The following is a 128090-nucleotide window of genomic DNA, read 5'->3' on the forward strand; positions in this document are numbered from 1 at the left end:
TCTCTGCACGCTGCCGGTCGACGTCACGCTGCACAATCTTTACGACTGTCGGGTCGAGGTTCGCGTGGATGGGCTCGACACCGCGCACACCCAAACCAACCCGCTCTTTCTGTGGAGCGGCAAAGCGCTGTCCAAGTTCCAGTTGGGTCCTCGTGGTCGCATCACGATTCGCTTGCACGCCAGCTTCAACATGCCAGGCGTCTACAACCTCAACTGCGTCAGTGTGTGGGCTGTGCCGACACAACTCGATGGGGAAAGTCCCATGCTGCCCCAGAACTGCCAGTTCAGCAGTCTTGTGAGCGTGAGCGACGTGTCGTAATCCGCTCCAAAGCAACTGCTCTTGATTTTTAATATTCATATAGATTCTATGCATGTGCGTTTACTACAGTGGTTCCCATCCCCTTTTCTTTGCTTCTTGGCACCCTAAAAGAACAGATTGCGGTACTTTTGTAGCATTAAGTGGTTTACTGCAATAACTTGAATAAATAAACTTGAAACAGTTACTCTGTCCAAATAAGAAAACTGTTTCCTACATTTATCGCGAATTTAATCGAACACAAACAATTTTACAAATGAAGCAAACAAAAACCCTCAAAAATCTAAAATATTTCACTTTTTAGAAAAGCACCCTGGTTGGGAGCCACTAACCACTACAATAAATTACATGATATTTATTTTGTTGTTCAAAAATTGGTTTCATAGATTTATCCGAATGCATATAGTTTGGCAACATTCTAAATATTTTTCAAAAGTGTTTTTAAAAGTAGAAAATGTTGTGTAAAGTAAAACTGCATTTACACAGTTATTACCCGATTCTTCATTTAGCATAGAAACTCCACTTTACTCTAATATTCAAAATGATTTTGCATAATTATCTGATTGTTCATTTGCATTGTTTTTGCGCATTAAACTTGGGTCTTTAATTTAGGAAACATACAACATAAGTTTTGTTACATTAAAAGCAGATTAATGGCCTGCAACAATTGGTTTAAAGTAGTTTAAAGTACTTCTGCTACCAGACAATATGTTTATGTGTAGGCTAGATGATTAGAAGCACTAATTGTCTCATGATTTGTCGACTTTTTGTTTGTTTTGTGCAATATAGTAGCTCTAACTTGTGCGTATTTTTAAAGCGTGACAATATTTAATTTCGCTGTGGACAATTTCTATGGTTTATAAACAATTTCAAGAAGTAATATCATAAAGAAATAAAAGGGTAAATTGAAAAAAAACTGTTTTTTATGTGGCTGCACTTTTTACTGCTCTTGTCTAATTAAAATGTTATTAACCAATTTGCAGTTAATCAAAGAAAACATATAAACAAAGATGTTGAAATCAAGTATCCACTTGATAATTTAATGTTTTATGTAGACTTTAAACATCGACATTTTAGTCTCATCCTTAAAGTTGTGCATTTTAATAGATTTCCCTATTCCTGTTGTAGACTGGAATAATTTTCATTTCTTTTTATGTTTTTTATTTAAACTTGCGAAAAGCAAAATGTTGGGTGGTGGTTTTTATAGGAAATGCTTTGATGAAATTGTTGGTTATTGATTTCATTATGGCATTAGTTTTATTGTAAATCCTTACCTTTGTGATTTTTTCTAGTGAAATTTAGCGGCTTTAATTGGTCACTTAAAATACATTTTGCTTCTTTTTTAACCCAGGTCGCTTTACTGCAATTTTTATCGCACTCATAATTACTAGTGACAACTTAAATATAAAAAGCTGCTTATTAAAACATTGTTTTTTTGTGTTTAACCTTATAGAAGAGCCTTTTTCTGTCTTATTGGCAAAAACACATTTTTCCACATTTTTTTCGGGCCACTTTTCGGCCAATTCGAAAAGGAGCCGGCCGGAAAACCTGGCTGGCCTGATGATGCTTGCAATTCTTGTCGCTCTTTATTCTGTTGCAATTCAATAAAACTTGGCTCCGATTGTGATTTGTAGTTGGTGGTGATTTTGTGCTGCATTATTTTCGCACTAGTTTCAGCGTTAGACAAGAAAAAAGTTGGTTTGTGTGATCGAACCTATCCATCGTGTTTGTTAATCTAGTGCTTTTAACTTGTTGATGATTAATATTGCAAAGAAAATAATTGGCAGGCAAAAAGTCGTAACACGCAGAAAGACCTATGAAGCAACATTATCTAAAGCGGAATCGATAACAGTGGTCGGTAAACTGTGGGTCTTTAAGTAACATCCTTTTTTATTAGCTTTAGCACCTCTAAACTTTGGAAATGCTTTCTTGCTGACCCACCTTTATAATGAAGGTACAAAGCTTTCTGCATTTAATCTGGCCTTTTACGAGACTCTAGACGCATACAGGGCCGGATCAACATAGTGGCAGGTGTGGCAGCTGCTACGGGCCCCGTGCTTCACAAGGTCCCGCGTTTGGTGAGCAAAACATAGTTGGTAAGTAATTTTTGGCTTGCAAACTGGAATGGCATAGGGCAATATTACAGTTGTGAGATTAAATTGCTAGTCCGAACGTCTTGTCCCTTTCTAATTATTGTAAACTTTAAAAAACTGTAATTTCCTCTGGAGGCAACTGCCTTGATCGAGTGCTGTCACGAACACAATAATGGGGCCGCTATTTTGGAAATACTTCAACCTTTTTCAGCCTGTATATAGGCTACCCAAAAGTAGCCCGTTTATATGCACGTTTAGCCTTTACCTGGATTCGAATCTAGTTCGTTAATTCATTATCTCTCGGCCGAAAATCGAGCGAGAAGTTTAATTAATTTTAACAGTTACGACAGCAAAGTATTAAGTAGAGAATTTTCTAATTTGAACATATAGTTGCTAGCGTTTGACGAGGGAAAACAGCAAATTTTGCACTGGTTAGGCTGATAAAGTATATCTAGTGTGGTAGTTAGTCTTATTTTATTACAAGGAAAATGGAGGCTGTCACGAACACAAATAATGTGCCCGCTATTTTGGTACTACTTTAACGCTTTCCAGCCTAAATACCCAGAAATGTTAACTTTCAGTTAGCTTTCATCTTTGGTTTTCACCTTCACATCAAAACACACGTGTTTTTACTGCCACGTTGAATGTGGAATGACCTGCTTTAACGCAGTAAACAACACGCCCAGGGTTACCAGATAGAAAAAATAAAAAAAGCCAAAATTACTCTAAAAAAGGACAAATCTACTACCAACTCTTAACAAGCCTATGTTTTTCCTTAAATAAATAAAAAATGCAATAAATGGTCATGCTGGTACATTGAATTTCTCTTTTTGTGGCAAATTTTCTTAATTTTTTTCCTTTTTTGTAAACTTTTCTTGGCAATTTTTCTCTTTTTGTAATTTTTTTGGAAATTTTTTCTCTTTCTGCGTTAGTTTGATCTCTTCTTAACATAACACTCATAACATTTTTGAGCAAAACGAAAAAAGCCTAAAAGCCAAATTTCATTTGGATTTTTTTTGAAAAAATAAAATCCAAAGAGGTTCAAAAAAAGCCTAAATTTTCAAATTTGGCTTTAAAAAATCCTAACTGGTAACCCTGATCACGCCACTTTTGTGGCATTATGACGTAACACGAACGGCTATAGTCGTGAACAAAACAACAAGTTTAGCGCATAACGAAAGAAAATTACATTATTACGTACAATCGTTAGATACTAATTTGTGACATAGGGGCTGGTCTAGAATCCACAAAATATAACATTATTTGGGTTAGGATGCGGGTTTGGGTAGGTTTAAATAGTAATAGTTGGCCCACCCTCACACAAATATTGTACATTGCTCTAATAAGTGTCTCAACGCCGTGGTAGGATTCTAGGCCTTGTCCACTCTGCCTTATATATAGCGTTGACCAATGACCAGCACACATAAGCTTAACTTTCCTGCACTTATATTCTGTATGCCAAGTAAACTGAAGCACTATACCTGGGGTGGGCAAATATTATCAATGGAAAATCCATTTGCAGAAAATACAAGTACCAGAGAGCCTCACAATTATGCAAATAGGCTACGGTAAATAATGTAAGTTCAGCAAAAATAACAGAATTGTAGTATAACAAAAACAGTAATAATTAACCCAAATAATAAGAACGGTAATAACAAAATAACACGCACAATATTTATCAATATCAGTCTTTTGTTTGATTTGTTAATCTCTAACTCAGGGGTGGGCAATTATTTTTTGAGCCGCGGGCCACATGAGAAACTTAAAATGTCGTGGCGGGCCCGGTCAAAAATAGGATCTGAAATGCACGCAATATTATGTCAGAAACTCTGTCGGTATAAAACGAATAACCTAACGAATTGTTATTACGTTTGTAAATATGTGAAAATATGAAATTGAAGTCGAAATTGAAAAAAATGCCACAAGACGTCGCGGGAAGCGCGAAAAAATTGCGACTATTTTTGTTTTATAATGCAAAGTTTAATTAGGGTTTAGAGGGATAGTACTTTGGGTTATATATTGGCGTTTATCAAGTTGTGGGGCGCGTTGACCTATAAGTTAAGATCCAAATACGAAAAAAATGAGACAAAAATACTTAAAATGTTTTTCAATTTTTTAAGGCTTTAAGTTACCCACGTGTTACCTGCAGTACCACGGCCATATTGCAAGTACGATATAAAAGGGGAAAAAACACACAACGCGGTAATAACTAAATTAGATTACCAAAATAAGAATCGGTATATTTCTGAATTTAGAAAACGTTTGGTATTTCGCTCATATTTTAAAGACGGAATACTTTCGATGCTCTAATAATTTAAAAGTACAAAGTTGGTTCAACTTTCGTTGGAGAGTGTGCCACAGTGCAGAGGACGCTATTTGTCTGTAAAGTTGCAAAAAATCGCGTGGAGCATACGAGAAAGACACAGAGATTCGCGCAATTTCCATTTTAGTATTTAAAACAGACTAAAATTCGAATTTGACGGGGTAATGATGACTCGATCCGTCCGTGAAAAGAGTGTTTTCCGATACAACCAAACACGAAGAAAACTCGTCCTTGTTTTCGCTTGTCCTATGTATTTTAAGAATAATAAGCCGCGGGCCGTATGTTGCCCAGGTCTGCTCTAACACCTTAGAAATGAAATTGCGTTAACTTGCTGTTAACTAACTGTTCGGATTCTATGTCTAGTGTTACATCATAAACGAAATGCTGGCCTAACAAAAGATTAATAAAAGAAATACGTTAATAAACGGTAGCCGTTACAGTTTTTTGGAATTTTACAATTCAACTAGAAGAGCCACAAAAAACATGGCGACGAGCCGCATGTGGCTCGCGAGCCGCAGTTTGCCCACCCCTGGGCTATACAATCAAAAACGTACTTTATCGACAAACCTAACTGAATTAATTCTTTTCTTAATATTAGGTTAATGAAAACGAACAAGCAGCAATAGATTGCTACCGCAAGGAGTAGCCTAAGCCGAAAAATCGATTGTGCGTCATAAGCTTACTGGAATATTACGTAATAATGCACATCAGTGTAGTTTGTACACTCAAGCTGGTTTGAATTTCGCGCCATGTAATTACGACGCTGGAACGGATTACTTTTCAATGCGGATCGAACCTTAATCTAATCTGCCCGCGAAAGTGCATGTAAACGGACTTAGTGTTCACTATAGTTTCGGGTTTAGCTTGGTTTCCCAGTCGCACAAAACACACTCGTGCTTACCTCGCAACTTTTTTCTATCGAAGGCTCTGCGTTTAGTCGACGTTATTCCGATTGATGCTGCAATCTAAATTTTTGGCGAATTGCGAAGCAGAAAACATCTTGCATAGGTTTAAAAACTGCTCATGCATGTTAACGATGTGTTTGTCCAAATCTGTCAATGGTTGGACTACATATAACTTATATCTATTGTTGGTTTATTGCAAAACTTGAGTTGTAAAAAAACGCGAACTAAAAAATTACAATTTCACGCCACTTTTGAGGCATTGTTACGTAATTTAAACGGTTAGTCTGCGTTCCCTAACATTGACAATTTATTACGCATTTGTCCAAGCACGATGGTAACTAATTATACTTGGGGGAGATCATTTTTAAATTTAAAGTTGATTAAAAACTATCTGCGAAACACATTTTAAAATATATCTGCAAAAGGGCGGCTACACAACTTAACTCTGTTGAATATTGAAAATGACATTCTGAAATCACTGAACTCATCTGAAATAAATGCCAAATTTGCACCGAAATGCGTTGAGAAGAATGAGTGAAAATGCTGAAGTTTGAATATCTCTTTGCAAAAAAAACATTACATTAGACTTTGGTTGTTGTAGAATGTAGATCAAATCTATAAAATATTCAATTACTCCCCGGTCATTATTTGTACACCAAATCAATCTGCTACAGGCCCCGCACTTAGCTAATCCGGCACTGGACGCAGATATGTGTTTAATGTTCTCAATTTTTTACATAAATGTTAAAAACTCTCCACAAATCCTTCTACTATCCAATCAGAAAACGACGCGTAACTTACTAAAACTCCTTTGACAGACATTTAATCGATAATATTAGGTTTGTGTCGCCCCTTTGTTTTTTGCGCCCGATTGACTACAAAACCAACAAAGGTTAGTATTATTAGAGACTCTGCGCCACTATTTAACATTGAAATGCTTGCGGCGCCTTGTTTAATAAAGCATTACTAAATTCAAACGCCGCAAAATGACGCTTCGCTTAAAATAAAAAAAATGTCGATTTTGCCTAAAATATGTATTCACTTCTAATATGTATTCCAAAAGCTACAGCGGATTCTCATCAGTGAAAACAGATCTTGGACAGCTTTGGAGTTTACATGAAAAACATTACGAAAACTAAACTGAATAAAATAACACAATGGAGTGAACATCAATGTTAGCGAGTCATTACAAACAACAGTAAAGTATAAAAATATCGACTTTGCAAGAACAAATGGCGCTAAAATGCGTGGACAGCAAACTACCGGGGGGCCACCAAACAAGCGAGGTCGTCATTCTCGTCGAAGCAAAGTTATGAAGCGACGTTTGGCTTTGGCACAAACTCACTTATTACAAGGCAACGAGCAAAACGGCAAAGCGCTTTGGGGAGACGAGCGCTTGCTCAAATAAACACGGCTGTGGTTTGGGAAGCGATCCGAATATAAAGAGATCACACAACTTCTAAAATGCTGTACAAATGACTCTTTTCTATTTACTGATTATACATGGTTTTACACTGATAGAGTTAAGGTTAGTTTAAATTGGATGTTTAACAAATAAACAAAAGTAACAGCGGTCAATAAAGAGGGATGACGTCACATGTTGTATTTAAACGTCCATACGAACACACGTTTCGTTAATACAAATTTTAAGTTGGAGAGGTGTTAGTTTTAAAACAAAAGCGACATTAGAAAGATGTTATTAAAAAACTACCCAAAAATTGAGTTTACATAAATAGGCAAACAATACAGTAAGGGACGTGGCGTGTTGCCCCACCCCCTGGAACCGCCCCTGCCCCTCAGTTGACTTCAATCAACAGGAAAGCTGATCAATGTTTCGCATCACGGAGGGACGATTGTTGGTCGCTCGAAGCAATCCAAGATCAGTCGAACTTCAGTAGCGAAAATGCACTCTGTTCTCCTGCAAATAACAAGATGAAAATTAAAAGCTGATAAAAGTGTTTTCAACTGAAATAAGAAGATTTTTTGCTCTACGGTTAATCTGCTTTCAAGTGAAACAAGGTTATTTAGCTTTGGACAAATTGAATGGTTTACAAACAATTTCAAGAAGTAATATCATAAAGAAATAAAAATGTAAACTGAGAAAAAAATTTCTTTTGTGGCTGCACTTTTTACTGCTCTTACCTGATTAAAATTTTATTAACCAATTTGCAGTTAATTAAAGCAAGCGTAAACAAAAAAAATTTATATTGGTTTTTAGATAGGGGTGGGGAATCTAAAAACCAATATAAAAAAAAACAATATTTTTTTCAAGCTCAAGTTAATTAGTTACAAATACACCGCGCCTAGAAGGAAACCGTCAAGGACATCGGCAGAGGCGCCCGCAGAAAATTTTCGAGGGGGGAATATGAATATGTACACATAATTTGACTTCAGTAGCTATGATATTAATATGTACATACGATTTTATATCAGTAGAAATTTATATACAGATCAATATGATTCCATTAGTAACTTAGTAAAATGAGTTACTAAACATTTAAACTTCTATAAACAATAATAATAATCGCATATCGAAATTCTAGAGGGCCAGTTCAAAAGGCAAGTGCCACCCCTTGACGAAAAATTGGGCTTAAAAAGCGAAAGTTGGGCTTAAAACTACGAGCATTTTCCTATGCAGTCGCCGATAAGAACAAGTATTAAGAACAAATATTTACAGTGTGAACGATGATTTATAGAGACGAAGAGCGAGCCGCCATTCTCTACTGGATTTATCACAACGAAAACAACACAAGGTGAAAATCATGTTTCAAGGACAAACACCAACTCGTGGCACCGTCAGACATCCTTTATGAAAATACGCTCCAAAAACACAAACAATAATTTGTCTCCATCAGAGCACAACGTCATAATTTCAACGTCATAATTTTGGGCCACAGCATTGTCTTTAAAATCGGCTTACTGTTTTTCTAAGTACGTCCGCTAATCTTACGTCCGCTAAACCAGAGAAGCATCATTAAAACAATTTTGGTTCCGCTTTTCTGCACAGATATTTTATTTTCTACCAATTGTACCGACGCTTTGATAGCCTATACAGGAAATCTTCATCACAGCAATAATAGCAAACAAATTTACTGGAAGAACAATTTTACAATTGAAACAATGCCTGGCAGCGACAGTATGTTCATTATAGTCCTTTTTTTCATTGTTCACCAGTTATTCAGTTCCGACTTTAACATGGCGGCCGCCAAAGATACATGTTCATTTTTACTGCTGTTTATATATTATAAGCTGATAATTAAGTTATTTTCGAGTAATGTAAAATGCAAATAGCACCATAATTGTATGTTTTTACTCGACCGCAAATTGTTTATGATACGACGAAACATGTCTACGAGAAAATTAACACAAGCACTAGATATGCCCTATCAAGTTATAATATTGCTGCCAATAAGCCTACGATAATTTAAGCAAGTTTACCAAAAGCAATTTAAAAATTTCAAGCCAAAGTTGTTTTTTTAATACGGAATATTGTTTTAAATAAATGGCTCAACATCGAATGGGTCATTGTTTGGCTTGCAACTTAGAAGACTGTAGTTCAGCATACCAGCATTCCAACGTCGGCTTATCTGTGCCATTTTGTAATGTCACTCATCGTCTGACGATGCAGTTTGCATGCGGCGAGAAATTGTATTAGTTCGCTTAACTTGAAAGTCTAAGGATGAATTTGAGAAACTTTAAACGATAAGTGGTGATGAAAATAATTACTGTAGACTTGAAGTTTCCTCGATTACCAAAATTACCAGGGTGTAACTTTTAGTAATATCTTCTTTAGAATATTCGTTCAGGTAGTAGCATTTCGCGGTTGTCAGTTGGACCGAGTAACAAACGATTTGTGACATAATAAGTTCGATTTACCTCTATAATCGCACTTAGTGTTTGACTGTTTGCAATAAAGATCGGTCCATTAGAAAAGAATTAGTTTACGTAACTAGAAATCAATAAATTAACTGATGTTCTTGCATAGATACTCCCAAAAAAGTACAAATTTTTATCAAAATCGATATGACGCGCAATAATTATATACATTCAATAATTATATATGCGTTTGTAAAGCTGTTTTGGTAGAGGTATGATTAAAATCATTCAAAAATGTTTAGTTTTTAGGCCAACATTTTACATTGGCACTTTTTGTTTTGCGCAAGTTTCTTGCATGGGCAAAGGTGCAACGAGTAGGATTACTAAACTTGGCAAAAAAAGCCTAAAACTCGATAAGCCGAGTAACTGCCAAATCATACTTTTTAAAGCCAGGTGTTTATTTGAAATTATTTTTTTGTTAAAATGCCAGATGTTTATTTAAAATTAACTTTTACATCTTCTTTTGATAAAAATATGTAGTAAAAGTTGCAATAAAACTTGAATTGGATAAGTTCAGCTGATCGATTGAGTCATAACACTTGACCAGTTACTATGCGAGAAATATTTTAGGGTATATATTTTTTTATTTCTTTGGTGGTTTTGTCAGCGAGGAAAAAAGGACAAAAATGGCTGAATTTATTATTTATGTTGTTTGTTTAATTTGACAAGGTTACTGATTGTTTGTTTTTTTCCAGATTGTTGTTAGGTTTATTTTAGCTTAATTATTTAGTTCAATGTGTTACGAGCGGTCAGCATGACAGAAAGTGGAAACGTAATGTATTCACAGCTCGAACTTCCCTTCGTGAGGTACCTGCATTCTTATCGCTGTTTGTTGCTTACTTAGAGGCCGAACGAACTTTCGCCGCGCAGTAGAGAAGCTGTGCGTTATTGAGAGGTCATATGCAAAACTACTTTGCTTGTTAATGTCTTACGACGCCTCATGACGCTATAAATATAAATTACTTCCTTCTTGGCTGGGATTCGGTTTCCAAGTATAAGGTTGACTTTTAGCATTTCTTTATTCACATATTCGATAATAAATTTTACGCATAACTTTTACGTTAAACATATGGTAAAAGGTTTCTTTATGAACTTACAATTTATATTCTATAAATAAGGCCATGCTATGCACAGTAACAGTTTATGGAATATTTTCAATTTTGTTTTCGTTTTAACATCTGCTCCCGGAAATATCTGGTTATTTATAAATAACTCGAACATATGCGGTGCAATTATTTGTTTAAAACTTAAGTAATTTGCAGAACCGCACTTATTTTGCCGAAGTTTGTGATCATGCAAAAAGAAATATTTATGCAAAATAAATAGGCGACCTGGTCTTGCCAAATGTATTATAAGTTATTAATGCGCAAAAATTTTACGATTTTGAGATTTCCTATGGAAATATTTATATTTTTTATAGCGCTGTGTGGACTCAGACTTCATACAAAATAGATTTTAAATTATCTATTTAAAGTCATTGTTGCATTTTGAGCAAATTCAGAACGGCTTTTCTTAAGTCATTCTATTCATTTAACACAAAAACAAACAAAAATGTAATTTCTGCCTTTGCACTTCGTGCAAACATTTTACGTGATTTCGGTTCAGCCATTTAGTTGTTGAGTTAAAGTTCCTTATTTATATCAACAATGTGCAGATGTTTTCACCCCAAAAATTCTTCTCCTAAGGTAAAAGTTTTGCTAATTTAAAGTAAAGAAACTCAAACTTCTTTCGCGTTCCGCACAATTAGCTTTTTTTTCAGTAATTTAATGGACTTGTCCAAACATTAATTCTGGATCTGGCCCTGTTTATTTTTCGCAGTGGGTTTCACTGAAATCTAGGTTTCACTTAAATCCTGCAAAAACCTTTATTTCGTTTGCTAAAACGTTTCAAACTTTGAATATGCATGCCCCATATTCAAATTACTTGTCAGTCAGAGTAGTAAGAACATGTTTATTGCCAAGCGACGAAAAATATGATCCAAGTTTGTATAACTTTGTCGACTCAATTTGTCTCAATACTTATTTTAAACAGATATTATTATGCATTAATTCTATAGTTTCTTTACGGCCAGTAATTAGTAATAGATTTTATGCCTACAAATAGTTTTGATTAATATGTTAATCGAATGAGTTATTTATACTTTTCTGTTACGACAGTTTAACTATAGGTACAACATGCTTATGAAAACTATTCAGTTTGTTGTAATTGTGGCATGCCTGTGTGTAAAAGTGACAGCCGACTGCCGACTGAAGTGCACGAACGGAGGCAAGCGAGGTGGCGAATCCTGCATCACAGAAGAGGACATTTGCAACGGTGCAAGAAGTTGTGAAGATGGAGAGGACGAGATCAACTGCCACGAATGCAAAGATAGAGCGTTGTTTTGTCAGGCCGACAATAAATGTATTCCTTCGACGAGAAGCTGCAACGCGTATAAGGACTGTAGCGATGGGAGCGACGAGTGGGCCTGCTCAACATGCAAAAATGGTACACGGAAGTGCAATGATGGGAGTCAGTGCATCAAACCAAACTGGATTTGTGACGGCATGAAGGATTGTAACGACAACAGCGACGAATTTAACTGCTCAAAATGCCACCGTAATGGATGGAAGTGTAAAAGCGGAAGCAAATGTATCGCTCAAAATCAGAAGTGCGACGGATTGAAGGACTGCAGCGATGGTAGCGACGAGTGGAACTGTACTTGCAGGGACGACCAAGTTATGTGTGGCTGTGTGGACGGGAAGTCATGCCCATCCACTGGCCAGTGCATAAAGAAACATCAACTAGCTGATGGCAACAAGGACTGCGTGGGCGGGCAAGATGAACCGTGCGAACAGATTCAACCTGGACTCTTCCAATGTTCTAATACCAAAAGTAAAAACGCTTTGTTGTCATTCTCAGTTCGACAATACAACTGCTGCAAAGCTAATCACTTGGGGGAGGACATAGACACAGGCAAAGTTTTGAAGGCAGAAGAGTGGACTTGCATTGAAAATAGCAGCTGTGAATCACTTTACGTTTTCAAAGCGGTTGTAATGCAACCTTCGAAGCAGTTTTGTAGCAAACAGTTTAAGGCAGATTACAAGGATTCAAAAACAGGCTTTGGTTTCAAATGCTCTGGAAAAAGCAGCACAGGGATCTGCGTTTTGCCACAAATCAATCTTTATGATGATTTTCCACAATGCGCAGATCAGTCAGATCTTTGTTTCTTTGATGGACCGATACAATGCTTCACTTGCTTGGACAAGAGACTAATAATTTCGCAAAATCAAGTTTGTGATGGGATTCCAGACTGCTATGACCTTTCCGATGAATGCTTATGTGGAAATCAAACTGTGTGTAAGGCTATTATGGGTGACTCTAGAAACCATTGCCCACCCAATCAAATGCATTGCCTTAATGAAACCGACTGTACTTACATTGATAAAGTGTTGTGCAATAAAAGTGCTAGTTGCAAGAACAATTCCAATTTGGAATATTGCAGTGGTTTACAAACTGAAGATAAAAACTACGATACAATAAGTTGCTACAAACAGCATTTGATGACACACGTCAGTCAATCACAGCAGGCACATGTGATGGAAGACCTGAATGCTGGGATTTATCGGATGAATGCTCTGGTTGTAATAGCACCCCTGCTTTCTGCTATGATGATTGTGTAATTGTGAAGTCTCGATATGGACCAGTGTGCATTGGAGAAGCTAAGTTGCCAGGACCGTTCATATGTACAATAAACGAAGCGGAACTTTGTCCAATGCGCTTTATTTGCTCCCGTGGTGACCTCATTAGCATAGATGTAAATCAAGTTTGCGACGGAATATTCGACTGTGATGATAAGTCTGACGAGCCGCAATCACGTTGCAACCAAACAAGGTTTTACTGTCACAACAAAAAGCCACTTTCCATCGACATTAGATTGTTCAAAGACGGCTTTAAACAATGTTCAGACGGAAGCGATGAAATACAGGATTCTATATTTTCTAGCCGGCAGGAAATGATTGCAAACCCATTTTTCAGAGGTTGCTTTTGGGTGATGGGAATTATTGCATGTGGGTTTAATGTTTTTGTGTTTGTTGCAACCTCAAAGAAAATGGTTTCAACTAGCGAAAACAATGTTCTAAAACAAAGCACACGTGTATTGATTCTAAGTCTATCTGCTGCAGATTTCATAATGGGCTGTTATTTGCTTGGTATTGCTGTCAAAGGCGTTCTACTTTCGGGCTATTATTCATATTTTGATGTCGCTTGGCGCACCGGTTCTGCTTGCTCGTTGCTCGGGTTTATACTTGTGGCATCTTCCCAAATTAGTGCTTTTACCATGACTGCAATGACGATGTTTAGGCTTTACACTGTTAGTAATCCGGTTGGTTCAAGATGCATGAAAATTAAATGGGTTTTTTTATCTTGCATTAGCGTGTGGTTTTTTGGTTTTCTTTTCGCTGCTGTACCTTTCTTTTATTACCCGTCGGCGTTTTTTGTTTCTCATGTTTGGTTTTCCTCTCCATTCTTTCAATTTGATGTAGTTTCAACTTACGAAATGTTTAAACTGGCTGAAAGAATCCAAAGTAATTTGACAAACCCTACATGGCACGATGTAACGCAATTAATTGAGAGAACCTTCCCCAATCAACCTATAAAAGGTACACTTGGCTACTACAGTGAAACCAGTGTTTGCATGCCCAGATTGTTTGCCTCTACAAACGACGCTTCTTGGCAGTATTCGGTATTTCTTATTACTTTAAACTTTATTCTGTTTGTTTTTATGCTTGTTTCGTATATTGTAATTTACATCAAAAGTAACAAGATGTCTCAGGCGAAAAAGAAACAAGTTAATAATAGTTTACAAAAGCGTATTTCACGTTTGCTTATTACTGACTTCTGTTGTTGGATTCCATTGTGTGTTTGTGGTTTCTTGGCTGTAGCTGGTGTTCCTCTTTCTAAAGTTGTTTACATCGTTAGTGCTGGTTTCTTGCTCCCTATTAACAGTGCAATGAATCCTTTACTTTACTCCAGTGTTTTGGATACTTTATGGGATCGCTTTACGCAGCGTGTTGTTGCTAAAATTCGAAAGGTCACAGACGAATTTGAAATGCACGAGGTAACAATTGGGTGAATAGCTACGAAATGCTTAATCTGGTTAAAAGAACCAGAAAAAATTTCTACGCTAATTGTCAGTATTCTGTATTTCTTGTTACTCAAAGCATTTTGTTGCTCATTTTCATGCTTGTCTTATGTTGTTATGGCGCCATTTATATCAAATTAAAGGCGTAAATTAATACAGTATTTCAATACTGTACCAAGTATACAGTATTTCCTTGGTTTCTTCCTTCACCTAAACAGTGCCTTTCACATTCACAAATATTTCAATAATTTGTAATTAAACAACAAATAAGAAACAAAATTGAAATCAACGTGTTAGCGGTCGGGTAAATTATTTGGTTGTACTTCGCACCCTATAAATGTGTCTGTGCGTAAATTTCACATTTACTTATTTGTGCTTGTGTACAGTATTACAACATCCAAAAAATAAGAAAAAAATGGTCGTGTTTATTTGTAAGCTTGCTAAAATATATACCGACAAGCTAGGCATATATTGAAGAATAACTTGCGAAAAAAGGTTCCAATTAGCCTTTGTAAAGCATTTCTGGAATGACAGAATCAGAAAACCTGGAGCTATAATTAATCTTCCTATAGTTTCCTTACTTAGTTAAGACTGATTTTTTTGTATTTAAGAATGGCTAATTTTATGCAAATAAGTGTGAACGCGCATATTGCGAAAGTTTTGTTTTAGAACAGTTGTTCCCAACCTTTTTGTTCTCGCGAGCCCCTTTCCATTTTTTTACAAATGTAAAACCAAATTACAATAGTCATATAAATTCGGCAAAATTATCACATTTCTTGCCAGATATATTGTTTCCATTTGGCAATTGCTAGTTTATATTGTTCATTTTTATTGTCAATTTATCGTTCAACCATTAGTACACGGCGAAAACCTTTTGCCACCCTCTAGGGTTCCTAACCCAAAGGAAGCGCTGTTTCAGGGTTACCTACTTTGGTGACAAAACTACAGTATTATAATTATTAAGCTTTATTGTGTAACTATTTACATTACCTTTCACTTTGCACGACAAAATATTTACTCCGTGCCATTAGCTAGTTGTTTAAACAGAGAACAGACTCATTTGTGCAGTTACAGTTCTAGAAACGTTTATTTACAACAAACAACATCTAACAAGTTACATAATGTTTCAATACCTATACGTTTCACTAATAAGACACTAGTTGGCTGCGGTTCACCTTAATTTTAACAAAAGCTGCCTTAAACATTAAAAAAACAGCAATCAAAAACAACCTAACAATGCGCTTTATTGACAAACACAAATTAAGCCAATGACGTAACAAATGCAAAAAACATCTATTTGAAATATTTATAGTTAAATTAGGTAGACGATTTTAGATGAAAAAGGTTCGTTAAATCAAACACAAAATTAATTTATAGGTAGCATATAAATTAAGCTGAATTGTAGATAAGTAACAATAAAATGTTGGACTGTTAAAAATCCAGAATGAGATGAAAAAAAATATGCGCCTGAACTAAATAAATGCCTAGATGTTTTTAGTTGGGTATCTCAAAACGTGTTTATACTGCTATTGGTTTTGATATGGGGAATGTTGTAAGAAACATCATATTAGTAAATATTTGTTTGTGGTTACTTTTGCTTTTTATATATTTTTTGTCCTGACACGTCACCTTGTTAATGGGAATTGTTTAAACTTTTCTATAACACTTAAAAGACAGCTAATTGAATCCTGTGCCAAAACCTATATTTATATACTTCTGTTAGTAAAAACGCAATACGAGGGGGGTAACGTTAATCTTTGTAACACATGGAAACGATAATATGTTGATTGACCCTCAAGAGTATCTGTTAGCATAGAAAGTAACGAACACTCTACGTCCAGGTAGGTTTCACCAGTTTAGTGTTAATACATTTTGGTAATATTACCGTTGTTTAATATTACAGAACCACTGCATTAGGACACAACTTAAAGGCCTAGCAATTTAGAATAAAATGTTCTTAAATGCCCAACTATATTCGTGTTAGCAGTGAATCCCTTTGTAGGCGCTTCGCTGCTTTATATGCTAATTAGTTGTAGTGATGCCATTGCTCGCCAGCGCAGCCATTCAATCGTTTTCTAGCAATAACCACTCTCTAGCACCATCTAACGTTGTTTTGGTGCTTTTGCGGATTTAGAATCGCTAAGTAGAAATACAACAATGGTAGTATTTTGCATAAACAGAAAAGCTCGGTTTGCCATTAAGTTATTGTTTTTGTTATCATTTAATGAGTCTTAGCCTGTATAATGGAAAGAGGAATTTATGATGGCAGTTGGTTTATCCCTGGCACTCTCTGTTTTTATGCTGGTTAAGTCCAGCGGATCCTTAATCGACAGAACCAACTCAGCAATTCAATTCATTTAAAGTAAAAACTCTCGAGCGCCGTCTAACCAACGCTTAATGTCATTTTAAATTGGTAAAATTTCAGCAAGCGAAGTTTATGCTAAAAACGACAAAGACGTAGTTTGGTTGATATAAGATTGTTAGAGCAATTAAACATACAAAAAACACAAGGCTCGTGTAGTGATTCATGAAGTTTGACAATATATTTGATCAATTGGCATCCATTAACAATCGATATCATCCTGATTTAATAATTTTTTTTCAAAATTTGCATTTTGTGTTTAAAAATGAAATAAGAATAACATGTTTACAGTCATTATTTACTTTTTTATGTCAAAGTACCAACAGCATATCAAATGCTTCAGGAAAATTATATTCATCTACCAATAAGATACCAAACAGCTAGTTATCGTTACCACTTTTTTGTTAGATTTCATCCGCTCCATCAACATCGCATACGAAAGCTGTTTTTACAGGTCTTAAGAATTTTCACATGATCCGTTTGAATCGACAAACAATTATGAAAAAGTTAAAATACCACAAACAACTGCAATCGATTGTCACACTCAGTAATTTTAAAAAATGTCACACAAAAACCCTTCACGAATCAGCCATTTTTTTAATTATTGAAGTTTCAGATTCAATCAACAGCACCCTTAAAAACTCATCATCGTAGATCGTGAGATAGTAAAGGTTCACATGATGCGTCGTGATGCTGTTCAAACAAGCGAAAACGACGGGCGACGGCGCTCGTGAAAAGTCAACACAGCAAGCGCCGTTGTGCAAACATTAGGCAGTACGACATTGATGAAAAACTGGATTTCTAATTGACTTTGTAGAACATTACGCTAGCCATTAATCTATTCAGCCTGACTATTCATCAAATGGTTTTGCCCTGCAACCAATTCGTCATAGACCGGTGGTTGCTGAACGCGTGCGTTAAACATAACTATATCATGGTGCTGACCTGTTACGTGTTACATTTTTAGTTGGGAAAATAAATTGTGCTGGGATTTTTTCTTAGTGCGCCGTAAATAAGTTGGAGCACGATTGATGCAACAGGTAAGTACCTGCGGTATTTTTGTTCTTTATGTTTTGTCGAGAAAAATTCCCGATATAGACTTACGTCATTTACGTAGATCGAATATATACTACATAATTACGTAGGTTAAATGTATACTACATAATTACGTAGGTTAAATGTTTACTACATAATTACGGGCTAACATATACTGAGTATTTGAAATTGAAACGTGCTTAGACCAAAAGCTATAAGTTGCTTGAGTCTTACCCTTTCAAGTAAAACGCGTCTTTGAATTAAAACATTTGCTAAAATATAAAAACGGGATGTTAGACCAAACCCCTAACATCTGTTCACACAAGAGTTTCCATAATAATAACAACTGTTTTGTAATTGTCTTAAATTATTGCAAACCAATTACTTAACTTATTTTCCTTATAGGTGCTGAAAATGTTGTTTCTCATACAATATGCCCAATATGAATGTTGAGTGACATATAATTAAATTTGTAATGCCGCCAGGTGGGTCAATTTCACTCATGCTGCGGTGATTCCCCTGGGAATTTTGTTGCGAGTAACCCCTCGTTATTCGTAACAGAATGTCACACTGTTCGTAACTGTGGCTTTTATGTTGATTTGTATAATAACCATATTTTCAAAGTAGGCTAGCCTTAGACGAAACCACAGATCAGTGTTTTCTTAAGTTTTTACGTCATGGTGCACCTCTAACGACGCATTACGTCGATTCGGCGCTGGTCACCTTCATGAGCACGTGCTGTGACAGCAGACTTGGACAACTAGATTTATTTTAGCTTTTTAAAATTAGATTAGCATTAAAACTAGAGCATTGAAGGATTTCCAAATTAGATTAGAATTAGAATTAGATCGTTTCGAGTTTTTTCAAATTAGATTAGAATTAGAATTACCGAATTCCTAAAAAATCAAATTTCAACTAGAATTTGAACTGGAATCACATTTAATTATTTACAATTAATTTGATTTTATCGCAATTTATTCTTATAAGAACGTGAATAATAAATATGTGTGTGATAATTGTTATGCCTTTTTATGCTTTTTAGACTGAAAAATTACATAGAGACCATTTTCAGTGGGCCATGGAGCTATTTTTAAAATATTGCAACTATATAATTTGATGCTTACCCTAAAACTACCAATTAAAAAGTTGCGCCAACTCACATCCAAAACGTATTTTATCACGTAATACGTTAACGCCTCGATCAGCAGGTATAGTCTTACTTATGTTCTTTTCTCTACCAAGAATTAGAGTTTTTTTTGTCTAATTCAATGAATTAGAAAACTAGAATTGTCCAGTTGTCCAAGTCTGTCTGACAGCTTCCTGTCGCTCCGCTGCGCGCTCGTCAGTCTCGACTGGATCCGACAAAAGGTGATGTTCGCCGAAGCGGCAACTCAACCATCAGGCATATTTTACATCCACGGCTACCAGAAAAAGCCATGTGTAAACTTTTAAGATCAACTACATTCCCAGCAGTAAAAAATTAATCTAAAATATTTAAAAGTTTGCCAGCAGACTTCCCGGGAATTCACAATTAACGCGGCCTGATTTGAATTCATCCAGCCTATAGAGCCGAGGGCGGATCCAGGATGTTGAATATTTTCAAAAAACACGTCCCGAGGTGACGTCATGAAACAAGTAACGTACGGAAACCTGGTGCTTTGCTCGAACTCGTGCGCAAATGTGCACAGCAAAATTTCTGAAATGCACCAGTTTAACCAGGTTTTGAGTCTGCTCCGAATGTAAACGGTTTATCTGGAATTTCTGCTCTTTAGGCTGACACCTTGCACAATTTCGTTTACTCCGTGAGCTATTGCAAAATTACTCTGCTAACTAAATATAATCAATCTACTCACAATATTGCAACAGCGATTATAGGGTTCGCTTGATGGTAGAGTGCTGAATGTTACACCGGTTTTCCTTTCTTCGCTGGGCCAATCGAGTAGGCAACTGGTCAGCTATAATCTCCAACTTTTGTGTTTTATTTGAGATCGGTCGGAGACAACTATTATATTGCACTACTTCAAATGCGTAGCTGTTTGTTCAGTTTCGATTTAGTGGAGTTGGATGGCACAGTGATCGGTGCGCAACTTCACTTCGATTCAAGCGGCGGCCGAGCGCAGAAACACGCCAACTGAACGCGAATCGTTGTCGTTTGCAAATCTGGACAAACGGCCTCTTGTTTTTTTATTGGAAAAAATCGGAGCCGCTCAAACGAGAGAGGGCAAACGCAAATGCCGCCAGTTTATTTGAGTTAATCAGCAGCAAACATAAATAATAGAAAAATATAATTTGAAAAGCAAAGAAACTGCCGAAATCGCACATCGCCTCCGATAGCGAGGATCTCTCCCCCAATCCAAGCTCTCTCCAGCTTTCGCGCATCTTCGGATCGGCCCCGGGAGCTTTCGCGCATCTTCGGATCGGCTGCGGGAGCTTTCGCGCATCTTCGGATCGGCTCCGGGAGCTTTCGCGCATCTTCGGATCGGCTCCGGGAGCTTTCGCGCATCTTCGGATCGGCTCCGGGAGCTTTCGCGCATCTTCGGATCGGCCCCGGGAGCTTTCGCGCATCTTCGGATCGGCTCCGGGAGCTTTCGCGCATCTTCGGATCGGCATCACGTGGCTTGGACGCCCCGTTCCGCTTCGTCGAGCAAACTCCCGGACTCACTGGCGCCACCTAGAGCCAGACGGCGCAGTTCTTCTTCTATCAGGGGATCCACCTCATCGTCGTAATGCCTGCAAAGCGTCCATTGTTAGCTCACAGACGCCATTGGGGCCATGACGTCACACTTACATGTCGAACGACGATGAACCGCGCTCGTTGGCTTGTTCCTCCGCCACCAGGATCTCGTATTCATCCGCAGCAAACTTTTCCCAATCGCTCGGTTCGTTCGCGTTCGGCTCCGCGTCCTGGGAGAAAAGCAGCGGGGTTAGATCGGGGCTTTCCCTCCTGTGTTAGGGGGCGGGGTACCTTCTGAGGGGCAAAGGGGTCCTTCTGCTCGTGGTCGAGGTACTTTTCCACGTTGAAGAAAGTGTCGAAGAAGACGTCGGCCATCTTGCAGCTCTTCAGGTCCGACAGAGTGACGCGGTCACGCCTCAACGGTTTCACCATGTCCAGCATCTAAACTCAGCAAAATTAACTTGAATTGACTTTAACAAATTGGATTTTAAGCTAAAATATCACTAGTAGGTCGATCTGCTTGTTGTTTCTTTCCCACCTGACAGACGCAGTCGTGGAATGGCAGGGGTTCGATGTCCAGTTGCTCCAACTTGCTCATCTGCTCCTCGTAGAAGTGCTCCATCTCGTACATGGAGATCACGCCGTCGCCGTCCAGGTCCATGCACCGGAACCAGTACTCGATGCTGGAACAACAAAAGCAGCCTTAGCGGGATTCGAACCACCGACCTTGGGAAGTCTTACCTCGTGCTCGATTTCTTGTCCTCCTCTGAGATGAGGAACCACACAAAGTCGACGTAGGACATCTTGCGGTCGCGGTGGTCGGACGAGTCCCACCGCGTGACGGCGCCACTGAGAACGCGCTCGATGAGTCGGCCGGACAAAGCTGCGGGGGGGGGGGACGGGGTTAGTTGGTTAAGCTAAGCTATAGAGCAGGGGTCCCAACCTTTTGAACACCGTGCCCCCCTTTGCAAATTTTGAGAAATCAATGGCCCCCCTATATATTTCAACCTTTTGAATATACAGCAACCGACAGTCAGAATGATAAAATGATATAAATACAACACAATAAACATGATAATACATTAATTAGTTATTGCAATGTCATGATAATTTCATGAAGCTTAGGGTACGATTTGCTTAGTTTTGCCAAAACTGTGGTCAAACTATCTTCCTCAAAGCTCAATCGGGTTGCCGTCTCTTCTTGCAGCTTCAAGAGTTCATTAACATTTAATTTATTTTTTTGTTATAGTGGAGTAGTTAATTTTTAAAAGTATTTTTTTTATGGCCCCCTAGGGCCCACAGGTTGGGAACCCCTGCTATAGAGCGACAAAGACAAAGACCCACCGCCGTTGGCGTGCCGGGCGAGGTCGCGTCGGTCGATGACGAGGTCGTGGTCGGTGTCCAGCTCCCAGAACTTACAGTAGACCACGTAGAAGTGCTCGTATGAGAAGTAGTCCGGCACTGAGTTGATGTCCTGCTCCTCCTCGAGCGAGCCCAGCACCTGGCGACGAGAGGGGCGCGTTAGCGACACCTTGCGACACCTTAAGTGGACAATTCGAACCGCCAGTGGGCGCAGGGGAGTTTGACTTTACTTGGATTTGGAGAAACAAAATACTTTTAGTGACCAAAGGGGTGAAACAAGGGGGTTTACCGGCGAGGTGATTAGGGAAATATTGGGTTTGTTAATAAGTTCGCTCATTTCGAACCTGCAGGAAGTTGCTTTTCCTCATTTCGGCCACTGTGATTTTACCGGACCAGGATCGGTTGACGACGTAGAAGATGCGGGCGATGACCTGAGGGGAGAAGAGAGTTGGTTAAAATAAGTAAAGTAGGGGGTTGGGGGGAGTCGACTCACCGTGTTCATGTACCTGCTGTGGAACTCTGGCGCCTCTCTGAGGAAGCTCAATCCCGGATGCTGCTCGACCACATCCTGTCAAGTAAAAATAAGTCAGGTGCTTGCAACCACGCCCCCACCACCACCTGCCACACCCACCTGCATCAGGCACAGCAAGTCGTCGAACTCGAGCCAGTCGTGCCCGGGCTTGGCCAGCATCTTGACGAACCTCGAGGCGGCGTCGTGCTTGCTCTGCGCCAACCTGCTCCACATCGAGATGACGTCACTCTTGGACACTGTGTCGTCATCGGGTTTCGCGGCAGCTTTGAAGATGGCGGCTCTCCAGTACTCGTTGTAGCCGCAAGCCTGCGATGTTACATGGGAGTGATGGAATGAAAGGCTAAGAACTTGGGTTCGGGTTACTAAGGGTCAAACATTCGCGGGGTACTAAAGGTCGAAGAGTGGCGGGTTACTTAAGGTCAACTTACCACAGCCACAGGCCCAAGCTCGCTCCTTGACAGACGGTCCTTCCCCAGTTTCGAGAAGGCTTTGGAGATCTTTGTCAAGGTGTTTTTTATTTCGTCTGCAACAAAATTAACTTTGTAAGTCGGCGTATATTGTTGTGCTCACCAGGTTCCCAATTGTTCCACATCCACACTCGAGTTTAAACGACGGAAAATTAAATTATATTAATATTAATGTTTTGGGGGGATCCACACGTGTTCCAACACTCTTAGTCTATGATGGCTTATCCAAAACATATAAGACCTCCGAAAAACACCGAAAACAACTTTATTATGAATCACATCTGGATAAAGCTGCGAGAGACCACTTTTTGGCAGTTCATTTTTATGTTGAAAGCCCTTTTACCATTTTTGGAATTTGCAGCTTTTTACCAGAACAGATGGTGACAATCGCGGCGTAACCACAGTAGCTTTAACATCTTTTTAAAACCTTTGTGGTTCTTTCTAGATCGGCTCATTGATTCACAAATTGCGTGAGATTTTCAAGGGCTCGAAATTTGGAGTATCTTTGCAAAACAATCCGATTGTAAATATTCGGCTGCAGAAGTTAATTTTATTTGTAATAAAAATAGACTTACAGGAAGCACGTGAGGCTTCAACGCATCTATTACAATAATGATGACGTCACAACACTCATTACAATAGTGATGACGTCACAACACTCATTACAACACTGATGACGTCACGGCGCTCTAGCTGCAAAACTTGTAGGTTTAAGGGTCTGACCTTTTGACCTTGGCCGACCGCTCGGGAAATAGAACCTCGGGATTGTGACGTCATCCTTGTTGTTGTTCGGCTCTTCTATCTTCACACCGGTTGGCGACGCGGCGCTGTTGTTGGGAATCTGCGGGGAATGGGAAGCGTGTGAATAGGTGTGAAGCAACTTATTATTTTGTTAACTTTATATTTCACTGCTGCTCAGGTGTTCAATGTTTAAAACCAAAAGTTAACAGGACTTGAATTGGAGTTGTTGTCGCAGTTATAAAAGTGTTAGGTTATTTCCCCTTGTTTAAATAATAAGCTGCATTAAGTCGGGTTTGCTGCTCACAACAAAATCCAATAATTTTGCCAAAAGATAAAATCTATGTTTTGATTGGTGTAGCCAATATCACACCAAAAAATCACTTTTTAGAGATTGTATTTGGAGACCGAAGACCGAAGTTTTATGTTACTGAGTCTCAGACATGATATTTGTAATAGTTTTGAATTTTTTAATTGAAATTTTAACATTCAGTTGGTTGTGTATTTTACTAAACAATTCTTATTTTGCATATTAGCTTTGCGTGATGCTAAACACGACAAAGCTAAGTTGATGTTAAATCGGCAAAATAACGTTTCATCGCCTCACTCACCACAAAGTGGAATTAAACACGATTCAAATGACACATTGCAAGTTTAAAAGTATGGACGTTTGATCATTAAAAGACAACGCTATAAATATATTTTCCAAGTAAAATCAACAAGAATATCGGTCAAAATTCACCGATATTTTTCTACCGGCGAACTGATTGATAAACCAACGGAAAGTTTTAAAAATAAGTTGGAATTTAAAGTCCTAGAAATTCTGCTTCGCTCTTAAATATTCAAAGCACAGCAGAACTAAGAATAACACAAAACTGCTGGCGGTTTCCGACGCTCAAACAGATTACTTACGTTGTGTGTGACGTCACTTTTAAACGATAATATGACGTCATCACAACAGTCTAAGGCAGTGGATATTCTCATGTTGAAGGCAAATCATAAACTGGTTGGTTAACCTAAGGATGTTGGGAAATGCATACTTTGCAATTATTTTGTATTTAGATAGACCCAACATACAACGACCATATTACAAAGGCGAAATATATTTGCACAAAAAGCAAAATAATTCCTGCAGCGGCTGCGCTTTAATAAACAGACTAAGTATAGATTAAACTTGATCTGCGCACAGTTTTATTTACTGAGCTGAACCTAAAGTATAACATTCCTTAAATCAACCAAACCGATGAAGCATTCACAACTTGCTAACAACCGCTTAACTGGTTCAACTTTCTGACTTTTCCCACAATCAAACACACAACTTCCACTGCATTGTTACGTCACAACAAGCATCGTCAAGACAACAAATTCAAAAGTAAACAATCGTTTGTGTATTACCTTGTATATGAATGGCTGCTTGACATTGTAGAGGGCGTTAAAATACCGTTCAGCCGCGTCTTTAAACATGTTGAGTGTACAGCAGAACAACAGGTCTGTGTACAGTTAGTTGCAGCGCGGGACAGCGCAGATGGATGTCCGGGGGACGAGGTAATTTGTCAGGCGCTTTGTGGATCGCATTCTGCGCTCATCGAGCATTTAATCCAGTTAAACTTAAACTGCTGGCCGCCATTTGTTTTGGTTTGAGAGCATGTTTATTTAATAATGGCGACAATTTTGTTCGATTTATTATTTATTTGTTAAATGTTTCGAAATTTATTTTACTTTTTCTGTTAAGTTTTTTTATTTATTTAATAATTTTATTTTTACTTTCGGGCGTTAAAGTTTTTTTTTAATTTATATTTGAAGATCGAAATTTATTTTTAATATTAAAAATTTTTAAATTTAGTTAATATTGCCCTTTTATTAGGCTTTCGCGTGAGACTTTTCATTTATTGAATTTTTCGGCAGATTTAGCAAAAAATGTTATACGTTCTTAGGTTAAAAACATCGGAGATAAAAAAAGATTACCACAAAAAACTATGAAAAAAAAGCGAAGAAATTAACTTAAACTTCCCAGGTCATTTGTTTCATTTAAGGGAATTTCCTGACTTGCTGTGAAAATAAACGATTTTAATTCGATTAAGTTTGTCAAAAAGCTGTTGTTTTCACGACGATCTAAGGCGGTCAAATGCGCGGCAGATGTCCTAACTCGATTCAAGGTCATATATGCGACGACCTACGGCCCCAAGGTCACCTATTCCACGTGGTGGACATATGATCTCGAAGTTATATTTCGTTGGAACCTTACAATAATGAATTTCACAAACCTCCAGTAAAAAGGAATTGCTTTAAGTTAAAAAAAAGCTGAAATATACACAGTCGCCTCTATTTTGTCCAGGAAAAAATATATATATTTAATTTAATTGGCACTAAAATGTTTAATTTTTAGAAAAAGATAAAGGTTGACTAAAAAAGCATCGTCTATATTAGTCCAAAATAAATTTAATTTGGAACTCAGATAATTATAGATTTGGACACAAAAACGACATAATCAATACAATCAGCTGGTATGCTATTCAAGACTAATTTTAACTGAATTATTTTAATCCAAGTTAGTTTGTCATTTGCCGTTCGGAATGTTGCAATCTCGCTCGTTAGTTCGTTGGCAAACCTGTTAATGTAAGCCCGTTGTAAGCTTGTGAAATGAATAGAATTGAATAGCTCTGCACATAGTATTATCAAGTTTATTAAGGCAGTGGTTTGAGAAGAGTTCAAATTATACTCTGCACGTTTTTACGCAGCAATTATAAGTCAAACACGTGATAGATGGCTGGTGTGCAAGTTAAACACGTCTGACTATTACTTAAAGTGGCACAAGCTCGATGTCAACGTTATCGTGATTTGGCAAGAAAATTACAAACTTTAGAAGACAATAATCAATGATAATTTTTTTAATTATTCATAACCGTTTATGCACTGATATATTTGTGATTTTTATGATATTCTTACAGTTTTTTTGACAAAATAAGTTCGATTGTTTGCGGTAAACCCTGGGATTGGGATTAAAATTCCCACTGAATGTTGAAGTTAGAAACCAAGTTGGTGAGTCTTAAACCAAACAAACCAACAGACTTACAAAACTACTTAAGTGTTTAATAAACCGACTTTGATCAAGGCCTAACAAAACTACAACAGTTTTTATCATTTATAGCTTAAATCATAAACCAGGCCTACACAACAAACTTTTAATGCGATAACGTATGTTGATTTCCTGTGTATTGTATGTTCTTAACAATAGGATTATAGCATTACATTTCTCAAGGAGACCTTTTTAGGTAGGTATTAGATTTATAACTCTGCTAGATACTTTACTCCAGTTTGTCGCATTATGTGCACGTTATAATGATTAATACAGAGTTAGCATTTGCGGTTGCGAAAATAAGTTGCTTGTTGTTCCTTGTGCCATTTCAAATTGTGCCGGACAATCACCAAATGGAAAACCAAATTAAATCAGATCAGCGTGGCGTATGCAATGAGTTAAAAGTTTTTAAACAGCGGGTGAAAAGCATTTAAAAGTACTGCTGTTAACTTGTTAGGCTTGTATTCCAGTTGTTAAATATTTGTGATTAAGCAAACTGAAAACATCATCACACAAGACACCAAAGAACAACACAAGAACAACGCGACCCACACATAACTGTTGGCACAACACTTCAGGACTAACATAAACTCTTAACACGCGCTCACCACCAAACTAAAAACTCTTAACACGCGCTCACCATCAAACTAACACCTCTAGTCGCCAGACACAAATCTAACACAAAAAATATCAGTGCCGCACATAATTTAGGCGAATGTCGCGTTAAAACACGCGTTTTCACCCGATTTTTGACGTGTTATAATCAACATTCTAGCGTCCCTTTGTCCACTGTTCTAATCATAACCGCCTCGTTGTGACGCAATAGAGCAACTTCCGGTGTTGCGCTGCGGTAAACAAAGGATACAAGAGAGAATTAGAACGAGGTTTAGAGCTTGAAGTCAGAGAAATCAACACGACAATCTTCACATGATTGTTTTGTAATAACCATCCAATAATCAAGGGTATGAAACTAAAACACACAAATTTTTAAGTAAAGACGATCTTTGCTGATACAACGAGGCTACAGAAACAGTGTTCAGATCAAAATATTCAATAAGCATGTGAAATACCAACTGCAAAAACACAAACATCTACTATACATCTTATTTCTTTTTACAAATTCTGGAGCCATCCTAAACTGATCGATAAACTGTGAGATTTGCTTGTAAAGAGCTTCCTACATAAGCTAACGTGGTAAAACATTGGGATCTCCCATTCAGCAACAAGTCTTGTCCTTGTAACAACTCACCCGGCCATTACCGGGGCCTCACGTGTTGCCAACCAAACAGCACTCTGCTGTAATTTCCTATTTACGAATACAGATGATAAGAAACGTTAGCACACTTAGAGTTAAAATAAATGAGCTGAAGGTAGGGTTAAATGGGTTCTCATGAAAACCAGGGATTTTCTGGCTTGGGGGAAATGTTTTACGCAAAACCTGAACAAGCTAACCCCAGTCAACCCCGGCTAACCCCAGTCAACCCTTTTGCAAGTAACAAGAACCCGGAAAAAACCTGTTCAACAACATCATTACACCACAAACGCATACTTTGTGACGTAACAACGTGCTTCTGCGTAACAACGCGACGCCACATTTCGCGCGAAGGTTATTTTTATAGATCGCGTTGCACTGTTACGTCACAGGGGCCTTTACAGGCTAAGAATACAGATAAAAGGTCAACAATGAATCAGTTCGGATGATGCGAAGTTATTATTGTGAACGAACAATGCGATAACAATGGTCAAGAATACAAATAAGACATAAATGGGTTCTTCAAAGCAGGAATCTAATTAATAACACAACTCACCTAACGCTCAGCAAAAACGTGGTTACCTTCGAACTAACTAGTTTTCTGTCTGAATTACACAATTCCTTAAAAAAACTTCTATTTGCTCTTAAATGGCGCAAGGTTTTATAAACAAAGCGCTTTCAGTCTCAATAAAAACACTAAAAAACAGTCTTTTGCTAATAAATTTATGACTTGTAAACTGTAAAAAGCTAATATAAGGTCTGCAATCCAACAATTTTAACCAAATACAAGCAGCCAGCTCACTATATACTTGTGCAATAAGGTTTTGTAGACTGGCCTTAACATTTCCTCGCTCGGTGTAAGTTTGTTGACATAAAAACAAGATATAAACTTGGTGCAGAAGTCTGCTTTATCGCTACTATACTAAAGCGAGGGAAAATATAATGCTGGAGCGGGCGAGCGAGGCTAAACTTGTCATTCAGGTCTGGCACGAGGCGAAATAAAGATAATTTTCAAAGATAAAAAACATCATTTCATCCACTTCTTTGGCGCGCCACAGTAAACGACATGCAATTATTTGGAAGCAAAGGTCTTAGAAACTGTAACAAGTTGAATCTAATCACATTCAACCTGATGAATATATTTTAACAATAATCCCACGTTAAAGCACATCCAAACCACATACTAACACCAACTTAAACCCACAGTTTAAGCAAATAATAAGATCTACATCAAACGCTTTTTAAAGCGGGGTTCATGCATCAAATTTTATGGGCCGCCAGAAAATTACAATTATTTCACACAAGTGTCCCACATACACACACACATGCATACAGTCCTACATACACACACACACACATACATACATAATATAAACTGTACTTTTCTGCATCCCGATATGCAAGTGCCAAACCAATAAAACAAAAGAACGACTGACACTTGCTTCAACAAATGCGCTTGACTCAGACAACGAACAACCTCCTGTCAATCAAACGTGAAGGGTCGCTAAAAGTTGGAATAAATTAACCGAAGCACGAAGCAAAGCGTACGCGAGTCTAGCCTTCTTGTCGGTGGATGTTTAGGCTCAGATATTCTAAACCAAACTGTCAACAACTCTTACGTTTTAAGTAAAATATTTTTAAAAATATATCGGAAGAATTATCTGGTTTTAAGTCCAAATTAAAAGAAGAAACGTTTTGTTTGGTAAACCCTTTAACACAACCTACCTCACAATTAGGGGAAGTACTGTCGCCCCTTGGCACCCAGGTATCGTTTTCGGGGAATTCCCCTACCGCCACCCCAGTGACGTCACCACCTGCGGAATCGCTGACTAACGATGACGCGACAGAATAACTTTCCTTAAAGCTTTTCTGACTTTCCGCGGTAACTTCGACCGGAGGAAGTACGACGCAATTTGTGACGTCACCCTTTGGTTCCGCTTGACTGACGACTGAAAAGAAATCCGTGACGTCATCGTTAAAGAATTCCGTGACGTCATTCAACGAACGACGCTTTTCTTGCTCGTTGTCATTAGGGGCGACCACCCCCGGCGTACACTCGTCGCTGACCGGTAGATGTGTGACGTCACGGTCGTGTGACCTGGTCATGACGTCAGAGGTGCTGTGACGCAGGTGTGCGACGTCATCAAGTCGAAAGTTGTTGACGACAGGAGGTGATTTGATGTCGGGCTCGAACTTTAAGGTTTTGGGAAGAATTATGCGGAGTCGTCGTGAAATGCAATCCCTCGCATCTTTCCTCCTCTGCTCTTCACTCCTCCCACTCCTTTCCTCCTCACAACTCTTCTCCTCATCTTTACTCCCAACCTCCAGCTCCATACTAGCGTGCTTTGTGTGCTTTGTGCTGTCCAGTTCCTTGTAAGCTTCTACAACCGACCGCTTCCCTCGCCCGAACACTTCTGATGAAGCTTCTCTGTTTACATTCGATGAAATAAGACCGCGCGCTTTCTCCACGCCACAACCCACCGGAAGCCCGCACTGTGACGTCACACTCACAATAACAACCCGCTCACCGCCGGATGTAACACCTGAAGCGCATTTCGACTCGCTTCTGTTGTTGTTTGAATCGCGTCGCATCTGCACTGACTGTGACGTAACACTGCCATTTGTGGGCGAACAAACAAAGCTGACCGAGCTCTTGTATCGCGTCGTCTGTGACTTGCTGCGGGGGATTTCCCCCGACCGCAACACCCCATTGTTTGCGTCACAATTCAACCGCGAGAATGTGTTCGCGAGCGTTGTTCCGCTTGGCCGGTTACAATTTGTTATTTTAAGGTCACGTGTTTCAAGGGCACGCGTTTGAGGGCCACCAAGTGGTTTAAGGTCACGTACTTTAAAGTCACCACGTGGTTGTGGTTGAAGGTTACGTAATTGAAGGTCACGTGTTTGGAGGTCACGTACTTGAAGGTCACCACGTACTTGAAGGTCACCACGTGGTTGAAGGGTTACGAGTTGCCTTCCACGGTTGAGTGGTTGCATCTTGTAGACCTGAGGTAATATCTCGTTGACTTCCTGCAACATCTTCCTCCTGATCACGTGACTCACCACTAGGCGGCTCCTCGATTTGCGGAGTCGCACCTGCGGCGGGAGGGGATTCCCCGACATTTCAACCGACTTTCCGCTGAAATTGAGATTTGAACTAAAAACTCAAGCGCGTCAGGACAGAGATCCGTTGTTGCGCAATAATCTCTCTATTGTTTGATTGTCCCAGCGTCCACAGATGGATTTTTACCGTAAAGAAGGTATGATGTGGGGACAGCAGCTTGTTCAAATTTACTGGAAAGTTTTTTAGCGACAATTACGAGCAGCTAATAACTCCATTTGTTCCCAGACGAAATATTCAACAACTTTACGAGGTTCTAATTTCCTGCTGCAAAACATACTTTTTATTGTAACTGTAGAAAAAAATGGTTAGCAGTGTTTGTGTCTCTGCCGGTGTTAAGCAAAGTGCTCAACAAGAAATTAACGTTTGGCGGTTCCTCTACACATCAAATAACTTTAAAGCTTGTGTTTTTAAACCTTAACAGAATTATTTTTATACTTCTTTTCCGTTTACTCAGTAAAACATCTTGATTAGTTTGATTCATTGCTACCTTATCGTAAGCGAAAGTGAATCGCCTGTGAAATTATAAAAAATGACTTTTCAAAGTAAAAATGCTACATAGGTTGCAAATTAATGCCTTAACACTTCGATTTGAACCGGAAAAAGATAAAACCGGTTTGATCGGACCACAGCCAAGATATTTGATGTAAGCCAATGTAGTATTGATACTCGCCCGAAACTATCGTGAGATCGGTGTCAATCAAATACTCTGTATTAATGGCGCAATATAAGGGGAGATTATATTGTTGCATAGAACAGAGTGGGCGTTTGAAATAAATAATTAAACAGTGACTGTGAGACGTTCAAAGCATTTTTTGGTTATTTTTGTAAAGCTGATTAATGCCTCGCCACTGACAATCTTATTTTGAGTGACTTGCAAAACCTAGTTGTAATTTAAATATATTTCCAATAAACTTCGTTAACAAACTAACAAAATCATGCAGGTTTCTAAATACCTCCAGAAATTACACAGTGCTATTTTATCAATGCGCCATAAACTCGATCTTGCTTACTTGGGTTGAACATGGAACTCTACAACGCCCAAACTAAACAAAAGTGTATACATTCAAATCGCAACACCTTTGTGACGCAACAGTGCAACTGTTTCTTCACAAACAAGCTTCAATACGGCGATAACAACTGCTGAGCTATATTAGAACGAAGCTGCAAGAAACTGAGGAATTAATATCTGCTCGCTTATGAACCCGGATTTAAATAATCCATGAATGGTTCGCGAAATAACTGCAGATAAGCTCGGTCAGGAGCTGGACTGTAGCCCTTGCATTCCAGATGCAAGCGCTTGATTAGATTGAAATGTTGAGCTGTTAATTCCCTCGTGGCCCGAGATAACCAGGTCACATGACACTCGCCCCTGATTGCAGCTGAGGAAAGACAGGCCCTGCATCCGCACACACACACGTACGCACGCACACACACACACACACGCACGTACGTACGCGCAGCTGTCAGTTGTTGCAATGAGTTACTTAGACTTCACAAAGCTTGAGACGTTAAAACCGACCAACTCATAAACACTTTATAAAATTAAAATTGCGTCCCGTGTGATTGTAGGGGAATCCCCATAGAACGGCATACTCAATCTTCGTTCAAATTGCTGCCGATATAGTTATTGATGAGGCGAGCATTTGTGATTTTAAACGTCCATATATTGTTAATAGTTTTAAGTTTTGGCTTTGATGATGGCTACAAGCAGCTTACATTTTGAGAAAACGTTCGGGAAATTTAAGAGGCCATTTCTTTCTCTTTAAAACGGCCAAATGGTTCCATGAGGCCAAACTGCCACGGTAGGTGTTACGGATGTATCAACATTTTAATAGACCACAAAGTGTTGGCAAAGTCGGTGCTTGTGACCATGAGGTCACGGGGTTGTGACCTTGAGGTCACGGGGAGGATCAAGGTCAAGTTGACACATAGAGTGCGCAAAAGTTTGTATGCGACGGTTAAAAGATTTAAATTCAGTTCACGTTGTTGCACAAACTTAAAAACACTTTAAGAGAACGGTGGTTGTTTAAACGTGGCTATACCTGGATATAAATAATATGATAGTCCAGGGCAATGGTCAGCAGGTGTGACCCCTGATCTGGCCACCACAAGAGGGAGCATTGCACAATGTCACATGGTGGAGTACTCAGCACAGGTCCATGTATCCTGACAATTGTTGTGTGTGTAATTGCTCATCATTATAAACAAATGCTTAATCGGACTTGTGGCAAACAAGCAAGTTAAAACACTTCACAAACATGTTTGAACAACTTTGAGCAACATTGGCTTATCTAGATAAGACAGAACAAACATTTAACTGCAAATATAATGCAGCAAAATATTAAACCTGTAGTAATGTAGCTAGCCAATCAACTGATTCTAAAGAATGTTTCATTTAACAACAGCAGGTAAATCACAATAACATCATATCCACTTGAAAATTTGTGCCCAAACCTTTCCTAAAGTAAGAGATCTAAGAAGGTTGTGCTTATTGTTTGACTTTATGAGTGATTCCTAACTATGAGCAATGATAACCTTAGATACCATTTGATAGTCCTCAACTTTTACACGTACCTTTTCACAACTGTTTCTATTAGTAACTAATGCATTTTTATAGAAAATTTTTAATTTGTGTTTTTAAGATCAATGATTGGAGTGGGGATTAACATTTGTGGGTTTAAAATTTCACAGGATAACTGCAGCAGCTTTTTAACCTGTTTTGCTACAAATCAATATAATAGGTCAAAGGTTAATGGCCTGGGCTAGTTATTATTCCGATGGGAAAAAACTGTGCGACTTAATTTCACCATCGTTCTTCAATCAAAACAAGCTTTTCAATTTCTGTCAAAATCCTGACATTCTTGGTCTGCTTAGATGACTTTCACTTTCACAAGAGCGAATAAACATGAAATATTCATGATGAAAGTTTTAGTTTTGCCAATTCTCTTGTTCACATCTTGTTGCTATACATGAGCATCCACATCGAGCATCAAACATTTTGAGTTTGGTGTTCCAACAAGCAAATATTAAAAAATGCAAGATTGACCAAAACTGGATTTTACTTTGATCAACTAAAATAAAGTAAAAAGGTTTTGACCGTGGGACAGTTTTTTTTTTAGTTTTAGCACTTTTTTGATTTTTTTGCAATAGTTTGTTTCCAATAAATCGATACAACACGATGTACGATTTTACTTTGATCAACTAAAATAAAATAAAAAGGTTTAACAATAAAACAAAACTTCAAGTTAAATATCAAAATAACATCAAATACCACAATTTTTTTAATTTCAAATACAAATATTAGAATGCGTAACAAACTTTAATTGTTGCTGGCGCTACAAACTAAATTAATAAACTTCACGATCACCTTGATGCAATAACCACACCAAATTCTGTGTTAATAACAGTACATCAAGCCAAAAGCAGTTTAACAAAAACATCCATCGTTTTTGCAAGAATTACCCAGACAAATTTTGTTGTGGTTTTCAAAATGCCAACAAAGTGGCACCTGCAATGTGTATCATGAAATGGTGTAGGGATGGCAATTATTGTAAACATGCCACACTGTTTCCAATATTTAAGAACAAATGTAAAAATCACCTTTCTAATGCAATTTTCTACATATTAGGTAGTTCTATACAGGAAACCACTTGGGAGTAATTTTACAAATTCCTACTACTTTGATATAATTTGAAAATAATTATCTTCAAGCTTTAAATGTTGTCACCTCAAACACTTCACAAAAACACCATACCTTTGATTGAATCTTTCCTTTGCTTGCTGCCTTTCTCCGAGGGCTAAGCATAGGTTTCACGCTGCTTGATGTGGCAGGAGGGGGTGAGGCATGGGCGTCGCCGTTCTGCTGAACAACGTCCGGTACATTTTTTTCAACGTTAGCCTTTTTGTCGACGTTAGCCTTTTTTTCGACGTTAAAAACTGCTTGTTTCGAAACACTGTTGGCCTCTACATCTCTGAATGAAGCAAAATTAACAGCATTGATAGATTTAATTTACAATTTCCTAAAAGTAATAAATATTAGGTCCCTCAAGCAATATTAGGAAGCACAACTAATTTTGATATTCAGGATGTTTCATTAATATGTGTGACATTTACATAAAGTTCATTAGGAGAGCATGTGTCTTGAGGTAACGGGTTTAAATCTTAAAAAAACATTTTTTTTTGTTTTGCTCACATGCATAAAAATTACTGAGTTCCGGTTAGTCTCCTAAGATTAACAAATATGGGGTGCCATTATTTTTGGCCTGTACACCTTTGAAAGGCGAGATTATTAAGTTATTAGCATTTAATACGACAAAGGACATCTCACACTTTTTTGACCAACACTTTTCATAAAAATACCAAGTCTATGCTTACTTTTTTGAAGATTGCTTGCGAATTTCCCTCAGACCTTCTTTGAGAGATTTTTGAGTTCCTGGCAGATTGAACCACCTGGAAACAAGTATAACATAGTTTAGTGAAACCAACTCGTATATGGTTCACAGGACCTTCCACAAAACAAAAATAATTAAAAAAATTAAAAGTTATTTTAGCAATAATCATTAGTAGGTTCGTTTTTTATTGCCTGCAGTAAAATATTGGCATACACTGATATTGTTCAAACATTCAGCTATAAAGATGTGAAGAACTGATTTTGGTTGAACAAAAATAAAGCATTTTTGAGGAATAAGCTTAAAATATATTTTTACTAAAACAACTGAAGCGTATACCAGGCACCGCTGACAAGAAGCAAGCTATTCTATGGTAGGTACACACCCGAGATTGTTGCCATTTGTGTGCACACCGGAGTAAAACTGTGCACATTCGAAAAACAGTTAAAGCGTAACAGGATGTTAAATGCCTGGAAAGTATGGTAGACATCATAGACCAGGTATGTACAACTCAAACATGACGACGTGCCAAATTTTATTTTATAACTTCTTCCCGTGCCAAAGTTTAGCAACTATTTTTTTTATAATATTAAAAGCGCCTTTATACAAAAAATAAAAAGAGTATAGCTTTTATAATATTAGAAGTGATTGTTTGTTGTCGTAATTGCTGGGATTGTTTTGTATTGTGAATAAACAATGACAATCGGCTGTATAACAAATTTAGCTTATTTGACAATTGGCTGAATTTTTGGGGGGGCTTGTATGCCATTTTTTATTAGGTCGCGTGCCATATGTTGGCCTTATGTGGAAACCCCTGTCATAGACGGTCAAATAAACTGGGGTGACCGGGTGCACCAAAGGTCAAAAGTTTAGCGCTCCACTCCCAGGAATAGCCAAGGGTAAAAAGTTAGGCCTGTTGCCCACTTAAAGGAGCAAAACTTATGTCAGGTTTTTTTTTATATATAATAGTGTTCACTGTTCATTTTCAATTTTTCAAATACCGTTATAACAGTCGCGTAATTTTAAGTTGCAAAATTATAATCTCCTTGATTTTTTCAGATCTAGATTGACACTGTTAAGAAACTCACAGCTGCAGATAATTTTTAACCTGGTTGAAGTGCGCATAAAACCTCCGTTGCACACCCCACAATTTGGTGGCACACTAACAAGAAGTGCCATAAAATGGAAACTTGGGTTAAAATGTGTGCTTTACATATTTCTACTAGATTGAGAAGGTGCATCTGGCAGATGTTTCAAACCACCAAGCACCAACCTTATAAATAGTTCATCAACTTTGACATTTATGTCAGATTTTAGAGCTCCTTGCTTCGAAATCCTTTCTCTTCGTGTTTTCGGACTTTGAGATCCTCTTACGCGTTTTTCGTTCATTTATTTGGAAAATAATTAAACTACTTAAATAAAAAACTATGAGCACCTAACTTAAAAACGCAAATAAAGAAAAGCTTGAAAAACGTGACCTTTTTTGCACGCGCCTATAAATGGTAAACAGTGTTAAATTTTCTAGAAAAGGGTCTTAGGTTTCCAAATAACCATACATTACAATGTTTCCAAAAACAATTACATTTAAAAATTTTAACAAATATTTAAAAGTTCAGTTTCCTAAGAAACGTTTTGCCTTAACACACCCATTGGAATAAGACTTGCATTGATTACAGACCTAAAGTAACTTTTATTCGCTTGCAAAAGACGTTTTGTGCAAGGATTTAATTCACAGGTCTTTCCAATCATATTTGGAATTTTATATGGTAATTTATATAATAGTTAAAGCCAATATAATGTTTGAACAAGAAACTATTTTTTTAACAAATATGATCGAAATAATTTAGGGGTGTTCCCCTATTCTAAAACCTTTTAACACATTTATTCTGTTATATTTTAATTTACTTCGTCTCTTTGGTTTAACTAACTCATTGACAAGACATTATCATTAAAATAATGTTGATTAAAAAAAAAAAATTTTTCAAAGATTAAAGCAAACGTTACCTACATTTGCAACAGTGCTAATAGCTGTTGCTTTTTAGTTCTTTTTAATAAGCGCAATATAAACATTTTCATTTATTGCACAGCGCATACGCATAAAATATTTGTTTCACTCACCACATTTTTAAATATTTTAAACATAACTATGAAAAACACAAATTGTACGCCAAAATACATAATTACATTTAGAACCATTGCCTAAATAAAGCCAGTGTTATTCATATTTAACATAACATTTGGCAAATTTCACACTTTCCATATTAATTGATTTCATAAACACCAAACTGTTTTCTTGTTGACAAAGATTTCTGTTTACCAGTTTTACTGTAAAACAAATCTTACAAGTACATATTCAGAATATTTTAACTAAAAATAACAGGTGGAAACGATGAAAAAAAGCAAAGCCAGATAGGTCAAGGAAACATTCATTTTTAAATATTTAGTAACAGTTTAAATTAATGAACAAATTTAATAATTGCATAAAAACCAGAGTTGCACCAAATAATCTTGCCACATTTTTCTTTAATTTTTCCTGCCAGTAACTTCAGCTTGTTGCTGTAAAACATGATGACTTATGACCTGCATGGCTTTGATGGTAACAACATAAATTTTCACAATAAATACTTAAACTTAAAATATTTTTAAAAATGTTGTACCACATTAAATTAATATAAATAAGTACAACGAAATCCTTTTATAACGCACTTTGCAATCCTTGGAAGAAATTCAAGTTACTCAGATCAGTGGTTCTCAACCTTTTTATCTTTCGGACCGGTAAAATTTGTTCAAAAATCAAAATCAAGAATGGAAATTTCAATTTAATGAGCAATTTATCGTTGTCTTTTTGATATTATACATGTTATATGTAGTTCTATTGAAGTTTTTCACTTACAACTGGTCTTAAAGTTTAACGAGTTGTAGCCTACTTTTAAACAGATGGGCACAACACTTGCAGCATTGTGACGTACGATAAAGTCCAACCATTAACTCTATATTACGTCACAATCCTGCAATTGCGGAACTGGCATGTTTTAAATTTGATGGGCAAGCCTTCAACATGTTGCATTTTGCAATTCAGATACATGTTGTATTTTGCAATTTCAGAAATTTTAATATATTTAGCGGACCGGCGGTTGAGAACCACTGACCTAGATAGTTTAGTCTAGGATTGCAAAACTCAACTCAGGACTCCAGTCATACTATAACCAACATTGCAGGGGCCATTGCTCTACCAATATGTGCAACTTCATTTAAGGATATCAACAGCATAGATAAAGCAACCGATCCATTTATACACAGATGCATATTTTCTAAACACTAAAACAAAGGTAGCGGTACACATATTAAGGTAATGCTTCTTTGGTATGTATGAGGTTTTTATTGGTAGGGATGTGTAAAGCAGGATATCAGATCCTAAGAATTAATATACAATTTTGTTGTTTATCGGGTAAACGGAACTTCTATTTTTATCAAAATGTTGTGAAAACTTTCTCTTAATTTGTATATATCCAAGTGGTAAACTATATATTCTATTTCGAACTACCATAATCATTGTTAGCATAACAAAAGTCATACATCTGTGTATAAACCAATCAACTTATAAAAAAGGCCACATTTCAAAGCCTCTTTTTTATCAGTTTTTCAAGCTTTCTTATTCTTGAAGAGGAATCATTTTCGTATGCGTTTAATGAAGTCGCTGAACGTGAACCAGCGGAGGGAAGCAGTGTGCGAAACACTTCCATGATCGCATTTTGTTCGTTTCGCCGAAGCCCTTTCATGTCGAGAATCTTCTGGAACATTTCTATGTCGGGGTCGACCAGGAGTCGGATGCAGCTCGATACGAAGGCTGAGGTGGGGTCATGAGGGGTCATTACAACCTTGAGGAGCATCTCCGCTTTCGTCATCCCTTTAACAACGATCTTTGTGTACGACGACGGCGCTTTGCGCGAAACTTGGGACGAAATCGACGGCAGCTCGAGCAAGATGGTCTTCAGCGAATGCGTATCTAATAGCAACTGTTCAGCACCAACGGTTCCGATTGGCTTGCATTTGTACAAGGAGCTGATAAACCTGGGAATGAACGAGTTTGCGAACTTGATGCAGAACTGTGTGAAGTACTTGCGAGCCTCGGCCAGGTTCACACGAATGTGGGGCACAGTCTGCTTGATGTGCGAAGTTATCGACGTCACGTACGAGCTCTGGTCTCCAACATGCTCCACGGTGGTCCACGATATTTTTGACATCGCAGCAAGCGGTTGATCGCACGCCGACTCTAAATCTTGCTCCAAAAGTTGGATGCAGTTTGATATAACCGTGCTGAAGACTGTTTGTTCTTCAGAAAGGTCGATTTGAGGTGAGAGTGAGGTAACCACCTTCTCCTTTAGCTTTCCCTCCAACTGTTGAGTGGTTTCCAGGCAGTAATCGGCGGTTGTCAGAATCGAGCAGATTAGCGTGAGCTCTCCGGCGCTAAGACGAGTTGTTTCCTGGGACGAACCGTCTTTTAAACTCGAAGTTGTTTCTTTCAGCAAATTTGTGACGGATGAAAACGTGATGTTGGTGCTGAGAGAGACAGAGGAGTTCGTGACCTTTGGTAGGTTGCTGCTTAAAATACGGGAGGCATATTCACGCAGGTATTTCTGGAAGAGTTTTGCCAGCGCAAGCATAGGGTCTCCGTTGCTCAGCTGTGAGCATTGGACCATGCATTTCTTGTAATAAACAAACAAGTCGGCACAATTTCCGAGCACACCCCCTTCAGTGGCGAGAGTGTCGCTTTTAATTTGTTGACTTTTTGCCTGAAGTTCTTCCTGGAATTTAGCGATCAGTTCGGATAGGTTTCGGTCCTGAGACTCAATGTAAATGTAAAGGTACGGTTCAAAGCAGCTTGAAATCAACCTCTGGAATGGATTTTCAGGTTTTTTATTCGGGTTCTGATCTTCTCCGTCACTTGTTTCATCTTCGTTTGCCGAACTTTCATCGAGAAACGGATTTGTGTTTTTCTCACCAGAAGAATTCTCCAATGTTTTGATTTTATCAACTTTTTTTTCTCTTAATGTATTTCCAGATAAACGCTTGGATAAAAGAGTCTCAAAGTTTGTTGTTCGCTGGATGGCAAACAGAAGCAGCTTCACGTCAATTTCATTCGACCTTCGCTGCATTAATGCACTTAACTCGCGACTTGTGATCGAACAAAACTCAACTGCTATGAGTTCAGACACTTCCCAATGCTCGGGAAATATCTTCGACATTTTGTTTTCAAACTCGACCAGGAGTCGTTTAATCCAAGCGTAGCGACGGTCGATTTTGTCCAACCAGGCAACATCCTGCGACGAATCAAACAAAACTGAATACTCCGAGAGCTGGTTCTTTATAAACTTGTTGAGCAGCTCTCTTTTAACGCTTGGAGACAATGCATCAGCGACAGCACATGCTTCATGCAGCAGTGTCGTGTTTATAGAAACCTTATTCGACTGTGGCGAGAAAGCTGCATCAAACTCAGCCAAAACAAGCTGCGTCATTTCCTGCTTAATTTCCTCAACTCGGGTTGAAAGGTCACGGACGGTGGAAATCGATCGGAACTTGTTAAACTGATCCATTACGTTGATGACGCCTTGCAGAAGGCTGGCAGCTTCACCGAACTGTCGCTTCCGAGATAGATTCTGCAGCGTGTCGACTCCACTGATGAGCATGTGCAGGTGATTGTGGGTCGTTATCGCTTGCGTAAGGTTGCGCTTTGCTTGATCGAGCTGCTTTATATCGCGAGTGATCTCCTTAACCATTTGTTCTGATTGGTCGGCTCTGTCCTTGATGTTTTTCACCTTGGAAAAAAGCTCGTGTATTGCAAGTTGAGCTTCTTCAAGCGCCAGCTGTCCGTCAACACCGGAGGTCGTTTGCTTGCGAACCGCCAGCTTAATATCGTGGTTCACATGTTTCAGTCGGCTCTCGACTTTTAGGACAACATCGTCGATGTTGGCGAGCGATTGCTCAGTTGGAAAAAGATTGTTTATGTAATCGACAACGTTGAAGTTCGGTTGTTCTAATGGATCCTTGCTTGGAAAAACACTTGTCAGGACCGACTGAACATCTTCTGAAAACTTTAGACAAGGTTTGTCAAGAACATCATCGTCACAATTGTGCTCCGTCATCTTGATTTATGTAAAAAACCTAAAAGTTAAAAATCTGCATTTAATTTGCTATCAACGATTAATTACCATTTTTAGGAAGTTCTTATTTGCGAGACTCCGTCTGTTATAAGTTCACCCAATAATGAATATACAGTAATTTAAGGTTAGAGTTAGCAATCGGTGTTTAGGTCATTGGATTACTGAATTCAATTTTTAGTGATTTATTCCCAAATAAACTTTTACTTTGTTAGTTAGTTAGGTGAAAGCCTCTCCCATCATAAAAATCTGAATTTATAAAATCTGGATTATATTTCCACATTTTGCTATAATTTTAAAGCGAATTAGCCAACTTATAAATCATCAAAAGAAAAACGCTAACTTTTAATCCAACTTAAATAATAACAATTGGGAAAATGCTAATTAAAAAACCAAACTTAAAACCAAACATACATCTAACAACTTCATGAAAACAATTCTTTCACAAAAAACAATGAAAGTCTAAGCCAAGCCATTTGAGAAAATACTCATCCAAGAATGAGAAAAGTGAAGTCATAACTATGTAATTTAACATGGGCGCTGGTCTAGAATCCTACCGCAAGGAACATTATTTGTGTTAGGGTAGGTCAAGTATTATTATTAGGTAATGATACTTGACCCACCCTCACCCAAGCACTAACCGACACGGCCCCACCTTAACCCAAATATTGTGCGTTGCTTTAATAATTGTTTCAACGCTGCGGCTGTGGAATGTGGTAGGATTTTAGACCAGCGCCCAAAAAAACGTTGAATCTACATTTGTGGTTGGTAAATTTAAGGCGCAAAAAATAAATAAATTTGTTAGAAAAGTACAGCGTAATAAACACATAACTTTAAATATTATTTTTATATCAAGAAAAGCAAATTGCTGAACTTTGCAAATAAATTTGAAATTACGTGGAAATGCCTATTTACGTCGGCACTGCAAGGTTATATCGATTTTGTTCATTTAATTTTATGTTTGTTTCTTTTTAATTTATGTTTTTAAGCTACTTATTCATCTGGTTTATTTAGGATATGGGTTTGGATTGATGTTTTCTGATAATTATGAATTTATTAGTTTCAGCATCAATTTATTACATTTTAATAAAACATTCACTTCCAATATATAACATCAGGCGTAAAATCTTATTTTGACAGTTTCGAACCGTGACGAAATTCGCAATATTCAGATTTTGTTTCAAAGCAGGGAGTCGAACCGGAACCGAACCGGAACTTTATGAACCGGTTTTGGGTCAATTTTTTCCGAACCGTAACCGAACCTGAACCGGTTTTTATAAGATTTTAAGGAGCCGACTCGGAACTGAACCGAATAATTTGAAAGTACCTGAACCTTAACCGAACCCGAACCTGTAAATAAAAGCGGTTCGCTCCTGCATGACGTCACAACTTCTGTTTTACAGAGTCAAGTTACGCCATATTCAAAATTTTATGAAAAAATATGATTATTGAATGAAAAAACCTTTTAATTTTTATTTTTTAGATATTTCAATAATGAGTTGCTGGTTTTTAATACATCACGTAACTTAGATTAAATTACTTACAATTCAAACATTATTCTCTACATTTATTGACCCACATTTTGAGATTTAACGCAAATTATGTTGTATCTAAACCGGAACTTTACGAACCGGTTTTGAAATAGCGATGGTCGAACCGGAGCTGAACCGGATTCCGAAAAAATTCTTCAACCCGAACCGAACCTGAACCGGAAAAGTCAAACGGTTCGACTCCCTGTTTCAAAGTACAATATTAAAAAAAACGTTATTTAAAGGGTTTAAAGTGTAACAATCTAATGTTTTTTTTGAAAAGCCTAAACAGATTATTCATTTAAGAAAAAACAAATGTGATTCGGGTTTAAATATCAATACTTCATTAGATATCTGCTGAGTGCAGATCTACTGGTGGACAATAGTATTGGCGATCCGCTGCCAGTTTTGGGTAAACTTTCTCGCGAGTCGTGTTTATAATTCAGTAGTTTCATATAAAGTCGTTCATTAACATTTGGTGAATTTTGCTACGATAACACACGAGAGAAAAATTTTGAAAATCATGGCCACAGTGCACACGAAGGATTTTGGCAATATGTATATTTAACAATTGCCTACTTTTTCGTAATGAGGTACCACCTCTCTCATCTAAGGCTAAGTTGCACAATGTTAACGGCTCTTCACGATCTACGTAAAATCAGCAGTAGCGTTTGTACCGAAATCAGTTGTTCAAGAAGAATTTAAACCTAATTTGTTTGCAAAACAAGGCATTGGCCTCTTTAAAGCAAGTCTGTGGAGAAAAAGACCCGAGTGACGAGTTGCAAAGTTTAATAAGTTATAGCTTTTGATGCACGCAAAAAATATACCACCTACCATGGATCAGGGGTCCGCAAATAGTTTTTGACGCGTCCCAAGTGCTTCGAATTGTTTTAATTAAAATAACTTTGCTAAAAAACACACAGTAACTTATTGTGTTTCTATTTATAAATCTGGGCTATGTGTTTTGTTTATTTTAAGAGAAAGGCCCCCCGGACACCTGCCATAGAACATTGGTTGGCAACAGTTTAATCTAGCAAGAGTTGGAAGCACAAGGTTTATAAAACCAATGTTTTTATCATTTTTTTTATTTTATCTTTCGACTAGCTCTTTTATCTTAAGTTATTTAAAGAACTTGAATGTTTTTTTCTACACATAACACGTATTACAATGTGCAATTTATAGAACTGTTCACAATTCTAGACATATTGTTCCAAACATTTCTACGATTTAGGATTTATTCGCGCATTACGATATTTTGACCCCAATGGAAAAAAATGTACTGTGAACTTATGACGTAGCAATGTAACATTTTCTTTAAAGTAACTTTACCTAAAACGGGATCTACTCCAGGTTTGTACCTGTAAGTTTAAAATAAATTCGCTCTAAATTCGAAACCCTTCTTTCTGTGCGCAACCAACACATTAAATATAATCACGATATATTTGCAACGAAGCCATTCAAAAAATTCAACAAAAACACGAAAAACGCAGCAGATTTCAAACTTTAAACGAAGACGTTTCTAAGCAAAAAAATCCGCTTATGCGTCACAAGTTGGTCGTCATTAATCATTACGTCATAGAAGTGACGTCATAATTATCAAACCAAATAATCAATCCACGATTATTGATGACGTAACACGTGGAGATTTATCATCGATTCGCGGCAAATTATTTCAACGAAAAACAAAACAAAAAACTAGCGGAAGTGCAGAAATCAGTTCCGGGAGTTCCCCGTAAATAGCTCAGCCAGGTTTACCCCTCAGCGTTTGGGGTAATCCCCTAACCCCAGTTATAAGTTGTCCTCGGCCTTGAACTTCTTCCCCAACTTTAATTACCCTCATTTATTTTAATCGATTCTATTCAAACATTAAACTTAAAAAAATATAAACTATTTCTTAAAAGAACAACTCTATTTGGGGAAAACCCCGGAATCCACAATGTTCTTGGGTGAGGGGATCTCCCGAGAGCTCAATGTGTGTTGTGACCGAACAATGGTCGAGGTCACGTGGGCGCGAAGATCTTAATAACCCCGTTGAAGTCAGCTGATATGATGACGTAATTATCCGAAGCGAGGAGCGAAGATTTGCGAAGTTTCCCGAAGTTGGATCCGGGCTCGTTCCGCTTCTGTGGTTTTGGCGCGAAAATTGCGCACGTGACCACGGCGTTGTGGGCTGCGAGGGACGTGATTGGTTAAAACAAGCACGTGATCATATATCATTCTTTATTTCCAAATTTTTGTGCCAACTTTGTCCAATTTAAAACGCCATATATTTTTTACTTCCGTTTTTACTTTAAAATACATTTGTCAGTTGAAATAAGAGTAAGATTTTATTGTTTTGTGATATTCCACTTAATTATGTGTGAGATTGGTTTTGTTTGTCCTTAATATGAAGGTTAGTGCGATGGTAACACTGGTTATAGAGTGATTTGTTCCGCTTGTGCTGCTTGAGTTTTAGTGGCACATAAGCCGTGGAACAAAAGGAACAAAATTAAGCAGAAAATGGAAATGGCGAATAAACCAGAATTCGTCCCAAGTCAATTTGGATGCGAAATTAGACTTTGGTGAAACTGAATGTTGAAAAGACACGACAGTGATTTAGTATGAAAAGCAATCATGTCTTGCCTGTAGATTTATGCTTTTCAACATTTTATAGTAAAGTGTAATTTCGCCCCAAATTTACCTGAGACGAATTCTAGTTCATCGAGCTTTGTCTATCATTGATCGACTGATGCGGTCAGTAAGCACTAACAAGCACTTCACATTTCAACCTTTGTATATCGATAAGTATGGATGAAAGGAACGATATGTACACGATACGATACTATCGACCGACCGACGATAATCTCACCTCTGATGCATTCCCAGGCGTCATTTCTGTCGCGCCGGAACGACGATAGTTTGGTGACATCTGGTGGTAGATGTGTGCGCCAGATGTAGATGGACTTATCTTCCGACCCACAAATGATAAAGTTGTTGTCCTGGCTGCGCACACAAGGTGGCGGTAAAGAGTGGTCACGTGTTTAAGAAAGTATTTCAAAAAAAAGTCATGGGTTTATACAAAAACAGTAAACTTTTATTAAAAATTTGGTTTTGAGTAAGTGTTCTACACAAAACGAATTCTAGGCTGAAAACGCCATCTTACTGATTTCACCTAAAAAAAATACAACGGTGTTACAAATAATTAAACGTTTTGACTAAAATTAGTTTAAAATTAGCGCATTCTGAAACTTTTAATATGTTGTAAGCAGGGCTGCAGCTCTGGAGCCGGACTTAAGTGGATTGTTGTATACAGGGATTGGAAAACTACGGACAATGTTAATTATCTGGATCGTCACTTCTTTTACAAACCGGGCACACGACCATCCTCATATATTATTATTTTGCTATTTCGACTATAGGTAATTAATGCAAAAATATTCGGATTTGCGCAAACATAGTGTCCAACGTTCATTCATCTATTCTAGTGTGTTGGCATTTTAGGAAATATTTTCAAGCTAAAATCTACACATTTTAACGAAATAATTGCAAGATAAAACGACCACCTGAGACCTTTATTGACTTGGATTTGTTTCGCGACTAGGAAAGTTTCTCACCCCTGTTGTATTGTGTTTTCCACCCTATTTAGTTACGTTAATGTGTGAAAGAAAAGCTGCAGAGTGGAGTAGGTTTAATTTTTACCCCGCACCTACAACCTGCTAACAACTAAATCATAATGCGAGGAATATTTAAGACGACAACTATTTTATGAATATCCTGTTGCTGCCAGACATTGTTTCAATCGCACAATTGTTCTTCCGGCAAAAAAAAAGTATTTTATCTAAGTATGTAAAAAATTTATTTTTTGTACTAGTACCGGTACAATAAGCTACTGGACCACAACGCTCACCTGAAGCTCGCTTTTATCTGGCTGCTGAGGTTGGTAAGCCCCTTGTACTTGCAAGTTAATGAGAGGTCGCGGAGATCGTACAACCGCACACGGGAGTCGTTGGACGTAACCTGGGTAATAAGGGGTTAGTAGGGGAAGTACCAGTGGGGCTGGGGTGGCCGATTGTATAACATTTTAATATTGCTAATCTAATTTTATCTTATTTTAGGTATAATGACAGAAAAACTTTTAGGATGACATTATTTTTAAGGACATTATCGTTTAATTTAGGAATTCCAGCGACGATTCCGACTTTGAGTTTAAAAAAATAATATAATCAGAACAATTTTTGCAGCTCTAAGCTAATATGTTTGCTTAGCAATCCGGAAAACATAACGTTGAAATAGTCAGTTTGAATAATTTTGCTTGTTGGATCACAGTAATGACGTCATTCAATATAAGAGGCCGCAAGAAGTGATTTCCCGGATGAAATGAATTTGCCCGGTTCAAAATATAAGTGATGGGATATTCTTATACCAGCGGATTAGCCAACATAGCTGCACAAATGCTGTAATGTTGCACAAATGTTAAGCGACGTGGTGTATTTTGAATTAAAAACTCTCAATAAAAAGGTAATTGTCGACGATATTTATAGAACGGTTCATACTCATAGCTGCTCATTCCCCACACAAGATAGATTGTTGTTCCCACAAACCCGTGATAACACATCTCTTAAAAGAGGAGATGTTAACACGACCACGCCCCCTTGTGCGACCCCACCCCTCTGCTCGACCAATCACAGCTCACCAGTATCTTGTGTTCGTTAGGCAGGGGTTCGATCCCGGTAATCTTCCTTCCCTTCTGGTTTCTACCGCGAGATGACCGAACGTGGATCTGCGTGTGGTACTTCAGGTGCTGCAACAAACAACCTCTGTTACGTCACAATATGACGCGCCATTTGGTTTGACACGTGGCTTTTAACTTTTATTCGGGTGATTATTGAATAAATCGATTGAAAATTGTGCCTAGGGTTTTTAATTTGCTTATTAGCAATGACAATAAAAGCTAAATACTGACATTATAAAAAAATCTGATATTAGTTTAATTGGAAACAGTTCATCTACAAATGTGACGGTTGGCGAATTTTTATGCAATTTCTGCTGCGTCTTCACATTTTGGATTAAATTAAAATCCCAAGCGCTCACTTAGAAATAAAATTGTTCAAAAATGCCCATCAGGAAATCAGCAAGGAATGAAGCACAGAATAAAAGATGTTGTAGGCGAAACTAAACCGAAATCTAGCAGTAATGTTTCAAAAAGATCAACTGCATCGACAAAATGTAGCTACCGACAGAATAATAAACCACCAAGTTGAAAAATTCCAACAGCATTTTATCAAAAATGCACAGTACAAAAAAGACGTACTGTATTTTTTATTATCGTAGTTAAAATCGGCAAAAAAAAAACAGTTCAAGGGGGAGATTTGTCCCCTGCAACCGCCCCTTGCTTAATTACCTCTGTGTCGTAGAAGAGGCACCTCCCGTCGTAAGTTCCACAAACTGCGAACTTTCCGCCCTCGCAGAAGTTCACGGTCGTTATGAGCGCCCCACTGCCGCCCGAACCAGCCTGGACGTAAAAAATTTAAAGTAAATATTTGTGACTTTGAATCGAATTATAAAACATTTTTCCATAGTTTTTTAAGCCCCCTAAAAACACGAATTAGACTCCCTTACAAAATTCAGCACATTTTAATCGTGTATATTTTATTTATTGTGAGGAATTTATGTGTTGTTTGCCATGATACAAATTGATACAATCCCTTATAGTGTTGGGGGCCAGGGTTAAGAAACTCCGGGCTAGAAAACAATATTGTATTAAAACAGACATTCACAGCATAATTTGTAGAAACAATGCGTTATATCGTAACACGAGGCTTAAACAGCTACAGTTTGGTTTCAGATCGGCAGCGATATTATCGTGGTATCGGACGAGAACCGATACTTCCACTTGGCGTTTGATCAAAGTTTTCTAATTCTGCCAAAATGGCGTGAGATGACGCACAGTCAGGTTAAAAAACAATTTTATGTTGTCAATCGGCAATTGATATCAAACCTGTAAGGAATTATAATTTCAAAGAAGTTAATTTAATAGTGAACTTTTATTTTCTACCAAATATAGAGCACTCCAGTATCGGACAAATCACTACTATACAAGGATTGAATGATTTTGTTTGAAAATGAAAAATTATTAAGAAACAAAGTAACGAAGAATAATGATTAGTTCAAATAATCCTTCGACTCGAAGGATATTTTTAAATTTTAATTTTCTTTCAAGCCTAACAACATTAACCCGTCAACACTTTGTAAGTGGAGTATTGCTTACATTGGACGATGAATCAGGGCTCACTTCGTTCCACAGAGCGACCTTCTTGTCAGGAATGTTCCACAAACGCAACTTCCCGTCCAACGAACCACTCAAGAAGTACCGGTCGTCCTGCCACAAGCATATTCGTGTTCAATTACAACGTCAAATGCTAAGCTTTATGCAAATTTAAAACTCATAAGTAGGGGACTTGGTTTTTCAGTTCTAAATAGGGGGTGTTTTCTTCCGGTACCTGATATTTTGGACAAAAATCATCGCGGGTTATTAATCATCGGACATCGCAAGAAACACCTTAAATATTTACAAACCTTTCGCTTCCTTTGAAGAAAAAGTAATAACACAACTGGGTAATATATTAGCAATAGTATAAGATTAGACCATATATAACACTTTAAACCAAAATCCAGTGGTCGGCAAACTTTTTTCGTTGCCCAAAACGTTCTTCACAAGCTACTGAGGGAAGCACCGCGACAATGCGGCAACAGGTTGCATTTTGAACGTTCGAATAAATCTTTCAACATCTTGAAAATGAATAAAGATTTTTTCGAACGTTCACAAAATGCCTCTACTTCTGTATGGGCTTGTTGTTTTCGCATTAGTTGTGGCATTGGTATATTAATAGCAACAATTACAACAGACGAAGCACTTGGCATTAAAAAATATACCCAGTTTGGAGACATGACTTATTTATACTGTGTCGTAAAATTTCAAAACCACTGTGTTGCTATAGCGACGATGCGCGCTCACACTCTTTTGTTACGTAACAAGGGGGAACCTTGGGGTGGAACGAGATGGCGGTGACGAAGTCGATATGTTGGAAGCAGCAGAGACACTCCTTCTGCGAGACATGCCACAAACGAACTGTCTTGTCCATTGAAGACGACAGGGTGAAGTAATTCTGTGGAGTTGGATTGGTTATTGTGGGGACACAAAAAGTACTTAAATCGTATAAGGCAGGACTATCTGTAATACAACATATTAAGATCAACGATATAATTCCGTAAATACACAGTAATATGTACCACAAAATAACATCTAAATCGTGTATAAAGCAAATAATCTGTAACACTTAATCAGAGGCGGAATTCGAACGGAAGCTTTCAGAGTTGCAAGAACAACTTGCCGAAAATCGATTAAATCTTGAGCAGAAGACCTCCGAACTAGAAGCGCGCAAAACTGGTTTGAATGAAATGACGCCTGGGAATGTGTATAAAGCGAAATAATCGGTAACAGCATGAATAAATATGTCGGTTCACTCGATCTATTTGCTTTGTTATTCATATTCAAGGTGGAAATATTTAGTTTAATGGTTGAATACCTTCGACCAAGCGAGGTCCAGCACATCTGCTGTGTGTCCGTAGTAAGATGAGAATGGGAGCGACTTGAACGGAGCATCAGGGTCTTCCTCCATCTGCTGATCAACATCCGGATGCGAGTCCTCATCATCAAAAGAAGAAGGTGGCTCCATGCTGCCACGAGGGGGCGTCGCGAACACCGCGCCACGCTCTGGAGAATCAAAGGAAAAAATAGTAATAATACTAATCAATCAAAGAAAAATTAATAACCATAAAAGAAAAGAAAAAATAAGAAAAAAATAATTGATCAAATAAAAAAATTGATATAAAAATCAAAAATAAAATTAATTATTAAAAAAAACATTTGAGAAAAAATATAAATCAATAAATATTAAAATTAATTAAACAACTTTTTTAATTTTTAGAAAATAATTAAAATACGAATGTTCAATTTTGTCAATTTTTGTTTTATTAGAAATGAATGAATTAATTATTTAAACCCGTTCTAAGGAGATTTTCCCAACTAAAGTACATTTTACAATCACTTAAAAAATACTTTTTTACCACAAAATATTGTAACGTAAACGTAAAACTGCTTGTGGTCCCAATATTAATTTAATTTTGCTTAATTGATAAATTTAGGTTTAAAACGAGCTACGGCAAAAATAATTTACTAAACGAAACAGTTGCAAGCTCACAGAAGAGAAATAACTAAAAGCCAACAAACTGTAAGATCAATTTTGTTCCAAAAACTGGAGACAGACAATTTAATTTCATAAAAAACTTGTTCGTAGTTTAAAAGCAGTTCTTAGATTGATGAAACAATATTTGGCAAAAAACGCGGTTTCATTAAAGAATTTTCTTAACGCATTTTTTATTATTTATGCAAGGACACAACAAAACGAGCGCGAAAGAAAAAAATTGTTCATTAAAGATTTTTGTTTCTGTTCATTGAAGAATGTTTAGATCAGCTGGGCCATGGCTCACTGGTGGGCTATGGAAACTTTTTAGGTGGGCCCAGACCAATTTAAAAAAGCTAGATATATCGAAAAATTTACTTTCATTTCACTATACTTAATTTTACAGAAATATTGGTTTGGGGAGGAATTTAGAAGCAATGTAAATGAACGTAAATTCAGAAGCAAGTAGCTCACCAATGCACGGTTGAATAATTAATCTGTTTTGACATATGCTCCGCTATTTTTTGTTCTAAACTTTTGTATAGTTTGTTCTTTCATAAAAATGTATTGGGCCACAGAATTTTTGTGCAACGAAAATTGGCCACGAAAAAAAAAGGGTTGAGAAGCACTGATTTAGATGATCAGTGAGTCAGCAACATTACGACACCTAGCGGTCCATTCTATACATATAATCGTCCACGAGGTGGCGCCGTACCTTTGCTGTCGTACTTCCGTCTCATGTCGTTGAAGAAAGGATACCACTCCTTTAACACCCAAACCCAAATGATGTTGTTTTGACCGGCGGTTGCTAGGAGACGGCCGCAGTGGCTAAACTTCATGCTCCACACCGCCCCCTGGTGGATGCAAAGTTGTCAGTCAACTATAGCATCAAGTTATTATGAGCAACTTTGTTATTTGCACGCCTGGAATGTTCGCAAATTCAAAGATGACGAATTACGAAAAGCAAAGGCAGAGGGTTAAACAAGATTTAAAAACTTAAAACCTTGAAATCTTTGTTCGTTGAACTTAATGATATGTTGATGAGTATTTTGTTAAGTGCCAAGTATTCAGTGTTATTATTTACGTCTCTACAACTTAACACACGGGTTTAGGGAGCTTAGGTTGTTGATAGAAACTTATCACTTCCCGATCAAAGTAAGATTTTGCAGATTTTGCTTTTTGTGCAAAGCAGAGTTGTTTGCACCACGGTTTTATTTTTGTTTTATGCTTAATAATAGGTCAGTATTTCCAGTTTAATTTTGCCTTATATATTGCTGCTTAGATTTAAACCTACTTCGTTCTAATTGTTAAACCTGTTTCCAAAAAAAAAATCTGCTTCAAATGCAAAATAGGTTGAGCTTACGACGTGTACTGCGATGTCCTGGACGAGCTTGAGGTGGCTGAACTGATGCGGACCTTTGTGAGAGGAGGAAGCCTTCGTCTTCACAGAGGAGCTCGCCAGTGAGTCTGAAGCCTCCTCATCACTGGACACATTAAGCGAGTCACTCCTGGATCCGTCATGCTTGGCTTGCTTCACCCTCAGCACTGCACGTTCAACTTTCGTCTCAGCTGCTGCTTTGACCTTGCGCGCGCCCTTGCCAAGTATGCGCTTGAAGCGCTTGCTCTTCACCCGCAACTTGCCGCCCCCTCCACTTCCACTGCTGCCCTCCGCGGGTTTCGAACCCGGGACCGCATCGCCACCTGCGCATGTCAATGACGCGTTAACAACGTGTTTGAAACAACTTGTCTAAATCAGAGTTGGAACAATTGTAATTGATGTAATTAATTACAGTTTGAAGATAATTGTAATTGTAATTGAACAGAATTAATGTTAATTGATCCAACTCTGGTCTAAATTATTTCCCCTTTTTGAAAGTGGGATCAGATCGATTGACTGATCATGATAACTCCGTTAAATTGAAAACAAATCACGTGACACTTTTCCGCGCATTAAGTAGTTAGTATGAATAAATGTTTAACTTATTATTGCATCGTGGTTTGTGATTTTTACTTATTTTACGTTTATGGGATCCCGCAATATTTTAAGGAAGTCCTAACACGTCATCTTCTTACTGATTTGTGTAGCTAGTAAAATTACGTCATCAACTTATTGCGTCATTTAGAGCAGTGGTTCTCAATCTTTTATGGCTAGCAGCCCCCTTTAGAAATAACAAATAAATTGCGGCACCCCTACAAGATTTTTCTGTAGGATATTCGGAATTATACCACTCTAATCTTTACAAAAAAAGTTGTAAGAAAATCAGATTTAAAAATCAGATTTTTGAAGATTCTCAAATATCTCTCGGCACACTTGAGCATTAGAATCGTTACATTAGGGATCCGCGGCACCCTGGTTGAGAACCACTGGTCTAGCTTGTGTAATTACCTCATCAACTTACTTATTTGTTTAGTTAGTAAAAATAGTTTGAAACCACTGTGTTGGCCAAAAGTTTGGGCACAAAGATAAAAATGTCAGAATTACCTATTGTGATGTCATCACTTGCAACAGAGAGGGTTTCTTCATCGGAGCGAAATAATTGTTGTGAGGGGTCAGGGGGTGCAGAGGTGGTGGGGGTCGGGGGGTCTTCCTGGGGCCCACCGGGGTAGGAGAACTCCTTGGTGCGGCTCATTATTTGCAGGGCGAGTGGGTTGAGACACTGGGACACCTTCACATGGAATGATGCGTTAGTACTGAGTATGGAGGTTGTTTATAGGTCACCATTTAAAAAAGGGGAGCTTAAACATGTTTTGAAGTTTAAAGGTTTAAATAGTTTATAATTTAGAGTTATGTAACACACCTATGAGCGGGTTGCTGAATATCCGCCTTATTTTATTTTACAAAAATAGAGTCTGAGCTGGGCTCATGACCCGACAAAACCGCACATTTGACCGGAGTCGGACTCAAGTTTATTTTTTGGCCAGAGTTGGACCCGGGTTTTCACCAAACTCCGCAGTCCTGGTTTTAAGTTCAGATTTATATTTCTGTATTATTTATTATTGTTAATGTTTATTTATTTGCGTTCCATTTGAATCTGGAAGGTATTTGTTGTTTATGAACCATCACCTGTGTTTATTAACTTATAATAACGACTTCAGTGGTTATTCAACTTTACACAAAACTTTCATCGAAAAAATATAAGTTTAACCTGCTCTGCAGCGACACTTAGTGGCATAGTTTGGCCAGTGTCCAAGTTTCGAACGATAACTGTCGACAAGATTTCCTAAAACAACATAAAAAATTTTCGTGTTTATGTGAAAACTGTTAATTTAAAAATCTGGGATTACTAAAACAATTTAACAGTTAAAATTATTCTATATTATAAAATTTTTCATCGACAACAAATATTTTTTTGTCTTGATGATAAATTAAAGTTGTTTATAAAACTAAAAAAAGGACTAAAAAAGAAGCATGCAAGTTAGTTGTTAGTTGGTTGTCTGCAAATTGTAAAACATAAGATGAATAAAGGATGTTAAAATATTATCCTGTTGATTTATAAAAGAACCAAATTGAAAGGTAAAAGAAAAAGAAAAAAATGTGAGTATTAGCAGGACATGTTAAGCGAACATTGTTACAACTAATTAGCAGGTTGGAATTAAATACACTTAATAAGAAAATATCACCAAAAAACACCAAAGTTAAGATGTGTTTTTCACCAAGAAACACAACTTTTCAACATTTGATTAAAATCTACGAAAAACGGCTCATGAAATAATTAAGTATAATTAAAAAAGTAATTTTCAAACACTACACTAAGTGATTCACTACAACACATTTTATTAAGTTCGAAACACAAAAGTTAATACCATAATAAGTATTTCCATCAACAAGTAGGTTCTTTAATAAAGGCCATTAAACCAAAAAAAGCTTGCTTAAGGTAAAATAACAAATAAACCTCTAAAAACCAACAAACCATTCAATGCTTAAGAAAACTAAATTAGGACAAAACTAATAGAATTAAGCAAATTATTCAGTGATAATTATGTGCAAGAAAAAATAATTTCATAAAAAAACAATTCAAATTTAAAGTTCAATAGAAAGAGTTCTGAAAAACCAGTGGAAAAATCCCAGCAGTAAGGTTTTCATGCTAAAGTTTAAAGATTTCTAAGCAGCCACTACAAGCAAGTAACGTACGAGGGGTGGCGTCGAATCAATTCGCAACACCGAGCTCTTGGAAAGCTCAGACCACGTCCGCGTCTGCTCACCAACAAAAATAAAACAAACAGCAACTTAGGATCTCAGCTGTTGGATGTTAGAACAAAAATGTAAAGTACGGTGGACAAAAACAATATTGTACGCACAGTGATTAATTTTTAAGTTGGTAAAAGTATTTTTCGGGGGGTTGTGTGACGGAGATGTTTATCTGTTTATTTTCATTAACAAATTTAAAATTAAACTGTTTTTTAATCAAGATTTACTTTTTTTTATACATGGGTTGAAATTTTTTCTTTAAATAAAAACACAAAAGAGCAACATAAAAATGTACGTATTTATTTGTGCAATAAATACAAAACAAAATAATGTGCTGAAAATAAATATAACTATATTTTGGAAGAAATTAGGAGAAACTTTTCATAGTTAATGTCATCGATATATTTAAGGCTTTTAAAATATAATTTTATAAGCGCATGTGAAATGTTGTGGCATGGTTTTAATTTTACAAATAATTTACACCATAAGCCTTTCATTATTAATTATTGTAGATTTAGTATGACGTAACTTTAGAGCTAAATGTTGCAGATAATTTCAAGGAAACACTGACATTGCCACAAAAAAGTCTTTCTTGCAACTTTCAAACTTTTACATATTAGGACTGTTTTCACAAAGTTTGTAAATATTTTTCTGCAGAATTTTGCTCCAGAATGTACAAAACGGAATGTCATTAACTCACTCCACTTTGGAGCATAATGGTTGGAGTTTGTAGTAAGACGTAATAGGAATATCAAAGCCCATACAGAAGTAGGTAGCATTTTGGACGTTTCGAATATCTCTTTATTCATTTTCAACATCAAATAAAGAGTTATTCGAAACATTCAAAATGATACCTACTTCTGTATGGGCTTTGATATTCTTATTAAGACTCCACTTTGATCTCTAATCTATGTTTATTTTAGGCTTTTTTTTAATGGTGTCTTGTAATGCAACGAATAGTTATTTAAGCATTTGCCGAAATGTTCCAGCCACGTGTGTTAGCAACAGGCAAAACTAGCAAGTGCAACATTAGTTATGTGCAATAATGACCATTGCTGCTAACAAAATATCGCTGACTTGAATACAAAGCGTTAAAAAAATGTAAAAAACTTTAGTGCAAATTATTAAGCAGAAACAATAACATTAGTTGGGGATTGTTCAACAGAAAATAAATGAATGGATTTGACTTGCAAATTCAGAGTTTATTAAAATTGGATGATGACACTAATCCATCCAATATAAAAGCACTGTGGGCTTTACAAACTAATATTTACTGGGGCTTTAACAAAAATAAAATTCTGTCAACAAAATGCCCTTTTGATAATTCCACAACAAATCTAGAAGTAATGGAGAACTTTGGCAAAATCTGTTTGGTCTTTTAATTAAAAAGTATTATCTCGCCTAAGGTAGCCCATATGTCAGCCGCTCTGTTAGCTTTTTTAGGGGTTATTTATATTAACAACTAATCTGAGTGTAGTTTCCATTAAAAACTAGGGATTTACAACTTTTAAGTCAAATCTGTCCCTATTTTATTTACAAGTTTTGCAACCCTAAACAGTAATAAAATAGAAAATTTTGACCAAAAAAATAGTTTGCTAGGCCCCAGAAAGCGATTTTATTATTTTATTTCTGTCACCTCTTCCAGGTTGCTTGGTCCCGGTTGTGCCGGGGGCTGTGGTTCACTCGGTGCCGGAACCGTTGGGGAAAAAGTTGGTGAAGGGGGTTTTTCTGGGGACAATTGAAGTGAAGTTGAAGTAACTGGGCAAATAAATTACAATTTACCAACAGCATACAGCAGCAAAAGTAATATGTTGGCTGAGTTCTACATACTATCTATTGGTAGGTTAATATGAAAACACAACATAATTTACAAAGGCCCAACCTGCTGCAATATTCTTGCTGTGTTTTTCACTTGTCAAGCTGTCTTTTGATGAATAACGTTTGGTCAGGGAAGACATAAAGTTCTTCCTGCAAGGAAATGACATGTTTTAAAGTTGTTTTGATGTCTAAAGCCGGCAGTTTTTTGCAAATTGTTAAGTTATACAAAGTTTTATCGGCTTTTACCAAGGAACATTTTTATTTGGCTACCGGCTTGCAATGCATCTCTAACCTAAGCTTAAATAAATTCATTAAAGGGGGGATATTTAACACTTTAAACCTAAAAATCCTATGTTCTGTATAATATGTAAACTTTAATTTATTGCTGGTAGTTCACAAAATAAAGTGTAATAAAAAAGCAATAGCAAAGGGTTGTGCACTCCTAGTCTAAATAATTTGAAAAACAATTTTATTTACTTATAACCAGAGGCTGAAAATATTACAAAATAATATATATTTTAGGATTACCAAAAAAAAAAAAAAAAAAAAAAAAACAATATTAAGATTCCCAAAAACAAGTTAAAAATTTAAAGATTTTCATTTTCTTTAATGCATCCATAATTTTTTACAAATTTTGGAAAAAAATTTAACGTAAAAACAATTTCTAATTACAGATTGGTTCCAAATTTAACTTAACATGAATTAAGTTATTAAGTTGACACGAGTTATGACTGATACATTTATACAGCATTGATTCACCGAAATGAATACAAATTGGTGGAAATGAACTTTTATTTTGAATAAAAAAGTAGCTTTTATTCACACTTCACCTTGGCTTGGGCTGTGTTGTGTCGTTTTGGCTTGACGATGAAGTTGACTTTGTGCGCTGCAAATCGTCTTTCAACGCATCGGCGAATTCTTTGGTGATGTTGTCGACCGTTGTGTTCGGAGTCAGCAAATTATCGTCGCCATGGCTCAACATGAAGAAGTTGCAATTAAATGTAGAAAAGTTGGGAAAAAGACTTTGTAATTCACAAGAGTCCTACATTTGCCATATTAATCAGCCGAGTAAAATAAATTATAAAAAAGATATGACAAAAAAAATTATTTCAATTTTATTGATTTTATTTTTAATTAAAAAAAAATGTACAAATATAATTTAGTATAGGACAGTTTCCTGAAGCACCAATCAACTTTAAAGTGGCCACAAGTAGGTTGTACATTTTTAACGTATTACAAAAGTTTTTTACATGTTCTGTATTCAAAGAAAGTATGTCTTTACAAGAATAACTTGAACTCACCCAAATGTTAGCTTGGCCGGGGGTGCAGACTTCGGGGGTGGGGGCCGTTTAGGGGGCTCCTTGGGCCTGGGGGGTGGGGGTCTGTTGGGCCTGGGGAGGGACAGGTGGGTTTTGGGCGGGGGCTGATACGTAGACTTCTTGGGTTGGCTCACGTCTGAAGAATAAATGGAAATTTTATAATTTTATTCCATAAAGAGATTTCTGCAAAAACGTCAGCAAAAAAACGAGGATACACATGACAAGCACAAAATATTGATCTATGTCAGTGGTTTTCAACCTTTGTAAGCAACGGAGCAAAATTTGAACAGTCGATATTAAAAAAGAGCCGCAAAAAGATCAAGCAGGTTATTAAAAATAAATTTTAATGTATAACAACAAATCACATCAAAGAAGGCAAAATGTTTCCCTCCCCATTTACTCTGAAACGTTCTATTTTTTTGCTAAACAAGACAAGCTGGATTCAAAAGAATATACCGCAATTGAGAACCACTGATCTGTGGTGACAATGTTATAATTACCTTGCAAACAATATAACATTAAAGAGTTCAATGCATTTCAAATAGCAAACAAACAATTTATTTTGCAAGTTTATGCAGATCTATGTTGGCTTTCTACAATATACACAGTCTGCCTATTGTTGGCATAGCAACAACAAACATATGGCTGTGTGAAACAATGGGACATTATGACATCATAACCTCACCAATGCTCTCAACCATGACCGGTTGCACCCCCGGCAGGTCGATGGGTCGCTCTTGTATGCAAGCGACGAGGTCGGGCTTCGAGCTCGATGTCTGCGATATCGTTTCCAGCTTCTGGTCATCGCCTCGCTGCTTATCGACCCCACAATCTTCACCCAGCTCATCCGTTCCCAGTTTTTCCTGAATATATTTAATTGTCAATTATTGTCGAGCACAATTTTTGTTTTCTTTTTTTATTGTTTTCTTCTTTCCTAAGCCCTAGAGATCAGTGTATTCAGTTTAGTAGATTTGGACCTTAATGTAACCACCATGTAACACTGTAGTCAAACACTGGGTTCTCACAAACTAATCACGTTAAAGTTGCAAACTTAACTGGGAATTCACTGTAAATCAAAGGATAATAGGACAATATCAAACTAATCAGAATCTATGAGAATCTAATTGTTACATATTTTACTTTACAACACTAGTCACAAGGCTTTTAAATGTAACATCTGTAGACCATGGTGACTTCATACTTGGGGAGAATTGTTACCAAAAAGTTACATTTCTTCCTACTTGTTACGGTTAATTTATATAAACAAAGAGTAAAAAGCATACTTTTACAAGCTTCGGTTGTTATGTTCAGCTTTCTTGAAATTATGTTTACTTTTTCCTAAGTGCGACTTTTAGTTTAACAGATGTATAGCTAACTGCTTAACAATCCGGAAACCATAAATAACAATGTTTACCTGGACACTTGTGTGGTGTTGGAAGGGTTCATTGTCAGCAGGACTTTTGTCATTTTCTTAAAAAATATACTTTATAAAATACAAGTTGGTTTGTTTGATGCTACATTTTTAAACATATTAAGATTAAAAAATAAGTAATCTAAAGTTGGCACTATCTATTTAAAAACTTGCATAAACACAATGAGCTTAAGTCAGAAGTAAAACTATCGATTCTAGGATAAACATTTATCAGGCATTGGGCTTTACAACGATAAGTAACTAGCTGGAAATAATTGTAGAACTCTGCTTTCACAAGAAGAGTGATTTATTTTAGTGGAGCTAACTCTATTTATGAATTATATAAAATAGATAACAAAAAATAAACACAATAAAGTAAACTATGCTGTTGCTTTAACGCCCACTTATTAAGTTTTATACAAACTTGTTGAGACTTACCAACAGTTACAACTGAAACATTGCTTGCGTTTTCCTGAAGTAAATGTGCAAGTGAAAGATCGCCTCCCAACCTGCTTGGAGAGTTCGGGTTCGAAGACTGGAATAAAAACACAAGGAAACTAGACAGGGTGTGCGGTTTTTGTATATTTTTCCAGGGGGTATAGCGCGGTTCTACTCTATTATATCAGGGGGTATGGTGCGGTTCTGCTATATTATACCAGGGGTGTACAGCGCAGTTCTACTATATTTTACCAGGGTGTCATTCCTTAGTTATTCTACATTCTTTAAACGGGTCTTATTTGTCAGTGTCCATATACTCCCAATGTTGTGCTTCCAGTTTCGGTGCTTTAGCAGGCAAAAGCGGATGTGGCCCGAAGTTGCGTGGTATAGGTTGGACATGGTGCACTTTTACAAGATTGATTGCCAGTGGTCTTAATATAAATTTGGCTGCGAAGCAAGCCTATAACTTGTCTTTATAACTAAAAAATATTTGACAATTTTTTCTTGCACCCCTGTACGCCTCTCATTGGGGACAAAAGTCAATAGTGTGACGTAATCGATTTAGTTCTTTACAGCTACATACTCTAACCTAGCGGCAGAAAACCTTCAATGCAGAATTTGTTCATATCGCTTGCTTTATTCTGTCCGCGAAGCGTCTGGCTGCCTACTGTGCTTTTTTTGTCCAGCGCGTGCAACATTCATTGTGCGAAGTGGCTTGTCTCAGTGAAACTAAGCACGTGCGACTTGCCTTTTAAAAAGAGGCTTCTCTTAGTAAATTAACTTATTGCTTTTACAAAACAACATATTTTACCGCCGCAGATTGAAATGAAAAATTGTGGAGGCAGTGTACACCACTCTGTTTCCAGTTTTTGTTCTATGAATGAAATCACTTTAATTTCTATATTTTTGTTTAGTTATTTTCCTTCATAGGTTAATTATTTTAAATTGAAGTTCAAAATTGGCCTGAGGAGCAATCTATAATTTGTCTTTATAATTGAAAACTATTTAACAATGTTTTCTTTAGTTTTTTAGACACCTCTAAACACAAAAACGGCCGAATTTTAATTTTACCCCCCTAAAATACTCCCCTATTTTCAAGAGGTAAAATGTTTATTTTAACATCAGCTTTGAATTATTCTCTAACATTTGTGAAATTTTCAGAGTTTTATGTCATTTCCTTCTAGTGTAAATATATCATTGAAATTTCCTAAAGTGTTGTGCATTTTGACCCCCCGGATGAAAAGTTCAGGGGTAAGGTTTAAAATTTTGTTACTTAGCATTGTATATGTCATGTATCCATCATCCATAAATATATCAGATTTTTTTTACATTTTTTCATCTCTGAAAAGTGCCGAAAACCAAAATTAACAAAAAATGACAGTTTTACCCCCCTAAAAACCACCCCTTAGAACCTAGCCAATTTTTTTTTATATTAGAAGCAACTTTGGGAGGGCATTTAACAGTTGTGAAAATTTCATGTTCCAACTATGTTTTTTTCCTTGTCAAAAGTGAGCCATAAAAATTGACTGAAAAAAAAAAAAAAAAAAAAAAATAATAATTCGGATAAAAACAACATGTGTCCAAAAAAAAATTTTTTTTTTCGGGCCACATAATTAAGACCTACAATTATAATATTTACAGTCACATACCGAAAAAAAACATTTTAATAAATACATTTCTCACAAAAACTAAATTTTGAAAAGGCGGAAGTTTAATAGGGTAATCAAGTGGCACTATATAAAGACAAATTGTATTAAATTTTTGACAAGTTTTTGCGCTTCATCAGATCAAAGTAAAAAAAATATCCTGTCTAAAAAGTTAAGTAGAAAAGTTAAATAAATTCAGTGTTAAAATATTGACTTAATGGACTTTTAATTGATGAATTGCATTAGGGTACCCCTTCATTATGTAAAATCATTGAAATGTAAATATATGGTTTGCAAACACAAAAATTTACCTGAAGATTATTTTCGAATGCGTCGTCAACTGAAACTAAAATCGGTGATGATGGGCATCTGAAACAACATTTCATCAGAAAAATGGTTAGATATTTTATAAAGAAGAAAATTATTATATATTTTATAAAGATTAACAACACGCGCTTTGAGTCACAAATATATGGGAAACTGAAAAATCCAATACAAAATGTTTTGGTAGAATCCTACAACATTTTCGTATGGGGGTTTTATATTGCTAACAATATCTGGGTTGGGGTGAGTTAGCGTTTAGGTTCGGTTGGGTTTAGTATTAATATTATATTTATTCTTACATATTTATGCCTTCCTTGCAATTTCAACTTTGAAAACTCGTTTCATCACATGGTTAATATAAATGAGGTACGGTTCTAGACCAGCACCGAAAGTTTAAATTAGTTTTATAGAAACATATACAAATAAAAGTAGACACCTCGGTGAAGTTATGTCTTGTCTTGCATCAAAGAAATCATCGGAATCACTGTCATCCATTGTTGAATATCCTAAGTTTCACAAAATAATCCACAAATGATCACCTTTCCAATACTTCACATTATCAAATATAAAGTTTGTTAATCTTCTAAATCTTTCTAAATGAAATAATTAGGTAAAAACGATTAATTAAGTTGTTGTTTTATTGACAAAAGATTTCTCACAAAACGTTAATTGCAGTTTCATGATAACACCCAAAGTTTTAACGGAGTTCGCCAAATTGGAACATGAAGTTAATTTTACGAAAATGAAAAAAACCGATTGAAACTTCCTTATGTGTTAACAACGAAAGAAGTTTTATGGATTAAAGCAAAATCACTTGACACGTTAACAATTACAGAATAAATTTCGATTTAAATCTAAAAAAATGCACCACCTTAAAATTCTGACGTAAAAACAGAATATGCAGTGACACGCTTGAGTGATTCCCCCCTTAAAAACTTTGTGTTTTTTCAAATTATTACGAAAGTAGCAAGTTTAATAGGGTTTTTCAAAATAATATGAATGGCAGAAGGCCACAAATTAACCATAAAATAACACAAGTTGTTGATACAAACAAAATAATACAAAAAAATATATTTTATAATTTTTGGTACATTTTAAGGTGACATAATTTTCTGCTTACCATAATAAATATCTATATACTTTTTGATGGTATAAGTGTTATATTTTGGTAAATCACACTATAACGTATAAGAAAATAATATCAAACCTATATTTTACATTATATAGGTGTCTTGGTTTTCAATCGTAATATTCATAATATATTAAATTAAAATAAAATTATGGTAAATCAATTTGTTTCCATTTTCCATTTTTCAAATATAATTCAAACAGAGGAATGTTTGACATTTTAATTCCGAATCAAATTTAAAAGAAGATAAGAAACGTGAGGATTATCACATCAAAGTAAAAGATTAGGCTGATTTAATCAAGTCAGGATTAAAGTATGAGTTTAATGTCAGCAGAAAATAAAAAAATAAATTATTTTAAGTAGTGTTTGAGACCTTCACTGTATGTTTCTTTGTGGCGTTTTTGCTTATACACTATATTTTTAGATGAAGATTTTAACCTATGAAAGAGTTTGAACGTTCTATTAAGACGCAATCAATCCATAGTTTTGATTTAGCTAGATAATAATTGTTTAAAAATTATTGTAAAATGTTAGACTTAGTTTACATAATTATAAGGAATTTGGTAGAAAGCTGTATTTTATTTGGCAGCAACTCTAGCTTGACTAATTTTGCATCTTAAATTGGTTTGTTAGAAATACAGGATCATTTTAGGAAAACAGTTTCAAATATATATTATTTGGCGCCCTTTCACTATTGTACGTGAAAAGTTATGCAAAAAAAAAAAAAATAATACAGCTTACCACAACGCATATTGTTTGGGTTAGGGTGCGGGTTAGCGTTTGGGTGAGGGTGGGTCAAGTAATATTATGTTTATTATTAATAATAACTTGACCCACCCTCAACCAAACGCTAACCCGCACCCTAACCCAAACAATACGTGTTGTGGTATGCGGCATTTGAAGAAAAAAAATTTTTTATTAATTTTACGTACAATAGTGAAAGAGCGCCTATTATTTTAATTCATCTTTTTTGGAATAAAAAATCCAGGCCTAATCGTTTCCTGCGACTAAACCACACCTTTATAAAAAATTGTTCATTGTTTAAGTATTATTTTATAAAATATAAAGGCGTGTTTTTTGTTTAATTGTTTTATAGCAAATTAGTTGAAGATCGTTTTCAATGTCATCTGGCAAGAAGCACAAGCACTGGTCGGATCGTGTGCACGAAAGTGTGGTGAGCCGGAACAAGACCGGCCAACTCAACCTGGTGATTAAAGGGGGAGCCGAGGAAATAAAGTTCCCCTACTTTGGCCCAGTCAAGCAAGAAAAGGTGATTTATCACAGGTGAGTTCCATTGAAACGTAAACTACAAAGTTGTTCTTTCCTGTTTACAAGCCAAAAGTTTGTGGTATTTTTTTCACACCAGGGTTGCTACAAACCCGTCTGAAAAGTATGGCAGAACTTGACGGGACTTTGCAAGTGCACAGAAATTGAGTGGCCAGGTGTAACAAGTTTATAAATACGCCCGCTATTATAACACATAGGATAATCAGGTGCATTTCTTTTTTTAAGGCTGCAGGTCTAGTCTGGTGAAAACAAATTTGAAGTGCACTTGTCATACTTTCCATAGGGGCCACATAGTCATTGAATCTTTACTTGTATTCAGAAAAGTCTTAAATCCTATCTTTTAAACTAAATTCTTTAATTTTATTTTATGTCCAGCTTAAAATTTGTGTAACTTAGAAAGTGCCAGTAAAAAACATTTTTGAACTATTTTTCATTGTGTTCACTTTGGAAATGCAATCAAATTTTTTGTGTTTTTTTTATTGTATGAAAAGCCTACATAGCTTTTTAGAGCATTCAATATACAAATTAATTGGAAAGCCATTCATTTTTTTGAAGTTTCCTGCTAAAAATGAAAACACTCTTCTCATTTCCAGTGGTAAGATCCAGGACGGTGAAATTCTGCTCGAGGTCAACGACCAATCGGTTGTCGGACTCACCCTCTACGACCTTAACAACCTCATCAAGCAAGCGCGCGACCCCGTGAGGTTCAGGAGCGCTAAAGAAGGTATTTTATGCAAATACACACATTGCTGTTAAATTAGGAGGATAGAACTATCCAGCTCAACTTGTGTTCAATTTTCTCTCATTTTATGTAAACTTGAAAGATTTTAAATGTTGTTTTTTTTTTTAAATTTAAAGTAAGCAATTTCTGTGGCGTGTTGTCAAGGTGGAAGTTAAACAGAATAAATATTTAAGCTTTTAAAAAGGCTTAATCATTTTACATTTATCTTTTGTGTAATATATAGAGGTACAACAAAATTGACAGTTCCACATTTTACAAAACCAATTAGTTGAAACTATATCTGATGCAATGTAACCTTTATTATTGCCGACTGATATTTGCTTACTTTGACTGCAGATCAATTGTTTTAGACCTTGCTCAATAATTCATGTAATAAAAGTTTTACATTATTGGCATTTCTCTGCCCATCTCAAAAATAATTAGTCAAAACTCTATAATGGATGGATTATAATGGTTGGGGGTTTTTGTTTAGTTGAAGTAGGAATGCCAACACCTGTTGAAATAGAATAAGAGTTAATTGAAACATCAAAAATGTTACCTTACTTCTGGGCTTAAAGTATTTCATTCCTTCTCCATACATATATATCTGATGTAGTGTAACTTTAAATTTGTTAAATGTTGAATGATTGCCATTGATGCAAGATTTGAAATGCTGACATTTGTACAACCGATATTCGCTGACTACCGCTGATTACAGGCCAAACCCTGACCAAAGACCTCAAGTTGTACTTGAGTCAGCGATTCAACAAAGGAACGGTCGACCACCAGCTGCAAGCTGCTATAAGGGACAACCTCTATCTCAGGACACTACCTTGTGAGTAACAGTTTTGCTGTATAAGTTTACTATGTTAATTGTTGGGATGTTATTTGGTTAATCAACCCGAAAATCACTTCCAATTGCTCTAACCACTTATTTACTGCATAACTTTATGCTTTTGGTGTTTCTGGTTTTGGAATACACCTAACTGTAGAGGTCTGTACTCAATTTTGTACCAGAAACAGAATGGAAACTTTATATACATATCTGTGTATACTTGCTGTGAAAAAGTAAAATCCTGCACTCTTTGTTACTACATACATAACCTGTATGTTCTTTCATTATAAGGCTGCATTTATTTTAATAAAATCCTGCTTCATTTTTTGTTCATCCAGGCACGACTCGTCCGTTGAGAGACGGAGAGGCAGACGGAGTCGACTACAACTTCCTCAGCATCGAGCAGTTCCGTGAACTCGAGAAGACGGGATCGTTGCTCGAGAGTGGAGTGTATGAAGGTCAGATACAAAAATTTAAAACAAAATTGCACACAATTACCTTTACCCTGCTAATTTTGTTCGTAAATAATTGCTTTAATAGATTTTTAAAAAACAAAATGTTTAGCTGGAAAGGTTAGGGGGAAAATATAGTTTGAACCTAGGTTTAAAGTGAAATTGTTGCGGTAAAGTATTTATAAAATAAACATGATCGATTATAATTATTAGGAGGTGGTCAATAATCTAATGTAGTGGTTCTTAACCGGTGTAAATAAACAAATTAGTTTTGAGTTTCTAAAAGAAAATTAACTAATTAAGCTAGCACAAAAAAACAGATGTTTAATAAAATACTGCCCATGAGTTCATCTCAACTTCAAATTATGTTTCAATAAGCGATGCTCTTTGTGAAAAGACCTTGCCAGTTTGCCTTATGCCTTACTGGTAAAAATAAATAAGAGCCAGACCTACATCTGAACATTGGTTAGCTTTACTAGAAGTTTACTGAACAACATCATAGTAAAAAGCTGGTTGTTCCAAAGATAGCTCGTTCTGTTGCACCAGCCACTTTTTATTTGTGTTTTACTGTGGGTGTGATGATGCTATCTTTGCTGAACTTTTCCGCGGTCATTTCCTTGTGCGGCCACTGAATTATTTATCGGCCAGCAATTCCCACAAACAGAAGACAAGTGACTTTAGTTGGTTGTGAGCCTGGCCTGGCTTCTTGCTAGTGGAAAAAGTGTGGACAGAGCAACAAGTTGTTTAAGTTTGATAAGTTGTAGATAGAATGGTTTTATTTTAAACCATTTCATGTTGCATACTGATTTTCATGTTGCATACTGATTTATCAAAGGACTAGCGGGAGCCAGTTATTGTTAAACTTTAAGTTGATGGCTTGTATTTTAACCTGCTTGCCAGCCCAGCACCATTTAATAAACAAAGTTTTGAGTCAATAGCAATTATCTTTGGATAGTTTTTAATGTAGATTTTTTTAGCTTTTTATAATTCATTTTTCATAGTTGACTGGCAAGTTTTTGCAAGTTAAAAACTAGATATTGTTGGCGGTTTCAAATTGAACTAAGTAATAGTCAAAATGTTTTTAATTTTCGATTTAAATTATTTTGTCTTAATCTATATTAAAGCATTTTATTTGTGTTTTAGTGACATCACAGTTAAGCTATTGTGAGTCATGAGTTATTGTTAACATGTTGCCAGGCAACTACTACGGAACCCCGAAACCCCCTCCTGTACCCCTCTCGCCCCCTCTAGTGAGGAGATCCAACTCGGCAAGCGACCTCCCGGGAATGCACCCCTCGTCTGATGGAAAACGAAAGCGGAACCGATCGAACCTGGATCCCCCGACCTCAACCAATGGTGGGTGCTTCAACTATCATCCAGACTTATTTATTGCACTCTTGATCTATCGCCAGAAATTCACAATTTAAGTAGATAGAAATCACATTCTGGTGTAATCACTTTTTGGTTTAAACAAAGTTATAAAGGACGTTTGGCCAACAGGGTTAATAAAAAACAAAAACGTTATGTAAATACTGTTAAACAGTAATAAAAAATAGATTAACAATACAGACATAACTTTGTTTGCACCAGAAGGGTGACAATGCACAAATACTTTTGATAAAACTATATGTTTGCGGTCAAGCAATAAAAATACACTATTTTGGTGCTGTTGGTTGGTAGACTTGTTATAATAATTGTCAAAAGTGTTGTTTTTGTCCTTTGATGCATGGGTGGCTTTTGGAGATATTAGGCTAAAAATTAATAAGTACAATTCCTGGCTGGTTGCTTTGGTTGATTTAAATTGTTTTGTTTGTGTAAAAAAAAGTTTGTTTATTCTAATAGGAAATTTTAAATTGATTGTTTTGTTTGTTTCTGCAAACTGCATTTGTCACTACAGCTTTGTGTGTCAATTGTACTCAGCCCAAGATTTTTCCAACATGGTAATTATTTCAATATAGAGATTCCTCAAAACCTTTGTGTTTTTGCTTTAGTTCCAAAATAACACAAAAGTAAAATAAGCCAAAATGTAAAGTTTTTCCCATTATTGTGCAGCTCTGCATAAGGTTTAGTTGCAATGAACTGTTCTCTGCTGTTAGTATAAAGACATCATAATGTGGTCGTTGTACAAACACTACTAGTGTAGGCCGAACGCGTCGGTAAACATTTGCAATAAAGTGAATCTGTTTGCACAAACACTCACTTTAGTTCCTTTCCTTGTGGAGTTTAATCCAACAACAAGTTGTACACAGCTTAAGCTTTAAGTCTGTGGTTTCTCAAACTTTTTAAATATTTTTTTAAGTGTATTTTCTAACTTTGTAATGACCAACCTGCATTATTGAATGGACTGTACAAAGAAACCTCTTTAAATTGACGAAAATTATCATTTAAAGAAATATAAAGGCAAGTTAGTTGAGATGGTTTCATTTGCTTGGCTTTTATAATTTTATTTTTTAATATTTTTACATTTCTTTTTTTATGGCCCCTGAAATTACATCACTATCCCACTTTAAAACAATTTACTCAGGGTTTGTCATTTTATATTTGCAAAATGCTTTCTCCTGTTCTTCTCAAAACTCATAAACCATGTTTTTAGAGCTGAGGGTACCACACAGGCTTATAGGGTGAACTTATTCACATGATTCTGTTCAACAGGTTTAATTCATATTTGTTGGGACAAAGTAGTTTGGGACACAATATACACATTCGCCAGTTTTATTCAATATATAAAACTAAGATCTTTCAACAAATCTACATGTTTTTATTTTTTGTAAACTACAACAATATTTGTGGCATCAACCAGTGTAAAATAATTGTGGAAACACTTACAAAATAAAAAATCTGTTGATTTATGCTTCATATATTATTTTTTATTAAAAGTGGTTCTAATTTTAATACAAGATTGTTCAGTTCAGCGACGCTTATTTTACAAAAACTTATTTTTTGTACACCTTCATAAAGTGCTTACACCATTTTTCTAGCATCATCAGTGAGTCCACGACGGAGCATCACGAACAAAGAACCCCCAAAAGTGGGTCAACTCTCGGTAACCACAAAGCAACCGTCACCCACACAAACCCCCGACTCTGCCCCTGGTAAGTGTGTTTTATTGGAAAAAAAGCGCTAACAATATAAATTATTCAAGTATAATCTTAATGCTAGGTTCTAGTATTGATGCAATGTTAGTTTGTAACCTGCAAAGTCACTTAATTCAGCTGATTTTCCCAACTTATCTAAAATTTTATTTTTACAATCTTAATTATTAAAGGAAACTGCGCTAAATAAATAAAACCTTATTGATCATAGAAAAAAAATTTTAACCTTAGGAACAATCATTTAATTATTATTGAGCCCACAATTAAATTAAAAAAATACAAAAATAAAATTTAAGAAATAAATTTTGTCCAAAAAGTAAGGTTTTCAAATGTCAAATCACTCAGGCCAACGAAGGACACTCAAAAAATAATAGGAGCTCTAAATGGCATTTACATAACTTTGACGGTAGAAATCCATTTATAATTAGCCAACCTATTGTCAACCTTCTTTCTTTGGACTGGGATTGGTTGTGGAGTGTTGGGTTTTGTAATCTGTAGGACATTTGAATGAATGGCAAGTATAAAAAGTGTGAACAGGACTTACAAGATCATTGCTTTGTGACACTTAGCACATGTTTTCTGCTGCTTTGTGCCGAACGTAACAATCTGAAATATTTGCAGGATCCCCGAAAAAAGACGACATGAAGGCTTCGCTTCTGAGTTCGGAGAAGCTTCTTGGACCTCTGCCAGAAGGTTGGGAAATGGCGCAGACCGAGTCCGGAGATTTCTACTTCATAGAGTAAGAAAACATTATTTTGTTCTTCTTTAAAACCAGTGTTTTTCAACCTTTTTTGTGGCGGCTTAAATGCTAAGCATTAAGTACAACAGTGAGGATTTGACGACAAAATTCTCTTCACTGAACTTTTGCAAGCTTGAAGTAAATAAACACAAATTAGACAATATCACAAACTAAAGAGTCCTAGTCTATTTCTATGGGCCACCTTCTGTTTGTTTCTGCAATTTTTTTCAAAATATCTTTCAGAAAAAATCTATAAAACCTAACCATGTTAAATACTGCAGTCGGCGATCAAACCAAATGTCCTGTTTGTAGTCGCGACCAATGGTTCAAGAAATCCTTTTCTGAATTCTGCTTCAGAGCTTTAAAATATAAGTCAGTCATTTTGAGGTGGCACAACCACCACTGTTTTAAGGTGCTTTGCAAGACCAGGCTCAGTCTCACAAAATATAGACAGGCCCCAGCTCGTAGATTTGTACTCTACTGAGTCACTGAACTTCTTGTGAGCTTAACAAAACATAGACCGCTTTGACTGCAGAAGAGAATTAGAAGTAAAATATGAATGAATTATTTAGTTTGATGTTTTGAACCTGCTCATTTATTTTTATACCAATAGAACATGTTTGAACTAAAATTGTAAATCATTTCTTTAAATTACAACTTTATCATTTGAGTTGTAAAAAATAACGAACCTGGTAAAATGAGAAGTTTTACTGAAGGTAGCTTTGTAAATATTTTTTTGAGGGGGATTAAAAATATACCTGTATTGTTAAGTTGTGAGTTAGAAATATAAAAAAGTGTTAATAAATCAGGAAATGTGGAAATTGTCGGCCAAGTAAAGAAAGCAAAAAATTATGTGCAATATTTTTTTGCAATTTTTAGGAAACAAGGCATTAAAAATTGCTTTAGAATTTTGTGCTGGCACAATTTCATCATTTTTACAAACGGGATAAAGTTACCAACCCATTGAATTGCGTGCATAAATATTTGATGCACACAGGTGGTGGAATGATGGCACTGGCTTAACATGGAGGCCAACTAAAACCTTTATTGATTTCTCTCGTTTAGCTTTGCTGTGTTTGTGGCTCCAATCAATCACATCCATGTAAGCTGCATTTAAAATGATTAAACTTGTATTTCTTATCACCATTTCAACTGATTGAACATTTTAGGCAATTAATAATCTTCCTAAAGAGTCTGTACCTTTAGTTTTTCAACATTTTTCAATATGGATAGCTTTTCCTGAAAAACAAGCAAGTTTATTTTTTTCTAAAAAAACATTTTCTGTCAGGATTATAAGATATTTGGATTTCATTTTTATTGGTTTAAATTATTACCATATTTTGGGTGTGGTATTGGTCTGGTAAACTTGTATTGTTTCATCTCTAGTCTGTGGAGAGAGTACAAAAGTTGCTACCACTACAAAAATATGTCCAACCCATCACAACGGTTTGGACCAACCCACAATCAGACACTGCCAGCCATCTAAGATAATCCATTTATTTCAAATAAATAATAGCGAGGGAATTAATAACATGATCAACTCACTTTAAACAAATACAATCTCACAGATTCCAAATTTACCAATGTGTCAATGAAGAAGTGGTAATTTGTCTGGTGAGGATAGAATAGGTTTTGTATTGTTATTGATTTGTAGAAGTTTGTATCGTCACCCTTGGGACCTGGGTTAATTGTCGGCAATGTAAGTTCAACAAGCTTGAAATTAAACTTACCACAGAAATTAAATGGGAGAGAGAATTCAAAAGATATTTGGAACCTCAATAAACTGTGCTTACATAAACAGTAAAATGACCTTTCAGTGTGGAATAAAACATTAACTGCAATGTTTAACTGGTATTTAGTATTAAGTGTATAATACAGTTTGTTTTCTCTCTTAGGGATAATGCACCAATATTGATGTATGCCTTTAAATTGTGGGATTAATAATAGACTGTGTGGGTTATAATTAATAGACGTGATGTTCAATATTAAATATCACACATCCAAGCTTGATTTTTCACTTACCATTTTTAGCACAACTTTAAGCTTGTGCCAAGCCTCCATCTTGTAAATATCTGCCGGTGCGTTTACTACAACTTTGGTGTCACATTTCTCCGACCACGTTAAGTATTTGTTTCCCATTTGAAGGGCACTCAAGTGCTTCAGCAAATAGCCGGCTCCTTTGTGTTTGGCATACCTTCACTGCTTTGTTAGCTTTGTGCTCGACGCTGTTGAAATGGGATTTAAAAGTGCGCGTTGTTAATTACACTTTAATCACCGGCACCAGGTGCCTTGTCTAGCTGCTCCGTCAGTCGCTGGTTAACGCTCAGTTTGTTGCAGCTTGGTTTTTATAGGAGTTTTAGTTGTTATTTCATCAATGACAGTTAGACAATGTTGGCTGAGTTGTCATAAAAAATATATGTTTTTTTAGTGTTATATTTGTATTTAAGCTTTCATGTTTTGTGTTTCAAGTTTCAATAAAGTTATGCTTAGATTTTGATTCCTTTTTATTTTTATTTTTAAATTTAATTGAGGATTAGGTGGTAGCTTTATTTGTTAGTGTAACATATCAAGAAAGCTAAACACTAAAGCACAACTATTTCCGCAGTTTCCTCATTAAAGATTAGTTTTGAGATTTACAAAATTATTGCAAGTTTTAAAGTTTTGAAAATGTCTCCGTTTTTTTAAGTTTTGAAATGTCTCCAACTGAAGATGTTGTGTAAGTTTTTCAATGTTGGGTAACAACCTGTAAATTCCTTACTTATTGCTCTAAAAGTTATGTTCTTTAAAACTAAATAATTGGTTTTAATTAAACAATTAAACAACATCTTGGAAAATTTTGAAGCTGCTAAATACTAGCTAATATTTTTAATAATCTCTTTTTTATCATTCCAAAAAGTGTTTAAGTGTTAAAAACAATAATGTGAGCAAGTTATATTGCTTTTTATGATTTTCATAAGCAATCTAACTTAGAATAACTTTCAATTGTTTTGTGTTAAATCTATTGATAAGAAACTTTGGTTAAAATCAAATGTTGAATTCAAAGAATTATTCCTAATTTAAATCTAATATGCTTGAACTGCTATTATAACAGTAGCTTCAAGAAGAAAATTTATCTTGTTAAAACTCGAAGTATGCTATAAAATGCAGCGCTATATGTATATATTTCTGTTGGTATTTAATTATTGAGCGAATTATCTTGTAACTGTGTAATCCCAGTATCCCACAATACTTCTTTCATTCAAAACTTTGACTTAATTCTTGTAATTTTTTGTTGTGATTTCAATTGGTGAGCGATTAGGGTTAATGATTTTGGATCACTTCAATATTGCGACCCACGATAAAACAACCACACTAACATGTAATATCTATATATTTCTGTTCGTTTGTTAGAAACTACTTTTTGTAATCGCCACCAACCATTGCTTTACTTTTAGCTTTTAACTAATTATTTGCTCACAACTTTATTCACAGTCACTTGGGCAAGAAAACGTCGTGGTTGGATCCTCGGTTGGACGCCACAACTCGCAAGAAGCTGGAGGACTGCGAGGATGACGGTAACATTTCAATTACACCAGCTTTATTGACTTTTGGCCAAACCTATTGCTTGTTGGGACTGGTTGGTTGTATGTGTTTAAGGGACGTAATTGCTTTCACGACAGGTTACATTCTAATCGTTAATTTTTTCACTAACGTGAATGAAGGTCCTACACAAAGTAAAATTAAGAAAAACATTTTTTAGTTGGATTTGCTGCAATTGTTATGTTTTTTATCACTTTGTTGAAAACTTTCCATTCTGGGAAATATTAAGATAACTTGAATCAACCATGACTTGGTAAATAAAGACAAGGATAGATGTTGTCAAACTAGTTCGAACATTTATTCGCACCCATTGGTTCTTTTTATATAATTTAACAATCTGTAGCTTTCTCCAATACTCTGTTTTTCAGTGAAACATTAATATTTAAAAACTTAAAACTTAAACTTTAAATTGTAGTTATGTATAAAAATGTTTGTGGGCAAATCATGTTAAATCATCTATTTTATTTATTTATTGAATATTATTAGTAAAAGCTGCAGTCTCTTACACACAAATAAAATAAAACCAAAAAATAAAACATATTTTCAGAACTGCCATATGGTTGGGAAAAGGTCGATGATCCGCAGTACGGAGTTTATTTTGTTGAGTAAGTACTCTATGTTTTGCATCTTAATTGTTTATTAAATGAACTTTTTGTCAAGATTATTTCTTGCTGTGATAAATCATGTTCGTCTGCGAGTTGTTAAACCAAGATTTTGCTGTTTGTGTATAAACGAACAAAATGAAAGTTTTATGTTTGTGGCAAAATTTTAGTTATGTGCAATTTTACTCGGCTTATTCTAACTCAGAAGCGACCATTCTAAGAATACTTTTGTAAAGAAAAAAAACGAATAAATTACACATGATTAAGTAAATCTGTTTGTTTGGTTTTAATCTGAGTCAATATTTTATGCTTTTTAAAATAAATTAAATAAAAAACATATTTTTGCTTAAAATCCACTAAATTTGGAAAACCATATTATAAATTCCACTCACACTGTTTTATGTTTAGCCACATCGAAAAAAAGACACAGTTTGCGAATCCGGTCTTGGAGGCCAAGGGGAGACTCCCCCCTGACCAGACCGACTCGTCCGGCCCACCTGGCCTATCCGGCCCGCCCCCCCAACCAAGTGACCGAGACCTGCCGACCATGAATGGACATGACACAGGTCAGTGAGGTTTAACGAAGAGATTTTTTAACTTAACAGTTAAACCTCCTTTTATTTTGAATATATTTTTTTCTGAATTATTTCTAGGTAGATTATTATATATATTTAGGTTTCTTGGCTAGAAACTGCAGGTTTTTGTTAATATTCCTGCTGACATTTTAATTATGGTTGTAAAACTGGTAAATTGTGATGAAATATATTGTTAATTTGAAATTTACCTAAAGTTCTATTTTCCTTGGTTCTAAAGGTTAAAACAAAAGTTTTATGTTCGCTGATGTTTAGTATAATAAAACAAAAATTCATCTTAGAAAAATGTAAAAAAGTTACCCCAGGTTTGAAGACAAACCTTTAATTTATTGTCAATATTTTTTTAAGTTTTGTATTTTTATTTGTTAAGCGTTCTGTATTTTTTTAAAGTTTTAAATAAATGTATTTTTTTATATTTTTATTAGTTTTAATTTTAAACCCCCCAGGTTCGAGCCCGGACCAGGACCGGGGTTTCCCCTTCACGAACGACCCTTCCAAGTTAAGGGGCAAGGTTCACCGGGTTCCGATCGAGAAGAGTTCCAGGGGGTTCGGCTTCACGATTGTGGGGGGCGACGACCCCGAAGAGTTCCTGCAGATCAAGAGTGTGGTTCCGGACGGGCCGGCGGCCAGGACGGGCGACATCCAACCCGGTAAGACAAGTTGTGCCAATATGTCGGTGGATATTCGCACCAGGGCTGCCGAGTCGGTCATAGTCTGACTCGGGCAAAAAAAAGTCGATTTTGATCCCGAGTCCGGTCATATGTTCAATTTAGTAAAAAAAGAGTTCTTACTCTACAGCCTGTATTCCGCCCATTTATGTAATTCAAACAGGCTTTTCAGCAATTCACTCATAGAGGCGTGATATAACTCGCCCACCCACCATACGTCGGAACTCCAGGCACCCCAAAGTTAAAACGATTGCGCAATGAAATTAGAATTTCCTTTTTTACAAGTTGCGTAATCTTTTGAAATTGTGTTTATGCCAGCGTCACGCGATTTACATAAAGTCACGCGCCTTTACCTCAAGGGAAATATCCATTATCTGCGTATTACTTTTTTACACGCTAATTTAAAAAAATAGGACATTTTATTAAGATTAACGTCTATAAATATCAATATATGGTAGGCGTATTAAAATTCTAACGTTTTGAAAGTCACAACATTTTTGTTTTAAAGTTATGATTGCGCAGTTTTGCTGAATTGGACTGCTGTTATTCATATGTGGATTGTTGTTGTACATTTGCACAAAATCACCTTTAGCTTATTTTTGTGTTGAGAAAATTGAAGTCATTTTCCAACTAAATATGTTATTGTGTTGGCAGTTGCATTTATGCTGTTCAGTTCGAATTATATTCACTGAACCAAGTTGAAAAATCTTTAAACCATCTTTACAAAGTGTTAAACTTGATCTTGTGTTGTTGGATGGCAGGGGATGTTATAGTGATGGTGAACGACACTTGCGTCCTCGGATGGACGCACCCAGATGTTGTAAAGCTCTTCCAAGCTATCCCCATCACACAGATCGTCACGCTACAGTTGTGCAGGTACGTCACAATAACGTCACGCTTCAGTTGTGCAGGTACGTCACATTACCACGTGACAAACATGTTTTTCTGCGGGTTATGGCTGTAAACTGTTACATCTTTTTAACAAATCTTTTGCGAAGTTTTCACTAAAAATAAAACGTGTCTTTGATATTTACGTCTTACAAAACTTTCATACTGGTTGCATATGAAATTTGTTTGTTTCATAAATTATTGAAATACTCAGCGTGAGCCCACTCAATAGTAAACGACCTGTGTAGAACACCGAAACGTTGCAGAATAATTAATTAATTACGGAGATATTTTAAAGCATATAAATGTTGTCAATATGTTGACGTTACAACGCTGTTCTCATATTTTACAGCGAGATTATCAATAAAACATGAATTTATATTTTATACAACTTTGTTCTTCCACTCTCGCTCCAGGGGCTACCCCCTAATGGTCGACGGGGAAGACCCGGGGACTAACATTGTGACGACATACGCGATCCGGCCCGAGGACAAACCGATCGAGGAGTTCGAGCGACAACTTCGCGTCCTCAACAATCAGCTGGAGGAACAAGGTGAGAACCACCGCACTGTGAACATGCTGCTCGCCAAACCCGGATCTGGCCTCAGGCTTAACTCTATTGACCCGCGGAATATTAAATCAGTAAAGATAAAGTACAGCCCTAATGTGTGCGAATGTATTTTAAAACTAAATGTTGATAAAATTTTAAACTGAGCGACAATAAGTGTTACAGCCTGGCCCACAGCTGTCTCCTTTACATTTCTCCAGCGCTTTAAAATCTGTTTTTATTTTTACTCTGTTGTGATTTGTTAACCTATATCGGTTAAATCAAATGAGTAACAAACTAGATTTAACTGTGTATGATATTTATCACTTGTTAATCTTACCGTTCGCTTACTGCTCAATTTATTTTTGGCTTGCGGCAAAGTACAAATATTAAAAATATATTGGCAGCATACTTACTGCTAAACAACAATTTATACTATTTGACATTATGTCACGACAATAATTGATAAATACCATTAATAATTTCAGTTTTGCAACGAATAATGTAAATTTAGGTCCTTTTTTACATATGTTTCCAAAAAAAAGAAGAAAAAGTTCCGCTTGATGCGTGAAAACCTCTCGAGGTACAATCTGGTAACAAGTGACTTACACCTCCATTGATTTAAGGTTTGGAATCTGGTGGAGATTTGAACATGAGCAGCCCCAGCAAATCGATGCCAGATATCACTTCACAGCAGCATTATGACCCCTACTACATGGACCCCAACCCAGAAGTAGGGGGGTTCCCCAACAGGTTCGCCATCTTGTCTTTTCATTACGTCACAGTGCAATAGGGGTTGCCTTACAATGTTCTACTTATGAGTCAAGGAGAACAGTTTTAGTTTTTTTTTTAGTGCGCCTCATTCTCACTTTTGCAAACTTAAATTTTAGAGGCAAAGAAATTTTATTTAGTATTAGTTCAAACTTTCTCCTAAACCCACCCAGGGATCACATTTGGCTTCTTCAACATTGAATATAAATATATTTTTGTCTTATGTTTGTTTCTTAACTTGTTATGACTCACCTGGAACATCTAAGCATTTGTGAAATCTTGTATATATTTTTTAGTTTGGTGACCTTGTTACATAGTTATCAGACTTTTAGTTAAGTAGATAATGTTAAACCTACTCTACTGTGAAATCATCTCCTTAGTTGAAGTGATTTTTCTTCAATTTAAAACTAAAAGTTTGGTTTGTATATAATCTTTAGTTTTAATTTTATGGAACTTTTTGCTCAAAATCACCGCACCATTTACAGGGCCGGTAGCATGGGGGCCCTCCCCTCCCCACTCGTGATGCAAGTGATCATCCACAAGGGGGCGCAAGGGTTCGGCTTCACAATATCGGACAGCCCTCAAGGTCAAAGGGTCAAGCAGGTGCTCGACGCGAAGAGATGCCACGAACTACTGGTGAGATGTTTATCGAGTGTCGGTGAATTTACTACTGAAGATGTTTCGCTTGGTTATATCACTGAAACGAACTAGGATTGCCCGATAAGTTGCAGCCGATACCCGATGCCAACTTCCAATATTCGTCCGATACTCCGGTGCCGATCTGATACTTTTGTTTTTCATTTCAGCCATGATTTACGATCAACGCAACGTTTTTGGAAAAAAATGGTGAAATTCTCAAAAAATAGGAAATTAATAATTATACGGAAGGTAAAATATTTTCATCACCAAAAAAACCTTATACAAACACTTCTTCCAAATGCTTATTTTTTGGCCACAAACTCCCAAAAAAATCCCCCAGAAAACTATTTTGTCTACACGTCATAATGACGTCATCCATATATTACACGCAACGAATGTAAAGTGTTTAAACTTATTGCGCAGGAGGACGACATATTGCTTGAGATCAACGGGGTTGCTGTGCAGAACATGCCGCACAACAACGTGGTTCATCTGCTAAAGGACTGCCCGGCTGAATCAGGGGCTATATTCGTCATTCAACGGGGTCCAACCATCCAGCAGCTGTACGACCCAACCCCTGGGGGAAGGCCCCATTACGGGAACGGCATGTTACCCACCGGACAAGGGGGTTTCCCACCTAACCCACATATGGGAGGATATAAAGCGAAAATGAAGGTTTGTTTTATTTTTGTTCCGAAGGTCGTGGGTTAGAATCCCACTCAAGCAACATATTTTTTATAAACCTCTTCGAAATACTACTTATTTGTTAACGTGGAGTTAGTTCTAGTTATTTGAATATTGTTCTCACCGATTATCTTGTTGCAAACTTAAGGACTTGGTGAGTTGTTAATGTTGTCATTTTGCGTCGTAACCCTAACACAATGTTTTGCTGTTGGTTTGTAAAGGTTAAAAATATTCCTTTCCATGAAACTTTAATCCTGGCAAGTTAAACACCTTGATTCTTAAATTTTGAAATTTAAATTAGAAGTTCGTGTTCCTAACTTAATATATTTGCTCTGGTTATTTCCCCGCAGCGTTCCCAGACGGAACCAGGCCTGGGGAGCGAGAATGGTTCGGTGGTCTCGGCGCCACCGGCCAGCTCGGTGGGGAACTCCCGGAACCAACACCCTGTCAGCGCCCTTCTTTCCGAATATCGAGCAAAGCAGATGGGTAAGTGATCTGGTTGCCACGGTTACGATTGTTATTGTTGCCACGCTACTGTTGCTATGGTAATTGTTGCCACCCTACGGTTGCTATGGAAATTGTTGCCACGCTACAGTTGCTATGGTAATTGTTGCCACGCTACAGTTGCTATACAAATTGTTGCCACGCAATGGTTATTGCCACGCAACAGTTGCTATGCAAATTGTTGCCACACAATGGTTATTGCCACGCAACAGTTGCTTTGGTAATTGTTGTCACGCTACGGTTGTTATGGAAATTGTTGCCACGGTACGGTTGTTATGGAAATTGTTGCAACGGTACAGTTGTTATGGAAATTGTTGCCGCGCTACAGTTGCTATGAAAATTGTTGCCGCGCTACAGTTGCTATGCTATGGAAATTGTTGCCACGGTACAGTTGTTATGGAAATTGTTGCCACGCAACAGTTGCTTTGCTAATTGTTGTCAAGCTACGGTTGTTATGGAAATTGTTGCCACGGTACGGTTGTTATGGAAATTGTTGCCACGCAACAGTTGCTTTGCTAATTGTTGTCAAGCTACGGTTGTTATGGAAATTGTTGCCACGGTACGGTTGTTATGGAAATTGTTGCCACGGTACAGTTGTTATGGAAATTGTTGCCACGCAACGGTTGCTTTGCTAATTGTTGTCAAGCTACGGTTGTTATGGAAATTGTTGCCACGGTACGGTTGTTATGGAAATTGTTGCCGCGCTACAGTTGCTATGGAAATTGTTGCCGCGCTACAGTTGCTATGCTATGGAAATTGTTGCCGCGCTACAGTTGCTTTGCTAATTGTTGTCAAGCTACGGTTGTTATGGAAATTGTTGCCACACTACTGCTGCTATGGTATTTGTTGCCACGCTACGGTTGCTATGGAAATTGCTTCCACGCTACAGTTGCTATGGTAATTGTTGCCACGGTACCGTTGTTATGGAAATTGTTGCCACACTACTGTTGCTATGGTATTTGTTGCCACGCTACTGTTGCTATGGAAATGGCAATATGTTAAGGTTGCCTAAAATTGTTGCCACGCTACAGTTGCTATGGCAATTTTTGCCCAGCTACGGTTGCTATGGAAATTGTTGCCACGCTACTGTTGCTATGGAAATGGCAATTTGTTAAGGTTGCCTAAATAATGTATTTCTAACAAGCGTAAACTTTCTGTTTCAGCTTCAAATTTTCGCCAAGAGAGCTTCGCCCCTCCTGGTCCGGATTACCAGCAGTACGGCGGTGGACAGTAAGTGTACATAAGTGCATGTGTGTGTGAGGGGGGGGGTACTTTTGTTGTGACATGTTCGCTTGATGTGAAACACAACTTAAGATAAAGACCAACAAACTATTAAACTACTTTCAAAATGAGATGTTTTCACGGGGTGTTTGTGTCAATGAGGAATTAGTAACATTTTGTGAAAATTACGATACATCTTAGATTGTACGCGTAAAACATGTGAGGTGTTATATGGCTTGGGTGTTCTTACAGCTGTGTTTTAAATTAAAAATATCGACCAGCTTCTATGGCACCTAGTGGCTCTGTATGTCTGTGTGTCTTGTACTTGCAACACCAGCTCACACAGGCAAGTAAAGGTTGTTGTTTCCAGGTTCCACGACGACAACTACATCGAGCTCACGGTGATCCTGAGGCGAGAGGAATCAGGATTCGGGTTCAGGATCCTTGGAGGAAGCACACAAGAAGAGAAGGTGAGCTCTGAATATACGATTACTATGTGGTTAAAATAAAATTGGAGGCGTGAATGTTTTCGTCTGTTTATAATGATGTCATAGACCATCACCAAAGAACTGACGTCATTGATGTGCTTTATTTATTGCCAGGTAACAATAGGAGCGATTGTTCCGGGCGGAGCTGCGGACAAAGAAGGAACTTTACGAAGCGGAGACGAACTCTTGACTGTTGACGCACAGAAGGTTACCAGGATGGGGCACAACCAGGTATGGACTTTTGGGACACGACTAGGTATGGACTCTTGGGACACAACCAGGTATGGACTTTTGGGACACGACTAGGTATGGACTCTTGGGACACGACTAGGTATGGACTCTTGGGACACGACTAGGTATGGACTCTTGGGACACAACCAGGTATGGACTCTTGGGACACGACCAGGTATGGACTCTTGGGACACGACTAGGTATGGACTCTTGGGACACGACTAGGTATGGACTCTTGGGACACGACTAGGTATGGACTCTTGGGACACGACCAGGTATGGACTCTTGGGACACGACCAGGTATGGACTCTTGGGACACGACTAGGTATGGACTCTTGGGACACGACTAGTGGAATCAAGGGACATGACTAGGTATGGACTCTTGGGACACGATTAGTGGAATCAAGGGACATGACTAAGTATGGGGTGGCAGGCACTCGGCTAGTTATGAACTCTTGACATATGTTTTTACCCACCTTAATTTAATGTGTTGTTCTTAATTTAATGTGTTGTTCTTAGGTGATTGGTTTGATGGGGAACGCAGCAAGGAACGCGGTCGTCCAGCTGGGAATCCGTCGCAGGGTCGGAGCAACGCGTGAGTAAACCTGAAGTGCTTTCCAGGACTCGCGGGCATTAACATGCTGAGGACCCTGGCTATTATGCTAACATATGTCACTGTGTGTTGGGGGTTGGCCACCTAAACACCTAACACAAATAATAAACAACACAAACCCGTTACAACAGGATTGTAGATCACTGCTCCGTTGAGGTATATGTGAACAGTAAAACTAAAGGTTGTAACAAAAATTGAGAGGTTACCTTGTGTGTAGCAACCTAAACACCAGTTGTGTTAAACTCGGGTAGGAATTAATTGTTCCACCTACAATGTTATCATGTATGCAGCATTTTTAATCGTATCCGTTGGTGCATTCAGTTGTGCAATATAACTGCGGAAAATACAAAAAAAAAACAAGTTCTTTTATAATTGTAGAAACAGAAAAATGGTGACATAAGATTCCATACAACTCACATTTAAAACACCAAACTTCGTTGTCAAATTAAACTGACATAACTTATTATTAGGGCGATTGTTGTTCAACTTAATTTTTGTCAACCTCCCACTAGCGGTTAGAAATTATTCCGAAGAGTTCCGCAAGGTGGCGTGGCAGGCCTCAAGTCAGCTTCATCTTTCTAGACACCTCGAAACTTAAGCATTCTATTATTTATTGCAGAAATGCCTGTTCGTCCGATGAGCCGTGGCCCGAACCCCCAGCGCCCCCCCAGTAGGGGTCCCCCCCAGGCCCCACCTGCCCCCGGCCAACCCTTCAACATCGTCATCCACAGGAGGGAGCACGAGGGCTTCGGCTTCGTCATAATTTCTTCGGTCAAGAGCACAGGTTCGGTCAGGGCGTGTTGGTGATATTTCAGTGTGGATCATAATTTGGAACCTGTTAAATTCACCTGTATGATCGTAAAATCGTTTCTACCAAAACTTTTATTTTAAATTGTTTGATTTCAACTGAGGGATTAAAAATGCAGTTGGACAAAGAAGCATTTTTGCTAAAATCTGAATTAGATTATAAATATGCTCTAATGCATTGAATTGGAAACTTATAAATTATCTGGTTGTGGTTCTAACCGTTGCAATCTCCCGAAGGTCTTGGGTTCCAAGCCCCGCACAAGATCGGCCGTATCATCGAGCGCTCCCCAGCTGCGAGGTGTGGCCACTTACGGGTGGGTGATCGCATCCTGGCTGTGAACGGGGTCGACATCACGTGCTTGCACCATGGACAGATCGTCAACCTCATCAAGGACAGCGGGTTCGCTATCTCACTCCAGGTGCTTCCCCTAGAAGCGGTCGAGGGCGACCTCGCACAGGGGAACCACCCCCAGCAATATCATCAGCACGACAGGTGAAGATGCTCTCATCTTTATGAGTTCCCGGGGTTGGGTGTTCGAGTCTCGGTCAAGCACCTGTTGCTACTTTATGTGAATTGCTGCATTTTTGTTGAGTTTAATTTCCTGTACACATTATGGGTGTTCGATATTATGAGATCGACCGATACCCGATACTGAGTTGTTGCGTGCCCGATACCGAAAGCCACAATTTGTGTTTGAACGTAACGTTCTATCACCTTGAAACTTTATTTCATCAGCAAATTGTAAACGAACTATTTAAAGCAACTCTTAACGCTAAAGCTAAGTTTGACTTCCTGGACTGCAAAAATAAATTTCAACTCCAGTTTGCTTGCTTGACTGAAGTAATGACGTTTGCACTTTGTCCAAAATATCGACTATCGGAGATAAATACGAACTATCGAATATATTTTCCTCATTATCGCGTGGTTTTAAAGATTCGTACTTTCCTGCTTTATATAAAATTAAAGGGCTTACATTTGGGAATCCAAAACCATTGCCTGTAGTTTATGTTTGTCGATCGCTGATCCGCGGACGTTGATATTACAAGTACAACTCAAAGTTTAAAATCTTGGCTAAAACGAAGTATTATACGTTTGTTGAAAATATACTTTAATCGAATTAAGGAACTGAAGACACAATAAAAAATATAGATATATACATCAAGGTAAAATATGTTTAATACAGAAAATAATCGAACAAGAAATTCAAAAATATATATTTCTTTAAACAAACCTTTCACCTTGCATTAATTTGGTTCTTGTACGTTCTAGCTCCGACGTTAAACCTTGTCACAATGCCTGCTTGTGTTGTCATAGTGATTACGTCATAGTTGACCTTCATCGATCGAGCAAGGGGTTCGGGTTTGGAATCCGGGGGGGTCGCGAGTACAACATGCCCCTCTATGTGCTGAGGGTGGCCAAAGAAGGTCCTGCGGCTGCAACTGGACGTATCAAGGTGATTATCAAGCGTTTCTTCATTAAGCACATTTACATTAAGAATATGAATTGGCGGATTTATTAATACTAGGATTCGACTATTCTAAATTCAGAAAAAATAAACGGGACCGTTTACCACAAGCTATTTACGAGCCTGACTTTGCCTGCGTATTATTGATCGACTTGGCTAGGTGGTCATGTTTGCAGAAAACCTCAGTTGAACCATTATTTCGGTTTTCCCGCCGAGGCTCCCGGTGAACTTTAATATGTGTGACCGTTATCGTTGGTCGGTAGGACTTTTGAAGGACTAGAGCTGTTGTCTACACTTGTGTGTGAAGGTTCAGTAAAATTAGAATTATTATAATTAAATAAACGAAAATATTAAGAGTTTTGTCTATCGACGCCACGAAAATATACAACCATATGATTAGCGAGTTTCATAAAAGTGTAGAGTTTGACCTAAAATGCGAATTAAACGTAAATAATAATTAATCAAAGTTTATTTTTAAACTCGCGTCAATTTGTATTTAGAATATGAATTGGCGAGTATATTTCAACTAGAATTTGAGTAAAATGCGAGCTGAAATTAAACCTAATTATACCAGGTTAAATTTTTGTGTATCCTTATTTGCTGTAAGTTGGATTTAAGTTTCAGGGATTCTGATCAAACCGGAACTAAACTAGAAGCAAACAAGGTAATAACAAATAAAATTAGAATTAATCTTTCTGCATTTTGGTCTGAATTCACTGAGTAAGACAGCAATACCCTCCATAAGTTTGCTGTGTTGACAACTGAGTTGTTGGCAGGTTGGCGACATCCTTGTTGCGATAAACGGCTGCAGTACAATCGACATTCCCCACTCACATGCGATAAACCTCATCAAGCAAGGAGGACATACTCTAAGGCTCACCCTAAAACCTGGCGACGGATCTGTTCCTGAGATCGGTAAGTTCAAGAGCATGATGCTGTCGTGATTGCTTCATGTGAGTGTCGTGATCGCATTATGTGAATGTCATGAGCGGATCATGCGAGTGTCGTGAGTGTCGTGAGCGAATCATGTGAGTGTCGTGAGCGAATCATGTGAGTGCTGTGAGCACATCATGTGAGTCTCATGAGCGCTTCATGTGAGTATTGTGAGCGAATCATGTGAGTGCTATGAGCGCATTATGTGAGTGTCATGAGCACATCATGTGAGTGTTGTGAGCGCATCATGTGAGTGTCGTGACTGCTTCATGTGAGTGCTGTGAGCGCATCATGTGAGTCTCATGAGCGCTTCATGAAGTATTGTGAGCGAATCATGTGAGTGCTATGAGCGCATTATGTGAGTCTTGTGAGCACTTCATGTGAGTCTCGTGAGCGCTTCATGTGAGTCTCGTAAGCGCATCATGTGAGTCTCAAGACCGCATCATGTGAGTGCCGTGATCGCATCATGTGAGTGTCGTTAGCAAATCATGTGAGTGTCGTTAGCAAATCATGTGAGTGTTGTTAGCGCATCATGTGAGTCTCGTGAGCGCTTCATGTGAGTCTCGTGAGCGCTTCATGTGAGTCTTGTGAGCACTTCATGTGAGTCTCGTGAGCGCTTCATGTGAGTCTCGTGAGCGCATCATGTGAGTCTCGTGAGCGCATCATGTGAGTCTCGTGAGCGAATCATGTGAGTGCTGTGAGCGCATCATGTGAGTCTCATGAGCGCTTCATGTGAGTATCATGAGCGAATCATGTGAGTGTCATGAGCGAATCATGTGAGTGCTGTGAGCGCATCATGTGAGTGTCATGAGCGCATCATGTGAGAGTCAGGAGCACTTCATGTGAGTGTCGTGAGCGCATCATGTGAGTCTCGTGAGCGCTTCATGTGAGTCTCGCGAGCGCTTCATGTGAGTCTCGTGAGCGCTTCATGTGAGTGCTATGAGCGCATTATGTGAGTCTCATGAGCGCTTCATGTGAGTCTCATGAGCGCTTCATGTGAGTTTCATGAGCGCTTCATGTGAGTGTCATGAGCGAATTATGTGAGTGCTGTGAGCGCATCATGTGAGTCTCATGAGCGCTTCATGTGAGTATTGTGAGCGAATCATGTGAGTGCTGTGAGCGCGCATCATGTGAGTGTCGTGAGCGCATCATGCGAGTCTCGTGAGCGCTTCATGTGAGTCTCGTGAGCGGTTCATGTGAGTCTCGTGAGCACTTCATGTGAGTCTCGTGAGCGCTTCATGTGAGTCTCGTGAGCGCTTCATGTGAGTCTCGTGAGCGCTTCATGTGAGTGTCGTTAGCGAATCATGTGAGTGCTGTGCGCGCATCATGTGAGTGTCGTGAGCGAATCATGTGAGTTTCGTGAGCACTTCATGTGAGTGCTGTGAGCGCATCATGTGAGTGTCATGAGCGCATCATGTGAGTGTCGTGATTGCACCATGTGAAAGCTGTGAACAAATTTGTTTTAATACTTAGGTAGTTTATTATTTTGTTAATTCTCCTGTACATTGTTATGCTGTAGATGCGATGCCGACTGGTTGCGTAACAATTGTTTGTGCGATAATAAACTAACTGGACAATTATCGCATGTCCCATTAATTATAACCAATAATTAACTTGGTAATTCAATTTAGCTTGGATAATTTAATTCCCTGCTATGACATCAGAATTGTGATTGCCCTGGAAACACAATTTAGCAGTCCGCCACCTTGGCAACGGTTTGCATTCACGAATGGTGTCCCTAGCAACGGATTACTAAGGCACAGGCCGCTACTTTAAGCGCTGTTTTAACGAGTTTCCATAGCAACAGTTGTGTGTCCCAGATAACAGCAAGTCATCAGGTCGGAGCCGGAGCTTGAATAACCTGCTTTCGTCGAGCAACTGGTAACTATCACCACGCGGTGCTCACGTGATGTGCACGTGATGTACACGCGTGCAAGTAGTGATACTAACACGTGCTGCCACTAGCGAGGTTCCTTATGCTTGTACCAGCATCCCTGTATATTAGAGCATGGTTTTAATGTTTGTTGCATGCCTAACACCTCATCCTACTAACAATGTTTGCATAATTCAGCGGATCTCGTTGAAACCGATGATTTACAAACCGCAGAAGACGTATTTTCTTGAATAATTCGAGTTTTATCAACATTTTAAACGTTGGGTCTTTATTAACAACAAATTAGTTTTATCACCTTGTAAATATTATTTGCACCTGTGTTTTTAATCAACAAATAAAGCATTGTTACGCAACAATCGTATGTTGTGTGGCGCGATCACTTTGTATTTCCTTCGATGCTTTTAGTGTTTTGTAAAAAGTAGTGAGCTTAGAAATATTTGTTTTAACCTTCACAGGTGTTTTTAAAAGTTAAAAGCATATCGTTGTAGTGTAAAAAGTGAAAGTTTACCGCCCTCTCGAATTTGTTTTTCGGTGAAATAATAATGGTTAACCTTGAACTGACCTTGCCACGACGTGTTGCACAGAACAAGGCGGGAGTTTGCCCTCATTGTCCAACAACGAGGCTACAAACCTACAACAACAACAATTACAGCAACAACAACAACAACATTTCCAACAACTACAGCAACAAGAACAACAAAAACTCCAGCAACAACAACAACAAGAACAACAGTTACAACAAGAAGAACAAAAAAACTCCGCTCATCCCCCGAGCGCGCCCCTAGTGGTGGGAAAAGACACCCGGAAGCAGCAACGACGTCGCGCCAACTCAAGCGGAACCGTCCCAGGGGAAGCCCCCCTCTCCCCCCAGCGACGCGCGGTCACTCCCAACTTACCCCGGGACACCCCCGATAATGACGTCATGAGCAACGGGGCGCCAGTGACGTCAGACGACGCGTCCACGGAGAGTCCGACAACCGAAGTCCATGAGGTGTCGGGTCCCGGGAAGAAGAAGTCGAAGAAGAAAGGTTCAAAGGTCGGACTCTGGCTCTCGCCCAAGAAGAAACAAGCAAAGTAGACCGGACGATATTATCGCGGCCGATAACGTCCGATGTTATCGATAGGGGCCGAACCCGCTCGATAATATCGTTTAGAAGGCGATACCCTGTCCGATAATATCGGATCGGCCCCGATATTCGTCCGATACTTTGGTCGCGATCCGATATATGAAAGGTATCGGCCACGATACGATACATGTGAAGTATCGTTCACGATCGCAATAGATTTTGTTGCATATTTAATAAGTCACAAAACGTGAAGCGAATTGATAAAGTATGTTGTTGTTGTTCTTGTTTAGTTGATTAACTTCTACCATCCTCGCATTTACCGAGGTGCTTGTGCATTCCAACCTTCTACTTACAAACGGTGCGGTTTAATTTTGCTGCGGGTGCTAACAACTACTTTACCGGCTGCCGATATTTCAAATGTTGCCATATTTTTCTCTAGTTGCAGATCCGAGATACACCGTGTTTATGAGTTTTATGTTATTTGTTCAAAATGTGTTGCTATTTCGTTATTTTTCCCAGTATTGTTTTTTATTCCGCTGTATTCAATAGTAGCGTTTGTAAAACGATCGAAAACCTTTTGTAAATACGAATGTTTTACAAAAATCGCGATTCCGAGATAAAATTCATTGTAATTTATGTTTTTGTAAATACCACTGCTTGTTATTTCTTATCGCCCATTTACCACCCAATTGTTTTTGCGGAACTAGCCACATATGACACCTGTATTACAAGTGCTAATCTTAACTGTAGCTTTATCGTTTGGTGTCAATTGCTTACAGCGATGTGATGCAACGGTTTGTGATGTTGTCAAGCTGCTTGTATCTCGATAATTGCGATAAACTTACACATCTCTTCAGCATTACTACATTATGACGTTTCTTGTCGTTTTACAATAAATACACTATTTTGTAACTGTAACAAAGCAGCAAGCAATCTGGTTTATATATTGCCCTTCAAGCTTTGCTTCAGCATAGATTAACGTGGTTTGTTGCTTGTTAAACGAAATATTGGAATTTAAAGCGAGCTAAGGTTTGAACAGCAAGGCATCTGCAAGTGACTATCCGGGAGGGTAACTCCCATCAGTTGGGCCGCGATGCAAACTCGGAGCGCCCATGTTTATTAATATTTAGTTGAGATAAATTTCTCAGCTTGAATGCAACAGTGTTTCTTTTATTGCCGACGTTTCCAATAAATACAGACGTAATTACTTTTTCAAAGCAGCTATATTGCCAAAAAGTGATGATTGAGACTCAAAATGATTTGTAACTCGCCATAAACATAGAAATTCCATTTGTGTGAAAATCATTGAAACATTGCTTTTCAAAAATTAAGTCAAATTAACCTAGTAGAAGAAAAAGCCAAGTTTAAAACACACACTTTTTATATTACATCTAGCAATGCTTGTCCACAGCTGAACTGGTTCCAGTGACATATGTTTATTTAATGCGTGGCCTGTTACTACAAGTCTTTAAAGTTTAAACTATAACCACAGGCTTTGTGTCGGAATATAGTTAGCGTTTTATCGTTTGTTTTTATTATTATTGGCCAAAACTTTTATAAGATTAATTTTCGAGTTGTATTTGAAAATTCACACGAGCTTACAATCCCATTATTACACAATAATCAATAAAATAAACCAGAGACTACTTTGTCCGTTTTATAAAACTAGTGATTTTGAACAGTAGAACAAATATTCAATTTAGAAAAATTCTCGCTTAACATCTGAGTCATTCTTTATTCACACTTCTAAACACCTGAAAATACAATTTAAAAATCAAAATTGGGCTTTGAATAGAGACATGGTTTGATTTGAGCAAAGTGTTAAACATTTTTTTATTTGCAACCTTAGTTGACACAGTTTCAGGGTCTATGGCTACATGCCCCTGTTGGGTCCGCCACTGGTTAACATTGAAATAAGCTTCATTTTCAGGCTTCGCAACTATTACTTCTTTACGATACTTTAAAATTATAAAAGTGAAAAAAAATTAATTAAATTAAATACTCAGACAATGTGCACCCAAGAGTTTAAACTGGGATGCCGCACTGACAAACTTTTCGTGTTAATTATTTCTGCATTTACTTCACTACGATTTTTTTCTAAATGTACACAGAGATATCAGTGGCACAAATATCCATATATTAACATAGTTTTTGTAAAATACCCCTTTTTAGAAGAAATAAAAGCAGGAAGCGATTTTGGTTCCAGTTTGGGGGCATTTTTAGATATTTTGTATTTTATTGAAAAATTTCAATATTCCAGATACCATATTATTATGTGTTTATTTGTCTTTAATTTAGAACAATTTTAATCTAATTTTCTGTTTTAAAACGTTTTGAAATGATTTGAAAACTTTTATTATGTACATATTTACGAAAATAACGTATTATTTTCATTTAATTTTTAATATTTTTATTTGTGGTACACGTTATTTCTCCGTTTTATTTGAGAATATTTTGAAACAAAGTTCCACAAAATCAGATTTTCGTTTAAACTTTTGTTTTAATTTTTCAAAATGTGAAACGAGAGATGATATTTGAGGCCAAACTATCTCTGCGGTGTCTGGCCGCATCACTCACTTGGAACCTTGTAATTTTGAGCTCGGCATTTGGCAGCGGTTGGATTTTGTCTGCTGTGGCGACTTTGGTTCTTGTTCTCCATTATTTTTTGTATTTAAGGACCACAAAATTATATTTCGAAGTAAGTAAAAACGTTTTTGGTTTTAGCCTAAACTTTAATAATCATGGCTGTAAATTGAATTTGAGATGTTTCTCGAATCAGTAAAAGCTTGATTATTTACAAGTGCAAGACAATATTGAAAAACATAAATTTAGACACTTATCCAACTCATAAAATATATTTTCACTAAACATTATACAGTTAACAACCTCAAAAAATGATGATATTTTAAAGCCCTCATATCATTGACCATGTTATTAATTTCAAATAAAACTGTTATTTTACAACAAAAAAAAACTTTGAAAAATGCATTTGTTGCCATTTATTGTGAGAATAATTTAATTTTTTTTAGTGTTGTTTAATAACGAGTTTAACTTGATTATCTAAATATCAAGTACAAATTATAATAATTATTTAAAAATTATATTAATGGTCTGTTCCGATTTAGATAATATGGAGAGCCTACATTCTTGGCATCACATTTTCAATTGGAATAAACATTTTGTTGATGGCCGGGGAACTTTACATTTCTACCGGATTGTATTTCTGCCTTCTATCATTCTTTCATTTTAGTGAATACTTTGCGACTGCGATTTTAAATCCGTCATCTTTGGCGATCGATTCTTTTATAATAAACCACAGCAGGGAATACAACGCTGCACTACTTCTTAGTTTTATGGAGCACACATTTATTTTGTACTTTTTTCCAGGTAACAATGAAAAGTCAACTTGTTAGTCATAATTTGTCATGTTGTTTAAAGCAAATAATTTAATGATGTGCTTTTTATTAATTTTTATATTTTGTTGTTACATTTTAACCTTAACTCAATAACAACAATATCAATAAGTAAAATTTTATGCTTAACTTATGAAGGCATCTGTTTTACACAAATCATTTTAAACTGTTCCTACCATTAAAAAAAAACTTGCACTAGAGAAGCAAAAATGGAATTATAAAACTATGCAAATTCTGTCATACTAAAAACCTCTCCATGTAAACCAGCCACAGTTTCATCTTAAATTCTTTACTTTTGTGACTAGGTGTTAAATTTCCTTCCATCTTTACGTTGATTGGTCTTTCATTGTGTGTGTTCGGAGAATTCTTCCGTAAGCTTGCGATGTACACTGCAGGTCAGTACCCTTCATTATACATTCCTGCAAATAAGTTCTCAACTTTTTGGCTAATTGTTGTTCTGTAACACTAAATTTCAACGTCATACTTCAGCTAAACTTTCTGATTATGTCCAGTCCAGACCACCGATTTATGGTGGTATATATACAACAAATGACTTTAAATGTAAAACTTGTCTATTGACTCATCTCAGCCAGTCATTCTCCCCTAAATTAAAAACCCCGGTTTAGTTTTATATGGTTTTCACAACTTTGGCAAAAATGGCAGGTCTTTATGTCAACAAAATATTTGGCAGACATGGTTTTAAAAAAACATGTTTGAAACCCTGTAGCTGATTCCCACTATTTTGTTTCAATTGCCAGGTAAAAATTTCACTCATATTGTGCAATATTACAAGCGCAGCGACCACAAGCTGGTCACCGATGGTGTTTACAGCCTGGTTAGGCATCCCTCATACACTGGCTGGTTTTGTTGGAGTGTGGGAACCCAGGTAACCTTACCTTGAACAACTGTCCGAATTAACATCATTTTTGCAACTGTTGTTAGACAATACAACTGTTTGCTGATGAATTAGTGTACATTCGTAAAACTTTTTTTTATTTTAACCGGATTAAATTTTGATGTTAAATATGATAAAAACTACAAGGTACCGGTAATTGCTATATATGCAGTTGTTTATAACTATTAAACTGATTTTTTTAATGATTAAAGAATAAAACTGTTTGTAACTAACTCTGAAAAGATATTTATGTTTTCCCAGACAGATTTAAAGAACATTATTGGTAATGATGTTAAAATTTTTATTTATTCATTTCTTAAGTAACATAATTGTTTAGGACATTACGCTCTTTGACCACATAGATAACAACAAAGAAGGGTAAAAGTTTCTGATTTGTTGTGCAGATCCTGCTTTGCAACCCTGTGTGTTTGGTGGGATACACGGTCGCTTCATGGAAGTTCTTCAGGGACAGAATCGAATACGAGGAAATCACTTTGCTCAACTTTTTTGGTTTCGATTACGTTCGCTACAAAAAAGACGTTCCTAGCGGCGTACCTTTTGTGTACGGCTATCAGCTTAAAAGATAACCACTTTAAAACTGGTTGCAACCAAAAGTTATTCGAAATCTATGCCAATTTCCCAACACTCTTAGTTCTTGATCATTTTCTATAACATATGTTCCACAAAAGGCCCGAGTAGATTCTTCAAACAAAGTTTTAAAGGACTATAAATTTGGGGTTAGTCTTCTAGTATTAGTCATTTGTTACTTTTATTTGAATTATATATACAGGTTAAATATAATTAAAACTTTATTTTATCTGTACAAGTTGCGTTCATTGTGTTATTGTATTTTAGTTTGCCAATCATAGTTGAATTAAATTAGAATTAATTAAGGAAATCCTCGCGTAATTTTAATTGTTTAACTAAACTTTTGTTTAAGGGTATTTTTCAGTGGAATTTCCAGCCTGCCATCTTAATAATTTAATGCTTTAAATTGTGCTATTTTATGTTATTTCTTTGGAAATTTAGTCATACTATATTTAATAAGTTGTAACAATATGTTTAAAAATTACAAAACAAAAATAAAACAACCACTTATTTAGTGTGTAATTAATTATGCAAAAATAAACGCCACTTTTACAACCTTTGATACTTCGTTTAAAACATTTTTGACTGTAGCCTTCAAAAAAATATTGCAGATTCCTGTATTTCAACAGTAATTCACTCATACAATTTATCTACTCACATAACATGGATGGAAAACATTCCATTACGATTTACCGTTTGTGCTGTTATTATACAGCCAAGGTCTGTTTACTCCGGCCCTGCTCCTAGGCCACTTTTCTTACGTAAGTAAGCGGTCATTGTGTAAGCCTTATTTCCAACCTGGGTTCTGTTCCACTGCAACGACTGTTGTGCAATAAATATTTTGCACAATTGATAATGTGTGTTTCACGTTCATTGACTATGGTAAACCAATCTATTCTTTTAGGGTGCCAAGAAGCAAAGGGGATGGGAACCACTGTAGTAAACGCACATGCATAGAATATGTATGAATATTAAAAAACAAGAGCACTTGCTTTGGAACGGATTAGTTATTAACCAGATGTAGAAATGTCTTTATTAGATACAAGCCATAAACAGTGTAAATAAATTTATTACTTTTGTGTGCAACACATTAAGACCAAAAAACACTTTTTGAACTTTTTGAAATTCAAGAACAGTGAAAAGAAATGGCACAACGTAAAATCAACAAAATTATTTCTCCATCGTATAGGTTGGAACTTTACAGAAAACACTAGAATTTCCTTTAATATAATTAATTTTGTTAAAATAATATCGCAGTGGCTGTTCTTTCAACCTTATCAATGCGGTTAATTAAGTGTTGGCTTTAGCGATTTCCACAAACTCTGGTTTCAACGAAGCCCCACCGACCAGAAAACCATCGATGTCTTTCCCCTTGGCTAGCTCCTTACAGTTGCCAGCATTCACAGAACCTGCAAAAAAGTTTCACACGTTAAACATTTACGGATACAGGATCTTTTGCTAAAAAATAAAATCAACTTTTATAACAATAAGCTAAGCAGTAATTTTTTTGGATCATAATCTGTTTAAAATAATTTCCAAAATTTATATCCTAAATTAAATTTTTTATACTAATATCGTCATTTTATACATGTTTGCTTTTTCTACAGAAAATGATGATGCCTAATTTAATAAGGCGAAATATATTTTTTTTCTGCCAAGTTTTAGGAAATGATTTTATATTTTGTATCTGTTTTTGTAAACAGTCCTAAGATTTCTGATATAAAAGAAAGATTCTGTTATTGTCTCCGGGTTTCTTTACTTCCAAAAGTGTACAGCACCCTAATTAGTCAATTTACCAAATGTTGGGTAACAACGACCAGTTTGTTAAACATTTAGTGTTCAGTCACCTCCGTATATGATTCTTGTGGACGCAGAAACATCTGCGCTTACGTTCGTTGCGAGCCACTGGCGGATTTTGTCGTGGACCTCCTGGGCTTGTTGGGGGGTTGCGGTCTTGCCGGTTCCGATGGCCCACACCGGCTCGTAAGCAATAACCACCCTCGACCAGTCGGACATGTTCTTGATGTTGTCTGGGAATAAACATAGAAACAATTATAAACTGCATAGCAAAAAAGTTTAAATTTTGTAACATTGCAATATGTTGTTCTTTATTAGTTGAATACCATAAAACTCGAAATGTTAGCACCTAATGCTGCTTACAATTTCCTAATAGTAAAAACAATCTTCTAAGCAAATCGTGTTAAAACTTAACCAAAGTTTATTTTCAGCTTACTTGAAGCATTTAGTTAAAAACTACTACTTTTATAAGGATTATGTTAAATTAAATACTTGTTTACCATCATTTGCACTTTTATTTTCACCAACTAAAAATTCTGGCATAAAAACTACAATTGATGAAAATTTAAATGGAAAAATCATGTTTTGACAACAAAGAAACTGACCTTTAATAGCGGTCATCTGCTCGAAGACGATTTGCTCGGTGACCCCTGCCTCCCTCTCATCCAGTTTCTCCCCAACGCACGGGACAATGTTGAGTCCGGCGTTAAGTGCGTGCTCCACCTAAACCAAACAACGTTGTGGTGTTAGAAGTCCTTGTAACCTGGTTATAACAGGTCATCTGAATACTGTAGCTGTGTGTAATAATAAATAATTCAAGGCAAAGACAACTTACTTGTCTTATTTGCAAGTGTAATTTATTGCGATTGTCAGGAGCTGCATTCTCCATTTACCATATTAAATTGGCATTCGAGCAAGGTTTATTAGTTTTTGACTTTTAAGAAAATGGGTTTCATCTGAAACTAGGTGCTATGTCAGGACATTAAAAAGCCATCCTTTGGCAAAAAGATATGTAGCTAGAAAAGGTTGAGAACTGCTGATTTGAACCAAGTCACAACAAAGTTCAACTGGCATGGAAAAATTGACAATGATTCTAGAATTGATTTTTCGAACAAAAACAAAATAGACTAGACGGGGGTGCGGTTGTTGTATATTTTGTCAGGGGGTATATTTTCAGGGCTTAGTGTTTATTTTCAATTTTTACTTTATTTCATTTTTTTTATTTTATTTATTTTTAATATTTTGTATTGTGTACTTTATATTATATATTTTGTTTTTTATTTTCCTTAAGCAAGCAAAAACAGATATGGGCCGAAAACTTCCCCACTTAAAATATGTCTTTGATGCGAAAGGGGTTCAAATATGGCGTAGAATTTGGGGAATGATCGAAACATATATTTGATAAATAGAATTTACGTAGATAATGCGTATGGCCATTTTATTAAATTTTGACCAGCTTACGTGTTTGAAAAGCAAATATTATTATTCTCTTAAAGACTAAAAATGGTTTAACGCCTATGGTTTGCTATACTTTTGCAAACTTTTACTCGGTAATTTTTTACCATGGCTTGGGCCGAGCAATCACTGTTAAAACAGGCTTTAAATCTGTAGTTTTAAACAATATGAAAAACACTATTATGTTCTCAATACTCAAACTATTAAATCGAAAGTTTTGCTAGATGTTTAGGCCAGATGTTGGTAGTATGCAGGTTGGAGCAAGATGCACGACAGGTGCTAACAGAGAGGCGTAGACTGCCTTAAGATTTCGCATTTAAACTCGCGGCGGTAAATACACCCTATTGACACTTAATTATTAGGCGAAGATCATCGCGAAGTAATTGGTCGCCCGAAAAAAAACTAACGCCGCATTGAAAGCAAGCATTATAAATGTGTCTCCGATATTCTGCTTTGAACATCCCTACTCACAATGCTTCCCTTCCGTTAATTGTACGGTGGGTGAAAGTTTATTCACGGCCTTACCTCTTTGTGTATTACCGCGACAATAAAATTAAATACGATTTAGAGAATATTTGAAAAAACCTATTTTAAGTTGTGTAGGCCTGGTGTTGATATGTTGGATTGGTAACATGCGAAGCAGGTGCAAAGAGAGAAAGGTGTATATTGCCACCAGATTTCGCATTTAAATTCGCGGCGGTAAAATATGTTGTTTCTTGAGAGCATTTTGTAATTTTACTAAAGAGAAGCCTCTTTTTAAATGCAAGTCGCACGCGCCCAGTTTTGGACGCGGCGCAATGAAAGTCACGCGCGCGGGACAATAAAGCGCAGCAGGCGTTTAGTCGCTTCGTCACTTCACGAGCTGGACAAAGCAAGCGAATATGAACGAATTCTGTATGGAAGTATTTCTGCTGCTAGATGGCAGTCGTTAGCTACAGAAAGCTAAAACGCAATATTTCAGGTTTTTGCCCCCCAGTCAAAGGCACCTAGAGGTGCAACCTCATAAACCTCGACATTGCACCTTCATACCACTCTACGTTATGTCTGAAAATTTGAAAGTTCTACGATGTATACTTTTTCTATAAAGCTCCGGACAAAAATCGGTCTGAAACATTTTCGGGCAAAAACAAGATATGTCCCGAAAACAAATTTTCGGCCCATATAAATATATATATATGTTTGTTTGAGCAAAAATTTTTATCATTTGTTTGTGTTTGCTTTAATGTCCAACCACAAGAGGCGCTTGATTAAGTAGTTGTATCAAATTTAATTAATACGAGCACCTTTTGTCCGATGAGTTCGTTGCCTTCATTGAATACGTGCCTTCTTTCAGAATGACCAAGAATCACCCATTTCACCCCACAGTCACACAACATGGCAGGGCTGTCGCAAAATATAGAAGGTGATATTTATGACGGCATTGGGTGCGTTTTTTTAACAGACCAAACCTGCACCGCAAAAAATCAAAAACACAACCTGGGTTTTCCCATATATTACATAAGCAAGGTTAATTTTTGTGAAGTTGAGATTTGTTTATTGTACAATTTACATTCTACTAATTGTTTTCCACAAAATAATTACATTTCTACTTTGGTGAGTTGTTATCCTACTTTTGGTATATGTCCTCCACTGTTTAGTATTATACACATACGTAACAAGTTTTACCATGTGCAAAAGTTTTTGTAGTTGCACAAACATGTTAAGTTAGCCATCTAAGCATTAGCCTTCAGCCGGATGTTCAACATATTTCGTCACAGATTATAAAATTATTGGTTTTAATATAGTGTGTAAGACATTTCACATGCCCAAAAAACAGTTAATAATGACCAAATCCATTACAAGAATACTTCTGCAAGTTACCTCAGTTCCCCGGTGTAAGCTCCCTTCGCAACTTTGTAGCAGTTTTGTGCTGCAACCTTAACGTCGCTTGTGATCTTGGAGGCAACATATTCAAGGTATAAAGCAGGGGGAGCCACAACAACATCTGCAATAATTGCAACAATAAACTTTCACAGCAAACTTAAAATGAACAAATCATACAGAGAGTTGCACAGATTACCGATTTAGTGTTTTAAGTTATTTTAAGAAAATAATTTTTTTTTTCCAGATCTTTATTTTTTCAGGGTTACCAAACATTTTATAAAATTAATTCGTTTTTAAGAAAATTTGTAGGTTTTTAAAATTGGATGACTTGAAGTAATATAAATATAATTTAAAAACTAAACAAAGATGTCAAGGCCAACATAACAATAAACAGTTAAACGTTCAAAACACATAAATTTAACTGCACAAAAAATAAATTCTAAGACTGTTTATCAATTTGCAAATCAAAGTCTTGACGAAAATCCAAGACTTTGTAGAAAATTGCAATTCTGTTTTTGACGTTATTAAAAGCTAATTCTTACCAGTATCAGAGCAGTCAATTTTATTTAGATTTTCAACAATTCCATCCAAAGTTTTTTTGTCTCCATTCATTTTGAAATTTCCTCCGACAAAAAACTTTCGCTGAGACATAATTTTTTTCTATATAGTTACTTGTTAGCTTGCAAAATGTTACCTATCATCCAAAATCAAACGTTAAATCGATATTATAACTGACAGAAAGAATTAGAATTGCATAGTACTCTACGTCAAGATCTCACGTTTTGCAATCAAGGTTTTTGCACACCTGAGGTTGTCATACCAATCGCTTCTAAAAATATTTGGTGTACATGTGCCACTGAATGCAGACTGGTTCCATCTTGTAATCAAGGTGTTTTTAAATGCCATCAATTGGCGTTAAATATCGCATATCACTCTATGACAATGAAAACTAGCGGTCCTGGAATAGATTTTGCAGCATTTTTGCTTAGGATTTCGGAGAAATATATTTTGGGGGAATCTTTGACGGCAAATAATTATGGAATGCAGTTCGCGACTCACATAGCAAGTCATTAGCATTAAAACTAAATGTTGAGCCTTGTTTTGTAAACTTGTTTGGTCCTACACAATAACAAAACAGCAAAAACAAAAACAGGCCAGAATCTTGTTTATTAGTTTTGTAAGGCTTTTGATGACCAACTAAAGTTTCAATGGCATAGTTAATTATGTTTCCTTTGTAAATATAACAAAGGTAAATAAAAAAAGTCGGAAAACAGGCAAGCCGGACAAATAGCCTCTTCCTTTGGCGCTGGTCTAGAATCCTACCACAACGAAACACCATTTGGGTTAGGGTGCGGATTAGCGTTTGGGTTAAGGTGGGTCAAGTTTTATTATTAAACAAAGAATATAATAATACTTGACCCACCCACACCCGAACGCTAACCCGCACCCTAACTCAAATTTTGTGCGTTGATTTTAGAATTGTGGTAGGATTCTAGACCAGCGCCCTTCCTTTTGTATTAATATCATCATAATCGTCCTAACTAACCAAGGAATATATTATAATTAAACCAAACGGAAGTAGGTAAGCAGGTGCTCAAAAAGTTCACCACGTAACTGTAATATAAGTATTGAAGATATCGATCGGACATTTTTACACATAACTCAAACCTAACCAGCAACCAGACTTGACAAAAAATAATAATGAAATTTCAATTTCATTGTTTCTATTATAGCTACACTGAATCTGACACGCGGCGTCAAATGCTGTTTAAGTCAAGTAAGTTCGAGCTTAAATAGAAGGACGGTGGCGTAGAAACAAATTATCTTGAATATAATGACCGCAACTGTCAACGCTTTCTTAAAACGAACATGTTTTAAGTTCAAGGTTATTTTATTATTGCAAGCAGAAGAAACACTATTGAAGGTCACGTGATTTCACGCCTGATCAGAGAAAGTTCGGCGAAATATTTTTTTAATTTTTCTTCATCTTTTTCGGCAGTTTACCACAAAGCAAATAAATACTGCTAACCAATTTAATAAAACTTTAAACATATCAACAGCAGTAAATATTCATTCAAATAATTGTTTTAAAGCCTCCTATTTAAATAAAAAATACTAGATAATCAAGGGCGATTTAAAAAACTATACTCTCTGCACCCCATCCGTCAGAAATCAGTGCAGTTCTAAGCGAAAAGGTCTACGACAATCAGTGCATCCAAAGGATCAAAAAGTCCGACTTTTAGACTTTGAGGTCTTGAACAATGCACTAATTTGCATTAACAAATGTGCATAAGAAGATTAAGTTTAACAATACTTGACCCAACCAAACCCAAGTCACACCAGCGCGGTTTTACAGAGATGCGGTATTTTGACTTACTTGGCTGACAGGCTCAATATCGCGTCGTATTATTTTGAGGTGAATGACAAAAACATAATTAATCGCCAAACTAATTTCTAACATAGGCTATGTGTATTATTGTAATGAAAAAATAATTAACAACTAACCTTTTAAACAACTGCCACCTAAAGTTTAAACTACAGTGCATAACTACACAAAAAACTAAACAAGTACATAAACATGATAACAGCATCAGGGTGTTGTCAAAACCATTTTTTGCCCATATAATGATCACAATGAAAACAAAGGTGTGTTTTAGTTACACTTCATTATAAATATTATATGTTATTTAGGCTGTATAATAATATGCTGCAACGAATACAGAGCTACCCCTGCCAGTAATGCGTTACCATTATACTTGACAATTATGATGTTGCGTATAACCTCGCTAAATATTGTTGACCTTGAGTAACGCCGTAGCGCACTCGTGTGATTATGATGGAATGTTTCTTTTGCAACTCAACGCCAATGAAAAATTGCAAAATATATGCACCTGTCATTACACGTTAGTCGCTCGCCCAACAGCATTGATGGACAGAGGACACTTACGAATTAAGAAAAGGTTATCTGCAAGTAATTGATCTCCTGTAAAAGCGCTATAGTATTATGTTGCACGAAGCGGCACAGTAATTGTTTGCCACCATGGTAGGAGGCGTATAAGCAGCAGAATTCAATTCGAACTTAAAGACCCGATTTTGAGTAATAATTATTCAAACGACACATCAGAAAGATGCATTATAAACGTTACAAGAAAGGATTACAGTCATAATAAAAAACACAATTGAAAACTGGCAAATTTTGAAAATAATGATACTTGGGTAGTCTAGTTTTGCAATACTACCACCCAGCTAAAGAGTTATGCTCAAGGCCCCCCCAATGACTACCCTGTGCTGAGCCATGCACCATGTTGCTAATCTTAAATTAAACATGTTGTAAAAATGCAATAATGTCATTTGACATTATGCTGTTTGATTTGTACACGCCGTATAATTTAAAAACAATTGTGTCATTATAACGTTAAAATCACCTGTTATACGTTGTAAAACTCAAGTTGCTGTCTTATTAGTTGCTGTTTCAAAAGCTATTTAGCTATTACATATTTGAAATTGTAAATATATTTTTTTAGATAATAAGAAATAAGGCATGTGTGTTTTGCAAACTAAACAAATGGGTTGCAAAGTAGTTATTACAGTCACAAAGTAGCTGTATAAAAAAAGTAGACCCTAAGTGTTTGAATCATAAGTTTCTAAATGAAAAGCAATGTTTATTTCCAAATTTGATATGTGATTCAACGTTTGATATGTCGTAAGAATGCTCCTTTGCCTAATAAATATTTATCATTAAAGCCCATAAAGTGGTATTTTTGCAGTTTTGGCTTTCCATACAAAACAGGAAATGCAGGACATTTTACTGTGCAGTGGAAAATAGGTTGCCAGCTTGAGTGTGATGCACACAGACAGATGATTTGGCGTCACAACAGGCTGTTCGCACAAAATAGCCGGAGTTTCTCGATCACATGATGCAAGCTACTACACCTTTAATGCCGGAGCACAATACGTCATATCCCGAAATTGAGCAGCTGATGCAATTTGTGTTAGTTGCTTACTCTCCTTGGTGTATAAGTTTATATCAGGCCTTTTTGTGAGCAAAAAGAGCCATATTTCTTTTTTAAAGTTTCATTGCTGGCAAAGTTAGATTGCTTGGAGTTATGTGTAAACATTCCTGATCATATCTCATTTACTTCATATGATATTACACAATGAAATTTCGAGCTGCATGTTTTCTTTGGTTAGTCCGTGCTGGTCTATAATCCTATCACCTTTTTGTTTAAAGCAGGGGCGGGCAACCTTTTTAACACAATGGCCAGTTAAGAAATTTAATGCTTACAGGAGGGCCGCACATCAAATAAACACTAATTAATTGATATTTTCAGCTTTTACTAGAAAAACACAAGTACAAGCGGATATGAAATATCATAGCAGACACACATGTGGGTGTTCAAATAGAAGTTAGTGAGAAGGCTGATGTTGGATATTTTGAACCAACTTGTCAATGTTTGGTTCCAGGCCAGATGTGCATAGACGCAAACTATTTAACAGCAATAATTCAAAACCAGCTGTTAAACATAACATTAGTCAATATGCGCGGCAAAAGTTGTAGCAGACAAGTGTAATTGTTGCAAAACAATTCTTTATGATACCAACATGAGGCAAGTGAAACTTTATGAATAAAGATTGTTTTGTAATAGATGCTTCCCATTCGAGTTCAACAACTGCATTAGTGTAGCGGGGTAGCCTATGGGTTATATTGCACTTTTAAACAGGAAACTGAAAGAGCAGAAGTTCTAACATTGGTACGCAAAAAATACCCTTATTTAGGGAAAAATATCTGGAAGAAGGCGAAGGGCCGCACAAAAAATGGCAAAGGGCCGCACATTGCCCGCCCCTGGTTTAAAGTATATAGTGCAACTTCCAAAGTTCGGTAAACTGCTTTAGCTATAAATTGTATTTGGAGATCCGTTTATAGTAGTGTGAATTTTGAAGTTCAGTAAAAGTGGGAAAACTTCAGCGCTGGTCTAGAATCCTACCACAACGCACATTATTCGGGTTAGGGTGTGAGTTAGCGTTTGGGTTGGGGTTGGTCAAGTATTAGTTTGGGTTGGTTTAGCAAAATAATTAAATAATAAAATACTACTACTAGACTCGCACAAACAACTGAAACCCCCACCCAAATAATGTGCAGAATAAGTACTTCTTAGGGAAAAGATTTTTGAATTATAGTTAAAGCTGTCTTTATTACAACTTGTTAATCTGCGATTTTATTATGGAATCAGTATTTATTAAATATAACATTGTTAGTAAGCATTTAGGTACATGTTCTACTTTCTCTGTTACTGTGTTTCTAATTTGTTTTTAATATTTTTAACAGCAAATACATACAATGAAAATGGCAGCTTCTGGTAGTCTAACTAGTAGTATAAATTTATGGAACAGGCTATTTGTCCTGCTTGCCCGTTTAGCGAACTGTGAAAATTGTACTACTGTAACCGAATCTGCACAAAAACAAAAAGATTTATTTTTGAAGCCATTTACAGTAGTGCAAGTTTGAGCTCTAATTTTTTAGTTCCGACTTATTCTTCCATATATAAAAACTGGATGAGTTAACTTATTTCGAAAGTCTGGTAACAGGTTGCCGGGCAAATAACCTCTTTCTACATTTATCCGCAGCAGAGTGTTATTTGAAATAGTCACAACTAGTCAAAAGCAATGCTTTCAATCACCAACAGTTTGTTTTCGGTTAAAAATAATATATCTGAGCAAAATTTCCTTTTCGACTGTTCGTTCTACCAATTTTAATGCTGCAATTTTTTTTGAAAAAAATGAACACATGTTTTTTAGCAAAATGTGAACAGAACTTGTTTATGTCATAACTTTTAAGCACTTACCTGGCTACATCATAGAGTGGTTTTATTTTCTTAGATATGTAAATACATTAGGTGATTTTATTTTGTAAATAGTTCAAATGGCTGAAGAACAAACATCCAACATCTCTTGCAGAGTAAGTTTGTTTTAAATATTTAGTTTCCTATTTTATGTGCATCTTTTTAATTTGGAATTACTAAAACTATTATTCCAGTGTGGTCCAACTTATTTTTATCACAGGCCAAAAACAAGGTTTTTTTTATCTTGCTGGCCAATGTTTTTAAATAACGATTCTAGGCTTATTGCTGGCAAATTATACATAGCCTATGGCAGTGGTTCTTAACCTTTTTTCAGATGTGACGACACACAATACAATGGCCATATTGCAAAAACATTAAAGATTTGTGCAAAAAAGTTTAAGTCCCCCTGTTGCTAGCCTGTTGTCATATATGAAATAAAGATAAAAAATAGTTTGAACGGGGGGTGACTTTTGTCGTTTATCTATAAGTTAAAAAATTATTACTTTCGATGATATGAAAACATGCAATGGCACTAAAGAGAATTTGGGCTAAAACTCAGTCAACAAAAGTATAAAAACAGGATTCGCACAGAGCGCAAAAATTTTTTGCAGTTTCAATGTAAAAGTTGGCAAAAACAGAGTTTGTAGCCTACAGCGCTGTAGGAGTGGTGTACAACCAAAACGAAACCATTAGAATCATTGCAAAAAAATTCAACTATTAACTTGGAGCTCGCGCCCCCTAAGAATTGCTGGGCGCCCCACCAGGTTAAGCACCGCTGGCCTATGTCATATATACTAACTTTCTTAAATATACACCTTTGTTCAGCTACAGTAGAAATTTCAAACAATCATTTACGACTTTTTTGTCAATTGCAATAACAAAGAAACCAAAATTAAAGTGATATTGCTAGATTGCAGCAAAGCTGGCTATCAGTTCGCGGGCCAAAAAAGCGGAATTGGCAGGCCAACCTTTGCCTGCGGGCCTGCAGTTGGACCACACTGTATTAATCTATAAAATAAATGCTACATATTGTTGTATCCAGTGACAGTTTATTGCTCATGGACGTAGAAGTCAAGTAGAATGAAAGAATGTAAAACATGCTCGGTTATATAGGGTGCAGAATGCAGTCCCTATTCCAACGTAAACCAATACATACTGCGCCTTAGGGATGTTAGCGAAATACGCGAGCAAGTCGTCCATGCTGCATGGCAATAGAATCATAGGGTGAGACAACAAAATACAGGTACTAAATGAATACAATGGTCGAACCCATAGCACATTATATAAACTAGACGGCTTGCGGTTGTTGTATATTTGGCCGAGGGATATTTTTCAGGGACTTATCTTCATGGGTGTTTTGTCAAAGTAATTGGGTCAATATAAATAGGGTTATTTACCAGAATAAATCTTGTCAAATTATATATTACACTTTGGTGTGTTTGTTTTAGAATTTAAGGGTATACACTAAGTTTCACTTTTCCTGAATTGACTTTACTCATTCGAAGTAGGCAGTTAATGGATACAATTGAAATAAAAGTATTTAGGTAAAAACTGAGAATAAATACGTAATAGTATCTCCCAGCACCCGCCTGATAATATCCATTTCAATTTTTTACCCATCACACAAAAAAAATAAACCCCAGCAACCCCACCCCCCTGAAAAATATCTCTTAGAACTCGCTGAAAAAATAATCTATGTTTAAAAAATGTTTAACAGTGCTCGAAACCAAAAATAACAAGTAAAACGCATTTCTAGCAGTCCCCTTAAAAAAACGTAAATAAAATAGTAAAGACGTGGTAATCGTGGAATGTTCGAAAAATCTGATTGATAGATTTTATGTAGATAATACACATACAGTACACTGAGTCGTATTACACCAATGTATACTTTTTATTAATTCGATTATATGCGTTTATTCCGTCTTTTATTGATTTCCGCTGAAAAGCCATACCAGGTATTTACATGTTTACCACAGAAATGTGACTATAACAATCGTAAAGCAACAATAAGGATTTCACAGGGCCTTCAGCTTACCAATATTTAGTAGATATGTTTAGTAGAAACAACATGCGAAAGAAGTAACGACAGAAAGGTCTACACTGCTTTTGATTTAGCATTTTAATTTGCGACGGTAAAATATGTTATTTTGTAATAACATTAAGTTATTTTACTAAGAGTCGATCACCTTTCTAAAAGGCAATGACACGCGCAGCTTATCCTTCTAGTGAGAATAAAGTGCACAGCATGATGTCAGTCGCTATGCAAGCTAAAAAAAACAAGCAACTATGAACGAATCTTGTATTGGAGATACTTCTACCACTAGATGGGAGTAGGTCAGTAGGTAGCTACAAAAACTACGATGACATTACAATATTTTAAATGTTTTGTCTCCCAATTATACACCCTTAGGGGTGCAGACTTCTAAACTTCTTATGCGCACTTACACACCACTCTATGTCATGTCTCAAAGTTTTAAAGTTCTACGATGAATACTTTCTCCATTAGTGTCCCGGCAAAACTATGTCATACCAAGCAAACTAAAAAATAATAAAAAGAAACAAGCAAAAACAAGATATGTACAGAAAAAAACATTTTCGGATCATATAATGAACTATGTGGTTTTGAGCAATACTATTTACTTTGCTTTTCACATGAAACCTACACTTTCTATCATTTATGTAGAATTTCATTGCTGGAGATCAACAAATTGAACACCAAGATACACAAATCGAATATCAGACTGTCGCAGTAATGCATGAACAGAGAGCAAAAATAAAACGTCAGGCGGCTGCAGGAATTCACGAACAGACAGCACAAATAAAACGACAGAAAATAGAAGATTTACAACAGCATCAAGCGGTTATCCAACGTCAAGATGTGAGTGGGCTGCAACATCAACATGCAATGATACAACATCAGGCAGTAGAAGATCTACAAGAACAACAAGCTGTTATCCAACGTCAAGATGTGAGTGGGCTGCAACAGCAACATGCGATGATACAACATCAGGCAGTAGAAGGACTACAAGCACGACGAGCCATGATACAACATCAGGCAGTAGAAGGACTACAAGCACGACGAGCCATGATACAACATCAGGCAGTAGAAGATCTACAGCAACAACAAGCTGTTATCCAACGTCAAGATGTGAGTGGGATGCAACAGCAACATGCGATGATACAACATCAGGCAGTAGAAGGACTACATAATCAACAAGCTGTTATCCAACATCAAGATGTGAGTGGGCTGCAACAGCAACATGCGATGATACAACATCAGGCAGTAGAAGGACTACATAATCAACAAGCTGTTATCCAACATCAAGATGTGAGTGGGCTGCAACAGCAACATGCGATAATACAACATCAGGCAGTAGAAGGACTACAAGAACAACGAGCTGTTATCCAACGTCAAGATGTGAGTGGGCTGCAACAGCAACATGCGATGATACAACATCAGGCAGTAAAAGGACTACAGCAGCAGGCAGTACTTCAACAGAATGTTACAGTGGTAGTGCCACAAGCTGCCATTCAAGGAGCACCTCTCAGTATTAGGACATTAACTTCTCAACGAGGTAAATAATTTTTTTATCAGCCACCCAAGTCAAGTTCAAACTTCAAGGTCATTAATTTGACACATAATTAACCATGTTGTTAAACTAGTTTGATCAAACATATTATTTTATGGACTAGTGATGGATAACTATAAAAGATAAAAAAATGTTGTATTTATTAACCCCTGATAAAAAAGTTTGAAAAAAAAACGTCATAAAATAGTGATTGTAATGACAGCATGAATAGAATAACCACTAATCAGAAACAGTCATTTGTCATTTTCAACCCTTTATTTCACACATATTTTGCATTGCACATAATGTATTGCATTGCACATAATGTACTGCATTATGGGAAATATGCTAATTTATTTAACTTTATTTACAACAGTGCCGCAACTTACCACTTAAGGTACAGGCCCTCTCAGTATACAACCTTCAATTTCTCAACAAGGTAAACCACTAATTATTTGGACGCCTTTATTTTAGTCATTTTGAAGCCAGTCTATTCCTTCCACACAAGTGTGCATAGTAAACTATTGTGTGGTCATTAGGGATGTTCAAAGTAGAATCCCAAGGTATTCTAGAATAATAGGTTTCGAATCTAGAATAACGAATCCAGAATAGCGAATCCTAGTATATTTTTATTAAATTATTTATCCTCAATTTTGTTTTATTAATCTTCATCTACCCTACAGGGCCCACAAACACAGGAATAAATCACCCGAACAATTTGCTAACATTTGTACATTATAATAAAAAAATCTCCCATATGTTTAACATTCTTAACAACTGTCATTTGAAGCCTTTCTGTAAACTGTAATATCTCAACTGCCCAGGTTGTTGCCAAAACTTATATTTTTGCCAATAGTGAGAAAATGCAACACTCCACACAGAAGTCTTAAGCAATTCGGTCCTGATTTTGAAAGCATTGTTAAGTTTTAGTGCTTCTTTTTTGACTAACATGATCTGTTATGCAGTCAAATAATGTACTGCAAAGAATACAAAGTTATTATTGACATAACGAATTCTTGACAATTACGTTATGCATAACTGCATAACCTCGCTGAATATTGGCCTAAAGTTGACCTTAAGTAACCCCATAGCGCATTTTGTGGACGGCAAGCACGTTTTGCAACGCTATGTTACTTTTGTAACTTAACGCATTTGGGGAGATTGCGAATTCCACACCTGGCATTACACGTTGGCCGCTCGCCTGAATTGACACTTAATTCGCTTTGATTGACACTTAATTATTAGACGAACCTTATCGCCACGCGGTGATTGGTCGCCCGAAAAAACGCTGACACTGCGCTACCAGGTTACATTTAAAGCAAGCACTATAAATTGGTCGCCGCGGCGACATGCCAACTTACCACACGCGTTTGTACAATTAGGCGCAAACAATCGGCGGTAAAACGTTAAATTATATCGGTTCCAATTACCCGAAATAAACGGCAGAATTGGATTCAAATCCAACCTGGATTCTAATCCAAGGATTCGATATTCTACTTTGAACATCCCTACTTAGTACACCACATTATATTAGTTGTTTTTGTTTTGTAGATTCACAACATCAAAATAAGGACTTCAGGCAAACCACAATGCAAGCAAGAGGTATTTGTTATTCCTGGTCAGCTTACTTCAATGTATTGTGTGATATTGTCGACAATAACAAAAAAAACCTTTGCTTAGATTTGATGATAAATATAATTATCGTATTATCCACACTAATAACATCAAAAAATGTAATCATGCAGTCTTTGTAAAAATCTAATACCTACCTAAAGTGTTTGTTTATCTGTCTATTTGATGAAATACTTTTTTAGTTTTAGGAAATGATTGGCACCGGTAGTTCTTCTTTAGGAAATTATGTGTTACCATTACTATTTAATCAAACTTTCAATAGGATTTATCGTTTTTAAAATTAAATTACTCAATTACAGACAATGTCCAGCAGGCTGCAAGGGATATTATCAACACTTACAACACTTACAACAACCCTCATAATACAACGGGTAAGTAGTTTGGTAAAGTGTTAAACTTTGTATTTCATAAAAACTAAAATATTTATAACCCACAATAAATGTTACATTAAACATTGAATTGTTTTAATAAACCACTAAGTACAAAGGGTGACTAAATAATATTTTTGTTTGGTTGGCTTGCTCTTTAATGGAATGTGTAAAAATACATAGATGTTAAGGTTATCACACAAACTGTAAAGAACACTGTGTCACCAACTGGAAGTGTTTGGCATTGTTTAAATATAAAAATAATAAAAAAAAATTCGTAATATAAAACAGAAAAAAGATTAAAAATTAATCAAAAACTTTTAAAGTAAAGTTAAAGTCAAATATTTTTGAATAAATAACAAGTCAAGTCCAAATCATCAGTTGCCCAAGTCAAGTGATTATGGGAGAAAGTAAATCCATTGATATAAAACTGGTAAACTCTTCTGATTATTAGCAATTTCTTAGCTAAAAAAAAATCAAATATATAGAAAGCAAATTGTTTTTAGTGCAAAAATTAAAACAACAATTTCAGTAATAAATGTTTAATGAAAAGTTTTAATTTTAACCAAAGTTATTTAACAATATGACTTAAGTCCAAGTCAAGTCATTTTGGTCAACAGATTTAAGTCAAGTTATTTGAAAACACTTAAGTACATGAAAGGCATGTCATTGTGAAGTCATAACAACATTGGAAATGGATCGAATGATAATGACCCATACTGCTAACATAAGTTGTCCTACACCAACTAAGTGAACTTCTCGCCGAGCCACTCGCCAGTTGGGCGAGTGGGTGTCAATCAGCATTCCCCGGAGCGATTTTTTACTCGCATTGGCGAGCGGTCAAGTGCGTAATCCCAACCCTGTATAAACTGTATTATACAGCCAGAGTTTTCATATTAATATTAACAGGACCAAAATCAGACGGTGCAAAAGAAGTGTTAAAAATGTAAAATCTAGTAAATAATGCGTTTGGTGTATTTTGTTTTTTTCTCTAAATGCTAGTTTTGGAATTGTGTTTATCAGCATCTACAGCAGGGTTTCCCAAACTTTTTGAACCATAAACTACTATTTTTTAATCTGTTTTTTCGCGGACCACAATACAAAGCAAAAAATAAATAAAACTGGATTTTATCTATTTACAAAACTGACAACATCAATGGACGGATGCGATTGCTTCTTTCTGCTTCGTTTTACTAACTTTAGCCTAGGCAAACGGTTGGAATAATCTCAACAAAACCGCAAATTCTGAATGGCGATAAGAATATATGATAAGATTTATTTTTTAACTTAAAAGTCAAAATTTTTTCAAAATTTTCTCATCAGGTCAAAATTTGTCAAAATTCAAAATAGGTTTAAAACAAACATAATTTGTTTACAAAATCAAAAAAAAACTAGACGGGTTGTGGTTGTTGTATATATTGTCGGGGGTATTTTTAAGGGCCTTATTTTCATGGGTGGTTTAATAATTGGGTCATTATAAATAGCGTTATTTACCAGGTTAATTTTTGTAATATAATATATTACACTTTGGTTTACTCGTTTTAAGGTTTATATTAAGTTGTATTTTCTTTTGACTTGTTTCTGCAAGCAAAAACAGATAAGGGCCGAAAAATCTCTGCCATCCCTTCTGACGTAAATGCAAATATTTTTTCCACAAAAAAACGCTTATTGTTTTAACCCTCTCTCCTCCTTGCCCTCAATCCAAATAAAAAAACTATTTTCCCCTTTTAATAAAAATAACAATAAACAAAATACTGTCTCCACCCGGGAGTAATTATTTTATTAACAAAACAGTATTTTTAAAATTATTTTTTTTCAAACCCCTTTCAAAAAATGCCTCCCCAACCCTTGGGCCCAAACCACAAAAATCTACAAGATTGTTTTTTATCTATATTAGAATTAAGTAAAACCAACAGTTTTCTTATAAATCAACTTTTTGTATTAATTTGCTATAAAACCACCAGATTGTTGAGTTGTTAACTAATAAAAAATAAACAAGGGATTCGTAGTATTATTTTTATGGTTTACCAGCGATTTAATTTACATAAATATTGGCAAACACTACAAAAAGGAGATATATTGCTAGATATTACTGTCGTTAGATAGGCGGAGAGCTTCAAATAACTTAACGTCACACTATTTAATTAGAACCCGCTTATAATTTGGAACCTATAAACCCAATTAACATAATAAACATTAATTTTAAAGATGAAAGCCGAATATGTCAAGTTTTAAATTTGAACTTTATTGGTGCCAGGTTATAGACCCTCTATTTGAGGCGCAATTAACAAAATCCGTTTTTTAAATACGAACAATGAACATGGTATAAACAAAAAACATTGTCGCGCTTTGCGCAAAAACACTTAACTTAAGCTGCTTGTTTGCGCACTGATATGCGTGACAACAGCAAGTTTCTTAAAAATTTAAAACGGTCGGACGTTTCCGGCCTTTTTATTCCCCTAAAACCATTATGTTGTTTATCAGAAATTATGTAAAAAATGTTGCAACCCTAGTAAATAGTATTCCACGACAGATTTTGTTTTGTTTACTTGTGAATAAAAAATCATTTATCATCTTCATTGTATAAATGGATGATTGATTTTACCATCATGTCAAAATATTTGCGGAGTTTCGTCAATTACATTTTTTCTTTAACTGTGAGATTTTAGTCTAGAATTAATTAGAATGTTTCTTACCGTATTCTGTATTTGTTTATTCAGATAAAAAATTAGATTGCGCACTCAATATTAATGTGATGTTATGCATTTCGATGAACTGGTTATACTGCGAAATCTAAAGGCTTGTGGAAACATATTAAACAGTTTTCGTAATTACATATAACATCCGATAGCCAGGGATACGTTTAGTCGTTTAGGTTTTGTCTGTATTTGTTTGGGATACTGGTGGCGCTTTAAAGCAAAATACAACGCTTTGACGCACTCTGTTTTACTGCAATCAAAGTGCCCCTTTGTCATTTATTAGCGCGAGACAGCCTCCACAACTTTTTCCTTTTAACCTATTATGGCTATTGAAATTATAGTTCAAAAAGCTCTACACAATGTTAAAATTGTATACTACTACACACTTATAATTGATCTTGTCCAATATTCGACTTTTGACATAACTTATTATGCCAGGCCTTTGTGTTTTAAATGTTAATCCTAGTAATGGAGATTGTAATGTTTCTTTGAAATGCGTGTTTTGGCTAAAAGTGTAAATATTTTGCTCTGTTCATTTATAAAACATTTAGTGCATGTTCCATTTGTAAAATTGCGGTAAACTCGTTTAGTTCTTTTCAAACAAGAACACAGGCTTTTAACCCGTTAGATAGGTTCTGTTTTGTCAGGACTTCTTTATTACAGGGCCTGATATCGACTAGGTTTTGTCGTTAAACCTGTTGGTGCTTTAACGAAATTTCAAATACAACAAACAATGGTGGCATTATATTCAAAGACTGAATTCGTTTTATAATTGCCCAATATATTCTACCCGTGCAAGCGAAAAGTTTTGCAGTTTTGGGATAATTAATTTTTCCAGTTAAAGTTTAAAATTTTAATCCTTCCTAATCCTTACGAATCAATAAATAAACGTTATTGTGTAATTGCAAGCGCGTAACAGTTTCCGGTTTTGATTAAGCGTAGCCTAATTCTTTTTGTTTAGTATGTTTTACTATTCATTACGTATTTTTGTTCTCCTATCTGCAGTGAAGGTCACTAGAACCACATTACTGCAGTTTGTACGCGACATTAACCAGAAATCAGATTGCGTTACGCGGTGTCTGTTTAGGGCGGCCAGGCATCAGTTTCTATATTTTACAGCCAACCAAAGATTATTTCATTCCGCAACAAGCAGTAGAAACTACTCCCCCAGACTGTAGCCGCGATATACAGTCAAACGTTTGTGCGCCCAACTGTGACATAATGGATGAAAGACGCTCATAAGTTGTATCATTATTTTAAAAAAGATTTTCCTAAAATCCAAAGAGTGCAATTGACAAATCATGATGATATTACATTTGAAAATCCTTTTCCTCTTATTGCCCTAAACCAGTTATACTTTTAAAGTTTAAAAGGAACCATGTGGCATGGCAGCATGAAACACTTAATTCTGACCCTGCCTGGTAGTTAAGTTTGGTTCACTTGGCGGAGTTTGGCTTGTAATAAAATTATTCATTGAATGATTTCCTGTAATGCATCTAGCAATTTTTTTTGTGGTAACATTGTGTTTTCCATAGCCTCTGGGCTGATTTAGCATTTTGTCTGTACTGACACAAAAAGCCAGTCCTCACGTCAAGCCGAAAGTTAACTTGATTGCTAAAGCAACCTACCACACTTCTATAGGCTACAATGAGCTTTTTAGATTTAAAATAAACAATCACAATCAATTGTTATTGTGTAATTTAATGCATTACTGTTATAATCTGGGTTAAATAACTTGGTAAATATAAATAAAAAATTGACAAAGAACGCTTTTAGAAACTAAAATAAGACAAACTAAGCACACAACTCTAAAATAAGCACGTTCCTTAGAAACATCAAAAACGTGTGGTTAACGACGCCAAGACACTAATACTGTACTTCAAACAATAATATGTTGCTTAAATCAATGTATTTCTAATAGGTCGAAAATTTTGTCCAAATTTTAATATTTTTTTTTTAGGTAAAATTTATCATTTTTGAGGTCAAAAAAATATTCGCCCTAATAATTACGTCATAGACAAGGAATACGAGAATTTATCATAAATACCTTTTTGTCTCCAACGAGCTACAAGTAAGATTTACGATACTGGATAGCAAAAGCTTTCAAAATCATTAGGTTGTATAAAGCGTACAAACTGTACATTGTACAATGTATATGTGTGGCTTTTTAATTTTTTTTCATTTTGTGTTGTCATCGCAGACCACCATTACATCCTTCTTAGTTTGGGGGGGGGGCATGGCCATATCGCCCAAACTAAAAACAGTGCCACAACTTACCATTCAAGGTACAAGCCCACTCACTAATGAGCTCATAGAAAAATATTTGTTGAAATCATGGTCGTTTGAAAACTAAAAAGTACCCATTTTCTTAGTTTTTATAATATAGCCAATGTTGTTATGCTATTTTTTAAGTTCCAGTTTAAGGCAAATTTACCTTTTTTATCAAAGCCTTAAAGAGGCCAATTTTTATTTAAAAATCCGTAATGCCAAAACATTTATGACAATGTTTTTTAAATCTCTAAACAATCACTGCATGTTATACCACTCCAGGCAAAGCCAAACCTGCTTTAATAGACAGATAGATGCGATTACTTTGTGGGCCACATTAAAAGGTTGTAATACAAGACCAGTGGCGTATCCAGTTCGAAACTCCCCCTTCCCCCTTTTCGTAAGTGAAATTTTATTTTTGTCAGGGTTTAACTCACCGTCCGAAGCGGCGATGTTTTTAATGTAGTTAGGTCATGCATCTTAAGATAATTCAAAGCCCAAAAAAAAAGACTTACACTGCTCGGCGCAGATGTTGCGCTAATCGTGGCATAATAACACCCAGGAAAAACAATCTTGGTGTTTAGTATTGCAGGTGGCGAAAGACGTGCTTGTAAATTAATGAAGTCCCGTACATGGAGCTTAGAAAACTGCGCTGCTGATCTATTACACATATTTCACCGTCTTGGTTTAGTTTTATTGCACACTAAGCTTCCACACACGTGGTCGTTGCGTCTTAAAGGTTTGCTTTTGCTGAAAGGTAATTGGCTGTCCTTGCAAATCACCGATTACATCTGAAAAAACTTTGTGCAAGTGTGATTTTTTTTCATACACAAAAATATTTATGCCGGGAACGCTAGTCATACAAAGACACAACCATAGCACAGTTGAAACACAGTTGTGAAAAACATTATTGCATAGGTAACTATTTTAGTTGGTGTTGACACAATGTTTGCATTATTAGCTGCAACAGCTTAATGTAGGGATCGGTTCATTTATCCTTAGGTTGTTTTCAAACAGTAATCACCAGGGCAATTTTCTTTACCAAAAAAATGAGGAATTTTTATCTATAAAATGAAAATTTCAACCTATGACAGAATTTTTACCTATTATAAATACATTGATTTAAAGAACGCATTGTTGTATAAAGTATTGCATTATAGTGTCTTAGTGTCGCCTCCACTTGATTTGAATGTTTCACGGACAATAGATGGTACAAATATCAGTTATTTTTTCAGTTTTATTTAAATGTTTCAAAAATGTTCAGTTTTAAATAACTTAAAAATGTCTGAGAAAAACAAAGTCTCTGGTTGCTTGAGAAAATTGTTTAGTAAACAGTTACTTAATAACCTCCATAGTAAAATATAACATGAGAAGAATTGCAAAAAATTACGCGACCTGGCATATTATGGAAATGGTAAATGGAATAATTGCGAATATATAATGGAGTTAACACGTTTTTACCTGCAATTCAAAACAAAATTTTGATAAAATTTTAAACTGAGTGACCATTTCTAAAAGCTCGTTACAGTTTTTGTGCATTTTGTTAACGATTTTAAACTATTGTATAAATTTTGACAAAATTTGCCTTTTTTGACTAATCAAAAAATAATTGTATTATTTCTGAATGTTTGTTCATCTAGAAATAAAACATATTTTTAGATACTCCTGAAGATATTTCACTGGAAACTATAAAGGAAGATCTCAAGAGAGCACAGCAAGAAGTTGTTTCACTCGGGCTAAACTACGAGCAGGAAAACTTTCCCTGTGTTCATCCAGTTCTAAGGACAGAGGAAAACTTTTATCGTGGTTCAGCTGGTAAAACAGAAAACTATAAGCCTTCCACACAACAAAGGCATGTCGATTCTGGCTTAAAGGAGATCAGTTTTGAGCGATTGCATGAATATGTAGTACCTCATCGCTACACAGCTTTAGTTGGGGCTCCTGGTTCTGGGAAATCAACCATTGCCAGACGACTGTCAAACACGCCTTGCATAACGTGGATCCTCCTGTTGTGCATGGACATGCTCTATGGGTCAGAAAAAGTTACTCTAAGGCAGGTTTTAGTTGATCATGCGTACCCATGGTTAAGCGAAAGACAACGAAACGCCATATTTGCAGCAATAATAAAGTTCCCAGGGAAATTTGGGATCATACTTGATGGTTATGATCAGGCAACTTGGTCACTTAATAATGTGAATCCTAGAAATGCGTCATACGATACTCCCATGTTAGTTGAAGAGGTAGTTGCAAATTTATGCACCGGAAAATTCCTTCCTAGAATTTCTATAGTTTTGACTTCCAGACCTCATTCTATCGTTACCCTCCATGAGTTACTTCGCCCCAAGGAAATTGTTTTGGTACATGAGTTTACACCAGACAACATGAAAAAACTATTCTTTGCATTCGCTAAAAATGAAGCCCAGAGAATATGGGAAAGCTTTACCAAACTTGCACCTGTGTTACTTGAGCTTTGTCTTACCCCAATCATGCTTCAATTAATCCTTTTGGCTGCTTTGGGCACAGATAATCTCACCGAACTTTGTAACATCACTCAGATTTTCATAGTTTTACTTGAAAACCTGAGACGCTCAGTACATGCCAAGGGTCATGACATCAAAAACATCAAAGTCAAACTTACCCAAATTGCTTACAACGCCACAAAGAATTCAACTGTCATTATGACCTTTTCACAAATGGTTGAGCAAGGTTTAAGTGATGTCATAGTCCAGGATATTATAATCGCAGTACCTGGGTATTCTCACTTTAACCAGAAACTTTTCGATGGGGACAAAAAGTTTTATTTTTCGCATCAGTTACTTCAAGAATTCTATACCGCTGTCCATATTAGCCAGAACATGAGTTTAGATGAGTTTAGTCAGATTGTCGATAAATTGGTCACTCGTCCTCACTGGGTGATGGTAAGAAGATTCGAATGTGGACTTCTACTCGGAGATAACTTCACGATGAATCCAGAACCCAATGAATCCTCCAGTGATGCAGAATCCGATGAATCCTCCAGTGATGCAGATTCTGATGAATTCTTCACCTATGCAGAATCCGATGAATCCTCCAGTGATGCAGAATCCGATGAATCCTCCAGTGATGCAGAATCCGATGAATCCTCCAGTGATGGAGAACAAACTTTCAAGAAAATTACAAGTAGGTTTGAACTTTATGTTTCAGCTAGCATTTTTTATTTATTGTTTTAAATTAATAGCCTTGAGTTTTGGCGATATTTCAAGAATCTGTTTTGCTGGTAAAATTTGAATCTACTACTCATAACCCCTAAACATCATTTTTTCCGTTTACATAAGAACTCAATCTTACAGACTAAAATATTGAATAACTTTTTTCACAGTCAAGGTTGTCAACTACCAAAACTAAATATGCTTAGGTATACAGAGCTTCTACTTTGTGAATCATTTTGTGTTAATCCACTCACATGCTTCCCAACTAGCGACGCACATATCACAACATGAAGTCTAAATTTGTCACCGCTAACTTTTAAAGCTGCTAGAAGTAAAGCCATTCCATAGGATTGCATTAGATTAAATATATTAAAATTTAGGCATAATTCTATTGCTTAGGCTTATTATGATTGCTCGTAGCAGCAATGCGCTTCTCAAATATACATAATAACGTTTTTTTCCAACTTTAATACTAAATATTTATACATTGTATGCTCAATGAGCTAACCTAAAAAATATAAACTGAAAAAATATATACGTTTTTTATTTTTTCCATTGGCCGGCGTAGCAGCAATGCGCCTCTTGTAGATATACATAATAACGTTTTAGCAGCATTTTTATAAATACAAAGTGATAAAGTTACATCATAAATCATGCATTTGTGCGCCAATTTGTAGTGCCCCCATTATGAAAAGTAATGGGATAAACTAGAACTAGTTAGCAACAAGCCAACACATATGTGGCAACATAACCGTTGCAATCCATTTAAGTGCATTTTGTAAAGATTTTGGCTCAAAATGATTTTAACCTAATGTGAGAATTTTAACTTTTGTGCCAACTTAAAATGTAGTTTTTTTTTAAATTTAGTAACCTATAATACTAATCTATATTCCATCTAAGGCTGATGTCAAACACAAGTCTTACTAAGGGCCGCACAAGATAATTTGAGTATGCAGCGAAACACTTCAAATAAACTAAAAAACGTTGTATGTTCAATATATTTGTTGTATCCGCACTAAGTATAATAGTTAACAGCAGTACTTCCTTACCTTTGTGACGTGTTGGTGAACCTGACAAGCCAAACCAGTGGGAATTTGTTTCTTATACCGGTATTTTTCTGGAATTTCTTGCAAGTTTTATGACGTTAGCCTTCAAGTTGAATAATAAATCTTTATAAAGTGTATCCTCAATAACTAACCTGAAAAAATATAAAATGAAAAAAATTTGTGCGCCGAAAATACCACAAAAATGCCATAGTGATAAAAAAACGCCAAATGCGTTTATCAGTAACATTTTACCGGCTTGTCGCTACAAACCTCAAACTAAGACGGTTACATTTGCACACAACCTGGTTTTTGCCGGCCGCACCAAATGGTATCGATGGCTACATGTTTAACCCCCTGATCTAGGATGTAATATTTAGTGATAAATGTGAACCACTACAATATTACTGACTATAGCTTGTACAAATAGGTACGTTAAAGATATTACCTTCTTAACTCTGTAAAAAGTCAGCATAGAACTGGAATAAGAATACCAAATGTCCCTCTAGTTAAGAAATTACATAGTAATAAAACATGTTATTTTTGTCCTGCAGTAGAATTAATTATTTGCACTCAAGAGAATAGTTTGTTCAAACACAAAATGTTATGTTTTACCTAGGAACGTCAGAACCATCAACTAGTTCATCGACGCACTTGGCAACTCCGCAACCACTTGATGGCGCACCATCCACTCTACAAGTATTGCAGTTGACGTTTACAAACAAACTAAATATTATAACAAATAACTTTTATTGGCATAATTATGCTAGGTTTGTTTTGCTAAGTTCTTGTTATTTTTTGCTGAAAAGTTTTGTTTAAATTACCCACTTGGCAAACTGTTTTATTAAAAATGCATTCCAATAATGTTTGAAGGTTAGGAAAAAGAGCCACTTAAAACAGCGTTTTGGTGCGCAAACATCAAGTGTTGTGAACAAGTATATTTAAAATGACTTTAAGTCTCATTCAAGTCATTAGCAAAACCACTTGAATCCAAGTCAAGTCTTTCTTAACAAATATCAAGTATAAGTCATTAGTTACTCAAGTCCAAGTCAAATTTGAGCCTTAACATAGTCATTCTAATATATGCTAAACTTAAAAATCAACATTATTTACACCCCAGGGCTGTATTCGTCATTGTGACTATGACGTCACCAGTAACACCCCTCTGAGGCAAACTTCAAACTCTGCGCCCATGCTCCACTTGCTACGCATTTATATGAAGAGTTGTTCTGTTTGTTCACCAGCTATGTTTGTATGCAGGTTGCCAAGCAACAAGCAGCTACGTCACCTGTCAATCAACCAAACCAACTCTATGTCGACCAAAGCAGAACGGACAATCCGCAGAAACCAACAAATGAAGGTAAGCGACGATTTGATGAACTTACACCTGGCAATGATTCAGATTATCCTATATTCGGAAACAATTAAATGCTACAATGTCTAATATAGTTTTAAGGTGGCTTAAAAAAATCAGAAAAACTTACATGTTTTTAAAATATGTTTTTCCCTATATATTTCCAGACAAGGCTAAGGCTGAGAAATTGTACAAACGCCTTTTAAAGCAATTCAAACGAGAGCCCAATGGTAAGTTGACAACATTTATTTTACTTTATGCTATATTGTCAACAAATATCTTCGTGTAATCATGACGTTCTTCCACGTAAACTTATTAGTCACGGTTTTAATTATTTAAGATGCAAGGAACCATTTGCTTTTTTTTGAAGAGAAAAAGCGAATTAAACCCATAAAAACCAATTCAGTTGTATTTAATGTTCCTCAGTTAACCAATGCTTCAAACACAAATTCTTGGAAACGCTCATTTTTTAAATGTGATCATTTTAGGTTTTTAACGCTGTAATTTCCAAGTAACAGATACAGGCTGTAAATAAACACAAACAGGAACCATAACACGTCCCGCATCCAAAAAAAGCTTGTCTGTGGCAGAAATAAATACAAAAAAACACAAACATATTCTAGTGCGGTACAACAGTCGTCACAATTCCAGTGAATAACATGATTTTGTGAATAACTTCGGCATTCATGCGCTTGGCTGATGGTAAAGTTCGTTGTTGTTGGATGAATACAAGATTTTCAATAGTTTAATATTGTTTCTAACATCGATATTCTGTGTTTCTGTTTTAATTGATTGACGCTTACATGGCATAAGTAATGCAATATGTTACGCAAGTACTATCTCGTTTACTTATTGTGATTTTTTGCCGGTCGTGAACATATTTTTATTTTAACTCGTTTGTCTAAAAAGGTTTGGGAACTTCTGCTTTAAACAACCATTGTTAGAACAATTCACACTTGTGACGTCACAGTGCCAATTGCTGGTTCAACCTACAATGTTATTTTTGTTGCTTTTTTAATATTTGTTGAAAACTGTGTTTAGACATTGGAATGATTGTTGATTTGCAAGAATGCAATGAAGCAGTGCTCCAGTCTTTCGCAAAGCACTTCCCTGTGGTGGCTGATTTTGGCTTCCAACCCATCGGTACAAGTTCATGCCACGCTTTGGGGCGGATGCTCCAGCATGTCGACAAACCAATCGAGGTGTTGGATCTGGAGGGCTGCGACCTGACAAGTCAAGGTTGCGAACACATTTGCGAAGCAATCGGGGAAATGACTCACAAGGTAAAGTGCTTTCATGTAATTATCATCAATGTTTCCTCTTAGAATTCCATGAATTAAGGAACTTCAAACAATTTGGGACTGTTGCGAAAATATACTTGTTTTGTAACAAATAATTTCAAACCCACAAACTCATGACGTTATGTTTCTATGAATTAGTTGAAGGGGCTTTACTTGTAATGCTGTGTTTCATTTTCAGGCCTCCTAAGAAGTGACTACCAGAGGCTAGATGGCTAGATGTGAAGTAATTTTTGTAAAGCATTTTTTTCATTTTTTAGATTAGTGTACGAGGATTCTACGCCCCAACTATATTTTAGCCAACCATGCTTTCCGAAATATATATTTTTCTGTTTTTTTTCAACGAAACATTGAAGAGAAATATTTAAACTCACGATGTTATGTTTCTATGAATTAGTTGAAGGAGCTTGACCTCACCAGCAACCAAATCCCAAACGCTGGAGTGAAAAGTTTGTCGGAGATTGTTCACAAGTTGGAGGTGTTGGGGTTGAACGAATGTGGCATCACAGACATCAGTCCACTCACCGACGCCATCAAGAACAAAGATTGCAAAGTAGGTGGTTTTTAAAGTTGATTCTCGATAAGCAGTCAGAGGTACAGTAGCCAAACAAACAAGTTTGGAAAATAAAGTGTTTTATAAATTACAAATAAAATTTTGATTAAAACAGAATTATTTTGTTTTTTCGGCAGCTCATGTACAAATACACCCATTAGTGATTAAACATTAATTTAAACTAGTTTTTTACCCGGGTAAAAACCTTATTTAATAAAAATATTTGTTAATTTATTCAAAGACTTAATGCGTTTTTTGCTACGTTACCTTCATTATGCGGGTAATAATTTAAACGGTACCTTGCCTAACGTCACCTTAAATCAAACATTAAAACTTTTTGCTGTGTTTTTGCTACTTTACCTTCAGGTATATTTTCGTCCAAAATTACTTGAAATTTTGTTTTCGTTTTAAATATTTCGATGTCATTGTTAAAACAATCGCTCTTTGTATTTGTTTAAAATAATTTATTTCAACGAAACATTAAAAAGAAATATTTAAACTCACGACGTTATGTTTCTATGAATTAGTTGAAGTGGCTTCACCTCAACGGCAACCAAATCCAAAACGCCGGAGTGAAAAGTTTGTCGGAGATTGTTCACAAGTTGGAGATGTTGTGGTTGATGAATTGTGGCATCACAAACATCAGTCCACTCACCGACGCCATCAAGAACAAAGATTGCAAAGTAGGTGGTTTTTAAAGTTGATTCTCGATAAGCAGTCAGAGGTACAGTAGCCAAACAAACAAGTTTGGAAAATAAAGTGTTTTATAAATTACAAATAAAATTTTGATTAAAACAGAATTATTTTGTTTTTTCGGCAGCTCATGTACAAATACACCCATTAGTGATTAAACATTAATTTAAACTAGTTTTTTACCCGGGTAAAAACCTTATTTAATAAAAATATTTGTTAATTTATTCAAAGACTTAATGCGTTTTTTGCTACGTTACCTTCATTATGCGGGTAATAATTTAAACTGTACCTTTCCTAACGTCACCTTAAATCAAACATTAAAACTTTTTGCTGTGTTTTTGCTACTTTACCTTCAGGTATATTTTCGTCCAAAATTACTTGAAATTTTGTTTTCGTTTTAAATATTTCGATGTCATTGTTAAAACAATCGCTCTTTGTATTTGTTTAAAATAATTTATTTCAACGAAACATTAAAAAGAAATATTTAAACTCACGACTTTATATTTCTATGAATTAGTTGAAGGGGCTTAACCTCAGCCAGAACCAAATCCAAAACGCCGGAGTGAAAAGTTTGTCGGAGATTGTTCACAAGTTGGAGGTGTTGGGGTTGGACGAATGTGGCATCACAGACATCAGTCCACTCACCGACGCCATCAAGAACAAAGATTGCAAAGTAGGTTGTTTTTAAAGTTGGATTCTCGATGAGCAGTCAGAGGTACAGTAGCCAAACAAGCAAGTTCGTGAAATTTAAAAATAAATGCTTTTCTAAATTAAAAAGAAAATTATTGCAATATTAATAGAAAGTGTTTGTTTCGGCTTGCTCGCGTACACATACACCCATTAGTGATTAAGCATTAATTTAAACTATTTTGTTAGCCGGGTGTAACGGCTTATAAGTAGGGCGATTACCTTCATTGTGGGTAATAATTTAAACTGTACCTTCCCTGACGTCACCTTAAATCAAACATAAAAACTTTTTGCTGTGTTTTTGCTACTTTACCTTCAGGTATATTTTCGTCCAAAAATTACTTGAAATTTTGTTTTCGTTTTAAAGTTTTCGATAAAATTAAATCGAAAGTAGGATGTGAGCAAATTTGCGACAGACATCGCGTCATTGTTTAAACAATCGCTTTTTTGTCTTTGTACAAAATAATTTATTTCAAAGAAACATTAAAAAGAAATATTTAAACTCACGACTTTATATTTCTATGAATTAGTTGAAGGAGCTTAACCTCAGCGAAAACCAAATCGCCGGAGTGAAAAGTTTGTCGGAGATTGTTCACAAGTTGGAGAAGTTGGAGTTGAGGAGTTGTGGCATCACAGACATCAGTCCACTCACCGACGCCATCAAGAACAAAGATTGCAAAGTAGGTGGTTTTTAAAGTTGGATTCTAGATAAGCAGTCAGAGGTACAGTAGCCAAACAAACAAGTTTGGAAAATAAAGTGTTTTATAAATTACAAATAAAATTTTGATTAAAACAGAATTATTTTGTTTTTTCGGCAGCTCATGTACAAATACACCCATTAGTGATTAAACATTAATTTAAACTAGTTTTTTACCCGGGTAAAAACCTTATTTAATAAAAATATTTGTTAATTTATTCAAAGACTTAATGCATCTTTTGCTACGTTACCTTCATTATGCGGGTAATAATTTAAACTGTACCTTTCCTAACGTCACCTTAAATCAAACATTAAAACTTTTTGCTGTGTTTTTGCTACTTTACCTTCAGGTATATTTTCGTCCAAAATTACTTGAAATTTTGTTTTCGTTTTAAATATTTCGATGTCATTGTTAAAACAATCGCTCTTTGTATTTGTTTAAAATAATTTATTTCAACGAAACATTGAAGAGAAATATTTAAACTCACGACTTTATATTTCTATGAATTAGTGGAAGGAGCTTAACCTCAGCCAGAACCAAATCCAAAACGCCGGAGTGAAAAGTTTGTCGGAGATTGTTCACAAGTTGGAGGTGTTGTGGTTGGACAAATGTGGCATCACAGACATCAGTCCACTCACCGACGCCATCAAGAACAAAGATTGCAAAGTAGGTGGTTTTTAAAGTTGAATTCTTGATAAGCAGTCAGAGGTACAGTAGCCAAACAAGCAAGTTCATCAAGTTCGAAAAATAAATGCTTTTATAAATTAAAAAGAAAATTATTGCAATATTAATATAAAGTGTGTGTTTCGGCTTGCTCGCGTACACATACACCCATTAGTGATTAAGCATTAATTTAAACTATTTTGTTAGCCGGCTGTAACGGCTTATAAGTAGGGCGATTATTTTTTGACTTGTCAAAAAAAGTCAAAATTTTGTCAAAATTTACACGTTAGGTCAAAATTTGTCGAATTTTTTCAAGTCAAAAACCAATCAAAATGCACATAAATCACTTGCAAAATTAAAAAAAAACTAAAGTCAGCTTTTTGAAATTGGTCGTTCAGTTGTTTTAAAATTTATCGTTCAATTTTATCAAAAAAATTTAGTTTTGATTTATGTTTAAAGTCATTTAAACCGTCTTATATCTTTATTAGAGCAATATACAGTATAAAAACGCGTGATTAACGACGCCTAGGTTATTTAAATCCATGTATTTCTAACAGGTCAACATTTTGTCAAAATAAATTATTTTAGGTCAAAATTTGTCAAAATTTGATTTTGCAGGTCAAAATTTACTATATTTTAGGTCAAAAAATAATCGCCGCCTATTCGTTTAGTATGTAACATATAACTAAAGCCGCTGTGAGTTTTATATTCGGGTTAATATAAATACTTTACTGTCCTTAAGAAAATCAATCACCACAATTGGACCATTTCAGAATATATTGTGTTATTTGTTATAAATAATCTCTAATAATAATCACCAAACAAGAGTTTGTATTAATATCGGCATTATACAAATCTACTTACAATATTTATTATCAAATCATATAATGTTACCACAAAAATCACGAATCACGACTGGCATTACAGAACAGAATCGTACTCAAATATACAGCATAAAAGCAACATGTCTTCGCGAAGCCCCAGCACTCAAAATTCTATTTCAGGCAAACTTTGTTTTCACTTAATCCCATTAGTGACCGGCCCGCGCTAACTGAACAAAAGACGAGAAGATAATTACTTAAGTCAACACGTTCGGCTCTTGGCCTACTTACGTTGCACAATTGACCAGTACTCAGAACAACGAATTTCTTTCGCGCGCTAAAACCAAAGATAAAAATTACGTCACAAACGTATGCGGTTATTTTGACAAAAACACGCATGGTGGTGTACACCAAAATAGAAAGGAACAAATCTTTAATAACTTAATCACTTTCGGAATGCAAAAACACTTTTGAACAATCGCTAACCTAAACCTGTTTAACAAATCGTAAATAATCCTAACGTTGGCTCGAGCTCGAATATAAACATTTTTTAAGGTTAGTAGCAACATAAGTACGCTACACCGGGTAAATAGCTTATTCCATAAAACTTTTCCTAATTCTTTTAAAGATTCAATGCATTTTTTTGCTACATTACCTTCATTGTGGGTAATAGTTTAAACTGTACCTTCCCTGACGTCACCTTAAATCAAACATAAAAACTTTTGGCTGTGTTTTTGCTACTTTACCTTCAGATATATTTTCGTCCAAAATTGCTTGAAAGTTTGTTTCGTTTTAAATATTTCGATAAAATCAAATCGAAAGTAGGATGTGAGCAAATTTACGACAAACATCGCGTCATTGTTAAAACGCTTTTTGCTTCTGTTCAAAATAATTTATTTCAACGAAACATTGAAGAGAAATATTTAAACTCACGACGTTATGTTTCTATGAATTAGTTGAAGGTGCTTAACCTCAGCTTCAACCAAATCCAAAACGCCGGAGTGAAAAGTTTGTCGGAGATTGTTCACAATGTGGAGGAGTTGGTGTTGAACAAATGTGACATCACAGACATCAGTCCACTCACCGACGCCATCAAGAACAAAGATTGCAAAGTAGGTTGTTTTTAAAGTTGATTCTCGATAACCAGTCTGAGGTACAGTAGCCAAACAAGCAAGTTCGTGAAATTAAAAAAGATGTTTTTATAGATTAGCGGAAAGTTATTAACATAAAAATAGAAAGTAGCTATTTGCCCAGCTTGCTCGAGTACACATGCACCCATAGGTACCAAACTTTTACAATTTCAGGGCGTTTTTTTTATCGGTTCAAAATACTTAATTATCAGTATGACGAACAAAACGCAAACTGGAATTCATTAAAATAATGCGTTGTTTCTCGCGAATTAGTTGTAATAAATTGCAAATACGCGCTTAACGACGAAGGGCGGCTTCTGTACAAACTGTAGGAAACATTTGAAAAAATATTAGAAAAGCTAAATAAAAAAACAAAACTAGAAACAAAATGATTAAAATATCTCTCGGCACCATTGAGCGTTAGATACAGCA

At 36.3% G+C, this 128090-nt stretch overlaps 9 protein-coding genes across 9 annotated transcripts in view; 4 read left to right on the forward strand and 5 right to left on the reverse strand.

The window, feature by feature from the left end:
- Positions 1-1891, forward strand: part of LOC146146453 (trafficking protein particle complex subunit 8-like) — a 5300-nt gene extending 3409 nt beyond the window's left edge. The window contains exon 1 of the mRNA XM_083389668.1: positions 1-1891. This exon is cut by the window's left edge and continues 3409 nt beyond it. Coding sequence (XP_083245794.1) covers positions 1-319 — 319 coding nt within the window. The 3' untranslated portion in view covers positions 320-1891.
- An 11373-nt stretch (positions 1892-13264) lies between these two features.
- Positions 13265-14623, forward strand: LOC146146454 (G-protein coupled receptor GRL101-like). Its single transcript, XM_083390766.1, has one exon. The coding sequence runs from the start codon at positions 13265-13267 to the stop codon at positions 14621-14623; it is 1359 nt and encodes a 452-aa protein (XP_083246892.1).
- A 5616-nt stretch (positions 14624-20239) lies between these two features.
- LOC146146455 (uncharacterized) lies at positions 20240-31363 on the reverse strand. The gene is made up of 12 exons (XM_083390767.1): positions 29856-31363; positions 23788-23905; positions 23026-23120; positions 22697-22903; positions 22559-22633; positions 22410-22496; positions 22048-22204; positions 21445-21586; positions 21242-21386; positions 20995-21144; positions 20818-20933; positions 20240-20759 (listed from the first exon to the last, which is right to left on the reverse strand). The coding sequence occupies exons 1-12, from the start codon at positions 31248-31250 to the stop codon at positions 20639-20641; spliced, it is 2808 nt and encodes a 935-aa protein (XP_083246893.1). The 5' UTR covers positions 31251-31363; the 3' UTR covers positions 20240-20638.
- A 1143-nt stretch (positions 31364-32506) lies between these two features.
- Positions 32507-37048, reverse strand: LOC146146456 (uncharacterized). The gene is made up of 4 exons (XM_083390768.1): positions 36913-37048; positions 35626-35700; positions 35006-35222; positions 32507-32647 (listed from the first exon to the last, which is right to left on the reverse strand). The coding sequence occupies exons 1-4, from the start codon at positions 37026-37028 to the stop codon at positions 32507-32509; spliced, it is 549 nt and encodes a 182-aa protein (XP_083246894.1). The 5' UTR covers positions 37029-37048.
- A 1702-nt stretch (positions 37049-38750) lies between these two features.
- Positions 38751-41792, reverse strand: LOC146146457 (vacuolar protein sorting-associated protein 53 homolog). Its single transcript, XM_083389744.1, has one exon. The coding sequence runs from the start codon at positions 41780-41782 to the stop codon at positions 39257-39259; it is 2526 nt and encodes an 841-aa protein (XP_083245870.1). The 5' UTR covers positions 41783-41792; the 3' UTR covers positions 38751-39256.
- A 3377-nt stretch (positions 41793-45169) lies between these two features.
- On the reverse strand, positions 45170-63281 carry LOC146146458 (WD repeat-containing protein 44-like). Its single transcript, XM_083389496.1, has 22 exons — positions 63130-63281; positions 62681-62738; positions 60724-60820; positions 60289-60344; positions 59560-59737; positions 58857-59010; positions 58386-58529; positions 57620-57705; positions 57374-57465; positions 55681-55743; positions 54695-54769; positions 54031-54214; positions 52912-53249; positions 52264-52402; positions 50892-51079; positions 50349-50471; positions 49574-49684; positions 48707-48817; positions 47999-48106; positions 47213-47322; positions 46175-46308; positions 45170-45496 (listed from the first exon to the last, which is right to left on the reverse strand). The coding sequence occupies exons 1-22, from the start codon at positions 63186-63188 to the stop codon at positions 45327-45329; spliced, it is 2778 nt and encodes a 925-aa protein (XP_083245622.1). The 5' UTR covers positions 63189-63281; the 3' UTR covers positions 45170-45326.
- Positions 63282-64942: 1661 nt separating this feature from the next.
- LOC146146459 (membrane-associated guanylate kinase, WW and PDZ domain-containing protein 3-like) lies at positions 64943-90012 on the forward strand. Its single transcript, XM_083390357.1, has 26 exons — positions 64943-65106; positions 65703-65833; positions 66549-66665; positions 67004-67123; positions 68315-68473; positions 70096-70209; positions 70831-70948; positions 74420-74502; positions 75075-75132; positions 75538-75695; positions 76169-76372; positions 77152-77266; positions 77695-77831; positions 78452-78578; positions 79082-79232; positions 79659-79910; positions 80270-80405; positions 81587-81653; positions 82015-82114; positions 82247-82363; positions 82883-82958; positions 83596-83760; positions 84021-84276; positions 85099-85237; positions 86026-86164; positions 88661-90012. Exons 1-26 carry the CDS (start codon positions 64943-64945, stop codon positions 89152-89154), a joined length of 3897 nt encoding a protein of 1298 aa, XP_083246483.1. The 3' UTR covers positions 89155-90012.
- A 1644-nt stretch (positions 90013-91656) lies between these two features.
- On the forward strand, positions 91657-94689 carry LOC146146460 (uncharacterized). Its single transcript, XM_083389896.1, has 5 exons — positions 91657-91841; positions 92269-92530; positions 92862-92951; positions 93315-93442; positions 93856-94689. Exons 1-5 carry the CDS (start codon positions 91671-91673, stop codon positions 94036-94038), a joined length of 834 nt encoding a protein of 277 aa, XP_083246022.1. The 5' UTR covers positions 91657-91670; the 3' UTR covers positions 94039-94689.
- A 401-nt stretch (positions 94690-95090) lies between these two features.
- LOC146146461 (triosephosphate isomerase B-like) lies at positions 95091-99844 on the reverse strand. Its single transcript, XM_083389571.1, has 6 exons — positions 99697-99844; positions 99152-99275; positions 98575-98674; positions 96442-96559; positions 95887-96069; positions 95091-95448 (listed from the first exon to the last, which is right to left on the reverse strand). The coding sequence occupies exons 1-6, from the start codon at positions 99803-99805 to the stop codon at positions 95330-95332; spliced, it is 753 nt and encodes a 250-aa protein (XP_083245697.1). The 5' UTR covers positions 99806-99844; the 3' UTR covers positions 95091-95329.
- Between the last annotated feature and the right edge of the window lie 28246 nt (positions 99845-128090).

The sequence above is a fragment of the Ascidiella aspersa genome, chromosome 5, assembly GCF_963924565.1.
Source record: "Ascidiella aspersa chromosome 5, kaAscAspe10.2, whole genome shotgun sequence".
Lineage (NCBI taxonomy): Eukaryota > Metazoa > Chordata > Ascidiacea > Phlebobranchia > Ascidiidae > Ascidiella > Ascidiella aspersa.

What these genes read in the sequence shown, in the direction of transcription:
- LOC146146461 (XM_083389571.1), bottom strand. Translation starts at nt 99,805, where the DNA reads ATGTCTCAGCGAAAGTTTTTTGTCGGAGGAAATTTCAAAATGAATGGA. An exon ending in AATTGACTGCTCTGATACTG is followed by an intron (nt 99,276 to 99,696) that starts GTAAGAATTAGC and finishes CAATTATTGCAG; the next exon opens with ATGTTGTTGTGGCTCCCCCT. An exon ending in ACGAACTCATCGGACAAAAG is followed by an intron (nt 96,560 to 98,574) that starts GTGCTCGTATTA and finishes TGTTTGGTTTAG; the next exon opens with GTGGAGCACGCACTTAACGC.
- LOC146146454 (XM_083390766.1), top strand. Translation starts at nt 13,265, where the DNA reads ATGCGCTTTATTTGCTCCCGTGGTGACCTCATTAGCATAGATGTAAAT.
- LOC146146460 (XM_083389896.1), top strand. Translation starts at nt 91,671, where the DNA reads ATGATATTTGAGGCCAAACTATCTCTGCGGTGTCTGGCCGCATCACTC. An exon ending in CCACAAAATTATATTTCGAA is followed by an intron (nt 91,842 to 92,268) that starts GTAAGTAAAAAC and finishes GTTCCGATTTAG; the next exon opens with ATAATATGGAGAGCCTACAT. An exon ending in TATTTTGTACTTTTTTCCAG is followed by an intron (nt 92,531 to 92,861) that starts GTAACAATGAAA and finishes TTTTGTGACTAG; the next exon opens with GTGTTAAATTTCCTTCCATC.
- LOC146146455 (XM_083390767.1), bottom strand. Translation starts at nt 31,250, where the DNA reads ATGTCGGGGAATCCCCTCCCGCCGCAGGTGCGACTCCGCAAATCGAGG. An exon ending in ACAGCAGGTACATGAACACG is followed by an intron (nt 22,497 to 22,558) that starts GTGAGTCGACTC and finishes TTCTCCCCTCAG; the next exon opens with GTCATCGCCCGCATCTTCTA. An exon ending in ACCCCTTTGCCCCTCAGAAG is followed by an intron (nt 20,934 to 20,994) that starts GTACCCCGCCCC and finishes CTTTTCTCCCAG; the next exon opens with GACGCGGAGCCGAACGCGAA.
- LOC146146457 (XM_083389744.1), bottom strand. Translation starts at nt 41,782, where the DNA reads ATGACGGAGCACAATTGTGACGATGATGTTCTTGACAAACCTTGTCTA.
- LOC146146459 (XM_083390357.1), top strand. Translation starts at nt 64,943, where the DNA reads ATGTCATCTGGCAAGAAGCACAAGCACTGGTCGGATCGTGTGCACGAA. An exon ending in GTTCAGGAGCGCTAAAGAAG is followed by an intron (nt 65,834 to 66,548) that starts GTATTTTATGCA and finishes CGCTGATTACAG; the next exon opens with GCCAAACCCTGACCAAAGAC. An exon ending in GACGGGCGACATCCAACCCG is followed by an intron (nt 76,373 to 77,151) that starts GTAAGACAAGTT and finishes GTTGGATGGCAG; the next exon opens with GGGATGTTATAGTGATGGTG.
- LOC146146458 (XM_083389496.1), bottom strand. Translation starts at nt 63,188, where the DNA reads ATGGATGACAGTGATTCCGATGATTTCTTTGATGCAAGACAAGACATA. An exon ending in CATTCGAAAATAATCTTCAG is followed by an intron (nt 60,821 to 62,680) that starts GTAAATTTTTGT and finishes TTTTTATTCCAG; the next exon opens with TCTTCGAACCCGAACTCTCC. An exon ending in GGTCATGGTTGAGAGCATTG is followed by an intron (nt 59,011 to 59,559) that starts GTGAGGTTATGA and finishes TTTATTCTTCAG; the next exon opens with ACGTGAGCCAACCCAAGAAG.
- LOC146146456 (XM_083390768.1), bottom strand. Translation starts at nt 37,028, where the DNA reads ATGAACGAAAAACGCGTAAGAGGATCTCAAAGTCCGAAAACACGAAGA. An exon ending in GTTGATGAACTATTTATAAG is followed by an intron (nt 35,701 to 36,912) that starts GTTGGTGCTTGG and finishes ACTTGTTTCCAG; the next exon opens with GTGGTTCAATCTGCCAGGAA. An exon ending in CGCAAGCAATCTTCAAAAAA is followed by an intron (nt 35,223 to 35,625) that starts GTAAGCATAGAC and finishes TGCTTCATTCAG; the next exon opens with AGATGTAGAGGCCAACAGTG.